The following is a 143,319-nucleotide window of genomic DNA, read 5'->3' as shown; positions in this document are numbered from 1 at the left end:
GGTAGTGCTTGTTCCCAGTCACCTTCTCACCCTGGTGCTCACTCAGTAACCAGACATTCTCGGTGATCCCAAAAGTGGGAGAGAGAACACCCTGCTGTGGATGAGGTGAGGGTTTGGAAGAGGGAGCCTGAGCCATAGGAATGGAGCTGGACCCGCCACCCTTACAAGACACCAACCAGCATACATCCCAGGGTCAGCCCCGGGCCATGAGGCCTCTGCCCAGGTCAGACCAGGAGATTTAAGAAGCCCCCACAACCCCTCCCCTGCACATACACTCTACACTTTCAAGAGCTGTTGAGGTGAGGTGGACTCAACAAATCTGACCACTTTACCCATCGAATGTTGATAGCTTTTTAAAATATATCGTTTTACTTATTGATTGATGACAGATGGGCTTCAATATAGAAATTTTTGTCTGCCTGGTGATATGAGGATAAAGAAGGTCTGGTCAGAAATTAAAAAGATATAGATGCTACATTTTCTTACATATATGAATGAACTAGTATTAGTGTAAATAGATTTGTGACTCTAACATTGTTTTAGAACAGGAGCCAGAGCGATAGTACAGGGGTTGATGTGCTTGCTTGGCACCTGACCAATGCTGGTTCAATCCCCAGCACGTCCTGGAGGGCCCCTAAGCACCAGAAACAAACCCTGAGGATAAAGCCAAGAATACCTCTTGGGTAGCCCCAAATTCCTAAACAATAAAAGTCTTAGATTTTTGTTGTTGTTGTTGTTGTTGTTTCTGTTTTCCATGCTGGGGATTAAACCCAGGCTCTCATACATGAAAGGCTGCCATTGAACTACATCTCCCAGCTCAGAAAGATGTCAGAGGAATTGGGGTGTTTAAAATGCCTGACAAAGGGCCAGAGAGATAGTACAGTGGTTAGTGCATGCTTATCTTGCACATGGTCAACCTGGGTTCAATCCTTGCCATCCCACATGGCCCCCTCCCGAGCACCACCAGGAGTAATTCCTGAATGCAGAGCTAGGAGTAACCCCTGAGCATCGCCAGGTGTGGCCCCAAAACAAAACAAAACAAACCTGACACTAAGTATTCAATCATAATAATATTACTCATACTGGGGCTAAGTTTCACCATTCTCACTCTTACCACGATAACCCACTTAACCCAGAGCAGTTCTCCTCTTGAACATATAGAAAGGCACCTTCCAGCATGGTTTCTGAGAGTTCATTAGGCTCCTTCTCACAGAGCAATTAATAACAGTTGTACTCATCCTCAATCTCCCCCTTGTACCCAGTTCTCCCATCACCCCTCATCCTCTGCCTTTCTTCACTCCCAATTCCTCAGCCCAAAGCATCTTGGCTAATCTCTTCTGAAAAGTTGGTAGACAACAATAAGTCACTTTCCTCAGTTAATAAAGAAAGAGTCCAGGTACATGTGGGGAAGTTTCCTGTCTTGTGAGCCTGAGGCAGTGAATGCAGTCCCTGGGGTCACCCCATGGGCTATCTTACAGGTTCTGCTGTTTCGGATCCCCTCTTGCACACTAGAGTGACATCTCAGTACAATGCAACCATGCACGTACAAGCTCCCATCCTCACAAAACGAAAGAGGAGAGAAATACATTTTAAGAGTGAAAAAACATTTTTTTTTTAAGGAAGAAAGCTGAGGGCCTCCAGGTTCTTTTCAAAAGTGTGTTTGAATGGGCACTGGTGGAGGGATGGGTAAGCGATCACTGTATGAGTGAAATGCAAACACAAAAGCTCATAAATTTGTAACTGTACATCACAAGTGATTCTCTAATAAAAAATTTTTTTAAAGTGTGTGTGTGTGTGTGTATGTGTGTGTGTACCAAAGCTTCCAAAAGATCTAAAAGTGAAGAAAAATATGATGGCTAAATTCCTTTTTGAGCATGGATGAAAGCCAAACCCAGAGCACTTTTTATCATCCACAGCTAAATGGAACTTAATGTTCAGATTTGCTTAAACAAACCATTGTATATACAACCTTCAGCACTGAGCATTCTAATCAGATTCCTTCTCTTTTGCCTGAATATCTAGGTCACCAAATTCCTATCCCCCATCTGACCACACCACAATCTGGAATCTAATACTAATCATATCAGTAAATCCAAATCCTAATTTATAGTTTCTCCCCCAAAGAAAAAATACTTATCCTTCCTCTGCCTGGGGGTACCATATGCTCAGGATTTTCTATACTGCCTCAATTTTAAATGCCTCTCTCATCATCCCTGTAAAATGACTCAATTTTTCACACTCTGATGCCCCATTTTAGGTTCTTAAAACATGGTTTGAAAATCCACTTTGGGAACCCAAGAGGTCAGAAATTCAAACCAGGAAGGCTTGATTTGGCAACTGTCGCACAGAGGGGAGCCAGTTCCTGGGCCCGAGAGGAGCCAGACTCTGTGGTGGTGAGGCAGGGCCCCCAGGGCCCCTTTGTGGGCAATGGAATCTCGCCCTACCCCACTTTCCCCCTCCACCCAGTGGGGCTCCCGAGAGTGTCCCGGGACATAATTGCTGTTTATAGAGCACCTCAGCATCTTAGATGAAAGGTGCCAGAGCTGGGGAAAGCTTGTCCAAGGCTAGTTAAAGCTTTGATGAGGGGAGTGCAAAGGGGCGGGGGTGTGCCTCAACCCCCACCCCTCCACCCTGCACCCCTTGTCAACTGAGAATCATCCTACCTACTGGGAGAAGCAAGGTTTCACTTACAGAAGACTTTGATTATTTTTATATTTTTGAAATTTTTTAATTGTATATGTCAGTTCACAATATTTGATTACATTTAATATCCAAACACAAATCCCACCACCATTACACCTTTCCACCACCAAATTCGGGATGTTTCCATCCCAAACCCCAATCCCTGTCCCAAAACACAACCAAAAGAATATATTTTGTATTGTCTGTTATGAAGAACTACTGAACATGCTTACAGCATTTACAAAAAAGTGTTCATATGGGAAACAGTGTGAAGACTATTCTATTTGGCAGGCGCCATTAAGACATTCTATAGGATATCACTAACATGTTACTAAAGTTCGGGTGATGTGAGCTTTGGTATATATATCTGAAAATATGTATATATGCACATATATATATATATTTCCCTCTATGATTTGTTGCCTACTATCTGAATCCCATCAAATATGGTGTGGTAATTATGGAGAATGGGTAGGGAGTGTCTTATGATGTGTCTAGGAATATGTTCACTCATACTTGAGGCTCGGCCCGAGCGCGTGAGGAACGTCCTGGAGCATGGCGGCAGTTGGGTTAAGGAGGTCGACTGCCAGGGCTGGGTCCCTTGGGGCGGGGAAGGCTCTTACCCGCCTCCCTCTGGGGCACTCCAAGTGAAAACAGCCTGGTGCAGAGTCCAGTGGCATGGCTATGGGGGCCTCATTTTATGCCGTATTTATTTTTAAGGGGTTTTTGTTCTCATTGTTGTTGTCATCTGAATCATATTTACAATCCTCAAATTTAGTCCAGATCTGGGGTTGGAGGAAGTTCTCACAGCAATAATTCGACTCTTGGAATCACGGGGTGTTCAAACAGTTCCTTCCACAGAGACCACAGTAAATAATGCAGGCCTAGGCCTAAGCACAGCAGGGGAGATAGCAGGGAGGGCAGTTGCCTCGCACAAGGCCCACCCGGGGTCAAACCTGGTACCCCATATGGTTCTCAGAGCACTGCCAGAGGTAATTTCTGAGCTTGAAGCCAGGAGTAACCCCTGAGTACCACCAGGTGTGATCCAAAACACACAAAAAAATAAATATATAAATAACACAATCCAATACGTGGGCCAATAAATTGCTTTATTTGCTTGATTTGTCCTGATGTCCATGACACAGGATGTAGAAATTATGCTGGCATGATAATTTCAAATCACAAAAAGATGAGGAATCCCATGAAAATATAGGACTTGGTCTCTGTTAGATTCAGAAAGTGTTCATACTCCTTAAGGACAATTTGGCATCAGCAAATGATGAATAATACTATTATTTATTTAATTCATATGTAGCACTGTAGCACTGTCATCCTATTATTCATCAATTTTGCTTGAGAGGGCACCAGTAATGTCTCCATTGTGAGACTTGTTACTGTTTTTGGCATGTCGAATACATCACAGGAAGCTTGCCAGGCTCTGCTGTGTGGGTGGGATACTCTCAGGAGCTTGCCAGGCTCTCAGAGAGGGATGGACGAATTGAACCCGGGTCGGCTGCGTGCAAGGCAAACACCCACCCACTGTGCTATTGCTCCAGTACTTTAATTTATATATCTTTAATTTATATACTTGGGGGGGGGGCTGGAGCTATAGTACAGTGGGTAGGGCATTTGCCTTGCACACGGCCGACCTGGGTTAGATTCCCAGCATCCCATATGGTCCCTTGAGCACCGCCAGGGGTAATTCCTGAGTGCAGAGCCAGGAGTGACCCCTGTGAATCTCCGGGTGTGACCCAAAAAAGAAAAAAAAAGTTTTTAATTAATTTAATTAATTAAAAATACCTTTAATTTATATACCTGTAAAAAATACTTTTTTTTAAAAAAGCATTTAGATCATTTTGTCAGTGATTTACAATTTTGTGGAATTTCAGGAGTTTGGTTTTATTCATTCTGTATGTAGGTGCAACTACCTAAATAATCAAAATAGATCTCTCTCGTGTGTGGGGTATACAGAAACATGGTGAGGGAACAATAAACAGTCAGAGGGATCAGCACTGGAGATTTTGTTGACAAAATTGAGCTCACCTGTTTGGCTTCTTGTTTTTTCTCTTTTTTTCTCTTTTTTTTTCTTTCTTTCTTCTTTTTTTTTTTTTTTTTTTGAGAATGGGAGGGCTTCTTGAAACACTGGTCCAGGGAAGCAGACTCTGGTAGTGGGTGTGGGGTTGGAACAATGTATGCATGAAAAAGTATGAGTAACAGTATTGTCAGTCATAGAATCTTAGTAAAAATTGTAAAGGGAAAAAAACAATTCTGAAACACATATTCCGTCAGGCTGAAGACAGTCAACAAATAACTACTAACATGGCTCAAATCTTTGTTTTCCTGGAGTCTAGAAAGAAACTCTAAAGTAATGTGATATACTTTTACATATCACCGTATCACTGTCATCCCTTTGTTCGTCAATTTACTTGAGCAGGCACCAGTAACGTCTCTATTCCTCCCAGTCCTGAGATTTCAGCACCCTTCCCTTACTCATCTTTCCCAACAATTGGAGGCTCTTTTACGGTCAGGGGAATGAGACCTACCTCATTACTGTTTTTGGCCTATATCGAATACTCCACGGGTAGCTTGCCAGGCTCTGCCCCTGCAGGCGGGATATTCTCAGTAGCTTGTTGGGCTCTCCACGAGGTAATGCATATATATCCATATATATATATATTTACATATTACTCTCTATGATTTGTTGCCTACTGTCTGAACTCCATCAAATATGGTGTGGTCACTGTCACTGTCACTATCATCCGTTGCTCATCGATTTGTTTGAGCGGGCACCAGTAATGTCTCTCATTGAGAGACTTATTGTTACTGTTTTTGGCATATCCAATACGCACAGGTAGCTTGCCAGGCTCTGCTGTGCGGGCTCCATACTCTCGGTAGATGGCCGGGCTCTCCGAGAGGGGCAGAGGAATTGAACACAGGTCGGCCTTGTGAAAGGCAAATGCCCAACCGCTGTGTGTGGTAAATATGGAAAATGAGTAGGAAGTGTCTTGTAATATGTTGCGCGGAGCATGGTGGCAGTCAGCTGCCAGGGCTGGGTCCCTTGGGGCAAGGAAGGTTCTCATCCGCCCCCCTCTGGGGCACCCCGAGTGAAAACAGCCTGGCGCGGAGTCCCATATATATATGTCCTATATGTCTGAGACTCCGAGCCAGACTTTTACATATATTACATTTTAATTTATAATCACAGTTTAAAAGCTTCCAGGTCCTTACGCACACAAGGCTGAGGAGACGATCCTCTTCTCAGTGGTCAAAGCACTTACAGTTCCCCCTTAAGAACGTGCTAGAGCATCCAAGGCCCTTCTTTGTCATAGCTGTTCTGTGGCAAATCTTCCTACTTAGAGGACAAATTTTATTCTTTTCTACGTCTAGGAGGCCCCAGATGAGACAGTGAGTATTGTAGGTAATAGGTGTGAAAGGCAATGCCACTGTGAAGTGATGAGGATTCACTGACTTCTGTGACCAAAAGCCTAGGCCCCCAAAATGCAAATCCTAAAAAGCAGTTCCAGAAGCTGTTGAGGGTTGAATGGGCAACTTTGTACCCTCCACAGAGGGACAGAGCAACACAAAAGCATACCACCACGTGCTCTCAGTGGCTGTTGGGGGAAGAAGATTCTGTCCACACAACAACCTTCAGCACAGACCTTTTCTTGCCCTTTGCACTTGCCCCTTCTATGGTCACAGATGCACGATGTGTATAAGTAGCCTCAAAATGTGTCTAAAAGATTTAGGATCAGAAATATAGAAGAGGAGTGAATGTGCTGGCCTTATGTGTGGCCATGCCAGGTCCAATCCCCAGCATCACTTTCCTGGGCACCACCAGGAGTGAACCTTGGGCATAGAGCCAGGAGTAACAAAGGCTGAGCCCCCTCCAGCCCCCTACCAAAAAAAATTTTGAGATCATTTTTAAATTGATATGGTATATATTTTTCAAAAGCTGAATCATTTTTAGAGGTATATAAATTTAAAAATTATTATTATGGATAATTCTGTGCAAATACATTTTAAATTTTTTTATTTATTTTATTTTCATTTTAAATTTTAAAATTTAAAATTTAATTTATTTTATTTTTATGCTCAAGGCCCCTCTCCATATGTTCGGATGAGCCTCATGCATGAAGAAACCGGCAGAGGAACCCACGTCTGTGGGACCTGGGACTGAGAACTCCAAGCCTGCTCGGATTGGGACTGGGCCTCTTCTGCCCAGATTACCCATTTTCCAGTAGCTAGGCGGTCACACCCAGGGACTGACCCCAGCGCCCTGTAATCCCACCAACGGCCAACATCCAGAGACTATAAAACCAAGCTCCTGGAAGACATCTTATAGCCTAGTTCTCCCTCTTGGAGAACCTGGAAAGCTACCCAGAGTTTCCTTGCCACATGGGAGACCCTCGCAAACTCCCCATGGTGTATTTATATGCCAAAAACAGTAACAATGATGGGTCTCATTCCCCTGACCCTGAAAGAGCCTCCAATGTGGTACCATTGGAAAGGACAAATAAAGAGAGGCTTCTAAAATCTCAGGGCTAGGACGAATGGAGACGTTACTGAGACCACTCAAGAAATTCAATGATCAACAGGATGATGATGATGATGATGATGATGATGATGATGATGATGATGATAAATTCATTCACAATCATTGATTGAATTCGATAGTCCAACACCAATCCCTCCACCATTACACCTTCCCACCACCATATTTTGAATTTATTCCACCCCGATCCCCAAAGCAGAACATAATAATTTACTTTGTATTGCTCATTATGAATAATCCGCTAAAGATGATCCAGGAAAGTTTCCTTAAAGGAAAGTGTGTGAAGATTGTTTTATCACCCTGGAGTCATTAAGCCCTTGTATAATGTCTGAGATGTCATTCCAGGAATTCTAAGATTTTAAATAGAGTGATACATGGGGCTGGAGCGATAGCACAGCGGGTAGGGCATTTGCCTTGCACACGGCCGACCCAGGTTCGAATCCCAGCATCCCATATGGTCCCCTGAGCACCGCCAGGAGCAATTCCTGAGTGCAGAGCCAGGAATAACCCCTGTGCATCACCAGGTGTGACCCAAAAAGCAAAAAATAATAATAATAAAATAAATAGGGTGATACAGCAAAAATTAAATTTTGACTTGATGGTGAATTTGGGGTTCCTTGGCATCTCTGTGGCATGTTGCTCTCTTCCTTTTCTAAGGTTTATTTGTGAGTCTCTGGATCATGGCCATTAATGAGCTTAAGTGGCACCAGAGGCAGTTCATGGGCCTGACTGCCAGTTTACTGGAAATGCAGAGATATATAGGGAGATCACCCAATCCCAACTACGGGCAAGTCTGGAGATTTCAATCACAAGTCCCGCATAACTGCATTTTTGAATAGATTCATGATATACATGTTTATATAAGTTTACATGATATAGGGTCATTCTGAATAAAATATGCAGAACACTAGATGAAGGAAACAACCATGTGAGCAAGCCGAGTTCCAAAAAGGATTCAGCACAATTGACTATATCCACACAGTGACCAAACTCATTGAAATTTCGCAAGAGTTCAAGATGCCATTCTGTCTAATGTTCATCAATTTAAAGAAGGCCTTCGATTCTGTTGAGACTGAAGTGGTCATCGAAGCCCTAGCCAAACATGGCATTCAAACTCATCAGGATCTTTCTCAAGCTGTATTACGGGTTCACCACCAGGATCTCACCATTCTATAGAAAGTGATCATTGACATAAAGAGATGGGTTCGGCAGGGTGATACCATTTCACCGAAACTCTTCAGTGCCACTCTTGAGAACATCATGCAACGACTGGAATGGGAAGGAATGGGAGAGAAGATAGACGGTCAGCAACTATACCACCTCCACTTTGCTGATGACATCGTTCTCATAACGCCAAACATTAGCCAAGCAGCACAAATGCTGGCCGACTTCCACCGCGAGTGTGGAAAGGTTGGACTGCAGCTGAATCTCAACAAAACCATGTTTATGAAAAAACAAACTAGTCCCTGACGTTCCATTTGCTCTCAATGGAACGAACATCTCCGAATATAGCAGTTATGTGTACCTGGGTCAAGAACTCAACATGAGGAACGACTTGGCATCAGAACTGCGCAGGAGGAAAAGAGCAGTGTGGAACACCTTCAAGAGCGTCAAAGAAATGGTTAAGAAGACGAAGAACCTCCGGCTCTGGGCACATCTTTTCGACTACACCGTTCTTCCTGCACTAACATACACCTCAGAGACCTGGGCCCTATGCAAACAGGATGAGAACATTATTTGGGTATCCCAAAGAGAAATCAAAAGAGCCATGCTTGGAGTATCACATTTCACTCAAGTGAGAGAAGAAATCCGGAGTTCCAACCTCCATCGACGATCAAGAATCAGGGACACTGTCTCGTTTGCCAAGGTGCCGAAAATCAGATGGGCCGGACACGTAATGAGATTCAGAGATGACCATTGGACTAGAGCTGTTACCAACTGGATTCCAGGGGACGTCAAAAGACCACGTGGCCGCCCACCAATGAGATGGTCAGACTTCTTCGTCAAAACCCTGAATGAACGATTTGAGGCTCTTCCTGTTCCTGGAGCAGCAGATTTCATTGGGCTACACTTGCATGTGACAGGGACAAATGGAGATGTTACTGGCACCCACTCGAGCAAATTGAAGATCAACAGAATAACAAGTGATGATGCAAGTGAAGTGATTTAAAAGTAAATTTTTGTAAGAGCAAAGAGAATCAAGAAAATTTAAAGGGGAACATATGAAATGCCTATAAAAGCAGAAAGTGTGTTTTATCCTAAGAAAGGAAATAATTGACTTTATATTAGAAAATGTTATATTATAGCTACATTTAAGTAATCACTTATTTATTTACAATAAGTAAAAATTATAATAAAAAACTCTATAGTAATTTAAAAAAACTCATCAGACATAGAACATTCTGTATAAATGAGATGTTAATTCATTATTGAAAATTTATAAAATGGCTTAGCAAGCTAGGAGTAAACAAACGTACCTTTCTTAATCTAGTAGAGGACAACCATAAGCTCCATGAGTGAGAGAGTGCCATACTCAGTGCCATGTGCTGGGAAATTTGTCCTGTTCTTGAAAAGAATACTTAATGCTTAATACTTCTTGCAAAACTGGTTTCAAGGCTATGAATTCCCTAAACTGATGCCTATGTTGGAAGTTCTGTATAATCCCCTTCAAATATAAATGATAATCTAGCTGAATAGAGAGTAATTTTGGTGAGATGTTCAGTTCATTGAGTCTTTCTACTCTGCCTCTTCATTCTCTCTGGCTCCTAGAGTCTCACTTGATAGAGATGCGGTAAATCTTATGAGCTTTCCTTACTGCTGCTTTTGATACTCTTTTATCTATGTTTTTTGATTTTGTCAATCTGAGCACAGTGTCTTGGAGTTTTCCTAGCAGAGTCTATTTTCACTGGGAGGCTTTGGTCCTCTTGGATTTGGTTGCCTGTATTCCTTAAGTCTGGGAAATTCTTAACAATTGATTCATCATCAACATTACCTTCCTGGTCCTCAGGAACTCTGGTGATTCTTACATTGTTCCTCTTGAGCTCATCCCATAGTTCTCTGCCATGCTGTTCATTTCTTTTAGACTTCCTCCCCTCGCCCCCATTTTCTATTGTTTTCTAGAGGTTTGCCTCCACCTCAATCTCTTGAATAGGACCTTCTGGATCTTTTCCTCAGCTCCTGTTATTCTGTTGCTTAGAGGTTTAATGAGTTTTTATATCACCTACTATATTCTTCATTTACTACCAGTTCTGCTTGTAGTTTTCTCTCATATTTTGGCTCTCACATTTCCTTGCATTTAGCTGACTACCTTTGCCATCATTTCTTTGAGCTCATTAAACATTCTCACCATGGTGTCACGAAAGTCATTCTGAGTATGAAAGCAGCTGGCTGGGTGGTGTTGGTTAAGCCTTCCATGTTATTGTTTGCATTCATTGACCTTAATGAGCTTCTACAAGTCTTCGCCATTAGCTTTCCAATGTTTCTGCTGTGCTGAGTGTGAGTCTCTAGTTACATCCCCTGGAGACTCTAATTAGGCAGGGAGTTACTCTTTTCCTTCCCCGCAGGTTTTCACCCAGGGACAGGAGGTATAACCTAGAGCAGTGTAAAATTTGCTGAGTAGATCTGTCCAGGGGCTGCATACGAAGACACGAGCTTCAGGAGATGTGGCATATTCCTGATAATATGGCAAAGGTCAGGTGTGGAGGCTGCTGGGATCTGCCTTCTGTTTGAGTAGAACGGATGATGTCAGAGAGGGATTAATCTCACCTGGAAGGGTGGAGCAGCAAGCCAAGGTTCCACTGAGACCATTTTAACAAACAACATTTTATAATTAAGATAATACTTTCTAAATACTCAATGATATATCAGTAGTCCTCAAAATTGGCAGGTCTCTCTAGCAGTTAAACAAATCTTCCAAGTCTACTTGGACCTCAAGAGAAAGTATGATTTCAAGATAAAGGCACTAAGTCAGTATCCAGAGCAGGAAAGTATTATTTCAATAAGGTGCTTCTGGCCTGGGTAGAAATCTCCTCATCCTTTACAATGGCTAAACCAAGATAACAACGGGGGAAAACAGAAATTAAAGGGCATAAATAATGCAAAATCCATATCCCAAATTATCACTGTTATTACTCTCAGATGCATCACTTTTTAGCATTTCTTTTTGTTTGTTTTGTTTTGTTTTGTTTTTGGACAACACCTGGTGGTACTCAAGAGCTATTCCCAGCTCACGGCTTAGGGGTCACTTCCGGTGGTGCTCAGGGGACCATATTTTTGCAGGAGCAAACCTGGACCTCCCACAGGCAAAGCACGCACTCAGCTTTTAGAGCTCTCTCCCCGACTTTTAAATCTTTCTTGCCTTTAATCCTTTTGCTCAGACATACTTGTTGCAATCAGATAGTAGCCACCTTCCTGCAAAGATAATAGTAACCAATCAGAAAATTTTCTTTTTTTTAATTTTATTTTATTTTATTAGTGAATCACTGTGAGACAAAGTTACAGACTTACAGGTTTTCATGCTTAAGTTTCAGTCATACAATGATCGAGTGCCCATCCCTCCACCAGTGCCCATTTCCCACCACCAATGGTCCCAGCATCCCTCCCACCACCCCCACCCTGTCCCCTTCACCCCACCCTGCCTCTGTGGCAGGGCATTCCCATTTGCTTGCTCGCTCTTTTTGGGTGTTGTGGTTTGCTACAGAGGTATTAAGTAGGCTTCTTGTTCGGTCTACAGTCTATTTTCAGCCTGTATCTCCCATCCCTAGTGGGCCCGCCTAGCACCCTTTGGTTGGTGATCCCTTCTCTATCAGAGCTGCTTCTTCACCTAGCGTGTGAGGTCAGCTTCCAAGCTGTGGAGTACTCCTCTTAATACTTATCTCTACTACTCTTGAGTGTTAGTCTCCCATTCTGTTACTTTATATTCCAAATATGAGTGCAATCTTTCTATGTTTGTCCCTCTCTTTCTGACTCATTTCACTTAACATGATACTTTCCATGTTGATCCACCTATATGCAAATTTCATGACTTCATATTTTCTAACAGCTGACCAATCAGAAAAATTTCGAGGTCACCAAACACCCCCCCACACACACCACCACCACCATCAATTTTATAAAATATTCCCAGTGAGAATTTAAGGAGTGTCCTTTGGAAGATGGCAGCGCAGTGGTGCCTCTGGGCTCTCTCTGTGCCTATAGCTATTTGCACAGATAGGGTGTAAATACAACGTCTCCTAGAGTTCAGTGGAAAGTGTCCTGGTTTTAGCGGTGAAAAAATTCCACATCCAAGATACACAGCACATACAGACAAACTAGGATGAATGATCAACTACATGAAGGAAAAGGTCCCCCCATTAAGACCATAAGATGCATTTTCATTCCCCTGGACATGAAATGTCCTGATGCCTGATGGTATTCAACCAACCATTATTGTCCTTCAGACCTGGCCAGAGCTACCTCTAAGAACTGCACCTGCCCCTCCCCCCACACACACACATACACACTTGCAATTTGGCAGGATAAGAGAAGCAGGAGAATAACTTCTAGGCCTCCTCCTCAGCATCACCCCGCTCATGCCACACTAGCACCCTGGACCCCGGGTTCAACTGTTGTCACTGCAGGGATGGATCACTACTGTGTCCTCAAACTCAGATAACAAACAATATGAGTTTTCCTGCCCATGAAATCAATGCAGTTGTTTATAAGCAGCAATTGTAATTGTAGTCAAAGAGAACACAAAAAACTAATCGAGGATATTTCTTATGAGACACGTTCACAAATACTGGGACTCAGGGTAGAACGTATTGCTTGGTGAGGTTGCACTCAATAGTTAAAGCCTACAAATGAGCTCATCTCTAAATCTCTTCCAGCTGTAGAGTTTGACCATCCTCCAGCGTCATCTCCCCAGTTTCTTTCCTGCTCTGTGTTAGGACATGGCTTCCTGTGGCGGTCCACTGGGCCATAGCGCTTCTTCCATCTTGTGTGCTAGTTATTTATAGGAACTATTTCCCCCTTTTATTATTGTGGGGGATTCTATGGTAAATATTATTCTTACTCAATTTACAGAACCCAGCACAGAGTCTAACAGTTCATTTACCCTCAACCAATGCTTCTTATATACGCACTCAGCCACAAAAATCTACTCCAAAATGATCTGCTGTACTGACTCTCAGGCCAACAGAAGCAGGAGTCCCAAAGCTGTGTATTGTAGCTCCAGGAGCTGGGAGCGGATAGTGCTCCCTTTCAGCTGCAGGGAGCTCAGAGGGGCCAGCAAATACTATCTCCAGGGGGGGCAGTATTGCCTCTGCAAATGAATTGAACTTTAACATTCCAGGGAAAGACTGTTTCAAGAATATTTGATTCAATTGCTGAAAAGATGGTCTCTATCATGAGGTAAAAGCAAGAGAGAGAAAAAGGAAATCAGGACGCAAACAAGGACATAATTCAGGGGTAGAAGGCATATGTAGGGGTCCATGCTGACTGCAACTTATGAATGTCTTCCAGGAGCCTGAAATATGACTTCTTACCTGCATGTTGCTAAGGAAAAAAGAAGCAGTAACATTCTGCTGATTGTCACTTTACAATAGCAGGATAAAGAGACCATGAAGGTTAGCAATTTTTCACATGACAAATCACAATCAGGGAACTTTTTGTTTCCTACCCCTCCACCCACCAAAAAAGTATGTGTAGGAATTTCTCTATTATTAGGCTTTCAAGTGAACATTTCAGCACCCTGAAAGGGGAAAAAAAAGTCATTTCCTTTAAATCAAAGTTTTTAATGAGGGGATTTTAATATTAGTTAAAAACATGAGAAAATAAAAAGGGTCTAGTCTTTAATTTTTTTTTCTTTTTGCCTTTTGGGTCACACCCAGCTATGCTCAGGGGTTACTCCTAGCTTTGTACTCAGGAATTACTCCTGGCGGTGCTTAGGGAACCATATGGGATGCCAGGGATCGAACTTGGGTCGGCCGAGTGCAAGGCAAACGCCCTACCCGCTGTGCTATTGTTCTGGCCCCAGAAAGGGTCTAGTCTTTAAAAAAAAAAAAATTGAAAGTGGCATTTCTTTTCAAAAATATTCAAGATCAAAATAAAAATGAGCGGGGCTGGAGCGATAGCACATCGGGTAGGGCATTTGCCTTGCATGCTGCCGACTCAGGTTCGATTCCCAGCATCTCACATTGTCCCCCGAGCACCGCCAGGAGTCATTTTTGAGTGCAGAACCAGGAGTTAACCCCCGTGCATCGCCAGGTGTGACTTAAAAAAAAAAAAAGAGCATTTTCAGGGCCAGGGAGAGAATTCCAAGGGTGTTGCACCTTGGCCAATATGCGCAGGACCCCAGTTCAGTCCCTGACACAGCATGGCCCCAACTCAGTGCCGCCAGGCGTTGCCCTAGTGGCCCCACTTTGGGAACATCTTTGGGTCCAACCACTGAGCTACTGGGCTCACACCCTAATATTGCTGAAGAGTGCTCCCTCAAAAAACCTGCTACCCGCCCTCCGCCGACATGTAACCCTGGCGGCCTCACATGTGACGCTTCTCTGCTGCTGCACGACCATGGCCCTGGAGGCCAGCTAAACTACTTTGGGCACCAGCAGCTTCTTGCAGAAATGTCTCTCCACTGGGAACTGAGCCACAGCCGCCATCTTATGACGACCACAAAAGGGAGATACAAGCTTGCAGCAATGCAATTTCTGGCAGAAATTTCCCTGGACTTAGTTACTAAAATACGGAAATCCAAAACCTCATATCTTTTCATTGTCAGCAATGGAAAACAAATTATCAAATGCTTCCTTTTCAACGGGTCTGACTTTGGGGGGGAAACTCCAAACAATAATAGTGAGTTTTTTGTTGAAATATTGGATGTAATCAAAGTAAAGAGAAAAGTAAAGTGAAATTTATCAGCTACACAAGTGGGGGGTGGAGGGCGGCGGGTGTGGGGGGAGGCATACTGGGGTTCCTGGTGGTGGAATATGTGCACTGCTGAAGGGATGGGGGTTTGAGCATTGTATAACTGAGACAAGCCCGAAAGCTTTGTAACTTTCCACATGGTGATTCAATTAAAAAAAAAAAACCTGCTATCCTAAAGCCTAACCATAGCCGGTGGTGGTGGGTTAGACCCCTGAGCACCCAGCCCACCCAGCATGGGGCAAAGAAGCCCATGGGGAAACCCAAGGATGCCCGATCTATCAGGCGGCTTTGAAGGACATGGACTGGACACCGGGTGGAGGCACACGAGTTGAGGAGGCAGCTACCTGCCTGTCTAGTTAGGACTCATTCTGACAAAACCAGGTTCCCCTAAAGGATGCACAGCCTGATCTCGGGGAGGCGGAAGCCACAGCTGAACCTTGGTGTTCTCTTCTCTGTCATCTGTACTTTTCTCTCACATTCTTAAAACTAGACATAAGGTAAACCATTCCAACAATCAGCCCAGGGGGTTGGGATATAGTATAGGGCTAAGGTGCTTGCAATGCTTGCAACTGACGCAGCTTCCAAGCCCCAACACCACAAATGGTCCCCTAGCACTGACACGGCTCATTGGAGGGGCCCTCAAACCTAAACCAACAACAACCACCAAAAGCTCTGTGTAGGGAAATTGCTCCTAGAGCTGCGCTCTGATTTTGCATGCTGGAGGCCAGAGTTCCATCCTAGACACCTCATGGTCTCCCGAGCACTACTGGGAGTGACTCTCAATCACTGGGTGAGGAGCACCATTGAGTGTGAGCCCAGAATGAAAACAAAATGAATCTGAAATCAGTCCTCCAAATCTACAAAGGTAACCCCTGAGTTCCCTGTCTTTCAGCCACTCCTGCACAGACTCCACAGCCCTACACTGGGAGTGCAGCCCCGGCTGATTGGATAAGTGACCAACGTGGTTATTGTTCTGATTAGACCACCACCATGATTGGTCCGAGTCAGGAAAGTTCCCCCAACCCAAGTGACCCAGCAGCTTCAGGATGTCCCGGCCCCATTCTAGAGGAGCAACGAGACCCACACCAGCACCCATTCTGACCCAGAAACAAGAGTAGCACCCAGGGAGAAAAAACTGGGACACAGAGAGAGGTTTAATTACAGGAGAAAGCAAGCAGTCACCAACTGTGGGGTCACACAGAAGGGAGATGCCGTGAACCACTGCATCTCTTGCTCAGCCCCAGAGTCCCGCAGGTGCTGGGAAATAAGAGAGAATGCCCTCCTTGTTTGACTCATTGACTGGGCAGTGTGTCCTGCTACTCTATCAGCTGTACCTTCAAGGAGAACACGGATTTGCCTGTTAGTCAACCTGCAGCCCTCCCTTTGCAGAATCACTGAGCAGCAGGGGGCCTTGTCTAAAATGCAGATACGAGGTCCAGAGCCCTCAAGAGCCATAAGGAATCCTAAGCCCTCGGGGTGGCGGGAATCTGGATGACACTGGGCTCTGCAGACTTGGACGACCTTCTACATAGGAACCTGTTGCATAGTGCATTGTCTGCCCTGAACTTCCGGCTTAGGTGGTTATTTCTGCAGTTGCGCCATCACTGACATAGTCACAGAGCTGTGTCTGCTGTGATGTGCCCTGCTGCCTGGCAGTGCTCACTCCCTGCGTGGAGGGGAGCTGCACCTGCCTACATTCTGGACTGGTTTTCCCAGACTGGGATCCACCCGCCCAGCTGGCCTCCAGCTGAGCCCCACCCTCCACCCACTCGTGGCTGAGAATCAGGTCGTGGCCTCCAGAAAGGCCATCGGGGCCCACTCACCCACCTTCTGGTCATTCTCTGAGGATGCTTGTGCTGGAGGCTCAGAAATCCACAACCCCCCTGACCCAGCAGCTGCCCTGCCCTTTCCTTGCCCACGGAGAGGGCAGAAATGGTTGCTGCACTCCTTCCCATATTCAGTCACACACAAGAAAAATTGCTTTTAGGGTTTTTGTTATACTTTAGGTAACGGGGTTACAACAGTATTCACGTTTCTGGTATTGATGTACAAAGTTACTGTGCAACCCACCAAAAGGACCAGGACATTACCCCCATCCCTGTCTCCTTCCCTCCCACCCATGTCCCCTTCTTTGTTGATTGACAGTTATGGTTTTGGTGTATACAGTTATCTCCCTCACCACCATCCATGTGCTCTGGACCCTCCAACTATGTCCCTGTGTTTCTTCTAGTCGGTCTGTTCCTTCCCCTTTCTTTCCATAACCTGCCACTCTCAGTTCTATATTCTACTTTTTTTTTTTTTTGCTTTTTGGGTCACACCCAGCGATGCTCAGGGGTTACTCCTGGTTTTGCACTCAGGAATTACTCCTGGCAGTGCTTGGGGGACCATATGGGATGCCGGGGATCGAACCCAGGTCGGCCGCGTGCAAGGCAAACGCCCTACCCGCTGTGCTATCGCTCCGGCCCCTCAGTTCTATATTCTAGTAGCCAAGGCTTATTACCAATTAGTAATTGATATTAGCCTTGACTTATTTCTCTGTATGCCACAATTAAGTGATATCACCTGCATTTGTCTTTCTTCTCTGGCTTATTTCACTCAGCCTGATAATCCTCCGATTCCATCCAAATTACTGCACACTGCATGACTTGATTATTTTCCATATGACAGTGTATATAGACCACTGTTTTACCAATTCGTCTGCTGTTGGACATTTGGGTTGTATCCATACCCTGGCTATTATATCAATAGCTGCAATGAATATAGGCGTGCCTAGTTCTTTTTGAATGAATGTTTTTGTGTTTGCAGTTATCCCACCTAGATGTGGGGTAGCTGGGTCAAATGGGAGCTCCATTCTAACTCTTCTGAGAATCTCCATATTGTTTCCATAGAGACTAGACCAGATAACGTTCCCAGCCATAGCAAAGATGAAGTTTCCTTTTTCGTCACAATCCACCAACACTTGTTCATCACAGTTATCGAGCACCCTGAGTACCAAAATGAGTCTTTGCATTCCTGGGGGTCTTAGGTTCATTGAAGGAGTTCCTTTTTTTTGTTGAATTTTCTGTTTTCATTTTTATGATCTACTTTTTTCAGAGTTAGTATTCTGCCATGTATCCTAGAATACATTCTTTCCAAGTAAAGCTTAATGGATAGTCTGTTTTGATGAACCAGGAAGTTTGCCAAAGATTTTAAATAGGGGCTGGAGCAATAGTACAATGGGTAGGATTCTTGCCTTGTGGGGCCAACCTAGCTTCAATCCCTGGCACCCATATAATCTGCTTACCACTACCAGAATGATCCTTCTGTATGAGCCAGGAATATACCCTGAGCACCAAAACAAACAAACAAAATAAGAACTTAAATAGAACAGGTCAGAGAGCTAGTTTGACAGGCTGGCGCGTAGGCTTTGCATGTGGGAGGCCCAGGTTTAATTCTGGCACTTTATGGTCCCCTAAGTACCAGCAAGCAGGAGTAACCAGGAAGAGGACTTGAGCATCACGAGGTGTGGTCTCAAAACAACAATATACAAAGTAATTTGGATAGCTCTCCATAGTAGAATACTAAGTGTTCGGGAATCCAAACCCAAAAGAACCTTACAGGAATCAGAACCACATTCTTATTTCATCCATAGATTCTATCTTGTGGCCACCAGCTGGTGAAAAGTTCACGTATGGTGAATGTAGCACTAAATGGACAATAAAGAGCTTTCTTGGGGTTCTTGTTCAGCAATACTGTCATCAGATGCTCCCTCTATGTAGATTTCCTGGGTGCAGCCATGCTAGCCTTCCTTTTGAATGAACAAAACAGATTCCTGAGGTGTCAAGTATCAGTTAATTTAAATAGACATTTCATAAGTGAGAGGGAGGACAAATTACTGGATGATCTCATTCATCTGTGGTACAAAGAGACAAAACAAGAGAATAGAGTGAATCAAATGATGGCAAGCCCAAAACTCAGATTACCAAACAGTTGGGAATGTGGCTGAGGAAGAAAGGGGGAATTAGAAGCACAAGGACAATGGTGGACGGTCTTGGGAACCTTAGTGGTGAAGGTTTAGTGACTTGTACATCAAAATTATAAACGTTAACACTCTTGTAACCATGTTACCTGGACAACAATAAAAAATAAAGTTGGATGGGGCTGGAGTGATAGCACAGCGGGTAGGGCGTTTGCCTTGCACGCGGCCGACCCGGGTTCGATTCCCAGCATCCCATATGGTCCCCTGAGCACCGCCAGGGGTAATTCCTGAGTGCAGAGCCAGGAGTGACCCTTGTGCATCACCAGGTGTGACCCAAAAAGAAAAAAAAAAAAAAAAAAGTTGGAAAGAATATAAGCACTTCAGGAATGGTCAAAAGCAGAGTTTCCATTCACTGTGAGGTCTGACTAATCTATACGATCAAACAAGGCCAGGCTAATCGGCCTCTCCTGCATTCACCTGAGCTCCAAGGCCAAAGACAGTAACACAAAGAATGGGACCCAAATCCACATCCTCCTACCGAGAAACACAGCGGGATTTGATTCATTTCAGGACACAACATCTCTGCCATGTCTAACTTGCATTGCTAACTTCAGCAATATTGATCTGCAAATATAAGTGTGCTTTTTGCATCAAATAGCTTTGTTTTTATGGCAAAACAACAGCCAGTCCTGACTGAGAGCTTACTATATGCCAGGCTTTATACTAAGTACCAGATGTGCTTGGCTCACTTTGTTCTCACAACAATCTGAACTAGATACTACTGTCTGCATTTTACTGGTAAGTAAACTGAGGCACTGAGACAATAATTAAGGCTACACACAGTTATGCTGAGGATCTAACCCCAAGCAGATTCAGCTCCAGAACCTGAGTTCTTACTGCAACATTGTACTGCTGTATAATTATACGTGAGTGTAATTAAGTAAATACTGTGCGCAAACATTTATGTAGCTTTGTTATTACAATAAAAACCTTTGAATTTGGACTGGAAAGCTAGTTCAACAGGCTGGAGCACATGCTTAGCCTGCAGGAGACCCAGGTTCAATCCCTAATATTGCATGGTCCTCTCCCGAACACCACCGCCCTAAAACAAAACACACACTCATATACACACACACACACACACACACACACTCACACACACACACACACACACACACACACACACACACCTTCTACTCCAATGTTTAGCTTATGAGGATTTCTTTTCTGATTTTTTTTTAAAAAAATGTCTGGAATATAGACAAGTGGAAGAAAAACTGGCATCATAGTTTCTACTCAGATCCATGGTACCCAAGTGAAACTCCAGTAGTTACTTGCCCAAGGGGGAGGCTATAGGACCTGGCTGAGCTCCAAGAGTCCTCCTGTTCCTAATGTCTCCTCTCTTCACATGCCAGAACCCCCTCTTTCTTTTCTCACTTTTACTGTATTCAAACACCATTATTTTATTTATTTTATTTTAATTTTTTTAAATTTTATTGAATCACCATGAGATAGTTACAAGCTTTCATGTTTGGGTTACAATCTCACAATGATAAAACACCCATCCCTCCACCAGTGCACATTCCCCACCACCAGTATCCCGGGTATACCCCCCCTTCCCACCCTCCCTCTGCCCAGTCCGCTCATGAAGCAGTCTTCCAGCTATGGGGCAATCTCCCTCGCCCTTGTATCTACCGTCCTTGGGTGTCAGCCTCATGTGATGCTACCTTACACTCCACAAATGAGTGCAGTCCCTCTATGTCTGTCCTTCTCTTTCTGACTCATTTCACTTAGCATGACACTCTCCATGTTTATCCATTTATAAGCAAATTTCATGACTTCATCTCTCTTAACAGCTGCATAGTGTTCCATTGTGTAGATGTACCAAAGTTTCTTTAACCAGCCATCTGTTTTAGGGCATTCAGGTTGTTTCCAGATTTTGGCTATTGTGAACTGGGCTGCAATATATAGGTACAGATGTCATTTCTACTGTGCTCTTTTGCATCCTCGGGATATATTCCCAGAAGTGGTATTGCGGGGTCATATGGAAGCTCAATTTCTAGTTTTTGAAGGACTGTCCATATTGTTTCCCAGAAAGGCTGAACCAGTCAGCATTCCCACCAACAGTGAAGAAGCATCCCTTTTTCCACACATCCACGCCAGCACTGGTTGCTTTTGTTCTTTTGAATGTGTGCCAGTCTCTATGGTATGAGATGATATCTCATTGTTGTTTTGATTTGCATCTCCCTGATGACTAGAGATGTGGAGCATTTTTTCATGTGCTTTTGGTCATTTGTATTTCTTTTATTAGAAAACTTCTGTTCATCTCTTCTCCCCATTTTTTGATGGGGTTGGAGGGTTTTTTTCTTATACAATTCTACAAGTATCTTGTATATCTTGGATATTAATCCCTTATCAGATGGGTATTGGGTAAATATTCTTTCCCATTCTGTGGGCTCTTTCCATATTTTGATCACTGTTTCTTTTGAAGTGCAGAAGCTTCTTAGTTTAATGTAGTCCCATTTGTTTATGCTTGCTTCCACTTGCATGGTCAGTGCTGTTTCATCCTTAAAGATGATTTTAGCTTCAATGTCATGGAGAGTTCTGCCTACATTTTCTTCTATGAACCTTATAGATTCATGTCTGATATTGAGGTCTTTAATCCACTTTGATCTGACTTTTGTGCCTGACATTAGACAGAGGTCAAAGTTCATTTTTTTGTGGGTAGCTATCCAGTTTTCCCAGCACTACTTGTTGAAGAGGATTTCCTTGTTCCGCTTTGCATTTCTTGCTCCTTTGTCAAAGATTAAGTGGCCATATATTTGGGGGTCTGTGATAGGATATTCAACTCTGTTCCACTGGTTTGCAGGTCTGTTTTTATCCCAATACTATGCTGTTAAACACTATTATTAACAAAGGTATTTATAATACAGTTGTTGCAGGCATTCAATGTTCCAACAACAATCCTACCCTCAGACTGACCTTTTCTCCATCATCATCCCCATTTTCCCAACCACTTCCCAAGCCTACCCCCTTAGCAGGCACAAAACAATTTATTTTATATTGCTTGTACAACTATGGCTGATGAAATTATCAAAAATACTTCCGTAAAATTGGGAGAGACCGGCAAACTCTCCGCGGTGTATTCATATGCAAAAACCAGTAACAACAATGGGTCTCATTCCCCCGGCCCCTAAAGAGTCTCCAGTGTGGCACCATTGGGAAGGACGAGTAAAGAGAAGTGGCTAAAATCTCAGGGCTAGGACAAATGGAGACATTACTGAGAAAATCGATGATCAACAGGATGATGATGATGATGATGATGATGATGATGATGATGATGATGATGGCTTCCATAGAAGAAAATTTGTAAAAATTGTTATAGCTCACTCCCAGAACAGAAAAACATTCTTTCAAAAGAAGAAGGAGGAGGAGAAGGAGGAGGAGGAGGAGGAGGAGGAGGAGGAGGAGGAGGAGGAGGAGGAGGAGGAGGTGGTGGTGGTTTAGGGAGAGGGCCATCACTTGTTTGGGAAGACAAACCCTTGCAGCCACCACTTCAAATGCACTTGTGGAAACTCAGGCCTGTGGAAGCTCAGGGTTTTATTCCTGGCTGGAGACACTGACACTACCAACCTAGCTTGAGCTGCTTGAGCAATGAAAAGTGTCAAAGTAGCCCTTGAATGACTTCCCAGGTCAGAGCCCAGCGCAGCACACATGTAGAAGTGCCCCCAGAAGCTGCAGGTGTTAAGCGAGGCCTCACTGAATGTATATGTTCCTTCTCTGACCTGATGGTTCACCACTAGATTTAAATTTCCGGGGTGCAGACTGGCTTAGGACTCAGGCCTTGGCCCTAGCTTTTCACCCTCCCAGCCCTGCCCACTCCATGACCAACAATTCCATCAAACCCCTTTGTCCTGGGGGAGGAGTACCCCCAAAATTCTAGCTGCTATTTCCCCCACCCAGGGCACGGAAATCAGTGCTGGACCAACTGGAACGACTAGCTACAGTGGCTAGTCGTTGTTTCCCAGCATCGGGGCAAAACGCACATGAGCATAGTGTCCAGACTTCTGAGTTGAAACCTGCCCTTTGTGCTTTGTTCAGTCAATAACAGTCCTGATGGACTTGCATCAAACATCACAGACTTTGCCTCCAAACTGTATCTTAGGAATGGAAGATGAACACGAGAGACACCAACCTGTTGCATCCCCATCTGCCTCAAGAAACACGGAAGGAACAATGACCCCCCACCCCCAAACTGGGCAGATGGTTCACAGGGCTGAGCACCAGTTCTGCAAAGGAGCGATGACCATTCCAGCATCAGCTCCACCTGCTACACCTCCAGTACTGCCGGGTCTGGCGCCCGAATCCAATAAATCCATAAGTAACTACATCAAAAACACTTGTCGAAGGGCTGGGGGGAAGCTTCTGCAAAATTGAGAACGTGACTGTCGGGGAGAAAATGTCAGAGGACTTAGAAAAGAGGAATAGGCTAGGGACTGGAACGATAGCACAGTGGGTAGGGTGTTTGCCTAGCATGCAGACACCCCTGCCCTCCGCCGCCAGGTTTGATTCCTTGCATCCCATATGGTCCCCCAAGCACTGCTAGGAATAGTTTCTGAGTGCAGAGCCAGGAATAACCCCTGTACATTGCCAAGTGTGACCCAAAAAGAAAAAAAAAAAAAAGAGGTAAAGGCTAGACGTGCCCTACAGCCTGCAAAGCCCAGCCGGATGCCCAAGTCAGAATGACCCTCTAGAGGACAGACAGTTCATTTTCTGGCTGTCTGTAACCTGATTTCAGGGATAAGTTTCAAGGTGCACTTGAATTGTTTCTACGGCCCCCGTTTAATATTTCTTTTTTTTTTCTTTTTGGGTCACACCTGGCGATGCACAGTCACTACTGGCTCTGCACTCAGGAATTACCCCTGGCGGTGCTCAGGGAACCATATGGGATGCTGGGAATTGAACCCGGGTTGGCTGCGTGCAAGGCAAACGCCCCACCCGCTGTGCTATTGCTCCAGCCCTCCCCCCGTTTAATATTTCTGATTTTTTATTTAAAGAATTTTTCCCAAAAAAAATCTTTAAAATTTTCAAAAATAAAATCCTCTCTTCTCCACATCCCTCTTTCATTTATCATCATTGCCTGCATGTCTCTAAGTGACTCTCTACTTTCTCCCATGTGTGTCTGTCTGTGTGTGTGTGTGTGTGTGTAGGGAGAGAAGAAACTTGGACTTTTAAAATCAGAGGGGCGATTGTTGCCCCACGGTATCTCCAAACTCTACAATTCTGACATCCCAGTAGGAGAACACCAAATGGGATGGGAATGTGAACTAACAAAAACATTAACACAGAAGCCTTAACTTGCAACAACAGCTTAGTAAACCCTCAGCCAAGAACTGAAAGTCCCCATGGTGAGATGCAACAATTTTCACAAATTTTCTTCTACTGAAATATTTTTTACCATTCCATTAGCCATTTAGTTGCAACAAGTAATATAAAATAAATTACTGTGGGCCTACTACTGGAAAAGGCTTGATGGATGATTGGGAAAACGAAGACAGTGGTGGAAGGAAAATGACAGTGGTGGTGGGATTGGTGTTGGAATATGAATGCCTGTAATAAATTATCATGAAGGACTTTGTAAATCATGGGGTTTAAATAAAGTGGGAAGGAAAAAATCAGAGGGGCAAGAAAGATAGTACAGTGGTTAAGTCTGGGTCAACCTGGGTAAGATCCCTGGTCCCACATATGGTACCCCCAACTTTGCCAGGAGTCATTCATAAAAGCAGAACCAAGAGTAAGCCCAGAGCATTGCCAGGTGTGGCCCCAAATTAAAATAAATAAATAAATAAATAAAATAATTAAATTAAATCCCAGATAGGAGCTCTATTTACTAGTATTTTTCTTAGTAAGAACTTCTTAACTGCCCACTATTCCCTGGTATTTCTCCAGGGATTCTTTTCCATTGTTATTTCTCTGCTTTCTGCCCCAAGTGACTAAGAGTTTCACTATAAGTAATCTCCCAGCTGCAAATTCATAAAACCTCAGTGATAGAAATTTCTTCTCCATTCCTTTCAGAACTGGTTAAGTAGAAATGTCTAAAGTATCAGACTATGAAGTCAACCTCTCAATGATCCTTTCAAAGGACAGAGTAGAAAAAAAGAAAGGCATTTATTCTATGGAGGCCACCTTCCCACAGCAGTAACCAAAGCAGCAAAGTAATTTCCCCTTCACCAAAAGGAGACTGATCTGCTGAAACGATAGTAGAGTGGGTAGGGGTTTTGCCTTGCACACTGACAACCCGAGTTCGATTCCCAGCATCCCATATGGGCCCCCAGCACCACCAGGAATAATTGCTGATGTAGAGCCAGGAGTGACCCCTGAGCATTGCTGGGTGTATCCCCCCCAAAAAAACAAACAAAAACAAAAAGAGATTAGTGTGTTACCCACCTGTAGAGATAAATTTGTCCCCAGAAAAGAGGCATATCAATACTAAGTATTCTTTCCCTTTTTTAGGAACCTAAAAAAGAACTTGTGGAAGGCTGAGTTTGATCTGATCTGCCTGATAATTAATAAGCAAAGCTGTTAACCATCATAGCAGGAGAGAAAGTGTGGTGGGGAATTAGAGAACGCAAATATTGTTTCTAACATGGTGACCAACCAGACTTTCAAGAGTTAAAGCATTCTAGACATTCAGGGAGCATTTTCTGAAGCTTTCTCTAAGTTGCTAGACAACCATCTTTCTGCAATAAATTATTCGTATCAGCCAAGAAAAGAGTTGGGCCTGACATTAAGACATGGCGAGAGAGATCACTTGCAAATGATTAATGAGCAGCAGAGCCTGTCACACTGGTGGGAGCTGTGACTGAGAAGGCAGTCATTCACTCAGGAAGCACTAAAGTCAATGCCCCCTTAATGGGATTTCATACTTGGAGTTGTGCCCAATCTTGAAGAAGCTCGACAAGTTTGCTTAGAAATGCCAGTAAGGAGACTTACCTGTGTTGGTTTTGGGTTTTTTGTCCCCTCCCCATTCTTTTTTTTTGTTTTTTAAGATACCATACCACACCTGGCTGTACAGAAGCTGGAGGGCTACTCCTGGTTCAGCTAATTGCTCGGGGGTTACTTCTGGCAGAACTCAGAGCTACTGTAGAGGCTTATGAAAAAATCCAAAATTGGAGGGCCAGAGTGACAGTACAGTGGGTAGGGCTGATTTTTGCTCAAATAGACAGAAGACCTTTGTTCAGTAAGGAAAAACCTACTCATCTCTATGCAAGGAAGAGGGAGCAAAACAACATCTTGGTGTTTTAGTGTTTCTGTTGCCATTTCTAGGTAGTGCTTGTGTTTCAGTCTTGATAGCCTTGAGAGGGTATCACTGTGTCTCTGGTTTACAAGCCCAGTGCCCAGGAACCAATTCAGATAATAAACATGGTAAAGTCCACCAGCAACTTACCCAGGACGAGGCCAGCTTTCCTGGTCACCAGGGATCCATTCAAAAGGAATTATGTTGCTCCAAAGAGTTGAGCTCAGATGAAGCCCAAAGAGGGAGGGAAAGAACTTCATCTGTTTGCTCTAGCTGGTTCTTTTGTTAAGAGTGTAACCAAATAATTAGAGCTTCTTACAAATTTGCCCCTTTTCTTTATGCTCTTAGATAATTTAGAGGAATTCCCACGACCATAAAGATCACTCAAAGGGTTAGCATCTGTGCCTTGCATGCAGGATCCCTGGATTTAATCCTAGTCCCCAACGACTGCTAAGAATAAGCACCAGAGTAACTTATTCTTAGTAGTAGAGTAGCAGGAAGAAGGATGGAAGGAACGATAACAGCAACTATTTTCAATTATGTGTGATTCTACTTTGTTCCTCCATCACTATGTATATCCTCCTCCTTCTCAAGTTCACTCCTAAAATAGGGAGGCATTCTTGAGGAATTCTAGTGGGCAGAAGGGGCAAAGAAAGACATATGATGTGCACTAGGAGCATTCTGTATTTAGGGCCTAGAGTGAAAGTACAGCAGGTAGGGCACTTGTCTTACATGCAGCTGAACTGGACCTGAGCCCCAGAACCACACATGGCCCCCAGGCCCCACCAGTGATCCTTGGACCACTCATATGGTCCCCTAAGCACGACCAGGAGTGATCCCTGAGCACAGAGCCAGTAGCAAGACCTAAGCACAGTTGGATGTGGCCCCCAAACATAAACAAGGAACATTTTATATTTAATGTTAATAACACTTTACCTTGAAATGAAACTATTGATTAGCTCCAAACTCTAGCCCACTAAGAGGGTGGAACAGTTATGCCTGAATCTCCAAGGCCTAAATGGAAGATTTGCCAGCCGTGATTCTTTTCCCCAGGGTCTGGGTAAGACCTAGGAATCTAGCTGTTGTTGTTGTTGCTGTTGTTATTTGTTTGGTTTGGGGTCATACCTAGTTGTGCTAGGGTTTACTCTTACCTCTGTGCTCAGGGATCACTCCTGGCTGGCCTAGGAGACCATATGAGGTGCCAGGGTTCCAAACCCACATGGCCATGTGCAAGGCATGCATCTTAACCCCTACACTCTCTCTTCAACTCCAGAATCTGTATTTTGGGGGGTCATACTCTGTGGTTCTCAAAAGCTACCCTAGCTCTGTGTTGGGAATGAACATAGGCAGGACTCATGGACCAAGTGATGCCAGGGATTAAACCAAAGGCCATATGCACTAGCCCATTGAGCTATTTCTCTGACCCTGGAATCCATATTTTTATTTATTTGTTTTTGTTTAGGGGCCACACCTGGCATTGCTCAGGACTTACTCCTAGTTCTGCACTCCGGGTCACATCCAGCAGACTCAGGGGACCACATGGAGTACCAGGGATCAAGCCCAGGTCAGCTGCATGCAAGACAAATGCCCTATCTTCTGTACTATCACTCTGGCCCCAGAATCCATATTTTAAGGCACTCCCCAGGTATTTAATGGACAGCCCTGCTTGGCAAACAGGCATAAATTATTAAGTTACAGCCAAATCATTGTGAACCATATAACAGGCTAATAAATTCAAACATGACCCTTTGGGGGGAAAAGTCCCAAGAAAAATTGCTATCATAAAAGAATTAAATTAAAACTCAAGAGTGAATAAATTAATCCCAGTAAACACATTATAGTCACTGCATTAAGTAAAAATTTTGTCTGCCTAATCAATAATGAAATAAGCAGATGGAGGACATTTAAAATCTTAAAGAGATATTATAATTCAAACACCAGCCTAGATCTGATAAATATTTCATAGGCTATCAATTTTACTTCATTCGACTTGAGAAATGAGTAAGGGCCCTTGTTCTTATTTGGCAATGTCAGATTTTTATTTTTTCAATTGAATTGCAAACATACAGGACTTACTTAAAATGAAGGGCAATTCTCCCTGAAGCTGAAGACAACTAGCAAGCTTCAAATAGGACATCCCCGGCTGTTTTCTCTCCTTGGTGCTGGCTGTTTCCTGTCCCTTGTCTCGGAAGTTCTGGCTCTGCAGTATATCTCTGTGAGCCATCTTTAGCAGAAATGCCCCAGTGACAAGTTCCCCGGAAAAGGCCAAGGCAATAGATCTCTGGTACAGAGATCTGCTCTTCCTTAATTTTCCCCTGCTAAGAACATTGCAATACCACATGTCCTTTCATCTATCAACTTCCTGGACCAAAGAACTACCTGCTGGAAGAATTTGCAGATGAACCACTGCCTAGATGTAAATATTCATGAAAACACTGTGCGGAAAACCATCCCTCTCAGGGTTGACCCCTTGGAGGCAGTCTAAATGTAAATGCTGAGATCCATGATCAAGAATGAATTTCTCATCTGCTGCTGATCAACCAGGATCCGGAGGCCAGCTAGACTACTTTTGGTCCCAGCAACTGCTTGCAGCCATGTCTCTAGACTGTGAACTAAGCCATAGCCCCACGCCAGCCGAGGAGGGGAAAGATCCTTCTTTCTCGTTTTTTTTCCCTTTTCTGGGAAAAGCGGTGTGGTGTCCACCATATTATGAAGACTATTAAGCAGGTACGAACTTGGTGGCACGGGAAGGAGAAAAAAAAAAAGAGTTATGAACTTGAAATAGCGGGACGCATGGGCAGTCTCAGGCCGGAGGCGATACCAGCGTGCGCTCCATTGAGATTCGACCCAGGTGGCCACGTGTTTGTGCGGCCGCTCTGTTGCTGATCAACCATGATCTGGAGGCCAGCTAGACTACTTTTGGTCCCAGCAACTGCTTGCAGCCATGTCTCTAGACTGTGAACTAAGCCATTGCCCCATGCTGCCCCAGGAAGGGAAATGATGCAATTTATAACATAAATCTCCCTGGGCTTAATTACTAATACACTAAAATACAGAAATCCTAAATGGTAGCAGCCACGCGACTTCATATCTCTTCATTCTCAGTAATGAAAAACTAATCATCAAATGCTTCCTTGTCAGTAAGGCTGTTTTTTGGGGAGGAAACTCCAACAACAATAGTGAGTTTTGTGTTGAAATATGGAATGTAATCAAGGTAAAGAGAAAATGAAGTGAAATTTATCAGCTACGCAGGTGCGGGTGAGGGGGTGGGGGATGGGAGGTACACTGGAGTTTTTGGTGGTGGAATATGGGCACTGGTGAAGGGATGGGTGTTTGAGCATTGTATAACTGAGACATAAGCCTGATAACTTTATAACTTTCCACATGGTGATTCAATAAAATAAATAAATTTTTAAAAGAATGAATTTCTCTTGGGGCTGGAGCAATAGCACAGCGGATAGGGTCTTTGCCTTGCACGCGGTCAACCGGGTTCAATTCCCAGCATCCCATATGGTCCCCTGAGCACCGCCAGGGGTAATTCCTGAGTGCAGAGCCAGGAGTAACCCCTGTGCATTGCTAGGTGTGATCCAAAAAGAAAAAAAAATGAATTTCTCCTGAGCAGCAAAGATTGATCTTTAAAGGCAAGCAACTGGCAGATGGGGGTACTTTGTCTGACTACAACATTCAAAAGGAGTGCATGCTCCATCGTGCCTTAAATTTAGTGTGTTTCTGAGAACAGAGAACATTATCTTATTCTACTCCCAAGAAAAATAAGTAGAAAAGAAAAAACAATTTTACAGGCAATTCAGAAAGACAGAGATAGTCAAGAATGGCAGAAGAGGGCCTGTGAGACAGAAAAGCATGTCTGGGGCCTTTTTCCACCCCTGGCATCACATGCCCCCCTTTTCAGCACTGCTGGGTGTGACCTCTGGGGCTGTTGGGCACCAGGTGGTCAACAAATTCCCTTCTGGGGACACATTCCATGGTGTCTGCAAGTTTAAAATGAAGTTTGCAGAGAAGGTTACCATTCTACTTGTCATTTTAAGGACAAGATAAGGGAAACCAAGAACTGGAGAGATAGGTCAACAGTCTAGTACACAATTTGCATGCAGGCACCCTGGGTTCAATTCCCAGCACTGCTTGGTCGGTCCTCTGAGCACCAACAGGGAGTGACCCCTGAGTTTCAAGACATGAGTAGCCCTTGAGTACCATTAGATGTGTCACCTCACACACACACACACACACACACACACACACACACACACGCAAAAGGAGTATTCTAAGAGACCTTTTCCTTTAACACTATTTTTTTTCCTTGGAGAGTTGCATTCTCTTATTTTATGGCATATTCTCTGTCTTGGAGATTTTCCCACATTTCAACCTGAAATGTGTATATTCTCAGTTTTTTCCTATCTGGAGAAGTCTGTCTTCTCCCTCCCTCCCTTCTTCTCTTCCTCCTAAACCCCCCCCCATATACCTCTAAATAAATTTTTCCAAGTAAAGCTATTTCACACGCAAAGAAAAGGGAAGCATTCTAAACATTTTCAACTGCTTTTACACTGAAGTTTCTTGGTTTATACCTGGAATTCAGCAGTTAATTTCCTTGGGGCCTATTTCAACCTGATGACATTTCAGTGTTATAGTCTGTTCTGAAACTGGGCATAACCACTTTTTCTTCCTTATAACTATGCATGATTTTTGCTGAAAATATTCCTAAATACGTCTAGACTGTTACATCACTCTAGCATAAAACCAGACACCAATTCCTCCTCTTTTGTTTTTTATTTTTTTGGACAACACCCAGCAGAACTCAAGGGCTACTCCCAGCTCTGTGCTCTGTGTCCCAGAGTTGCTCTGAGATCATACAGTCCTGGCAATCACCTGGAACTTGAGCATGGCATGTGCTCAGCCCATTAGACTCTCTCTCTCTCTTTCTGTTTCTCCCCCCATTTCCTCTTTCTTTGAAACATTCTTCTGCTAGTTAGACACGTTTTCCTGCAAACAAAATCCTTCCCTTTTTTTCAGTTGTGTGCACTTTTGACAACATGGTAAAGATTATCTGACCTATTTATTTCAACAAAAAATAAATAATTAATTGGGAGGTTAATAAAAGACAATCAACAATAACAAAACAGCTCTTGATAGCCAATGAGTTGATAAGTACACATCAATGAAGGTGAAAGTCAGTTATGGGTTCCCACCCCACTCAGTCCTAAATGAGTAAAATGCTTCATAATGAATAAAACCAAGTCAGTCTCAAAAGCCTGCAGAGTCTGGCACATTGAGGGGCAATTCTCTCAGTACAAACTTTATGTTACTCCTAGCCCACCTCTCCACTCTCCCATTCCCCACCCTGCTTGGTCATCTCCGTTTTATAATACAAGGCTAAGGGTTTGTCATCATTTGATGTTGTCTATCCCCCTGTTTTGTGACTCTATGTGCCACAGATGAGTGACAGCATCTGTCATTTTCCTTTGGGCCTTTGGATTGTTTCCATAACCTGGCGATTGCCTAAGTACTGCGATGAGCAAAAGTGTGCCTATATCTTTTCAAATTAATATTTTTGTGTTTTGGAGTAGATGCCAAAGAAGGGCATGCCCAGACCATAAGGGAAGCTCTATTATGACTATTCTGAGAAGTCTCCATACTGTTTTCCATAATAGATGACCAACAGGGAAGGAGGGTTCCTCTCTCATCACATCCCCACCAACACTGGTTATTGCAGTCTTTTTGTGCCATGGTATGAGATGATATCTCATGGAAACAGTCACTTTCAGAGAGATGTTTCCCCCATTTTCTTCCCTGGCCCATTTCCTTGCAGGTTGGTTTCAATGGACGTTTCACTTGGTGTCCGGGGGCTGTGATACCACTGTGTGTCTCTAGAGGCAGCATCGCATGAAAGGCCCTGCATCCCAGAAGAGGTGGGGAGGAGGGTGGAGGATACAGGATCAAGGCCCCAAGGCCCCAAGATAAAAGCCAGAAGACCTCGGCCTCAGAAAGTGTCCCAGAAATGTGAGCACTTGAGTACAGGAAATCTGAAAGTTGTGTGCTTTATTTCAAGATGAAAGAAGACAGTAAAGATATGTCCCGCCATGCCTTTTGGTAGCCAGAGGCTCTGAGGCTTGAAGACGGTGTCCTTCCACTTTGGGGCAGGAAGAGAAGGTTCTGTAAGAAAAATGTTTAAGAACAGGCATAAGGGCTGAAGAGACAGCACAGTACGTAGGGCACTTACTTCACCCAGAGCGTACCTGGGTTCAATCCCCGGCACCATATATGGGCCCTCAAGCCCAGGAATGACCCCTGAGCACAGAATCGAAGTAATCTTTGAACACTGCCAGTTGCGACCCCAAAACAAAAACAAGATTTTGAGCTGGAGCAATGGGTAGGCACTTGCCTTTCATGAGGCCAACCTGGATTCAATGAGTACTGCCTGGAAGAATCCCTGAGCACAGAGCCAGGACTAAGCTCTGAGGACTCTTATGTGTAGCCCTAAAAGAGAAACAAAACAAACTAAGAAAAAAAACAAAACCATGAATGAAGAATCTGTCTCAAAGCCACTGGTGTGGGTGAGTACAGCTGCCCTATCAATCAGCAACTGGGGGGAGGGGCTGGCACTGAGGGATGCCACCCCCATTAGCACAGAAGAGGAGAAGAAATCATCTATGCATGGAGACAGCTGAAAGCAGGAACCAAAAGGTTGATGATGGTCCTCAACAAGTGTGTGTGCGTGTGTGTGTGTGTGTGTGTGTGTGTGTCTAAGATAAAGGGGAAAATAAGGTATCTAGTTAATTTTTAAACACACAGAAATATATAGTTAATAAACTGGATACAAAGAGCACACGATTATTTGAGAATTACATGAGCCCTTCTGTATGAGAATAATTGGAAAACTCCAAATTTTGGCTCCTAATTAAGCAAGAAAAATGATCTCAAGATGAGGAAGGAAGCTCCCACAGCTCTTTTTCATGGATACAGCATTTTCCAGCAGTTACTGGAAGCAAAAGATTTGCCCTCCCCAGAGTTTGCTGGTAGATGGACTAACAGAACACACCCATGTGATCATTTAATATCCGTATCAGGTAGTGTGTTGGCCAGACAGAGGTGGTGCAGCCATGGACAGCCACCACCACGGCAACCTGGAGAGAAAACATCTATGGGAGCTGAAGGGACAGCTCCAGTGAAAGGCTTTGTAGAAAAAGTGGAACTTGAGTTGAGCAAAGAAGATAATGTAGTTAGTGTCTGTAGAAGAGGGGAGGACGGGCGTGTCCTGGGGAGCAGACACTGGCTGGAAGGAGGGGCTGGTGCAGGATGAGACTCGCTACCTTGCCCTCTCGCAGACTGTGCCTACCCAGGTACCCCCATATTACCTGCTCTTGCACATTTCGTCACATCTCCATCCCCCGTGTGCCAGCTCCGGGATGTGATACTAGAGTATTTGTTTCTGTTACTTCCTCACAGTAGCCCGAGGAACCTAGCCCAGGGTTTTGTGGGTTTTGTTTGATTTGGGTGTTGTTTTTTTTTTAATTTCTAACCATCTATTTTTTATTGTTGTTTGCATTTATTTCCAATTCAGTAATTAGTCAGTTTTGCATATTAAAAGCTTCAGAAATCAATCACTACATCATCTAAGCAAACAAAACACTAAACTAACATAGAAATCAACTCTTCTTGGACCTATAAGAGACAAAGAAGGACAGAATTACTGCTTCCAAAACTAGACAGCTGATATAACACTAGATAACTATAGCAGAGACTCAAAGGTAGAATCCATTATAGACACTACAAGCAAGAAATCCTGAAGCATACTAGATAAATTTCTGGAAACTTAGTATGAGCAGTGCTAAGAATTAAAAGTCATAGGTGCCCAAATAGGTACCACCCTAGGCTGTTTTCACTAGGGGTGCCCCAGAGGGGGCGGGTGGGACCCCTCCCTGCCCCAAGGGACCCAAGCCTTGGCAATCGACCTCCACTGCCCAAACCACCGCCACACTTCAGGCCACATTTTGGATGCTCCAGCCGAGCCTCACGCATTAATGAAGTCTCATGGAACCCAGATAAGGTGGAACTTTGTGACCTTGGACTTTGGACTCAATGGGACCCAGAAAAGAGATCCTCTGCCTGCTCTCCCCCAATCTCAGGTGACCCACGGATCAGGGTTTGGTTTTTTGACCACACCTGGCAGTGCTCAGGGCATCCTCTTGGCTCTGAGCTCGGGAATCATCCCTAGAGAGGTTCAGGGGCATCGTAGGGGGTTCCAGAATCAAACCTGGGTCAGCAGTCTAAAAGGCTAGCGCCTTACCTGCCAGATTCTCTCTCAAGGTCCCCGAGTTCAATTTTACACGTGAGAAGTGATCAAAAGGGGTTTTCCTGCCTGCCTGGGGTTACGTGCTATAAACGGCAGAATCAGAGCTCCAACAGAAGGCAGCTGAGCACGGGGCCAGCGCGCTCGCTACTACACTAGTGTGAAAATATGGCCAGCAGGCAGTGCTGAGCTGCGTAGAGTGCTCAGGAAGTCGCCGGGCTTAACAGAGCAGACAGATGAGACAGCTAGCCTGGCTCCCTGCACCTTCAGCCTAACTCCTCTTCTACTGCCCTTCTTGCCACCCTCAGCGTTGGGGCTGGGCTAACACAGAGACCTGGGAAGAGGGAAGGGAGAAGGTAACCTATACTGAGAAGCTTCTGAAAGGAGAATTTTCAAGTAAATACAAAATAAAATACTGAATATGGAAAATCTACAAGGTTTGTTTTGGGGGGTGTGGATGAGAGAGTCTGGACTATGCCCAGCAAAATTTAGGGGCTACTCCTGGCTATGTGCTGAGCGTTGCTCCTGGTGGTACACGGGGGACTACGGGATGCTCAGAGGATCATGCGGTGCTTGGGTGACTGAATTGGGCTCAGCACATGCACACAGGCCTCACCTCCTGTATTATCTCTCTGACATCCAGGAGCCTAAATTTTTAATAGACTTCTAGGGCATTATGATAAGTACTACCATTTGAAATTGAAATTTGAATTGCATTTATTCCAGAAACCCCTCTCAGAATAATCTACTACCCTGCTTCTCCCCCACCCCGCCCAAACTTCTTGCAAATATCTCTTTGACATTTCTACTCTAAAGAGAAAAGAGTGCTCACCATCTGCTTGTGGAAATACCTCACACCCATCTTGGTAAAACCTTTATTCACAGAACTTCCCTTTCCCTAAGCACCTCTTTTCAACCATGGAACTTTAAAGTGTTAAGCTGAAGTCAGTCCTAAATCATGTTTTTACCAACATTAACAGCAAAAGGACTTCACTGATGTCAGTGGTCTCGACCAGGTCACGGTCCACTCCCAGAGGCAGCTCTGTGACATTGAGAAAAAACTTTCTCCCTGAGCAAAGGCTGAGGTTCCATTGAGTCACACACGTTTGGGGTCACCCACAAGCCTCAGCCCCCTCTTCTGTGAAAGGTGGGCAAGGGAAATCCCTGAAGAGCCTCAAGGCGGTAAGAGGTGCCTGGCCCTTGCCCCTCACCTTGGGGACAAGGTCCACATCTTCTCACCTTTCCCTGCCCAATTTATGACACCAGCCATCCCCAAATTCCTGTTTTCCCTGAACTGCAAGTCCCAGTTGAGAAGCAGCGATAATAACAAAACAGTCATCGTAGATCACTTAATCCATCCTAGCTTGCTTTCACTTCCACTTATAAGACTTCTTTGGTAAAGATCAATTTGCTCATGATTTTTGCTTGTTTGTTATTTGGGCCATACCCAGAAGTGCTCAAGAGACCATATTGGATGCCAGGTCAGCTGCACACAAGGCTAGTGCCCTACCCACTGTATTGTCTGTCTGGACTCTATTTGTGTCAAGATTTTATGAGATTTATGGGGCTGGAGCGATAGTACAACTGGTCGGCCTTGCATGTGGCCGACCAGGTTCAATTCCCAGCATCCCATATGGTCCCCGAGCACTGCCAGCAATAACTCCTGAATACAAAGCCAGCAGTAATCCCTGTGCATTGCTGGGTGTGATACAAAAAGCAAAAACAAAAACAAAAAAATAAAAACAACAAAAAAGATTTTATGAAATTCTGACCCCCCACTCATCAAAAGTGACATGAGGGCAGAGACCATTTGCTTTACTCATGCTCATTTTTAATTATCTTTTTCCATGTCTGGAAGACGGTAATTATTTAAGAATATGACTGAATGAATGACTAGATTTACATTTATTAAGTACTTCCAGGAGCAGAGGAGATACTCTAAGGGTTATCTCCTACCCTGAACCACGCTGGGGCAGCTCTTGAGCATCGCTTGGTGTGGCTCTGAAACAATTACAACCACAACAAAATACAGTTATTGACTACTTTCAACATGTCAGGCACTGGGCTAAGTATTCCAACACATGATCTGTTTTATTCTTCCCATAAGTCTTCTAACAATTTTGATTTTGTTTGTTTGTTTGTTTTGCCTGGGACTACGTCAAATGGTGCATAGAAGCTACTCCCAGCTCTGTGCTCAAGACTTACTCCTGGTGGTGCTCAGGGAACCATGTGGTGCCAGGAACTAAATCTGGGCCTCTTGCATGCAAAGTCCATGCTCCAGCCAGCCCACCCAGCTCTCTCTTTGACCCACCTAACATGGTTATTATTATTATTTCTGCAAATGCATCAAAAAATAGAGCTCAGTGAAGTCTCAAGAAATTTTCAGGGGTTAAAGAAATAGTATAGTGGGCAGGGAGTTTACCCGTCTGTGTCCCAAGCTGTTAATTAAGGGCACTGGGATTTGAACATGAGCTTGCCTACCTAGAGAACTAAGTGCCTGTATGAAGCGTGCACTGTCCCTCCTGCTGCCTCATACCTAGATTCCTTGTCTCCTTTATAGTCTTTTCTCATAGTGTTTCATCTGTTCCTCTATTACCACACTTCTCACATTACACCATCAGATTTGAAATATCTGACTGTAGATGGTGGAGCCCTACTTTCTTCAACCAACAGTTGAATTCTACCAGTCCTCAGCCAGGTGCAATAACAACTGGACAATGAATGCCCAGTTCCACCCGCATCAGTCCCTCTCAATACATCATTGTCACCTTTTGGTAAAGAAAACAACACACCATGAATGTAGGTGGACTAATTAACCAAGTGGGCAAGTCCAAAGCACAAAAGCAAGCCAGCCGACTGTGGAAGCTTGCAGCTAGCATATTAGTTATTCAGTTAAAGAAGATGAAACTGGGGCTGGAAAGATAGTTGGTAAGGCCCTTGATTTATGTGGATCTGACCTGCATTCAATCCCCAACACTACATGTGGTCCCCTGAGCACCACCAGGAGTGATCCTTGAGAACAGAGCCAGGATCAAGTCCTGAACATAGCTGAGGGTGGCCCAATTCTTACCACCCACAGAGGATGAAATTAAACCCATTCTCCTAGATCAGACACCAAAAAATTCATGCCTGATGGATTAAAGACTTACATATGAAAAACTCTGAAACATATGAGTCACTGCAGTGGTTATCTGGAACAGAAAAAAATCAAGACTATAATAAAAATCATTTTAAAGCCAAGGTGACAAAAGTTGAAAAACCTGATACTATCCAGAGTTGGGTAAGATGTGAGTCACTAGGAACTCTTACTGCACTACTGGTAGATCTGTATGTCAACACACCGTTTTGGATTAAAAAAGGTTGTCAGTATATAGTAAATAACATTATAGTTATACTATGGAATAACTACCATATATGTTAGAATAGTATATGCAAGAAAACTAAACAAGAACAGAAGAACAGGTAGAGCTATAGGGAAAAACAATATAATGATTCCCCGAGACAGAATTACCTTATGAGCAATTACTTCCACTCAATTCTGCATCTATGCCCCAAAGAACTGAAAACAGAGGTTGTAGAACCACATTTGTTGGCACACTATTCACAAGAGACAGACTTGGAAGTCATCCAAGCATCCCCCAATGGATGAATAAATGACCAAAAAATGTGGTATAAATAAATAAATAAATATATACATGTGTGTGCAATGAAATTGTATTCAGCTTAAAAATAAATTCTGACAAATTTGGAAGAAATTATGATCAGTAAAATAAGTCAGTCAGAAAAGGATAAATATTGTCTGGCTCCTGTAATATGAAGTACCCAGGAATTATTGCATGCATAGAAGATGAGTGAAGGCTATCTGGGCTGAGAGAGGAGGGTTTAACGTGTCAGTATTTAACAGATCAGAGTGTCAGTGGGAGAAGAGGAAAATGTTCTGATGAGGTATAGATCATGGTGAAGGTTTCACAACAACAGTGTGATGTATGTTTAATGCTGTAAATGAATACACTTAAAAATGGTTAAAATGTGGGCCACCTGCATCTGTCAATCTCTTGTCTGAGCAGAAATGAAACTAGTGAACATTGTAGATAGCCACAGCTAAGATTTGTTAGCAGCAATCATAAAACCAAAACTCCACTGATATGCCTTAAAAACCTATATTTGGGAGATCAAAGAGATGGAACAGGTGTCAGGTGTTGGCTTGCAAGTAACCAACACCAATTTTGAATCCCTGGCACTGCATATGGTCCTCTGAGCCCTGACTTCAGGGGTGACTCCTGAGCACAGAGCCAGGAATAGCTCATGAGCACTGCCATATGTGATCTAGTCACTACCACTACTGAAAAAAATAAAATAAAAACCATAACTGGGCCTGGAAAGATGGCTCAAAGAGGAGCTTTGCATGCGAAACCATTCCCAGCATGGTAAAATACCCTGAGCACTACCAGAAGAGATTCCTATCCAGGATTAGCCCCTGAGCATGACCAGGTACAGCCCCAAAACAAGCAAATCAAAAACTCTATAATTCGTAGAATCATCCATGTCAGGTCAAAGCAAGGGTATTTTTTGTTTGTTTGTGTTTGGTTTGGTTTTGGGGCCACACACACCTGGCTGTGCTCAGGACTTACTCTTGGCTCTATACTTAGGAGTCACTCCTGGCAGTGCTCAAGGGACCATACAGGATGCCGGGGATTGAACTTGGGTCGACCGCATGAAAGGCAAGCTCCTTACCCACTGTACTATGGCTCTGGCCCCCAAGCAAAGGTATTTTTCAAGTCGCTCCAGGAAGTCAGAGCATTCTCCACCAGAGGGGCCTTTAGAGTTTTCCCAGCTGGTGCCCTGGGCTCTCTGGCACTTCCCTGGCACCACTTGGGTGGTGTCCTTGTGAAAGACTCAGCTGCTGCCAACCTTCTCATCCCGCCAGCCCTGGAGGGTATGCTGAGTCAGAACCACCTGGGCCTATATTTGCTTATTTTAGCTCATGAGGCCCAACCTTTTTTCCTCCTTTCATCTGCCCGGGGCCCACTGGCTACCTGGCATGACCTGAACGGGTCATTTCATGACTGTCATTTGATGCATGACTGACAGCACGTTTGAAACGATCCTTTTATTCTATGAGGCAACTTCTTTCTGTTGTGGAATCCTTGCTCCCCTTAGAACAGAAACTTTGGCCTGGTACTTGGACTTGGCCCCGAGCCAGTCACAAAGCGCATAAGCCTGGGTTTGGCGTCGCTTCCCCATCTTTTACCTGACCCAGATGAGTGCAGAGAAGCAACCTATGGGCCCCACAGGTGAGGGGAATAATTAAGAAGCTCGGCTGGAGCGATAGTACAGCTGGTAAGGCACTTGCCTTGCACATGGCTGACCCAGGTTTGATCCCTGCATTGCACATGTTTCCCCAAGCACTGCCAGGAGTGATCCCTGGATGCAGAGGTAGGAGTAAGCCCTGAACCAGGTGTGGCCTGAGAAAGGAAAAAGAAGCTATCAGAGTTCAGGCTCATGAAGAACTGATCTGACACTTGCTAAATGGGTGGCACCAAGGAAATACATGACTTTCCAAAGTCAACAGTAACTTCGGTGGGGGGTGGTCCCTGGGAATGTGCCAGTGGCGAAGTGCCTGCTTTGCACCCGTGAAGCAGTGAGCTACAGCCTGTTCCACGTGCACTGAGGCCACAATTCCAGTGTTTCTGGGCTTTGACAATTCCCACATCACCACTGGGTACAATTCCACTGCACCATGACCCAGTGTGTGGGGGGTGGTGAGTGGGGTGGGGGCGAGCCCTGCCACCAAAATGTGTGAGCACTGTAACTAAAGTGGGTGGGCCCCAGTCACTATAGCAGCAACAACCATGAGGGAAGGGAGTGAAAAGCCCTCTCCCTCCTCAGTCCTGCATTGTCATTCCTTTTCTGTGTGGGGCCCACACCTGAGGTGCTCCACACACTTTGTGCTCAGGAGTGACCCCTGACAATGCTCAGAGAACCATTTGCAGAGCAGGGTATCTAACTGGGGTCAGCCGCATGCAAGGCCAGCACCTGAATCCCTGCATTGTCAGTCTTAATCATAATTTTTAAGCAAAAGCCAGAAGTCTATATCTGAAGCTTAAAGTGGAAAGACTAGATTCTTCCAAGACAAAAATGGGAGAGGGCAGAGCAAGGAGTCGAAAGGGTTGTTAAGGCAGCAGCTTGAGCTGCAGCTGGAACAGGATGCAGAGTCCCAAAGCACGAGGTAGAAGTAGTGGACTAGAGGTTGTGAGGGGCTGACTCCAAGGGACCATTTCCTCCCACAGACAGTAGAACTGGGTGATGTGGACCCTGATGTGAACAGGTCGCTGGCGACAGGGAGAGAAGGCCAGGCACTGGGACCAGTAGCTCCTGGCACCCCAGGTGTGGGCCCCACACACAAAAGGAATGACAAGGCAGGTTCCCCATGTCAGGTGGTCCAGGGTACCCCCACCACCACATTTTCCCAGCTGATTTCGAGAAAGAAAAGAAGTGTTTGATGATGTGAGCATCCCCCTTTCTCTAAAATGAACCCAACCTTCTCTCAGGAGAGAAAAATGGAAAAGCAGCTGAGTCCTCAGGTAAACAGAATGAGAATCAGCCAGAGGGAGGCTCCGTGGAGCGCAGGCTTTGAACAGGGGAGCCCCAGACTCATCCCCACCAGCACCGCATGGTTTCTCAGCCACCGCCAGGTATACGGTCACCTCACCCTCTACACACACACACACGCACACACACACGTACATGCACACATACACACACGCATATGCATGCACACATATGCACGCATGTGCGCACACACACATGCACATATGCACGCATGTGCGCACACACATGCACATATGCACGCATACTCACATACATGTGCACACACATGAACGCACACACATGTGCACACACGCGCACACACGCACATACACACACATGCACACACACACACATACACGCACACACACATATACGTGCACGTGCTCCAGAACTTTCATGACAAGTTTAAAGAGGCAGGATGAGCCACTTTGGAATGATGGCTCCAAAAGCAAAGTTCCTGCCCCTCCAAAAGCTGAAGCCAAACCCCAGACTTGGAAGGCCAGCTGGAAGCACAAGCACAAAGACAAAATGAAGGAAAGAAAAGGCAAGGAGGTAGGGGAGGGGAGAGGAGAGGGAAGGGGGGGAGAGGGGAGAAGATAAAAATAGAGGAGAGCTGCCATCAAGATATGATCCCGGGGGCCGCACATGTGTGCGGCCTCTCCGCAGCTGCACGAGCGTGAATCCAGACCCAGCTAAATTTTTCGGCATGGGCAGCTCCTCACAGAATGTCTCCAGACTGAGAACCAAGCCGTGACCCCATGCCCGCCCAGGAGGGGAAAGGTATTTCTCTCTCTCGCCTCTTCCTTGCCAGAGGTGAAGGGCGTGGTGACCGCCATATTATGACGACCACAGATGGGGTTTACAAGTTTGCAATGATCCAATATCTGGAAGAAATCTCCCTGGACTTAGTTGCTAAAGCACAGAAATCCAAAACCGTGCGGCCTAGTGGCCACGCGACCTCATATCTCTTCACAACAGGTCTGACTCTAGTGGGGTGCTCCTAACAATAATAGTGAGATTTGTGCTGAAATATTGAATGTAACCAAAGTAAATAGAAAGTAAAGTGAAATTTATCAGTTACAAGGCCGGGGGGCGGTGCAGAGGGGTGGGATGGGAGGTGTACTGTGTTTTTTGTTTTGTTTTGTTTTGTTTTTTTGGTGGTGGGATATGGGCACTGATGAAGGGATGGTTGTTTCAGCATTGTATAACTGAGACTTAAGCCTGAAAGCATTGTAATTTTCCACATGGTGATTCAATAAAATAAAATTATTTAAAAAAAAAAAATAGAGGGGAGAGCCGAGGAGAAAGAAGACCCACGCCTAGCCCACCTTCCCAGACTGAGAAGGCAACTCCCCTATACATGGGGCAGATGCCAACAAGATAAGTGAATGAGCCCTAACATCAAAAAAAAAGAGGAATTTTTAGGTATGTGCTCCCCTAAAACAGATATTCAAATAAAGGTAAATAATAACCCAAATGCACATCAAATAATGAATAGATAATGAATTATGGTATACCCATACGATGAATATTACTTTTCAGTCACAAAAAAAATAAAATAAAATACCAATATATGTTAGGGTATGTAAGAGCCAGGTAAAGGAAGCCAGGCACAAAATACAACATACCATACTACACTGATTGCATGAAATGTCTAAAATAGAAAAAATCCATAGAGACAAAAGGCAGAGTGGGAATGCTGGGAGCTCAGGAGAGAGAGAGCGAGATGGAGAGTTTAAGGGGTACAGGGTATCTTTGAGAAGTGATGAAATAATTCTGGTGGAGGTGGTAGCACAATATTAACACACTGATGCCAGCTCGTATCACTGGTGGCTCACACTTGGATGTGGCTTGATACACATAAACTGCAGTGCTGGAGCCAATAGGTTAATGCACAAAATGCTAATGAATTGTACACTCTCCTATGGCTTGCATGGTTAGTGTGATGGTATATGTATTTTATCACAGTGGGAGATAGAGAAAGACGCAACAGAAATGTTTACGGGACCTCCTATGAAGTAGTTGGGCCAAAAAAAATTTTTTTTAAATTCATGCCACTAAGAATAAGTACCAGTTTCTAGGGGGAAAAAAAAACAAGAGGAAAGAGTTAGTCAATGTCTCTTCAGTGATACAGTCATTGAAATGCAGACTGAGTGTAAGGAGCAAATGGCCATGTCTCATCAACACATAAATGAGAAGATAAATGAAGACAGAGGTGGACAGTCTGACTTTAAAAGATCTACTCACATTACTTCAAGAAATGAAAGAGGAAACAAGAAAACAAATACAATCCCTGCTCATGGATTGGGAGGATTAACATCACTAAAATGGCAATACTCCCCAAAGCACTATACAGATTCAATGAGGTCTCTATAAGGATACCCATGACATTTTTTTCAAAAAAAATAGATCAAACACTCCTGAAATTCATATGGAATAATAACCCCCCACAAAGAGCTAAAGCAATCCTTAGGGGGAAAAAAGAAGATGGGAGGCATCACCTTCCCCAACTTCAAATTGTACTACAAAGCGGTAGTAATTAAAACAGCTTGGTACTGGAACAAAGACAGACTCTCAGACCAATGGAATAGAGTTGAATATCCTGACACAGATCTCAATCATGTGTTATTTAATCTTTGATAAAGGAACAAGAAATATGAAGTGGAGAAAAAATGTCTCTTCAACAAGTGGTGATGGAAAAACTGGGCAGCTACATGCAAAAAAAGAAAATGAACTCAGACCTCTTTCTAATGAATGCATAAAAGTCAGATCAAAATGGATTTAATACCTCAGTATCAGACCTGAATCCATAAAGTACATAGGGGAAAATGTAGGTAGAACCCTCCATGACATGGAAGCTAAAATCACCTTCAAAGATGAAACACCACTGACCAAACAAGTGAAAGCAAAGATAAACAAATGGGCCTATGTTAAACTAAGGAGATTCTGTACCTCAAAGGAAATAGTGACCAGGATACAAAGACAGTCCAGTATAGGGAAAATTTTTACCCAACACCCATCGAAAAGGAATTAATATGAAGGAAATAAAGGCACTAGTAGAAGCTTCACAATATCCCATTAATCACTGATTTCTTGGGCGGGCTCAGTAACATCTCATTTCGTCCTTTCCCTGAGATCTTAGAAGTCTATCTTGACTCAGCCCTCCTAACGATGTTGCACTGGGGGCTCTTCAGGGTCAGGGGAATGAGATCCAGCTTGTTACTGGATTTTGCATATGAATACACCATGGGAAGCTTGCAAGGCTGTCCCATGTGGGCAGGAAACTCTTAGAAGATTGCCAGTTTCTCCCAGAGGGAGAATTAGGCTAAAGATATCGCTCAGCCGCTTTACACTTCTGAGAGCTTGCTTTTAAGTCTCTCTGGATGTTGGCCGTTGATGGGATTACACACACCTGGGTTCCTCTGCCCGTACCTTCATGCATGAGGCCTGTCCGAACGTGTGGAGAGGGGCCTCTAGCATGGCTGCAGCTAGGTTCCGGTGGTCTTCAGCTGCCGGGAGCTCTGTTCGGGGTGGGGAGGGAAGCTGGAGCCCATCCCCTTTGAGGGGCCCCGAGGAAGATAGCCAGGCATGCGGGCAAGAGACTCTCTTGTAGAAGCTTACAAGAAATTAAAAAAAAAAAATCCAACACCATCAAAAACTGGGGAGGAGAAATGAACAGAAACTTCCTCATAAAAAAAATACAAATGGCCAAAAGGCATATGAAAAAAAATGTTCTACATCACTAATCATCAGGGAGCTGCAAATCAAAACAACAGTGAGATATCCTCTCACACCACAGAGACTGGCACACATCAAAAAGAACAACCAGTGCTAGCTCAGATACAGAGAGAAAGGGACTTTCATTCATTGCTGGTGGGAATGCTGACAGGTCCAATCTTTTTTGGAAAACAATATGGGCATTCCTCAAAAACCTAGAAATTGAGCTTCCATACAACCTAGTAATTATGCTGCTGGGAATATACCCCAAGGGCCCAAAAACACAATGTAGGAAAGCCATCTGCACTCCTATGTTCACTGCAGCACTAGTCACAACAGCCAGAATCTGGAAACAACCCTGGTGCTCAAGAAGACATGACTGGATAAAGAAAACTATGGTACATACATCTACATCATGGAATACTACGCAGCCACCTGGAAGAATGAAGTTAGAAAATTTGCTTATACATGATGGATGTGGAGAGTATAATATGGAGTGAAATGAGTCAGAGGGAGAGGGACATAGAATGATTGCATTCATTTGCAATTATATATATATATATATATATATATATAAACATAGTATAAGACTAATACCCAAAGACAGCAGAAACGAGGGCCACGATTACTGGTTCAGTTGGAAGCTTGTAATAAGTGGACCCAGTTAGGACAAAGAATGGACCACTATGACAATGATAGTTGGAAATGATCACCCTGGACAAGAACTGAGTGCTGGAAGGAGGTGAAGTGATGTACATGATACTGGAAAGTTACCTTTCAGTACCTGTACTATGAACAATAATGCTTAAAAGGAAAACGAGAGAGAGAGAGAGAGAGAGAGAGAGAGAGGGAAAGTATCTACCATTGAGGCAGGCTGGGGGAGGGCAGGGCATTGTCTGAGGGAAACTGGGGATATTGATGGTGGGAAATGTACACTGGCAAAGGGACAGATTTAAAACATTGCATGGCTGAAACCCAATCATGAACAACTTTATAACTGTGTATCTCACAGAAATTCAACTAAAAATTTAATAAAGGAAAAATGATCTACTAACCAAACACAATGTAGGAATCCTGTTTGGATCCTGATTTAAATAAACCAACTATTCTTAAAAAGCATTCATGAGACAACAAGGAAACTTACTTTTTGACAATATCTTAAAAATCTGTGTAGGGAAGGAGTGATAATACAGCAGGTAGGGGACTTGCCTCGCATGTACCTGATTCTGGTTCAATCCTGGCATTTCTGATTGTCTTCCAAAACCTTCAGGGATAATCCCTGAGCACTGCTGGGTATGGCCAAAAAAAAAAAAAAAAAAAGCAAACACAAAAGAAAGTATTGTTATTTGTTTAGGTGTGATAGTGGTGTAGCAATGCAAAAATAAAAGAGGTTCTATTTTTTCCATTGTCACTGTCACTGTCATCCCATTGCTCGTCGATTTACTGGAGCAGACACCAGTAACATCTCTATTCCTCCCAGCTCTGAATTTTAGCAGCCTGTCCTTTCTGGTCTTTCCCAATGATTGGAGGCTCTTTCAGGGTCAGGAAAATGAGACCTATTATTACTGTTTTTACCATATAGAATATGTCACGGGTAGCTTGCCAGGCTCTGCCTGTGCAGGCAGGATACTCTTGGTAGCTTGAGTCCAGAGTCCAAGGTCACAAAGTTCCGCATTATTTGGGTTCCAGGGGACTTCATTCATGTGTGAGGCTCGGCCGGAGTGTCTGGAGAGCGGCCTGGAGTGTGGCAGAGGTTGGGTAATGGAGGTCAGCTGCCAGGGCTGTGTCCCTTGGGGCAGGGAGGGTTCCCACTCACCCCACTCTGGGGCACCCTGAGTGAAAACAGCCTGGCGTGAGTATTTTTTTTAATTTTTTTATTTTATAAGTTAGTTCACAATATTTTATTACATTTAATATTCAAACACCAATACCACCACCACTACACCTTCCCACCACCAAATTTGGGATGTTTCCATCCCAAGCCTCAATCCCAGTCCCAAAACACAACCAAAAGAATATATTTTGTATTGTCTGTTATGAAGAACTGCTGAAAATGCTTACAAAAAAGTGTTCATATAGAAAACAGTGTGAAGATTGTTCTATTTTGGCAGGAGCCATTGAAACATTCTATAGTATATCACTTGTGATAGCACAGCAGTTGGGCGTTCGCCTTTCACGCGGCTGACCCGGGTTTGATTCCTCCGCCCCCCTCGGAGAGCCCAGCAAGCTACTGAGAGTATCGAGCCCGTGTGGCAGAGCCTGGCAAGCTACTTGTGCGTATTGGATATACCAAAAACAGTAACAATAAGTCTCTCAATGAGAGATGTTACTGGTGCCCGCTTGAACAAATCTATGAGCAATGGGATGACAGTGACAGTGAATAGGATATCACTAACATGTTGTTAAAGTTTGGGTGATGTAAGCTTTGGTATATATGTCTGAAAATATGTATATATGTATATACATATATATACATATATATTTCCCTCTATGATTTGTTGCCTACTCTCTGAACCCCATCAAATATGGTATGGCAATTATGGAGAATAGGTAGGGAGTGTCTTATGATGAGTCCGCGCAGTCAAGGAATATGTCCACTCATATGTGAAGCTCGGCCTGAGGGTGTGAAAAGCGGCCTGAACCATGGTGGCGGTTGGGTTGTGGAGGTCGGCTGCCAGGGCTGGGTCTCTTGGGGTGGAAAGGGCTCTCACCCGCCCCCCTCTGGGGCACCCTGAGTGAAAACAGCCTGGCGCAGAGTCTGGTGGCATGCTTATGGGGGCCACCCATAACCCTTCCCGGAGAAGCAGCCAAAAGAGGTTCTTTTTTAGAGATGCATACTGAAGCACGCACAAAGGACAGATACGGCTGAGTTACTGTAAAGTCACTCGGCATAAGAAAGGAGAAGAAGATAGCGGTATGGAGAAACAAGGCTAGTTGCTTGAAGTTGGCTATTTCAAATCTGTAGAAAATTTGGAAATATCCATAATAGCACTGTAGCACTGTCGTTCATTGTTTATCAATTTGTTCGAGTGGGCACCAGTAATGTCTCCATCATGGGACTTGTTGTTACTGTTTTTGGCAAAGCAAATACGCCATGGGGAGCTTGCCAGGCTCTGCCGTGCGGGTGGGATACTCTCGGTACTTTGCTGGGCCCTCCAAGAGGGACGGAGGAATCAAACCCAGGTCAGTCACGTGCAAGGCAAACGCACTACCCGTTGTGCTATGGCTCCATAGTGAAGTTTAAAAATGCCTTCCTGTAGTTGAGAGGTTAGAGGGAAAGTCCACTTGCAAAGTTCCACATTACTTGGGTTCTGTGGGACTTCACTCATGCGTGAGGCTCTTGCTTTCCATGTGGGCAACCCCAGTCCCATCCCCAGTACCACGCATACTTCCCCAACACTACCAGGGTGTTCCTGAGTACACAGCCCAGAAGTACCATCAGCTGTGGCCCTCCCACACACACTAAATCCAAACAAACAGATGCAACACAGTTGAGGAGCAGGGGAACTAGGTCAAGGGGCTGGAAGACACGATTTGCATGCAGGACCCGGGTCTTAATCTCTTTAATCTCTGGCATCATTTGGTCCTCTGAGTCAGAGAAGCATCCCGCCAAACACTGCCAGGCATATCCCCCACCACCACCACCATACCCCCTGAAACAAAACACAAACATGGCAAAACAGAGTTGAGCATCAGGACAAAAGAGAATGAGCCAGAGAGATAGTTCCAAGGGCAGGAACCCACAGGACCACACAGTCCCCTAGAATCCTGGGATGCACCCCTCTTCATGCCAATTCCCCAGCACTGCTGGGTGTGGCCCCCAAGACAAAACAAATCAAAGAGGGGCTGGAGCAATAGCACAGTGGGTAGGGCGGTTGCCTTGCACACGGCCGACCCGGGTTCGATTTCCAGCATCCCATATATGGTCCCCTGAGCACCGCCAGTGGTAATTCCTGAGTGCAGAGCCAGGAGTGACCCCTGTGTGTCTCCAGGTGTGACCCAAAAAGCAAAAAAAAAAAAAAAAAACCACCAAATCCAAGAGTGCCCCATTATTGCCAGGCATGGGGCAATTTGCCAACGGAACCTCATACAGATGCCAGATACTATAACTGGACCTTCAGACCTAAGATCAGAAATTTTATATTTGCTTGCCATCCTTTCTGCCATATTATAGAAAATACAGTTTCTATAAAGCCGAAGGCATCTCCCAAAGGCTCAAGAGAAGTTAAACTAAAAGCCTGTGTGGCGCTGCTCCTGCTCCCTGTGTGCAGTTTCCAGGGCACCGTGTCCCCAGCCCCCTAAGAGTAAAACACAGATTCTCATGGCAGACTGTGACACTGGCGTGACCCGGCCCGTGGCCGCTCTCCGCTCCCACCGCGCTCGCCTGCCAGAGCCCCGGATTGGCTGTGCAGGCACCTCCTTTCTCACTCAAGACAGGGATGGGTACCCTGCCAACACACATTCTCTCACTCTGCCCCTCTTGCGCTGCCCTCTCTATCCCCACCCCCCACCCCTGCCTTATTAATTTTTTTCTTTTGGTTTTTTAGGTCACACCTAGCGATGCTCAGGGGTTAGTCCTGGCTCAGCACTCAGGAATCACTCCTGGCAGTACTCAGGAGATCATATGGGATGCCAGGAATCAAACCCGGGTTGACTGTGCAAAGCAAACACCCTACCCTATCAGCTGTGCTATTGCGCCAGCCCCGGATTGATTCTTTAAGCCTTATCACCTCCTGGCACCCCACTTCCTCATTTGTCTCCCCCAAATGGATTAGGCTTTGTTGGTTTTCAGGCCACACCCAGTGTAGGGCTAGAGACAGTCCTGCCCACAAGGTGCCCTTGAACAGCAGCCCCAAGTCTGTTTGTGGGGGAAGGGAGGGGAGACAATGCTTGACAGCTAGTAGGTGCTCATTGTATATTTGCCTAACAAGTGAATGAATTTAGCCCAAACTAACAAAGACCATTTAGGTACATTGTGCTCCTGTATCCTGTATCTTTGGGACCTGAAATTCATTTTCCCCAGGAACCCAAACCCTCTGAATTAATGGAACTAGGTAGGTATCCCAGGCCAGGATGTCTGCAGAGCTGCAGAATGCAACATTGCAGTCAGAGATCTGCATCCCAGCAGGAGGAAGAGCTTGGAGAGAGAGCTTGGAGAGGAGGTGGGACTGATGTCTGGTTGGGGGACAAGGGTTTGCTCTTCCTAGGGAAAGGAGAGTCGGTCCTGACCCTTACCCAGGCTTCTCAAGTCCCTCAACTATGCTTGCAGAAAGGACTTTAAGGAGACTAAGAGTGAACTAAAATCCTTTAGGAAAGTAAAACTTATTTAGGAAAAAATGAGAGGAAAAGAAGGATCACCCCGGGAGCTGGAGGAGTAGTAGAGTGGGTAGGGCATCTCCTTTGCTCGTGGTAGATCAGGTTCAATCCCTAGCATCCCATAGGATCCCCCAAGCACTGCCAGGAGTAATTCCTAAGTGCAGACTTTGGAGTAGCCCCTGAGCATCGTCGAGTGTGACCCCAAGAGCCAAAAACAGTAAAAGAATGACACATTCCAGACTGGAACGCATGTAATTCCAAAATGGAGTTCAAGACTCTTGCTTTTGCAAAGTTGGTTTTATGGGTTTTTTCCCCAAAAAAACTACCAAGCTGTAGGCCTTGTGTATAGATAAGAGTTGCCAGGGTGTTACCAAGCAGGAAGGAGTGTGAACTCTGGTGATCTTCTGTCTGATTCTTAGTGTAGCCTTCAGTTCCTGTGGCTGTTTCTTCCACCTGAGAGCTCCAGCCTTGTGGGCTGCTGCCGTTTAGAGTGTGAGCAGGCCGAACCCTGCATCCCCAAGGGGGTCCTGCCTCCCTGCTTCTGGGCTAACGCCCGAGAACCTCTTTTCTGTAGATCTGTTGATTTTTTTTTTTCTGTTGATTTTATTCCATCCCAGAAACTTGAGTGAATGGGAGTTGCTCTCTACCTGCCTCAGGCTGAAGGTTCTGTTGCCAAGAAGTTCCAGGCTGGATCACAGTGCGGCTGAAAGGTACCCGTGTTCCCTGGAAACGGCCTTGGAAGAAATGACATAGCAGAATGGAGAGTTTCAGGGTCACTGGAATAGTTTGGGAACAGGCTCCAGATGGCCTCAAGTTCCCAAATGAATGTTATCAGGGAGAGCTGGGCAACACACAGATGGTTAGGGATCTGAGTGGCCGACGTCCCACCCAGCAGGATTCTGGAACAGAACTAGGCCCTGAAATTCTCATGGGCACCCTGGAGAATTTCACTTTTACCTAGAATGACCTCTCGCATTACACTTAAGGTTGCTTCTAGTCCAAGGAATCTGGGGTTTCTCCAGAGAAATTAGACCCTCCTTTGGAACTCAGATTAAGCAACTAAGCCTATTTCAGAAGTGTGCTGCGGCATAACATCTCATATGATTATGTCACTGATATACCAAGACTAGCACAACACATTTGATGGGGTGTAACGTAGAAGACAACAAATCTTGATAATACATATGTGTGTGTCTGTGTGTGTATTTATATATATATATATGTGTGTGTGTGTATATGTATATAAACACACAAGACTCAAACTCTAACAACATGTTAATGATTTTTTGGATCATTTTTAGTTAATTATTCATGACAAGCAATACAAAATAAATTATTTAGCATCTGCCTTTGGGGCAGGCTTGGGTGGTGGTGGGAAAAGTCAAAGTAATGGTGGTGGGATTGGTCTTGAAATATTAAATGCAATCAATTACTGTGAACAGCTCTTTGAAAATAAAATTTTTAAAAATGAATCAGAAAAAAAAAGTGTACTGGGTATGTTTGCTCTAAAAAAGGCAGGCTACTGTTGTGGTTGCTGTTGCTGCTAAAGTAGCAGGCGGGCTTTCTGTGTTAGCCCTGAACACTTGCGAGCTTCCATTGCGCATGGCAGACAGCAGAGCCATGGGCTGTCTGCTTAAGGCTGCGACATGGTTCAAAGAGTGCAACCAGACAGGGGAACAGTGCCTTGCCTTAACAGTGGTTGCCCTTCCTAAAAAGCTGGACAAAATAACATTAATGACATCAGGCTCGAGTCAACTAGGTGTTCCTGCTGATTCAACGATTCCTGTGGGGAAAACCTTGCTTATCATTTTAAGCACAAAGGCTGGACCGGCTGGACCGATAGTACAGTGGTGGGGTGGGGGTCGGGGGGACAGGGAGAGGGATGCTTGCCTTGCATGCAGCAGACCTAGTTCTGATCCCAGCACTCCTTATGGTCCCCTAAGTCCTGCCAGATGTGATCCCTGAACTCAGAATCAGCAGTAAGCCCTGCTGGTCCGCCTTCCACACCCCCCAATTTTTTTTAAATGAAAGACATTACTGGCCTTCCAAATTTCACGTAACAAAGGAGCAAGTTTCTGATATGCAAACCACCTCCTTAAATTTCTGTGCTAAATCACTGACTCTGAGCTGTGAAAAGACTTTCTGCAGGCTCTCAAAGACAGGACAGATGGCATTCCACCGGGGGTCCTCCAGCTCTTTGTTTGAGCAAATATTGGCACTTTGGTAAGAAACAGATCCAGAGCCTGTTCCTTCCGAACTCATCTTGGCAATCCTGACCTGTTGGGAGATAGATTTCAATAGAATTAAGAAAAATGCCTGTGTCACAAAATTTAAAAAGACATACACTAGGGAGAGTAATGCTCATGGCTAATTGATCCTTAGAAAAGCAACAAAGTGGCACACAATGCACTTTCAAACAGCAACTAGACCTTCGAGAAAAGGAGGAAGGAAAAACTCCCCGCCCCACACCAGCTATTGCACAAAGCTTTTAGTTTTCAAAGCCCATCTCTAATCTAGATGTCAGTAACAACACAATTACATTAGTTCCACTCAGGAAAACAGAGAATGTTTACTAAGATTCTAAATTAGGATATACTAAAGAAAACCTCTGGGGGCCGGGAGGCTGCTCGGCCTGTGAGTCCTGAGTTCCATCCCCAGCACCACGTGGTTCCCGAGCACTGCCAGGGGTGGCCCCTGAGCACCACCACATGTGGCCCTCATTCCACAAAAGTAGATATATATGTGTTATATATATAATATACCTCCGCACCAGGGGTGCCCCAGAGGGGGACAGGTGAGAGTCCTCCCCAACCCAAGGGGCCCAGCCCCCGCAGTCAACCTCCACTACCCAACCGCCAACATGCTCCAGGCCACTTTCCACATGTTTGGGCCGAGCCTTACGCATGAGTGAAGTACCACAGAACCCAGGTAACGCAGAACTTTGTGACCTAGACTCTGGGCTCAGCGGGACACGGGAGCAGAGATCCTCTGCCTACTTCCCCCAATCTCCAGCGACCCAGGAGTCAGGCCTATAAACCACCCCCTGCTGGGGCCAGATAATCTCATCATCAGCCACCCTCCTGAACTCACGGCTGCTTCTCCCAGAAGGGAGCATAAAATGAGGCCCCTATAACCATGCCTCTAGACTCCACACCAGGCTGTTTTCACTCATGGCGCCCCAGAGGGGGGTGGGTGAGAGCCCTCCCCGCCCCAAAGGATCCAGCCCCGGCAACCGACCTCCACTACCCCACCATCGCCACACTCCAGGCCACTTTCTACACACTCAGGTTGAGCCTCACTCATGAGTGAACATATTCCTTCACACATCATCATAAAGGGAACTATATATATATGACTCTCGGAGAGCTACCGAGAGTATCCCACCCGCACAGAAGAGCCTGGTAAGCTCCCCGGGGTGTATTCGATATGCCAAATACAGTAGAGGTCTCATTCCCCTGACCCTGAAAAGAGCCTCCAATCATTGGGAAAAACGAGTAAGGAGAGGCTGCTTAAATCTCAGGGCTGGGACAAATGGAGACATTACTGTGCCTGCTCGAGTAAATCGATGAACAATGGGATGACAGTGACTGTGATACAGTGATATATGTATATATATATATATATATATATATATATATACATATATATACATATATATATGGGCCAGAGTGAGAGTACAGCAGACAGGGTATTTGCCTTCTATACGACCTACCTGGGTTCAATCTCCAGCATCCTATATGGTCCCCCAAGCACCGCCAGGAGTAATTCCTGAGTGCACAACCAGGAGCAACCCCTAAGATCACCGAGTGTGACCCCCAAACAAAACAACAACAACAACAAAAAAGCCACATGAAGGCCAAATTTATAAACAAAGAATATTTATTCTAATTATTTTATCAAAATTATATATATATATGTGCACCTATTGCTTTTCTTACTGAGGGAGGGCACATCTGGCAGTGCTCAGGGCTCACTCGGGCTCTGGGGCCATATGGAGTGCCGGGGATTGAACCAGGTCTGCCACATGCAAGGCAAGTGCCCTACCACCTTGGCCTCATACTGCATTTATTTTTATAGTGGCCACACCTGGCGGTGCTCTGAGGACCATGGTGCCAGGGAAGGACCTCAGGGCCGTGCATATATGCTAAGCCTGGACTCTACCACTCGAGCCCTCTCGCCAGACCCATAGGTTGCATTTTCAAAATTAATCATCTTTGGGAAGTAGAATTCTTAGTGACTCTTTCCTTTCTGAATTTGCCTTGGATGCTGTTTCATATTGCTAATTCCATCATCAGCAAGAAAACTAAAAGTGATTTCTCTTTAGCAAAAAGGACAAGAGAACTTTAGTTCAACTTCCCTTACAGAAGTCTGGCCCCCATTTGGGCGCCCTGAGAGACAGGAGCTCAGAAGGGCCTAGATGCCCAGGAAACCCTCTCAGTCCTCTTTCGCTTGGCCATGGGTGAGCTGCTACTGACTGATGAGCAGAGAGAGATTGTGAACTGGAAAAGGAGGCAGTCAGGCAGGTCGTGGTTAATGATGTGCGTTAGTGAAGAAACCATTATAGCTGGAGTAAAAATAAAATGCAAGTGTGCTGAGGGAGATGTCAGAGCAGAGAGAAAATCCAGGAGCTAAACTCACAGTTCAGATAATAAAAACCAGCAACTGGATTAAATTATGATCGGGGGTCATTGACCTCAAAACGAGGTTTTCTTTCTTTTTTTGGTTTCTGGCTCACAGCTGGAGGTGCTGGGGGCTACTACCCTATTCAGTGTTTGGGCGCCACTTCTGGTGACGCTTGGGAGACCATGTGGTACAAGGATCAAACCTGGGCTTTACAGCATACACTCAGCCTTTTGAGCTTGATGTTCTCCCTCCTTCCCTCCTTCCCTCCTTCCCTCCTTCCCTCCCTTCCTTCATCCCTTCCTCCCTCCCTCCCTTCCTTTCCTTTCTCTACCTTCTTTCCTTTCTTCCTTCCCTCCCAGGGATCAAACTCACAGCCTCACACATTTGAGGCAAAGCCTCTACCACAGAGCCATATGCATGGTCCCAGAACTAGGCTCTTACAACAAAAAAGTAATAACTCTGCAAACTCTATCTGGATTAACTCTGCTTGGGTTTTCTGCACTGGGGATAAACATGACTTGGCTTACACCCAATCTATGTGCCGCCTAATAGTGTGAAGTTAGAGCATGAATATCAGTGTGGGTGTGAAATAGTAAAAATATCATCAGGTAGGCATCTAGAAGAAACAGGGATCACAAAGACACAAATTGGGGTCCAGGAGATGGTGAAAGGACTAGACCGCATGCTGGCATGTGTCTTCCATGACCAGCTTCCATGACCAGCTGGACCCCTGGCATCACAGGGTCCCTGAGTAGAACCTGGAGGGGATCCCCCTCCCCCGCAAGCACCACTCTGGGGGTAGTTCCTAAACACCAGCAGGTATGGCCCTAAAAACAAGAATAAAGCAGTAAATAATGAAAGAAAATAGACCCTTTGCAGATTTTTCGAGTTGGAGACTTCATCAAAGCTAGAATGCAGAGGGTCGGAGAGCTCCCAGCTTGAGCACGTGCATTGCATGCAAGGAAACCAGGTTCCCCCGTGGGTAGACAATCTTCAGTTTCTTTTCGATCTGTGGCAATGTCAGGATGAAATGGGGTTGGCCACATACAAGGCAAATGCCTCACCCACTGTATTATTTCAGTGCCCACCTCCAGCCCTAGCAATATACCTGGAAGCCACACCTAGCAATATACCTGGAAGCCACACCTAGCAATATACCTGGAAGCTGCTCCTAGCTGAGCTCAGGAGCATGTCTGGGTTGGTTTTTTTGTTTGTTTGTTTTGTTTTTCAGTTTTTGGTTTTTGGGTCACACCAGGTGATGCACAAGAGTTACTCCTGGCTCATGCATTCAGGAGTTACTTCTGGCAGTGCTTGGGGGGATCATATGGGATGCCGGGAATTGAACCTGGGTTGACTGCGTGCGAGGCAAATACCCTACCCACTGTGCTATCTATCGCTCCAGCCCCATGTCTGAGCATTTTTAGAGATATCAAGACCTCACAGTGCTGGACTGGAGCCCTGGGCATGCACTGCCTCCCTATGAGCCATTTCCGGGATCCAACTGCAAGTTCTTGCCCTGAATATCTTGGCATCTCAATAACAATCACCCAGTGGGAGCTTAATCAATTTTGTTGCTGGCAAAGAAGGCTGGTATGAATCAAGAGGAATCAGAATTGGACAAGAATCACCTAAAATCCAGACAGAATTGGACACTCAACACACAGGGTTGATGCTGCTTGTGTACAAGATGAAGAAAGAGTGTGAGATCTGGCACAGCAGCTAGGGCACCTGCCTCACAAGCATTGGGAGGTGAATTCCACCACCCAGTACTGCCATGAGCACCAGCAACATGGTTGGGGTGGGGGGGAGCTGCTGTTTGTGCTCCCTGGCAGTGCAAGCAACTTCCTACCATGTGATAGTCAGTGTATGCAAGCACAGCAAACCCAGTGAGGTGCATATGCCGCAGCAAGGCATGTCACCTCTGCAAAGAAGGTGTGTGAACATCACGACTAATGTACGCACCTCCCAGCAAGCACTGGCAAGTGTGCAAGAACCTCAGGCTGCTGTGTGATCCCTGAGAGCAACGCAGCTGAGAGCAGGTAAACACCAGAGTCTGGGAATCCTGGTCACAAGAGCGGCAGAGGGAAGAGAAGGTGAGAAGGGGGCTGGGGGCGGGGGGAGGTAAAAAAAAAAACACTAAGAAAGAGAAGCATCATAAGGAGGGATAAAACCAGTACCTTGTTGGGGCTGGAGCAATAGCATAGCGGGTAGGGCATTTGCCTTGCACGCTCCCGACCTGGGTTCGATTCCCAGCATCCCATATGGTCCCCTGAGCACCGCCAGGGGTGATTCCTGAGTGCAGAGCCAGGAGTAACCCCTGTGCATCGCCAGGTGAGACCCAAAAAGAAAAAAAAAACAGTACCTTGTGTCCCCTGAAACTTGGCAGAAAAGGGAAGGTTTGGGCAGATTCTATATTCTCAAAGGCTCATTGACGGCAGCCTGCTGAGGGAGGGGGAGAGCTAATCCCAGAGGTGATGGATGAACAAACCCAACCCCACAGCGGGTGTGGGGGGGTGAATGTCAGAGAAAGGGGAGGAATCAGGGTACTGCAGCATGTCTGAGTGCAGACAGCATGTCCTGGAGCTTCAGTGTCCTCATGGGGACAAGACCAAAGGTACCCTTCTCAGAGTGGCTCTGTGGGGGAGAGATGGTGCGTGACTGGGATACAAGAGAGCAGGGCACCATTCCTTACCACACCTCAGGTGACAGAGACTGGCCATCACTGTCAGACCAACACCGCACAACCCAACACTGAGAGCACTGAGGCAGGGGAGCAAAGGGAAAAGTGTCCTCCTCAAGGAGAAGCAGTGCATTCACCATGCCCAGGCTCGTACCCGAGAGCAAATGAGACCACTCAGAAGCCTATTTTATTTTTGTTTTTATTTTATTGGGAGGGGGTGTCACTTCTGGCAGCATACTAAAAAACCATGTGATGTTAGTGACTCCTACAAGGAAGACATGTGATCTAGCCCTTTACACTATCTTCCAAACTCACAATCCTATTTTGCAGAAGTCTCTGGATGAAATGTCTCAACAATTGCACTCATTTAAATTCTAGTGACAAGTGCTGGAGTGATAGTACAGAGAGTAGGGTGCTGATCTTGCACGTAGCCAACCCAGATTTGATCCCCAGCACCCCATATGATCCTCTTAGCCCTGCCAGGAGTGATCATTGTGTGAAGAGCCAGGAGTATAACTCTGAGCATCACTGGGATTTACACAAAATTCTAGTGACTATGACTGTTTTTGTTTGTTTTACCTTTTAGGGTCACATCTGGCAATGCTCAGGGCTTACTTCTGGGTCTGCTCTCAGGAATCACTCCTGGCAGTGCTCAGGGGACGATATGAGATGCCAGGGTTCAAACCTGGATCAGCCACATGCAAAGCAAATGCCCTACCTATTATCACTCCAGCCCCCTTAGGACTGTTTTGAAGAAACTTATGTTGGTCCAAGGATGTGTCTCAGTGGAAAAGCACCTGTTTTGCATTCAACTGCTCTGGGTTCAATCCCTGGCACTGTAAGAAAAAAGCAAAATAGAGTAAAACAGATGAAGGCCAAAGAGATAGTATAATGAGGAAGGTACTTGCCTTGCACATGGTAGGGTTCAATCCCTGGTACCACATATGGTGCCCAGTCAGTGTCAAGAGTGATCCCTAAACACTTAATTCTTCTTCCTAGACTACATGACTATCATAATTTATGTCTTGGACTTTAAGTTAGATATTTTAATCTCAAAAATTCAATCACAAATTAAAATTTTCTGTTGCTAATATTATCAGACTGGAGCAATAGCATAGCAGGTAGGGCATTTGCCTTGCACGCGGCTGACCCAGGTTCGATTCCTCCGTCCCTCTCGGAGAGCCCAGCAAGCTACCGAGAGTATCCCACCCTTGCCAGAGCCTGGCAAGCTACGCATGGCATATTCGATATGCCAAAAACAGTAACAAGTCTCACAATGGAGATGTTACTGGTGCCCGCTCAAGCAAATCGATGAACAACAGGGCTACAGTACTACAGTGCTACAATATTATCAGAAACTTTCCTTTTGGGGACGGGGGCGGAAGTGGGGTGATCTGGGCCATACCCAGCAGTGTCAGGGCCTAGTTTTGGCTCTGTGCTCAGGAATGACCCCTGTTGGTACTCATGGGACTATACAAAGTGCTGGGGGATCATTCTGGGATTAACCACATAGAAGGCAAGCATTTGTATTACAATAATCTCCTGTATAATCTTTCCAGCCGAGCACAAGCTCTACAGGAAGGATTCCAAGGTCCTGAACTATTCTCTGCCCTGCTGATGTTGGATACCTAAAGGAAATCTCCATGGGAGCCAGGAATGTGACTCGGTACTGAAGCATGTGCCCTGCACATAGGAAGCCATGAGTTCTGATCCCTACAACTATGCAACATCATTGAGTGTAATCCCAGCTCCACAACCGGGAACACAAATGCAAGAACTATAAAGATGATTTTTTTAAATTAATTTTTTTTGTTTTGTTTTGAGGGACACGCCCGGTTGCGCTCAGGATTACTCCTGGCTCTGAGTTCAGAGGTCACGCCTGGAGGGGTTTGGGGGACCATATGGAATGCAGGGGATTGAACCCAGGTCAGCCAGGTGCAAGGCAACCCAACCCAGTGTACTGTGTCTCCAGCCACTACAGACTTTTTTTTTTTTTTTGCTTTTTTGGGTCACACCCGGCAATGCACAGGGGTTACTCCTGGCTCTGCACTCAGGAATTACTCCTGGCGGTGCTCAGGGGATCATAGGGATGCTGGGAATCAAACCCGGGTCGGCCACATGCAAGGCAAACGCCCTACCTGCTGTGCTATCAATCCAGCCCGTACAGACTCTTTTTTGAAAAAAGGAAAGAAATTACTTTGGAGGAACTGCACTGGTGCTAATCTCATATTACAACTCTTTTTCACACCAAGTTACCCAGAAAAGCACCTTTGCTTCATTATTTGCCTTCTACAGAAATTCTTTCCTGCGAGGGTAATGAACCCAGGAAGCCTGGATGGAGCTTAAGTCCGACTTCCGTTACAATCTTACATTTGAGTAGGTAAACCAGAACATATGCAATTTGGCTGCTACACTGAGATGTCATTGCTTCACAATGAATACATTCATTGACTGTATCACAAACCTTAGAGCACAACGACAGTTGCATTTTTAGTTTTTCCTCTTCAATTGCCAAGTTGACACTGGGTAGATTAGCTATCTGGGTTGTGGAGCAAATTTCCCCAAACTTAGTAGCTTGAAACATTTACCTTCAAATCATTTGGGGGTTGGATCCACATGAAGCCTGGATGTAGCCTCTGTTTGGGGGCATGAGGAGAAGCTTTCACATGCTGTGACTAAGAATTTGGCCAGGGCTATAATCATACCAGACCTCGGCCCCAGGAGAATCTATTTCTCTGCCTACTCCTAGGCCTGCTACTAGCTGTTGGTGTTTTGCCTGGAGCCCTCTGCCTGGACCTTCTCCTCAGGGCTGCACACAGCTCCTCAATGCTCTGCAAGAGCTGAAGAGAGAGGCAGAGGGGGAAGGCGAGGGTGTGTGCTGAGGTGGAAGGGCAATCAAGGCAATGAGCAATCAAAGCTCTTGGCAATGAGCTTCAGGAAGTAATAAAACTAAGCACCTTCAAAAAAGACAGTTGCTCTGTCACCAGCCCAAACGTCCGTCCGAAGGCTGGGCTTGGAAAGAATCAGAAAGAAGACCATTAAAAGTTCAAAGGCCAAACGGACCAGTATGACAACAGTAGTTGGAAATGATCACGCAGAATAAGAACAAAGTGTTGAAAGTAGGTAAAGGGATATATATATGATAACCTTTCAGTATCTGTATTGCAAACCACAATGTCCAAAAGGAGAGAGAGAGAGAGAGAGAGAGAGAGAGAGAGAGAGAGAGAGAGAGAGGGAGAGAGGGAGAGAGGGAGAGAGAGAGAGAAGAAAAGTGTCTACTGTAGAAGCAGGCTGAAGGGGGGAGAGGAGTTGGGGATGGTGGAAGGGAAACTGGGGACATTGAGGGGACATTGGTGCCGGGAAATTATACTGGTGAAAGGATGGGTGTTAGAACACTGTATGACTGAAACCCATTATGAACAGCTTTGTAATGGGCTATCTCTTGATGATTCAATAAAAAAATTTTTTTTCAAATGTTCAAAGTCCTCTTCCCTTGAGGCAGCCCTACCAGGGACTCCTAACTATAAAGAAGAAAATGCCATAAAAACCAACTGTGCCAAAGCAAAAAGTGCAGGTTCGACGTTCATCAATTTGCTTGAGTGGGCACCAGTAACATCTCCATTGAGAAACTTGTTACTGGTTTTGGCATATCGAATATGCCACGGGTAGCTTGCCAGGCTCTGCCGTGTGGGCGGGATACTCTCGATAGCTTGCCAGGCTCTCCGAGAGGGAAGGAGGAATCAAACCCGGGTTGGCCATGTGCAAGGCAAACACCCTACCCGCTGTACTAGAGATATGAATAGTCTGTATAGTCTCTCTAAACCAAAGTGCTCTGTGGGACTGGGAAGAGAGCTCAAAGGGCTGGAGCCTTGCACGTGGGATCCCCAGGCTCATCCCCTGACTGGTCACTGAGCGCTGTTGGGTGAGCCCCGGAACACTGCACCAGGAGTGGCTTCCAGCACTGTCAGATATGGGTGCCCCAGAAAAGTACTCTTGCTTCACTGCTTGCCTTCTGCAAGAATTTTTTCCTGTGAGAGCAATGAACCCAGGAAACCTGGATAGGGTTAAGGCAGACTTCCCTTTTCCTGCCAAGAGACACTCTCACTCCTGCCAAAGAACCAATGATCCCAGACTCAGGTGTTAGGACGAGTCCGCACGGTCAGGAAGCCTGATGATTCCTCTCTCTGATCTGAATGAAGAGCGGGCTGCTTCCTGCCCTGCTCATTACCCCTCTCAGGAGGCGCCCGACTGTGGTCCTGCCTTTCCATATCTGTGTACTAAAGCACCTGACGTGTCTGTAAACGACATTACCATGTCGTGTGGAACTCTGCTGGCCCCCTCCCCAGCCACAAGTGTGGTGCATTCCCTGGCCCAGGGCTGAGCCCTCTATAGAGATGAATCTGCTGACGTCTCTGGATGTTAAATAAACTCATTTTTGTTGTTGTTGTTGTTTTTTCTTACTCCTCTGAGTGCATGTCTTTGTAGCATTCCTTGCCAGAAATTCCACGGTACCATGGCAAGTAGATCAAGTGGGTCTCAGATGGGACTTGACAGCATGGTAGGACCCTGTAGTGTTCACACAGTGCACAACCTGAAGCACACTAGCAGCCCTAACCCTGCCCTGTCCCACCCACCACGGCCCAGCACTTCCAAGGAGGCTGAGGGGGACAAGCTGGGGGTCAAAACACTCTATTGTGGCTTAAATAGCCGTGGGCACAGTGCTGTGGGCAGTGAGTGTTGCAAGGGACACGCGGAACTCACAGATGAAGGGAGGCGGTCACAAGAGAGTGTAAGCCACTCCCCGCCACCAGGTCCCCCAAGACCTTGCTGGTGAGGCAGCAGAGACCAGGGCCGTAAAAGCCCGGGCGAGCTCCCACGGGGCACGGACATCAAAGTCCTACCCTCCACCAGATTCCCTTAGGCTCACAGTCTCTTCCTCAAAGGGAAGAACACCAGAGAGACAGGACAGGTGTTGAAGTGCTTGCCTTGCATAATGCCACTGATCCTTAGCTGTGCTTCATCCGTCCGCTGAGCACTGCTGGGAACAACCCCCTGCCCCCAGCCCAGAGCTGGAAGTAGCTCCCAGCCCTAGTGGATATGGCCCAAATCCCTTGCTTCACCCTCCCAAAAAAATTTCTGGAGCAGACAGTGAAGTGAAAGAGTTTTATGTAGGGAATAGGAGAAACACATTACAGAGAGCGTGTGGGCTTCTCCAGAGAGGAGAAAGCCACATAAGGTCAAGGGATTATGCATCCCTAGCTGGGATAGGATCACCCTCCCCCCAATGCAGTGTTTTATCCCATAAAGTAAAGGGGAGAAGGTGCACACCCAGAGTAGCAGGTGTGCCAAGACAAGATGGAGGGGGCCCCACCTGCTTTTGCTAAGCTGCCTTCACAGGCTTTTTGCCAAGTTGCCCCTTGCTTAGAGCAATCAGAGCAGAAAAGAGCCGTTGCTAGGATGTTGCTAGGGCGTTGTTAAGGAAGGACGGCTGAATTGTCCCCTGATGGGCCCTTGCCTTAGCTTTTGATTTGGCAAGCTCAGTCTGGAGTGGCTTGGGGAGGGAAGCTATCAGCAGGAGCTTCTCTTCAGATCACATTTCAGTGTCGACTTCCTGAAATTCACTTGCAATTCTTTGCCGGACCCACTTCCCCCACTCCTTATTACCTGTCTGCTTTATTTATATCCACTCAAAAGCGGTATGTTGGGGATGGAGAGATGGCTCAAAGGGGCTAGAGTACATTCTTTGCAAGTAGGAGGCCAGGGTTCCACCCCTGGCACTGCACGGACTCCCAAATATTGTTCCCCAGCACCACAGGGTGTGGCTCAAAAATGAAAATCAAAACAAAACAGATCAATATGCTGAAACCTAAGCCTTACAGGGTCAATAGCAAGAAAGAGGATCCTCGGTGACTAGATCACAAGGGTGGCCCCTCATGGATGGGACTAGTGGCCTGAGCAAATTCCCTGAGTTACACCCTTGCCCTCTCACTCACGAGCAGTGAGAGGCCAGCCAACTCTGAAGAGAGCTTGCACCAGGGTAAGCTCCTGGCCTCCAGAACTGTGAGCAAGAGAGCAAGATGTTTCTGCTGTTTTGGAGACAGTCACGCAGTCCCACAGAGCTTTGTGATGATCTAAGACACTAAGCAAGAGATCGGCAGATTCAGAGGCTTCCAATTCTTTTGTTGAAGTCTTTTTGTTAGAAGTGAGTCACTGTGTTTGGGCCACACATGGGAAGGAAAACTCTGGAAATCACCTTCAAATGCAGTTACTCCTAGGGAATACAACTTAAGGCAAACTAATCCTGGCGAGGGACCAGCGTTCTTTTTTCTATTATGTCAGTACTTTTGTATAATAATAATAATAATAATAATAATAATAATAATAATAATAAAGTAAGAGGGAAATTGCCTGCCATAGAGGGAGACAGAGGGTTGGGACAGGGTGGGGGGGATACTAGGGTCATTAGTAGAGGAAAATGTACACTGGTGGGTGTCTGATCACTGTATGACTGAAACTCAAACATGAAAACTTTGTAAGTGTAGTTCACGGTGATTCAATAATAATAATAATAATAACAATAAATCCACAAAAATAAAACAATAGAAATAAGAAAGCAAATTCAGGTGGATGTGGCTGAAGTGGCAAGCACATACCTTGAATGCAAAGACCTGGCACCACATGCAAAACTAAGACAGGAGTCAAGGGGTTGTAGAGCATGTAGGAAGCTTGACCCGGGTTCAATCCCCAGCACCACATCTGGTGTTCCAACCCCCACCAGGAGTGGTACTTGAGCAGAGTCACAATAAGCCCAGACAGAATGAGCATGGCTGGGTGTGGCCCCCCACAAATATAAGCAACATTAACAACAACAAAAGCAAGCTTACTGATATGGTTGGGTATTGTAACAATATCTTTCCAGTCCTGTAACAATTTTTTTAAATGTAGGAGTACTGCTATATATTCAGTCATTGATTAAGCTGATTGAATTGGGCATGAACTCCACATTGCTTTTTTAAAAAAAAAATTAAGTTGAATATCGGTGAGATAGACCATTATACAGCTGTTCATAACTGGGTTTCAGTCACACAATGATCCAGCACCCATCCCTCCACTACCCTCCACCAGTGTACATTTCCCACCACCAATGTCCCCTGTTTCCCTACCACCATCCCCCAACACCCCACCCCCACCCCAGCCTTCCTTGATGCGAGGCACTTTCCTTCTTTCTCTCTCTCTCTTCTTTTCCTTTTGTGTTCCGATTTGCAATACAGGTGTCACGAGGTTTGGAACAGTAAGACTGGAGTAGCTTTTCAATAGGGTGGCCGCTTTGGTATGTGGATGTGACTGCTGCCGAGGCTTCTGAAGTATAGTGGGTTGGGGGGAGGTAGCCCACCCCGATCCTGAGAAAGCCTGATTTCAGTCACAAAACCCACAGACCTGAGTTTTCAGCAGATTATGTCTGGGTGAGATCTGTCCTGAGATGGTGGAGTCAGGCCAGGGTCATGACATAAAATATTCTCAATTCTATCACTCACCTCATCTGGACAAAGCAAATTGTGGGCAAACTGGCACCAAGCTTTCCGCCTCTTCCCTTTGTTGGCGTTGCGATAATGAAGCAACACTTGGTTGCATAGTGCTAGAAATCACAGTCTGTGGTGCGGGATCACAAGCGGCAGTGCCAAGGGCATCAAACCTGTGACCTTCTGCCACTGAGTAGGCATCAATTTTGGACGATTTTTTGAGTGCCTTCCATCTAGGGATGTCAACAAATGCAAGTGCTGTTCAAGGCTTTTACAAGACAATGGTTTTGCTGCAGATGGGGAGCCACAGATGGGGTCGGGAGCAGCCAGGGTGTGTCAACACCCTTCCCTCTGACCCCCCATGAAATGCCTGGAGGTGCCTGGCAGGTCAGAGTGCAAGAAAACCGGCACCTGGGTCACTCAATGGGTGTGACCATTGAAAAGATAATTTTCTGAGAAGATACAGAGTGTAGTGAAAAGTTTGACTTAGGTATTGGGAGGGAGGAGAAAGAAGAGGGAAAGCATTCCAGAAAGAAAGCAGGAGAGAGAGGAGAATGTTGCAAAGTGTAAGTAAAGGGTTTGTATACCCCAAGATGGGAGGCAAGTGCCCCCAGGAGGGGAGTGAAAGGAACAGGGGGGTATGCTCATAGTAGTGGGCTGTGGCCTCTTCACAGCAGGTCTTACTGGGTCTTTCAGGTCGCCTGGCCTGGGGCCCATTGCCAGGGCATTGTCATTCAGCCATTGCTGAATGGCCCCTCGATTGGTCTTTGATGGACTCCAGCTGGCTCTGCTTGATACACTTGGTGCCCAGCGGGTCACCTTCCTGCCTGCCTACTTAAGTTTGCACTTGACTATCCTTTTTTGGACTGTTTGGGTCCTAGCCAAAGGTGCTCAGGGGCTTTTCCTGATGCAATGCTGGGGGTCACTCCCAGTAGTGCTTAGGAGCCAACCCGTACCCCAACTCAGAGCTTCCCAGGAGCATATGCACAATTAATCCTTTCAATCCCCACTGCCCTGCTCTGTTTTTACAACTAAAGAAGTCAGGCTGGAGTGACAAGAGAAGGGGTAAGGTACTTACTTTGCTCATGACCGCGCCAGCTTCAATCCCTGGCACAATATATTGTTCCCCCCATACCTGCCAGAGTGAGCCCTGAGAGCACAGCCAGGATGAAACCCAGAGTCAGGAGGAAGTCTTGGGCACCACTGAGTGTGGTTCAAAAATGAAACAAAAATGAAACAAAACAAAACAAAAAAAAGCATTACCAAGTCTTTCCGCCTAATTTCATTCTACTCTCTCTGCATTTCTATCAACTAGACTTTCAGTTGTGAGGTCGTGATTAAGGCCAAGATTGTGTGGGGTTAATTATGACTCTTCTGTTTAATATTTTACTGCCAGGTCATAAATGTGACCAGGTGACCTGCTCTTCACCAGTCTGCAAGGGAGAACCAACGTTGAGACACACTTTCTTTGTTTTGTTTCAGAATCAAATGTGGTGGTGCTTGGGGGCTACTCCCACCCTGGTGCTGCTTGGGAGGTGTTCCGGGTGAACCCTGAGGTGAGCAAGGGGCGAAACATGTGCTTCAGCCCTGTGAGCCATATCCACACTTGCTTTGTTTTTAGCATCACCACTGGCGGTACTTAGGGGCTTCTTCTAGCTCTGTGCTTCAGAGATCACTCCCTGCAGTGCTCAGGAGACCACATATGTCGCTGGGAATTGAACCCAGCTCATCCACATGCAAGCACCTTAACCCTGTTCTGGTGAAAGAAGAACCCTTGTCAGCTGCTATGAGCAGTCTTGTTTGTTTTGTTTTGTTTTGTTTTTTGGCTGGTTCATCCTACAATTTTGACTTCCTGCAAATTCCTGAGCTTTTTCTGATAAACAATTGTCCATCATAAAATTCTGCCCCAGAGTTTAGACTCACAGGGAGGCTAACATAATGGGAAACACCAAAGGCAAAGGGTCAGACAAGGATCCGTTAGACCTTTGCATCCTCTAGCCAAGAATCCAACTTTCATTTAAAAGGCTCTACAGGAAAACCCTTATCTTTAACTTCCCTGCATTCTCTGTAACACAAAGACCCAGTTTTCCTATAAAACCCCCTCACTAAAAGAGCCATCATTACGATGTTCCTCCCTTCCTCCCTACGTGGGGAGTTCCTTTTCCTTTCTCTCCTACTTCTCTCTTTCTCTCTCTCTCTCTCTCTTTCTCTTTTGGCTTTTTTGGGTCACACCCGGTGATGCACAGGGGTTACTCCTGGCTCATGCACTCAGGAATTACTCCTGGCGATGCTCAAGGGACCATATGGGATGCGAGGACTCAAACCCGGGACCGCCTCGTGCAAGGCAAATGCCCTACCTGCTGTGCTATTGCTCCAGTCCCGCTCTCCTACTTTTCAATAAATTTTTCTACTTTCTTACTCTGAGTCTGAGCATCTTTATTACTCAGTATTTTCATTCTTGAGACTGGAGCGATAGCACAGTGTGTAGGATGTTTGCCTTACAGGGCATTTGCCTTGCTACGATTCCCAGCATCCCATTTGGTCCCCCGAGTACTGCCAGAAGTAACTCCTGAATGCATGAGTCAGGGGTAACCCCTGTGCATCACCGGGTGTGACCCAAAAAGCAAAAAAAAAAATTATTATTGAAAATATTGAAGAACCTGGAAATAGCGAATGAACAGAGACTGGCCACCACTCCAGCAGAGCGGCCTTTGCAAAATTGTTCAAGATTGGGTTTCAGTCTTACAGAGTTTCAACACCCATTCCTTCATCATTGTACATTTCCCTCCACCAATGTCCCCAGTTTCCCTCCTGCCACCTACCTGCTAGCCTATCTCTAAGACAAACACTTTTCCTCTCTCTCTCTCTCTCTCTCTCTCTCTCTCTCTCTCTCTCTCTCTCTCTCTCTCTCTCTCTCTCTCTCTTCTCTCTCTCTCTCTCTCTCTCTCTCTCTTTCTCTCTCTCTCTGGTTTGCAATTACAGGTACTGAAAGGTTATCATGTATATCATTTTATAGGATTTAGTCTATGCTGATCTCTAAAAGTCTCACAGAATCACCTAAAAAAAATAAAATCAGGGTGGGGGCAGCCTCTAGAAGATTCTAGAAGATTCTTATTTTGTTTTGTTTTTGGACCATACTCAGTGGTGCTCAGGGATCAGTCCTGGCAGGCTCAGGGGACCATATGGGGTGACTGGGGTTGAATCCAGGTCAGGCAAGTGCCCTGCCCTATACTGTCTAGCCCAAAGGCCCTAGACGATTCTGCCTTAAAGAAGGCACCATTTCTGTTCTTACCTGTTGGTATAGAGTAATATTTTTACAATCACTCATATCTACATATTCTTTTGGCATTGGGGTATATTTTCACTTCTCTAATGAGAACAGAAACTCAGAGTTCTTCATGCTCCTTCACTGGGAAGGGCCACTGCACTGTCAGACTGGGTAGAAGGTCCTCTGTGTTCCAAGTCCAGCCCCAAAAGGGCTGCTGTGAGAGGTTGTGTGACCAGTGTCTGTCTTCCAGCCCCTTCCTCACTTCTGACCCCGCCTCCACGGCTGAAAGCAGAAACCACTTAAGAAAAACCGCTTCTGTGCCCCTTGCCTCACTGGGCAAACTGAAATCCCGTGTGCAGTTCTCATCACAGAGGTAGAGAGAAAACCAGGGTGGAGGAAGGGGCCTTGACAAACAGGTCCTGCTCAACTTCTTACCCAACTACAGTTGGAGATTCCCGTTCCCCCGCCCCCCCCCCCCATTCCAAAGAAGGGAATGAGTAAAACCCAGCGCTGGGGATTGTGTGGGCACAAAGGTAAGTTAAACAGGTTTTTTGCCCTCAAGAACATACAATGGGCAAACCCCACACCAATCCCCAATGCAAAGCAGGCCTTGCCAAATGTTGCAACGCTGACATACGGGATATATGCAAAGGGAGAGCAGATGGGGACAGAATTCATTCTGAATAGCGAGAATGGAGCAGCGGTATGTGAAGGTTAACCCCTGGAGGCGGAGTAATACAAATAATGGGTAACAGAACATTCCTCGCTCTGTGTGGTGGTTTACAGGCATCTGCTCCGAGGCGCATGGCAGGTATGTGGAGGAGGGATTGTGATTAGTCCCATTTCGCAGCAAAAAAAACTAAGGCACAGAGAGCACACCTGTGTCCAGGCTAGAAAATGGTAAGGGTGGAGGGTGGAATGGAAACTTGACGGCCTATGGATAACTAGACCTTCTTAGCCTTCACTTAAAAAGGAAAGGTGACCTTGAGGAAACAATGAGGGGTCGGTGGCCCTGCCGCTCAGGAGGGACGCCTGCTGGAAGTACTGATTCCAATGGCAGCTACAAATACTCTATGTTCAGCTCTACAGACATGCATCTAGCCTCACTACAATCATGGGACAGGACTATTACTATTATAATTACTATTATTTTGGCTTTGGGGCTACACTCGGCAGTGCTCGGGGGAACCATATGCGCTGACTGGTCATGCTCAGGGCAAGCACAGTGGTCCCCGTCTAGTTTATCAATAAGAGCTTAAGCAGGGATAAGTAACTTATTCAAGATCTTAGGACTGTCAGAGAGAGGGACTGAGAACCGACGCCCGAGCAAAGATTCCACTGCTCCCCTTTGCAAGGCGCCCAGGCTTTCCCCGCAGTCTACACAGTCTGTCCCTTCCCACCCAACTCCGCTGACTTCCCGTGGGAGGTTATTGACATCTCTAGTGCCCCAACTCACACAGAAGTCGCGGGCCACTCGGAACCCAGAACAACTCCCACTAAGCCTTGCGTGCCACCCGCACCGCCCCCAGGGAAGAGCCTTTTGAGCAGGGGCTACCCGCGCGGCCTCCCACGCGCGCAGAGGCCGGGGGTCTAGGGCGGGACCTGGCGGGGGCGGGGCCTGGCTGAGGGGCGTGACCGGAATGGAGAGGGCCCTCGGGGGCGTGGCTTTTGTGGGGCGTGGTCTATCGGGGGCGGGGCCTGGCGGGAGCCGTGCCTGATGGAGCGGGCCTGCAAGAGGGGCGTGGCCTTGGGAGGGGCGGAGTCTGAGGGAGCGGGGCCTGGCGGAGGGCGTGGTCTCGAAGAGGCGTGGTCTCGAGGAGGGGCGGGCCTGGCGGACGGCGCGCAGGTGGCTCCTCCTCCACTGCTGCCGAGTCCCAGGCACCGTGCCCGCCGCGCTGGGTGCGCCTTTGTGCCCGGCTCTGGGAGCCCGCGACGGCCGCCGCGCGCCCCGCTCCATTGTTTCGCTTCTCCGTGTCTTCCGGGCAGGTGGCGGCGGCGGCGGCGCGCGGGGTCCGCACGTGCCGCTGCGGCGGCAGGAACGCGGGGAGCCGCGGGCGCCGGGAGATGAAGTACCTGAAGCCATGGTGGTCGGACGGCGGCGGTCTCCTGCACCTCACCATCCTGCTGAGCCTGGCGGGGCTCCGCGTGGACCTGGATCTCTACCTGCTGCTGCCGCCGCCGCCCCTGCCCGGCGATGAGCTTCTGCTGCGAGGTGGCCCTGAGAGCCCCGCCTACGCGCTCAGCCCCTTTCCCGCCTGGGGAGGCTGGGGGCGCGCTGACCAGCTGCACCCGAAGGGCTGGGAGCCCGACCCCGCGGCGCCGTCCGAGGGACGGCTGCTCCGGGAGGTGCGCACGCTGGGCGTCCCCTTCATCCCGCGCACCCGCGTGGATGCGTGGCTGGTGCACAGCGTGGCGGCGGGGGACCCCGACGGCACCCATGGGCTCCTCGGTGCCGCTGCTGCCGCCTCGTCGGCCGGAGGAGTGGGCGCTGGCGTGGACGGCGGCAGCCAGGCTGCGCCGGGCGGTGGCGGCGACCCCCGAGCGGCTCAGAACAGTCCCTTGGCCGCTGGAGAGGAGGAAACGGCGCCGGCGGAACCGACGGCTCAAGTTCGGGACGCTGCAGCAAGCGCCAATGAGGTAACCAGAGTACTGCGGGGCTTGCTGGCGCGGAGCGCGGGGGCGGCGGGGGTGGGGGCTAGAGGGTGGAGGGGACCCCCGAAGGGAACACCCTGCCCTCTGCTCCCACAAGCGGCCCCTGGGCAAATGTGCGTTCTCGGGCGCGCCGAGCGCAGTGCGTGGCACCGTGGCTTTGGGGGTCTTCGAGAGCTAAAGGGTGCACGCGTTCACCTGCTTGCAGAGACTCTCGGTCCAGTGTTGAGGGCATTCAGGAGTAACCTGGATCATAGGAAGGAAAGGGGCCGGCGCTCGCCGCGCCTGGGACGTGTGTTTTTTTGCTCGGGCAACTAAGACCACGGGGGAGGACGCTCCTGTCTCGTGAGAACCACTCTCGCGCCCCTGGCCCCGATTTGATTTGAACCCGGTTGCGGTTGCATGTTGCTGCTGCCTTGGGCTCAGGAGCAGTGACCCGTGCCCAATCGGAGAATACCCAGCAGCCGGTGTACTCAGCAGTGTTGCTCATGCCCAGCAACCCCGCGCCCCCCAAGTTGAGCATCCCCTTCACCTCCACGTTAAAATCAAGAAGATGGGAACCCTTAACTTCCCGTGGGAGCAGAGTTCACTGGGATCTGTTGCTGCCAGTAAGCCAGGCGCCCCGGGGCACGCCAAGCCTTGGGACCCTTCAACACCAATTTCCACAAACCCACCTCTCCTTTCTTGAGCCAGCTTCCGTTCGCTGCTGGCCCGCACCCGAGTGTGAACAATCGGTATCGATCAACAAGTGTTCCTCGGTGGTGGTTTTGCGAGCATGATCTTACGCAAAGTGCAAATCGGGGCTCGACTGGTTTGTTTGCTGCGCTGAGAATTGCCGTTTGTGTAGGCAGTTGCCAGACGAGCTTCCCCACCCTCTCCTGGAGAGGGTCATTGTGCCGAAGTGCAGGTGATTCACAGTTCGGGCCCACGGGATCCGTTCCTGGGCCCTCACTGAAAGGGGCGGGAGTTAGTGCCCACTCGTGGGCAGCCTGGATTGTGCGGGGCTGTTTTGCCCCAGCCTTCCCCGTGGGTGGGTGTTGTCACCGACGGGGCGGGGTGGGGGGGCGAGGAAAGCCAATGCTGGATACCCAACCTGAGGTCGTGCAGCCCCTCCCATCCCAGCTGACCGTCAGCTACCTGCAAAATGGGGGAGGGGGGAGCTGCAGGGCCTGCAGGGAGGTGTGGCTGGTCCTGGGCCAGGTGGATAACCTATTTAGACAGATCTGCCTTGGAGGAAGCTCCTGAGCTCTGCCCCCTCGGGAGCTCCACCAGAGGCCCAGCCCAGGTTTCCTGGTGAAGAAAATAAAGTTCAGTTGGGGCCATTCTCCAGGCGTTGCCCTCCCTAGCTGACGTGTGTGGACCTGTGGGACAGCAGGGGCTGCAGAGATGCCTGATTGTGTTCTTTCTGGCAGTAATGAGCTTCAGAATGTCCACCGCCAGCAGACTTCTATTGGTAATGTCTTGGACCTCAGCCTGTGAAGAACATATAGGCTAGGCATTATGCACTTTGTACTGTTAAGAACTAAAATTTAGGTCCAGAGACAGTACAGGGGCACAGGGGTTAAGGCCTTTGCCATGCATGCAGTTGGCTCCTTTTGATCCTGGCCCCACACATGGTCCCCGAGCACCACCAGGCTTCTCTCCTGAGCACTGAGCCAGAAATAGCCCCTGAGCAGCAGCACTGAGTGTGGCCCAACCCCCCAGCGCCACCCCCCACCCAAACTAAAAACCTTTATGTAGATGTACGTAGTGATCAAGGTAGTCTGTTTCATTTTTGTCTTTTTCTTTCTCTTTTTTGTGGGGCCACATCCTGGTCCCTGTGTAAAGTCGTAGCGAGTTTCAAGGCAGGTGGCACTCTGTTAGGGGAGCCCTAGGGAGTGGGGTAAATCATGCTGTTCATCTGGTACTGCTGACCCACACTGGTCAGGATTAAAGTTCCTGGAGAACTGGACACTGCAGTGAGGTTATCTATCAAAGCAAATCTTGGCTTTGAAGACAAGGATTTAACAGGAGTGGATCTGTTCTGACTCACTGCTTTGGTAGTTTTTTTTTTTTTTTTTGGCTTTTGGGGTCACATCCACAGTGCTCAGGGCTTGCTCCTGGCTCTGCATACAGCGAGCACTCCTGGTGTGGATTGGGGATCATACGGGATGCTGGGTATCGAACCTGGGTAGGTCACATACAAGGCAAGTGCCCTACCCACTGTACTATTGCTCCAGCACCTGGTGTTTTATGTTTTCAACAGAACGTATGGAAATTCAAGGCCTGTGAGGTTAGAGAACTTGGCTAATGTCACACAGTTCAGTTAGTGGAGAAGTAAGACTAGAACTGCTGACCCCAGACTGATACATTCTTTAAGCACCTTCGCTGTGCTTAGTTGTCCTGGCCAGCATTCTAGCAAAGTGCTAGCCATTTCCTTGACCCAGGTCCTCCCTATGGGGGAGTTTGGGCCAGAGTTGGCATTGCTCAGGGCCTACTCCCTGCTCATGCCGGGGAGGGTGCGGGTCACATATGCCATGCCAGGGATAGAACCTGGGCTCTCAGCATACAAAACATCTGCACCTACCCATTCACCATCTCCTCAGACTCGATCGACTTTGAAAAGCACTTGGTACTACCCATAATGCCACACTGACCATTTGGAACCATGAGTTCAGAAGAAAATGGGCTTTTATTTTTTCCTTTTTGGGTCATACCTGGTGATGTACAGGGGTTACTCCTGGCTCATACACTCAGGAATTACTCCTGCCGATGCTCAGGGGACCATGTGGGATGCTGGGAATTGAACCCGGGTCGGCCACGTGCAAGGCAAACGCCCTACCCGCTGTGCTATTGCTCCAGCCCTGGGCTGGGGACATCTTAAGAGTTCTTTGCAGTCAGCCCATCTGGGGGCATCATGGAGCTGCCCTGGGGCAAGTTAGACATGTACTATCTTCTCTGTCTGGTGGGACTCTCTTGCTTCCTTCTGGGACACTGTGTCTACCACCCCGGAGAATGGTGTATGAGGTGCCAGCTCAGTGCCAGCAGTGTAGATCCACCTTCCCACTTCCTTCCACACTGCTTGTCCCCATGCTGCAGGCAGCCCCTTGGGCTTGTTTGTGTAGAAGCCCCGGGGCTGCCTGGCTCTGCCCAGTCTATTGCAGCTGCTGTGACCTTGGACGAGGTTCTTCCTTTTCCTGCTTCATCCTTCCCACCTGCACAGAGGGAATAATCCAGGTGCCTGCTGCTGTTTTGATGCTACAATGAAACAATTCATGGCAGGAAAGGAGTTTACTGAAGTGTTTAATAAATGTAATACCAGGAGTGACTTGTCCCAAAGGAACAGGATGGGGGGGGGTTGTCCTTCTTTGCTACTGGCTGTTCTGGGGCCTACTCCTGGCTTGTTTGGAAGAGTGAGGGGTGCAGAAAGTCACTTCCAGTGGTGCTCCAGGGACCTGCAGTGCCAGGGGCCGGGGTGGGGGTGGGGGCACCGGATTAAGCTCTGGGCTTTGGCACCTACAGCTTGGTCCTTGTTTGTTTGTTTTTAATTTTACTTTATTTTTTGGTTCTTGGGCCACACTCCACAAGAGTCAAGGCTTACTCCTGGCTCTATGCTCAGGTATCACTCCTGTCAGTGCTCAGGGGACCCATATGGGAAGCCGTTTGCAAGTCAAGCTCCTTATCCACTGTACTACCTCTCCAGCCCCTTTTGTTTTTTGTTTCTTTGTTTTTGCTTGTTTTTTTTTGGGGGGGGCACACCTACACTTAGGAATCATTCCTGGTGACCAGGCGCTGGGGGACTATACGGTATGCTGGATATCAGACCTCAGTCTGCCACTTGCAAGGCAAACACCCTACCCGTTGTACTGTCTTGTACTATCGCCCTGGTCCCTGTTTGGTTTGGGGTTTTTTTTGGTTTTTTGTTTTTTGTTTGTTTTTGCTTTTGGGGTCACACCTGGCAATGTTCAGGGGTTACTCCTGGCTCTGCACTCAGGAATTACTCCTGGCGGTGCTCAGGGGACAATACAGAATGCTAGGAATCGAACCTGGGTTGGCCATGTGCAAGGCAAACGCCCTACACACTGTGCTATTGCTCCAGTCCCCTGTTTGTTTTTAAATAGAGAATTCTAGTGGCTTCCATTTCTGATTCTGATTTCAAGGGCTGGAACGGTAGTCCAACCGAGAGGGATTTGCCGTACCAGTGCCCAACCTGGATTCAGTCTCCGGCATCCCATATGGTCCCCTGAGCACTGCCAAGGAGTAACCCCTGAGCACTGCCGGGTTTGGCCCCCAAAGCAAACAAAAAAAGAGATTCTGATTTCAGAGCATAGTTTTTCATTAACTTTTGTTCTGAAAGAAGATATTTTAGGAGTTGGATATTTTTCCAACTATCAAAAAGAAGCACGGCTTCAGTTTCACTTCTGAGTGGGACTCATCATTCTCTGAAAACAAAACCTGGAATTCCCCGGGCCAGACATGCTTCCCTTCAGACCCATGATGGGTCACAGTCAAAATATGGCAAGGGCTAAACAAGCAGAAAGCTCAGGTTGGGATGTGTGTACACATCTGAAGGTGTGGTGGCTGCTGACAGCCGTCTCAGGGAGCTGTTGCCACTTTGAAATTGAGAGGACCTGGTTCGGGGAGGTGGCCCAGGTTTGAGCCCTGGCACCTTATGGTCCCCCGGCACTGCTGGGAATAACCCCTGAGCACTAAGCTGGGGGTAACCCCTGAACACTACTTGGTGTGATTCAAAACCAAAAATACTATTTTACAGAACTTACAGTCATATATTCTTACAGTCATTTTGAAGTTGCAACCCTAGAATGGGGACCTGTAGCTGGATGAAATGTCTAGCAGGACTGCTGGCCTTTTGTTTAGGGGCCACACTTCAGGAGCTACTCTCTGCTCTGTGCTCAGAGTCACTCTTTACAGTGCTCAGGGGACTAGGGAGTGTTGAAAGTGCCCTGGACCTCCTGCAGGCAAAGCACATGCTTGGCCCTTTGAACTGTCTCTCTGGCCTCCCCCAGCTGAACATGCTGACCGGGTTTCTTCAGGTTGCAAGGAAGCATCCGGTCCAAGCTATAGGTGACTTTGAGAATAAAGGGAAGTCAGCAGGTCCTTGATCAGTAAAAACTGCGTTTTGTTTTGGTACCAGAGTGATAGTACTGTGGGAAGGGGGCTTGCCCTGCAGGCGGAAGACCCAGGTTTAATCCCTGGGACCCCATATGGTCCCCTGAGCCCCTCTAGGAGTAAGCCCTGAGCATTGCCGGGTGTGGCTCAAAAACAAAAGCAAAACATTGGATTTTATTTTAAAATTAAAGGAAGTCCTGATACCTAGGCAGTTGGAGAGAGATGACATCTCAGACCTCGCCTATTTTAAACTCACAATTATGGTACAGCAATAGTCTCTTGCTGTTTGTATTTTGGGGCCACATCTGGGGGTACTCAGGGCTTTTTGCTGGGGGTAGGACTAGAGATCTCTCTTCAGGACACTTCTGGCAGTGTCCAGGATCGGGGGTCGGATGTTCAATGCACTACAGTGCAACTAAGCCTCACATTCACTTTGCATTTCCCTGATGAAAGATATTACCATGGTCTTTGCCCAGACACGGATGATGCATGTTACCATCCCAGTGTCTGTAGGACTACCAGAGCAGGGGGCCACAAATGCCTGGCATGCATCGTGTCTGTTCTGGAGGCAAAGCGGTGGAGAGCCCTGGTGTGGACAGCGCTGTGAGTGAGAATCTGGTCCAAGCCTGGAGCACCTGGTCATCACTGACAGACAATTCTTGGTTGAGTCCCACTCCATCCCCTCCCCTGTGCTCTGCGTGTGTCACTCACATGTCCACATCCAGATCCCCCTCTTTAGAGGAGCACCAGCCATTGCCCCCCGGCTCCAGTGTAATCACACCTGACTGATTATACTTGTGAGAGCGGATCTCCGAATAAGGCTGGAGGGGCCCAGGTTAGAACTTCAACACATGAAGTGGGCAGGGACGTAAGTCAGCCCCCTTCACATCCTCCTCCTCTACCTTCTGGCAACTCTTGGCATGTCCGACTTGCTTAGCAAGCAGGCCTAGCCCTTGAAATCTAAGTTGGTGTTTCTGGCAGGATCGGATGTGCTCCTAGCAGGGTCCGTGGCTGCAGGATTAGCATGCAGGGCTCATGAGACCAGGGAAGTGGCCGAGGGCAGTGGGAGACGGGCTTTGCTGCCGATGTGATGGGCACCTCTGTTGGAGCCTTTCCCCATCTGCTGGCAGGATGCAGGATGGGAGCAGGCTCGCCTTTCGCTGCCTGAGTGCGGACCCAGCCCTGCCCCCTCCACCTGTGCAGCTCAGCAGGAGTCAGGCTGTGGCCTGTGTGTGCAGGCAGGGAGTTTGCTGGATGGAGCGTACATAGGGCACGTGTGATCTGGGTCTGGTTCTCTTCTCTGTGAAATGGGGTGGGGGGTGTCTGAGAGAGGTGTTGAGAATGAAAGGGGATTATGCAAGTTCAGCAGCGCCAGTGCCTGGGACCTCAGCAGTGTGAGCTGCTGCGGTTCATTCAACTGGGGCTTTGTAACACCCACACACACCACCGCCCCCCCCCACACACACACACTCACACACTCACACTTTGTGCTGGTGCAGATTTCCACATTATGCCCCAGTTTGGGTTGCCCTCACTTGGAGATACTCTGCTAAACTCTTCTTTACCTACCAATTTGATTTTTTTTTGGGGGGGGTCATGAGGGGCCACACTTCGTGGTGCTCAGGGTCTCCTCAGGCTCTGTGCCCAGGGGTAACTCCTGGTGATGTTTGGGGAACCATATGCCTGGGTTGTACACGGTGCCAGGGAATAACAGGGAACATCAAGACCATTGGCTTAACCCAGGTACCGGTTCTCCGGTTCCTCCAGTTTGATAATTGATTTCTGTAAGCCCCCCTGAGACCAGTGTGACACGGCTGCCTTAACTGACTGCTTGCTGATCCTCTAGCTAGGTAGCTCTTCTGATTTGTTTTGGTTTGGTTTTTGTTCCGTACCCGGAAGTTGTTCAGGGGACCATGTGGGACAGGGACCAAATCTGAGCTGTGTGGGGATGATCCCGTGCTTTCTCCCCAGTGCTTCCATGTCTCTCTGTTCCCTTTTTTTCTTTTTCTTTCTGGGTTACACCCAGCAATGCTCAGGGGTTACTGGGGTTGCTCCTGGCTCTGCACTCAGGAATTACTCCTGGCGGTGCTTGGGGGATCATATGGGATGCTGGGGATTGAACCAGGGTCTGCCACGTGCAAGGCAAACGCCCTACCCGCTGTGCTATCGCTCCAGCCCCACCTCTCTGTTCCCTTTGCACAGAGCGACTCTTTCTTCCTTTCATGTCTCCTGACATTAATTTCTCGGACTCATCTCAGCCACGCACGTTTCCTGTTCTTTCTCCCGAGCCCCCTGCCCCCTGCCCCTTCTCTGGCAGAGGCAGACGCAGCGTGCAGATCCCGGCTGCGGCAGCCTCTCGGTTCAGCCACGAACGCCTCTTCGCTCTCCCCGCTGACAGCCCTCGGGAGCCAGGCACGGGAGGAGGCCGAGTTGAAGAGCCCAGTCCCCCAGGCCAGGCCTCCTCGTGTCCTTTCCATGGCAGCCTGTGTGGTGACCCGGGTGCTGGGCTGGCTCTGGCTCCTGCAGGACCAAGGTTCCAGCTGGAAAGTAGGTCAGATGGGAATGCCAGTGGGCCACTCTTAATGCCAGCGTGAGTGGCTGGGGGCTGCAGAAGGCAGACTCTCGGGTTGGCATTGCAGTTAGGTGGGCAGCGGAGGGTAGAGAATCGCCTCGAGTTATAGAGCCAGGGAGTGACCTGCCCAGGGGAGGGCCTGCTCCTCTCCTGATGAGTGATTCAGGATCATGAAGAAAAAGAGACCTGATTTGCCATAAGCAAATCATGTGCTCCAACCCTGTGCGCCTTCTCTGTGGCCCCTGAGAGATTCATTTCTAGGAATTGCCTGAAGTGATTATGGGCAGAAAAGCAGCTGCTAGAGGCAGTATGCCTCTTCCTCAGGAAAACTGCCCTTTCATTTGTAAAGCCCTTCAGCTGATTGGACCAGGCCCACCCGGATTATGGGAGAGAATCTCTCTCCGTGGTCTGGTTGATGGTAGCTGCAGACCACATCTGCAAAAATACTTTCATAGCAGCCCCTGAGTCCGTGTTTAGTTGGGTAACGGCTGAAGCCCCTTGGAGCTGAGGAAGCTTCCCATCACTCCACCTCCATCTCTTCCTGGGCAGGTCTGTGAATCTTGGACTCCATATCAGAACTGGAGAACTTTCTCCTCTTTCCTGGGAGAGCCTCTGAGCATGTCATGAAGCTGAATGTTAAAGCGTCAGTACTTCAGGGCCGGAGAGATGGCTTCATGGGCTGAGTGTGGGCTTGGTCCCCCTCTCCCCCGCCCAACTATTGCTGGGAGCAGCCTCAAGCATCACTAGGTGTGGTCACTTCCCCTCCACGCCCCCTAACATGTTGGTACTTCTCATACTTTGCATACAGGAAGGAGCCCAGGTGTATGCAAAGCTCGTCCCAGGTAATGTTTAGGAATGGCACCTCCCACCCCCTGAGCTCCTGGGCATGGTCTGAAGACAAATAAGAAAATGCAGAGGGCCTTAGTGCAGCTCCTGGCCTGGCCCGCGTGTCCCCCAGGGGCCTTGCTCCTGCTCCCCCGCCCTGAGCTGGCTCACTCCCCAGCAGCCTGTGTTCTGCCTGTGCTTCTCAACCTTTTCCAACCGTTCCTAAAGTAGCTTCCCACTGGTGGCTCTCCCCTTCACACTGTTTCCACTTCTGGCCCCCGTGGACCACCCGGGGGGCCGTGGGGAGCAGAGAAATGCAGGTGTAGAGGGCGTCCCCGAGGATGGGGATTTACACCATCGAGGGCTGGGCCTGGCTTTGGTGCAGCAGGAAGGGATGTTCTCTCCCCGGTGTGGGAGGCCGGGCGGGCGCCTGGACAATGTACTGCAGGTGGTTGAACAGACAGGGAGAGGGCGGTGCGGGTTTCTGCTTTAGATGATCAGGAAGCCTTAGGAGGACTGTGGCTGGGGTCCTGCGCGCCACTCTGAAGAGTGGTTTGGGGAAGGAGGCAGACCCTGAAGACCCATTTGAGGGAAGAAACCTTACCCCGTCGACTTGAACCCAGCGCAGGCACCAGTCACGGGGGTTATTGGTCAATTCATTGTGTGGTGCCAGCCTGGATTTGGTTGAATCCCAGCCTGCGCCGTGAGGCTCAGGGTTCTTGACCTGTGGACAGTCTTGTTCTGTCCCAGCAGGAGCTGAGCCCCAGGACCCTCTCCCCGCCGATGCTTGGCCGCAAGGCCTCCTCTCTGTGCTTGGAAGGCCCAGAATAAGAGAAGGACTGAGCAGCGTCAGGGCGATTGCTCAGGCTTGGGCTCTAGCAGTGCTGGGAAGTTGGAAACACATCTCCGGCTCCTGGCTGGGAGAAGAGAACTAGCTCGTGAAAACACGAATCATGAACACAGAACCAGCTTGCAGATAAATACAACTGAAATGTGTGCCTGGGCGGGGCTGGAGCAATAGCACAGTGGGTAGAGCGTTTGCCTTGCATGTGGCTAACCCAGGTTTGAATCCCAGCATCCCATATGGTCCCCTGAGCACCGCCAGGGGTAATTTCCGAGTGCAGAGCCAGTAGTAACCAGGTGTGACAAAAAAAAAAAAAAAAAAAAATGTGTGCCTAGGGGCTGGAGTGATAGAACAGCAGGTCAGAGACCACGGGGTTTGATCCCTGGCACTTCATTTGGTCCCCTGAGCACATCCAGGAGTGATTCCTGAGCACTGATGGGTGTGCCCCCCAAGCCTCCCTAAAAGGGGCAGTGCTGGAGCGTGGGTTGTGCATGCAACCCCATCTTGTGCCCGACCACAGCACAGTATCCCTGGAAGGGGCTCAGGGAACTGCTGAGAAACAGTTTACCACAACCGTAAAACTTGTGCATAAGTCCCAAGCAGAGCTAAGGTAAAAATAGTAGGAGAGAATTTAGCTGATGTGGTAGAAATGTTCTGTGATGGTGATTTGTCAAATAGCACCTCCATTTGTCACAATCCTACAACTAAGGCTTATGTGTCTCTACATGTAAAAATCTCCCTTAATCACCCTCCAGCTTAATTGGCTGGAGGTATCCGTGATAGAAAAGTGATAGGACTGGAGTGATAGTACAGTGGGCAGGGCGCTTGCTTTGCATGCTACCCATGAGGGTTCGATCCCCATTACCACATAGGGTCCCCTGAACACCGCCAGGAGTGATCTCAGAACACAGAGCCAGGAGTAAACCTGAGCATTGTTGGGTGTGGTCCAATGTGTTCCCCCCACCCCAACCACCAAAAATAACATATATTTACATATATACATATATATATATATATAAATTTCTTGCTAGAGAGACTGTACAGGCATTAAGGAACCTGTCGTGCATGTAGCTAACCCTAGTTTTGTCCCTGGCACTCTTGATACCTCTGGGTATGCTCCACCCCTTGTTCCCATGCTCGAAAGTCAGGAGGTGACTCAGGGCTGGGCACAGGCTTGGCCTGCCAGAGACCCTGCATCCACCCCAGCACATCCCCAGCACAGTTGGTCCCCCCCAAACCCTGAGCTAGAAGTAGGTGTAGCTCCCAAACACAACACAACACAGAACGGTGGCATTGTTGAAACAGGTGACAGGTCCACGGAGAGTTTACCATATTCTCTTTCCTGTTTATATTTGAAATTCCCCATCATAACGAAAATATAAAAGGGAACCGTATGTTTTGAGAACCGTTGAGACTATTTGCCTGCGGGGTGACCTCCCACCCAACAGGTGAAGAGTGAGCATCTCTAGGGCACCCCCAGCCCGCGGTCCTGCGGAAGCAGAAAGCACCTTTGAAGGTGGTCTAGGGGCCAGAGAGATAGTACAGCGGGGAGGGCACTTGCCTTGCACACGACTGACCCGTGTTCAATCCCCGGCATCCCATATTGTCCCCTAAGCCCACCAGGAATAATTCCTGAGTACCTGTGCCATATTCAATATGCCAAAAACAGTAACAAGTCTCACAATGGAGACGTTACTGGTGCCCGCTCGAGCAAATGGATGAACAATGGGGACCACAGTGCTACAGTGCTGAGTGCAGAGCCAGGAGTTTGCTCTGAGCCCTGCTGGGTTTAGCCCCCAAATGAAAACAAAAAACAAACAGATTGGAGGGTTCTTCTCTTGTGTCTGAGGCAAGGGCGCTCCTGTCCCTGACCTCGTGGTGGGTGCCAGGCCAGGTGCCCGCCTCTCAGGCTCTGCTCCTACCTTAGGGATGACTTGGCAGCGTCTTCGGCCGGTCCCGTGGGGCGTGCAGAAATGAGTGTAGCCTAGAGTATAGCTGCTTAAGTCTAGAAAGTGAATGTGGGTGTCCCGAAAAATCTTCTAAAATTGTTTTACGGGGCTGGAGAGATGCTGGAAGGATCCTTAGCACCACGTACAAGCATGATTCCAAGCGCAGAAATGGAGAGGAGGTAACAGAAGCCCCGCCCCGTCTTCAGCTTCTTTTGTCTGCTCGTTTGAAGGCCGTACCTTGCAGTGCTCGGCGTCACTCCTGCCAGTGCTCATAGGAGCCTAAGTGGTGCCGGGGATTGAACCCGAGTGGGGCTCCAGCGAGCCAAGTAAGCCCCTCCCCCACCGTCCTCGCGCCCGCCCCGCCGTCTCCAGTCCCCGGCTCCTGGCTGTGGGTCTGTGTGTCGCTCCCTGTCCACTCCCCTGGGTACTGGGCAACACATCCCAGGCATCTTTTCTTCTGACTTTGGTCGCTCTTGGCATGGGACTTACAGAGGAGAAAAGCCCAGGCTGGCTACACTCTTGCTCTCGCCCTCACAGTCCCCCGGCACCAGCTTGCAGGTGAGCCCCGAGAGAGAAGAACTCCCCCGTTTAAGTCAAAGTCAGCATGGTTCTCTTCCTGTCTGGGCCACACCCCGTGGTGTTTGGGGACCTCCCGGGCAGTACCCAGCAGGCTGGGTGCATGCAGTGCCCGGGAGCCAACCCTGCCCACCCCCCGCCCCCCTCCCCCGTTCTACTGCGCAAGACCCTCCCTCACCCTGGGCGTGGCCAGCAGCTGGGCTGAGAAAGTGTTGTTTTGTCCCTGCAGTTACCACCCTCCCCCATCCTGCTTACCCCTGTGCTCGGAGAGAGTCGAGAGAGTCGGGGTGAGAGTCGGGGTGAAGCGAGGGACCCCCCTGCATCCCCCGAGCAGAATCCCCCTGCGCAGCGGCTGGGGTGGAGAGATTGGGCTGACGGTGCCAGCGCCCCGCTCCCGGGAACTCTGCCCTCCTCGGTCACAGGCACCCGTGCCGTGCCCTGGCGTCCCTTCTGCCCCCCACTGCTGAACCCGTGTGGAACCAGCCAGCAGAGCAGCGCCTGGGGTGCGCACTTGTGTCTGGAGAGACCCACCGTGACCGGGTCTGTGCCGACAAGTCTTCTGAAGTGGACATGCCTGCAGGCATTTCCTGGTCTGTCTCTTCCTGGCGGTGTGACCGAAGGCAAGTTGCTTAACCTCTCTGTGCCTCTTCTATAAAAGTAGATAATAGCACTGCCTACCTTTATAGGGAGGCCGTGCAGCCTTGGTGAGATCATTTAAGTGGCACCTGGCCCACGGCAAGTGCTCAATAAATGGGAGCTATAATTACCTTGAGCTGCTATTAAAATCCTCCCGGGCCAAACCAGACATAGTCTCTCTTTATCTGCCTCCTGCCTCTGGCCAAGAGCCGGGCCCCCAGAATTCTTGGGCCTTTCCCCCGGCTGCCTCTGATGTCACCCTCCTGGTCGGCACCCCACTGTTCTTTGTCTTTGAAGGTCTGTCGGAACCTGAAGGTCAGAGCCTGGCCCAGCTCTTCCTCCCGCCCAGGAGTGAGTGAAAGGCCCCGTGCGAGGCGGGCAGTTCCCAGGCCCATCCCACGGCCCCAGACGGTGTGAGAAGCAGGCACCAGTTTCCTGAGCTCTGCTCTCTCTGCGCCTCCCCTCCCCCCTGTGTCTGAGCAGATCCCAGCTGGGGAAGGAGGAGGAGGCCGTGAGCCTTGTGCTGGAGTAGGACGCGTGACCCAGAAAAGGTCTACAAGGCTGCAGGGCTCAGAGATAGATGCCAGTGGGCGAGAAGAGACCCCCCCCCGCCCCGCCCCCCAAGTAGGTGCTGGGTCTGTGTGGAGGATGGAGGTGCCCAGGAGGGGGCTGTGGTGGCCAGGGTCTTTCTAGCAGATGTCAGTTCTGTCGCCAGGATTTTCGTTGTGATTAAGTGCTTCGGCTCACAAGTTTATAGCAGTTTCTTTTTTTTTTTGCTTTTTTTTGGGTCACATCCGGCGATGTACAGGGGTTACTCCTGGCTCTGCACTCAGGAATTACTCCTGGCGGTGCTCAGGGGACCATATGGGATGCTGGGAATCGAACCCGGGTCGGCCATGTGCAAGGCAAATGCCCTACCCGCTGTGCTATCGCTCCAGCCCCTATAGCAGCTTCTTAAGACAAAATGAGCCTGCCTCCCTCCCTTCCTTCCTTCCTTCCTTCCTTCCTTCCTTCCTTCCTTCCTTCCTTCCTTCCTTCCTTCCTTCCTTCCTTCCTTCCTTCTTTGCTTCTTTCCTTCCTCCCTCCGTCCCTCAGTCCCTCCATCCCTCCATCCTTCCCTCCCTCCCTTCCTTCCTTCTTTTCTTCCTCCCTTCCCCTTTCCCCCCTTCCTCCCTCCCTCTCTCCTTCCCTCCTTTTTTCCTTCCTTTCTTCCTCACTCCCATCCTCCCTCCCTCCCTCCCTCCCTTCCTTTCTCCCTCCCTCCTTCCTTACTTCCACCTGCCTACAAGACAACCCACAAGCAAATAAAAAGTAACGTAACGATGGGTTCAACTTACCCATTCTTTAAGAACATGGTCCTCAGGCCAGACAGATAGCACAGGGGTTAAGGCACTTTGCTTGCTCACAGCAGGCCTAGGTTCAATTCCCAGCATCATGTCTGGTTCCCTGAGTACCATCCGGAGGGATCCCTGAGCACAGAGCCAGGAGTGAGCCCTGAGCACAGAGCCAGGAGTAATCCCTGAGCACCTGGAGCATGACCCCTCCAAACAAAACAAAGACCACGGACGACGGTCTGTGACTCTCTGCTCTGTACAGTCGTGCTTGTAAAATCCATCCTGTCTCCATGTGGCATTGTGGAGAACAGGAAGAGCATGAAGAGATGGTAATTACGGCTTACCATGCTGGTATGGCTCTTCCTGGACATTCTGATCAGGCTGTCAGCGGTTAGTCATTAATTACAACTCCTCAGACCCCGAGAGCAGTAGAAAAAGTAGTAATTAATAGCTCCGTAGCATTTTAATATGTATGAGGTGCTTTTTTTTTCCACAACAAAATTCCTTAAAAATGTGAGTTAGAAAATAGCATCCTCATTTCCCCGTCTGGGAGACTGAGGGTCACGGTCACACAGCTGGGAGAAATGGGATTTTCATTCAGCCAGTTTGGGACCTGAGCTGTCCAGGTCGGGACTGCTGTAGCCCCTTGCCATGCAGGTGACATTTCCAGTGCTATAGGCCCTTGCCGCTTTCTAAAGAGACTGTGGGGCCAGAGTCATAGCCCAGCCTGCCTCCCTCCCTCCCTCCCTCCCTGCCACCCTTCCTCACTCCCTCTGCTCCATCGCCAGCACTGCCAGGAGTGACTCATGTCATAATGCTGATTTCCCACAAGACTTCCCAACAAGCAACCGACCGGAGTGGTAGTACAGCAGATAAGGCACCCGTGCCTGGGTTTGGTCCCTTGGCATCCCGTATGGTCCCTGAGGATTGCCAGGAGTAACCCCTGAGCATTGTCAGGTATGGCCCAAACCAAAAAACAGAAATATTCCTCTAGCAGACAAAATCAAACCCAGGCCTCCCTCATGCAAAGCCTACCCCCAGCCCAGGGGAGCCATCTGCTCAACCCCATCAAGATCCGGGTTTTTATTTTTAAAGGAACCTCAGGAATCATGTATATTGCTGCAAAATGCTGGAGAGATGATACAATAAAGAGATGAAAAAAAAGAGAAGCTCCTTTCAAATGTGTGTGTTTATTATCCAGTGGGCATAACAAAATGTCCTGAAATTTAATATAAACTTTACACAATTTATAAGCTTAATATTCTGTAGCATCCATGGGCCAGAAATCCTGAAGTGTTTTTTGTTTTGATTTGTTTTGGGGGGAGGGGGCCACACATGGCGATGCTCAGGGATTACTCTTTTTTTTGGGGGGGGGGGTCACACCCGGCGATGCGCAGGGGTTACTCCTGGCTCTTCACTCAGGAATTACCCCTGGCGGTGCTCAGGGGACCATATGGGATGCTGGGATTAGAACCCAGGTCGGCCGCATGCAAGGCAAACGCCCTACCCGCTGTGCTATCGCTCCAGCTCCTCAGGGGTTACTCTTGACTCTTCATGTAGGATCACTCCTGCTGGTGTTCAGGGGACCATGTAGGGTGCCGGGGATCGAACCCAAGTCAAATGCATTCAAGGCAAGTGCGTTATCCACTGTACTATCTTTCTAGCCCCGATCCTGAAGTATCTTCTCTAGATTGTTCTATTTCTAGTTTGGAATTTCAGAGGTACAAGCTCAGAGGCTGGTTGAGTTGCTGTCATCTGACAGTGTCACCATGGCCGGCCCCCTTCCAAGAGTTCCCGCCACAGAAGCCCCTGCCTTCCACGGGACCTTCTTTCTGTGAGCCACAGTTTTTTGTTTTTTTTTCCTTTTCTGGTTGTGGGATCACACCTGTCAGTGTTCAGGTGTTATCCTGGCTCTGCACTCAGGAATTACTCCTGGCAGTGCTCGGGGAACCATACAGGATGCTGGGGATGGAACTGTGCAAGGCAAGTGCCATACCTGCTGAACTATTGTGTTGGGGCACACCTCACAGCGTTCAAGTACTGCCCCTGCCTCTCTGCTCAGGGGACCGTATGGGGTGCCCAGAATCTGACTGAGATCAGCTGCATGCACACCTGAGCCTGTGTCCGGTCTGGTTGATTTATTCTTATTATAAATAAATAAATAAATAAATAAATAAATAAATAAATAAATGCCCATCAAAAATGGAACTGCAGGGCCCAGAGGGGTGTAGTGTCTGCCAGGTGGGCTCAGGGCTCTGGGTTGGATCCTACGCACCACTGGGCAGCCTGCTGGCCACCAGCCCTATGAGGACCCTAGACCCCTGTCAGTAAGACAGCATCACTCTTTCAGCTGTCAGAGTCCTCGGACTTACTCTTGCAAACACCTTGTCTTGAAATAAGTTATTTTATTCTTTCAAAAAGTCAGTCTCGGGGCTGGAGTGACAGCACAGCGGGTAGGGTGTTTGCCTTGCATGTGGCCAACTTGGGTTCGATTCCCAGCATCCCATATTGTCCCCAGCACCGCCAGGAGTAATTGGGTCACACCCAGCGATGCACAGGGATTATTCCTGGCTCTGCACTCAGGAATTACTCCTGCAGAGCCAGGAATTACCCCTGTGCATCGCTGGGTGTGACCCAAAAAGAAAAAAAAAAAAAAAGAACAGTCTCAGGGCTGGGGAGATAGCCCAGTGGTGCTGATCTTGCCTGAGTCTGACCTGGGTCCTTGGCATCCGAGTCTCACCAGGAGTGAGCACTGCCAGGAGCAAGCCCTGAGCAAAGCCAGGTGTGGCTCAGAAACTAAAACAGTCAAGTCCTGCCGCTTGTAATCTGGAATCCATCCCCTCTTACCTTCTTTATTTTTTTCTTTTTTGGTTACACCCAGTGATTCTCAGGGTTTACTCCTGGCTCTGCACTTAGTAATATTCCTGGCGGTGTTCGAGGACCATATGGGTTGCCAGGGATTGGGATGCCGGGGATCAAACCCGGTTCGGCCTCATGCAAGGCAAACGCCCTCCCCTCTGTTCTATCGCTTCCCCTCCCCTTCCCTCCCCCCTTTGCAGCTGTCCTCTCCTTAACAGGGTCAAGAGCTGGAGCCATAGTATTGTGGATAGGGCATTTGCCTTGCACGCTGCCAGTCCACGTTCAATCCCCGTCATCCCATATAGTCCCCCCAAGCCCAGAAGTAAACCCTGAGCACTGCCCGGTGTGACTGCAGAACAAAACAAATTTTTTAAAAAGTGCTCTGGGGCTAAAGAGTAAGTACAGCCAGTAGAGTGCTTGCCCTGCATGTGGCTGCTCTGGGTTTGCTCCCCTGAGTCACATATGGTCCCCCAAGTGCCAGCAGGAGGGACCCCTGAGGACAAAGCTGGGAGTAAACCCTGAGCACAACTGGATGTGGCTCCCAAACAAACAAAAAATGACTTGCTCTGAAATGTTTGTTCTGTTCCTTTTTTGTTCCAGGGCCCCTCGGAGCCGCAATTCTTTAGTTTAGCCCCATTCCCAGGGCAGGGGCATCAGATCCCCGCCTCAAAGCCTAGAATGCCAAATAACTCGCGGACATATTTTACAGCCACTTTAATGTTCAGTATTTGTTTGTTCAGAGGGAAGGAGTGGGGGCACACCTCACAGAGCTCAGGAGCTGTGCACTTTGTGGAGTTTGTGTGTACCAAGAATTAGACACCTCTGTGCCGTCTCCCTAGCCCAGACAGCCTCTAAAACCTCTTCGGCAGCAAGGCTCCAGCCCCTCCTTTCTTGGTGTGATTTTGTCATTGTACCATGCCATTAGTTCACTTCTCAGCCGCCTTTACAGCAGTGACAGCTACACAGGCAGCCAGTGCACAAGGCTTGTTTGGCGAATCTTCATCCTCACGACGTTTTTCTGGACAAACCCAAGAGGAGCTGGTGAGGGTGGATTCTTCCTCCTGGGGTACAGACAGTTTGGTGGGGCCTGGTGCCTGTGTGTGCCCAGGGCCTGGTGCCTCAGGGCAAGTCCCCAAGGGCATGATTGAAGCCCACTCAACATAGGGATGTGCTTGCGGATTTGCCGTCTCTTACTTTTTTGCGGGTGTGGAAGTGGGGTTGGGTCAGACCCTGCAGTGCTCAGGGGTCACTTCTGGTTGTGCTCGGGGGACCATATGATTGAAATGCTGGGAATTGAACCCAGGTCAGCCATGTACATGGCAAATGCGCTACCCGCTGTACCATCACTCCAGCCCCAGGGAATTTGCCATCTCTCACCAACTTTCTTAGCAGGATGCAGATGAGGAAAGAGCCAGGCCCAACGGATGCATCCTCAGCTGTTCTCCTTGTGTCTTCTCCTGCTAGAATACTATTGTTTGCCTTCTACCGGAATTGCTTTCAAAGGCCCCTAACAGCTCACTCTTCCCTCCCTTCCTCCTTCCCGCTTGCCTCCCTCCCTTCCTCCTTATATCCTTCCTTCCCTCCTTCCCTTCCTTTCTCCCTCCCTCCCTCCTTCTCTCCTTCCTCCCTTCTTTCCTCCTTCCTTCCCCCCTCCTTCCTTCCTCCCACCTTTCCTCCCTTCTTCCTTCCATTTTTCATTCTACCCACTATTACCATATATATATTTTATATATCAATTTAATTGCAGTAATGCGGGGGCAGGGGGCAGTGTTACCACCCCATGCCACAGCCAACGCACCCATCACTGTGCCGATGTCTCAGCCCCACACACCATGGTCCACCTCTACCCTTGTCAGTCACTTCCCCTGTCCCGTTTGATAATCTCAGTTATACAGTCAGAGTCTCAGGGCGGTTTTCCTTTGATTCTGTCTGCCTGCGGCTTTCTGGTTGCCAAATCCTGTGGGTGCTTTGCTGCCCGTATCTTGTGTAACTTGTAAGTGCTCAGCACAACCAACCGTTCCTCCATACTTCTGGAATCTGAGCCATTGCAGGCCCTGACTTCCTGCTGTGCCTCACTTCTGCCCTCCTTAGTTCTGGCTGCCTTTGCTCTCCTCCACGTTCTCAGCTCACCAGTGTAGTGAGTATTTCTACTTGACTCTGCTTGTTGCAAATGCGTTGCGTTTTTATTTTGTTTTTGTGCCATGCTCAGGGGCTACTCATGCAAGGTTCACTGCGCAAGGGTTGCACCCAGCAGTGCTCAGGAAATTATTAACAATGCCAAGGACTGAACCCAGACCCCCCAGCTTACAAAGCAGATCCACTAGCCCTTAGAATGATCTCGCTGACCCCCCTCAATTTTTTACAACAGTCCTGATCGGGTGAGTCACTGGCAAATGGTTAAATCCCAACAGAAGTCCATGTGACAGATGACACATATCCCCACTAGGGTGGGGGATGGGGTACTCAGAGGGGTTAGGGCGCTTTGTAATCCGGCGTCACGGTTCAGTCTCAGCACCACATGGTTCCACAGCACTGTTTCCTTCCTCTCCCACCCTCCACCATGTGTTCCCAGGAAACTCAAGAGCAAAAGAAGCCTGTGGGGAGCACTGTGATCTTGCTCTTCATTAAGCCTTCACCCCCTTTTCCTAAAGACTTGGGTATTTCCTCCCAGCAGGAGCCATGGGAACGTGTGTGATACTACTCTGTCTTTTTCCTGGTTATTCAAATAGTTACTCAAATAGTTCCTCAAATAGTTCCAGAACCATGAAACAAAGGTGGTTTCCTTTTATTGGGGGGAGGGGAGCACTCCCAGCCGGGCATGGGGCATGATGTGGTGCTGTGTATAGAGCCTGGGGAGGGCCCACTTGTAAAACGTGTGCTGCATAGAGCCTGAGCCTGAGCCCATGGTACAGCCAGGAGAGCGTCTGCTTTGCACATGGAAGGATGGAAGGATGAGCTGAGTCTGATTTTCAAGTATCCTTATAATCACCAGAGCATCACCAGGTCAGTGGGTGAGTCCTAAAAACAAAGACAAAGAAACAAAAAAAACCCAAGTGCTTCAGCCCTCTGAGGCTGCTCCCAGTCCCACATGTCTTGTTATTTTATTATTTTTTTTTAAAGGAAAGAATGAAAGAATGCAAGGCTGGAGAGAGAGTACAGCGGGCAGGGCGCTTACCTTGCACTTGGCCAACCGGGGTTCAATCTCTGTCCCCTGTATCATCCCCTAAGCCCTCCTGGACTGATTGCTGTGTGCAGAACAAGGAGTAAGCCCTTAGTACTACAGGGTGTGGCCCCAAAACCAAAAACCTTGCAACCACACCTGGTTTGTGTTAAGGAGGTGACTTGGAAAGCCCCAAAGAATGAGGACAGGGGAAGCGAGCAAGGGAGGTTTCAACCCCACCACCAACCCCAGTGGGGCGGTGAGAGAATGAATGTGGCTTTTGAAGCACCAGCCATGCCTTTTATGGGAACTTCCATAAAAACCCTGGAAGTCCTGTTGGGTCTGCCTCCCCAGAACTGAAAAGGATGGGGTTGGGAGCACTGACAGTGTGGGGGTTGAGAGCTGAGAGCCTGCCTTGCATGGATGGGGAGCTCCCACCTTCCCAAAGCGGGCTGGTCCTTTGCTGCAGCCTTTTAAAGTGAACTGGCAGGAGGCTGGAGAGATAGCACAGTGGGTCGGGTGCTGACGGGTGGGGACCAGACCCAGGTTCTATCCCTGGCACCTCATGTGGTCCCAGAACACTTCCAGGCATGCTCCCTGAGTAGAGCCAGGAGTAAGCCCTGAGCACTGCATCATGTGATACCCCCACCACACACACACACACACACACACACACACACACACACACACACACACACACACACACACACACACACACACACACACACATAAGGGCTGTGGGGGAGAGCTCAGTGAATGAGGCTGGCTTTTTGCATGCTGGAGGCTCAGGTTCGACTGCTGTCTTCTGGGCACAACACCCAGTCAAGAACCAGGAACACGAGCCTCCGCATACCACTGGCTGCGTACGGCCCCAAACGGCCCCCAGAAGTTAAAATAAGTCAGTAATCCTGTATTCGCCCCCCCGAAACTCTAGCAGATGCTCGAGTGAGTTACTGAACTGTCTGGAGGAGGTTGGGAACCTCTGGTCGACAGCCCATTGGTCAGTACACAGGACACAGCTGCTGTTGTGTCTGAGGTGGAGGGCAGAGGCAAGGAGCCCTTGGTAGCTGTGCCCTGCGCTGGCTCCAGGAGGGAAGGTCGGAGTGGGAGTCAGGCCCCGAGGCTGCTGTTAGAGTGGAGGGATGATGGAGCATAAGGGTTTCAACATCAGGCATCGCCACTACCACTGCACACTGTTCCGCTGGTGTGATGAAAGGAGTACGACGAGACGGGGAAGTGAGGCAGAAGGAAGGGCTGGCAGGCCTTGCCCATGCTTTGCCTGGGTTTGACCCCCAGCATCACATGGTCCCCTGGGCTCCACCGGGAGTGACCTCCAGAAACTGAGCCAGGAGTAGCTCCCAAGCACAAGTCACTGTAGCCCCCCAAACCATTTTTTAAAAAATGGGCAGGGGGAGAAATATAAATGTTGAGAAAGAAGAGGTAAAAAAATCTTTAAAAATAAATTTATGGGCTGGAGTGATAGTACAGCGGGTAGGGCGTTTGCTTTGCATGTGGCCAACCTCGGTTGGATCCCTGGCATCCCATATGTGCATGTGGCTTGAGGCAGTCCCTCAAGCACTGCCGGGAGTGATCCCTGAGTATAGAGCGGGAGTAACCCCAAGCATTGCTGGATGTGACCCAAAAAGCAAAAAAATAAATAAAATAAATAAAAACTATACACTTTAGGGGAAATCTGTGTTGAAAGAAAATCCAGTGAAAAACTAGTTCTGGGGTAATCCTCTGCTGTTATGTTGGCCAAAGTTAATTAATTTTAAGGTAACTTTTTAGTTAGATGTAGTTTAGTTAGAAGAATAGGATGGACCTGAGTACAGCAGGTACGATGTTTATCTTGCATGCAGCTCACCTGGTTCTTTCCCAATATCCCATATGGCCCCTGAGCCTTCCCAGGAGTTATCCCTGAGTGCAGAGCCAGGATTAAGCTTTGAGCACTGCAAGGTGTGGCTCCCCGAGCACCCTTCCCCCCAAAAAATGCAAGAATAGTAATCTTTACTCAGACTTATATATTGTAAACATTTCACCCCATTTAACTGATTCTGGTTTGGGGGTCACACCCGAAGATCTCAGGGCTTATCCTGCCTCCGCTCAAGGGTCAGTCACTCTGGGCGGTGCTGGGGATGGGAGCAGGGCTAGCCACGTGTCAGGCAGGCACCTTCACCCTTGCCTTTGGCTGGGGCTCCCCACTTAGGATTTTCACTGTGGCCCCTGGGGTGAGCTGTTTGAGAAACACAGATCTGATCTGTCCGTGTTGAGATTGAATCTGTGGCCCTCGAGATGCAACTATTCCCACCACAGCCCACTCGGCTCAGACTCTGACCTGCTGACCCGGGTATCCTACACGCAGTGGGCAGATCTCTTCAGCCGTCTTGAATCTGGAAGTGTCCTCCAGGCTTGGTATTTTGTGACCTTTATGTTTCAGAAGTGTATTGGTTATTTTATAAAACAGTGGCCAGTTTATTTTTTTGTGTCCTTTTGTGTGGATGCAGTTCCCAGGCAGTGCCCGGAGGGGTCTGCGGCCACCCCGGCTGGGCGGTGGATTCACTGGTCAGCACCAGCACTGGGCTCGGGCTTGGCAGTGCCAGAGGCAGCCAGTATTCTGGGGGCCTTGCGGTGCCAATGTTTGAACTGGAGTCCCAACAGAGATAGAGCAAGCGGTCCTGACCACTGTTCTGTCTCCTGCGTCTTCCATGTCCCTACATGACAGCAACATTGTAACTTGGGAATAGGAATCCCACAGGAGAGGTGTGCTTTATACTCATGCCCTCCATGGCTGATGAATCTCCAGACTGTGATGGTAGATTTCAACCCCTGGTCTCTTGTTTTACAAGGTTCTTGTTATAAGTAACAAGTCATCCAGCAGGTGATACTTTGAGGCTAGTTGTTTAGTTTGCAGTGCTGGAATCAACATAGAGCCATATCTACAGTGGTTGAAACTATTTCAGTGTCTTGATAAGCATCGAAATTCCCCCCTCCTCTCTCTCTGCCCCCCCTTAGGCTAAGTGTGAGATTAAGATTAGTGTTTGGGTTAGGGTCACAGTTAGATGTCATGGTTTGACAGCTAGGAGGCATGCTCTTCATGCCAAAGACTTGGAGTTCGTCCCCAGCACCATATGTCCTCCCGAGCACTGAGCCAGGAACAGCCACTGAGCACCCTGGGTGTGGCCCCCAAAGAAAAGCAAAGTTACATTTAAGTTTTGGATTAGCATTGTTGTTAGGAATAGCATCAGAATTGGGATCCAGTGATTGTTAGTTCATTGTTAGGGAGAGGGTCGGGGTTCAGCAGTGAAATTGTGTTTGTTAGGTTCAGAATGCCTTGATTTGACTAAGTTAGGGATAGGGTTAGGATTAGGGCTCTAAATATCACATGTTCACTCTCCTTAGTTTGCACTTCGTGAATGATTTTCTAATTTCATCATTCTGTTTCTGTAATAAACTTCCCCGTGTTATGGTGAAATTTTTTCCCTCCTTTAATAGTTTATATATTTAACAGACTTTTTTTTATATAATGATAGGATCCGTTATTATAGAATTTTTAGTCTTAGGTTTCTGCTGCCCACCTCCTGTCTTTACTTTTTGTTTTGGGGCCACAGACAGAGCCACAGGGCCATGGGGCTTCAGTGCTCATCCTGGCTCAGTGCTTGGGGGTTGTTACTGTTGCTACTCCTAAGAGATCATGAATCCAGGGGCAGGAGCGACAGTCCAGCAGGTAGGGCACTTGCCTTGCACAAAGCCAACCTGGGTTTGATCTCCAGCATCCCATACGGTTCCTTGAGCATCGCCAGGAGTAATTTCTGAATCTAGGCCCCGAGTATTGCCAGGTGTGGCCCCAAAACCAGAGGAATAAAAAATATAAAAGAGAGGTCATGAATCCATCCAGAATTTGGATTTAACAGGCTTTTGTTTGTTCATGGCTTTTTTGGTCACACCTGGGGTGATACTCAGAGGTTACTCGTGGCTCTGCACTCAGAAATCACTCGTGTCGGTGATCAGGGAATTATATTGAATAGTGGGGATGGAACCCATGCAAGACAAATGCCCTACCTGCTGTACTATTGCTCCGGTCCCAGCTTTAACAGGTTTAACAGATGAAACTGCGCTGTGACCAGTCACCTCTCCCCTGGCTTCCCCACCTTCAGTCAGGCATCCCTGTGTGCGTGTGCAGGAGCGAGGCCATCTAACCCACGGGAGGTTGTATCTCTCCCATCTCAGGCCGTCATGTTCAGGAGTTTACGGCACCTGTCCCTGGTGCCAGGCTCTGGGGGCGGCAGCAGAAGATAGCGCAGGAACTCACATGCTGGTCCATCAGCGGGTGCTCAGTGCTACGGTGGGAATCAGCCAGTGAGCTGAGAGAGACCCAAGGGGCCCTGGGGCTGCCGCCTGGGGCCCTGCTATGTGTAGAAGCGAGAAAACAGTCGCTTTTACAGGACTGTAGAAAACGGGGAAGGAAAGGGGGAAGTGGGAGAACAGGGAGAACCGGACGGCTGCCGAAGACCCCAGCCAGGGGAAATGCCGACTGCAAAGCACTCACTTGGGAAACCCTGCCGAGCCCGGTCATTGGTTGGTAGGATGGCCCAGAGGACTCTGGGGACTGTGTTTGGGGAGAGGGACAAGTTTTGGACTGCACCAAGCACTGATGGGGGAGAGCGTACTCCCAGCCCTGCTCAGGGGACCTGGTAGTGTTGGGAATCACATCAGCTTGCAAAGCAACTGCCCCAACTCTGGATTCTTCCTCCAGCCCTTTCTGCAGGGGGTTGCACCAAAGGGTAGCAGGAAAATGGGCTGAAAGCTAAAGAGTGATGTGGGACCAAGCGACAGGGCTTTTTTTTTTTTTTTTTAGATTTTATTGCGACAGGGCTTTTGAGATGGGAGGTGTCAGTGTCATAGTGCACAGATGAAAATGACCCAGTTGGAGAAGGAGCTTGCCTTGCACATGCCTGTCGGGGTTCAGTCCCAGGTACCATATGGTTCCCCAAGCTCACTAGGAGAAACCTGGAATGCAGAACCAGCCTCTGAGCACTGCCAGGTGTGGCCCAAACTGCCTGTGGCCCCCTCCCCCATTTTTAAAAAAATTTATTCTTTTATTGAATCACCATGTGGAAAGTTACAAAGCTTTCAGGTTTAAGTCTCAGTTATACAATGCTCGAACACCCATCCCTTCACCAGTGCACATATTCCACCACCAAGAACCCCAGTATACCTCTCCCCCACCGCCCCCACCTCCCCAGCCCCCACCCCGCCTGTGTAACTGATAAATTTCACTTTACTTTCACTTTACTTTGATTACATTCAATATTTAAACAAAAAACTCACTATTATTGTTTGGAGTTTCTCCCCCCTAAAATCGGACCTGCTGAAAAGGAAGCATTTGATAATTTGTTTTCCATTGCTGCGAATGAAGAGATATGAGGTCGAGCAGCCACACTAGCGGCCGCATGGTTTTGGATTTCTGTTTGTTTTTTTTTTTTTTTTTTTGCTTTTTGGGTCACACCCGGCGATGCACAGGGGTTGCTCCTGGCTCTTCACTCAGGAATTACCCCTGGCGGTGCTCAGGGGACCATATGGGATGCTGGGAATCGAACTCGGGTTGGCCGCGTGCAAGGCAACCGCCCTACCTGCTGTGCTATTGCTCCAGCCCCTGTATTTTTTTAAATTTATTTATTTTTAATTAGTGAACCACCGTGAGGGTACAGTTACAGATTTATACACTTTTGTGCTTATGCTTCCCTCATACAAAGTTCGGGAACCCATCCCTTCACCAGTGCCCATTCTCCACCACCAGTAAACCCAGCATCCCTCCCACCCTCCCCAATCCCATCTCCCCCCACCCCACCCTGCCACTGTGGCAGGGCATTCCCTTCTGTTCTCTCTCTCTAATTAGCTGTTGAGGTTTGCAATAAAGGTGTTGAGTGGCCACTGTGCTCAGTCTCTAGCCCTCATTCAGCCCACAACTCCCTTCCCCCACATGGCCTTCGACTACATTATAGTTGGTGATCCCTTCTCTGAGTTGCCCCTTCCTCAGAATGTGAGGTCAGCCTCCAAGCCATGGAGTCAACCTCCTGGTACTTATTTCTACAATTCTTGAGTGTTAGTCTCCCACTCTGTTATTCTATATGCCATAGATGAGTGCAATCTTTCTATGTCTGTCTCTCTCTTTCTGACTCATTTCACTTAGCATGAAACTTTTCATGCCGATCCACTTAAGTACAAAATTCATGACCTCCTTTTTTCTAACAGCTGCCTAGTATTCCATTGTATAGATGTACCAAAGTTTCCTCAACCACTCATCCGTTCTAGGGCATTCGGGTTTTTTCCAGATTCTGGCTATTGTAAACAGTGCTGCGATGAACATACATGTGCAGATGTCATTTCGATTATACTTTTTTTCCTCTCTGGGATATATTCCCAGCAGTGGTATTGCTGGGTCACCATTTTTTTTTTTTTTAATGAAAGCAAATGTCTTAGTAGATAGCAGAGATGAGAGGGTGGGCAAGTAGGAGTCGGATTGTTGGGGTGAAGTGCACAGATGGAGAGACTGAGGCAGGGGGCAAGAGCAATGTGCAGGTCTCCAAGGCTGAGTTCCAGTACAGTGGACAGAGGCAAGTAGGCCATGCCAGCCGATCACCAGTCCTTTCTCTGCTCTTGCAGCTTCTCTCCTTTCAGTGGAATCTGTGGGTTTTCATTTTCTTAAGCACAGCTTATTTTGTGTGTCTTTCCCCTCCCCCCCTTGGGGGCCACACCTGGCAGTTCTTGGGCTGACACCTGGCTCTGTGCTCAGGGATCACTCCTGGCAGCTAACAGGTGTGTGGCACTGGGGATCAAACCCAGCTCTCCGCTGTACTATTGCTCCAGCCCATGTGTCTCTGCAACTGTCAGTGTCAGTGATGGTGGATGGGAAGGCAGTGGTAGCACTGTCCTTGAGTTTTAGTCCATTGTGCTATATTGCTGGAAAAGAAAAATTAAAGACCAATTCTTTGTGGGCTGGAGAGAGAATGCAACGGGCTGAGCATATACTTTGTGTGCAGGCACCCCAAATTTGGTTCCTGGAACTGCATGGTTCCCCAGCCCACAAGCACAGGGCAGCGAGTAGCCCTTGTGCACTGCTGGGCTTTGCCCCAGAATTAAAGAAAGTAAAAATAAAAAATAGGGCTAATGGCACAGCAGGTAAGGCACTTGCCTCGGAGGTAGCTGACCTAGATTCAATACACTGGCACCCCATATGATCCCCCAGGCCTTCCAGGAGTGATTCCTGAGCACAGAGCCAGGAGCACTGCTGGACGGTGCCCCAAACCAAAACAACAAAAAGGGATTATTTGAAAGAGTGTGAGAATGCCTGGTGTTTAAAGGACAGGGGAAGTTACACAGGGAGCTTTTACTAGCACAGTTGGAATATCACTGTCTATCATATACAGTAATGGTAATGAATTCAGTGTTCAGAAAACTTCTAGACATTTCGGTGTGTTAGTCCACTCAGTTAACAGTAAATTAAATGGTAGAAAAACATCTGGGTAAATAAGCAAGTTGAAAATGGAGAATATAATGATGAGAGTAACATTAATTTTTTCAGAATACATTTACACATTTATTTATGCTGAAGATGTAGCTCACAGCATTTGCCTTGCATGTGAGAACCTAGGTTCAATTCCTAGCACCTCAGAGAATAATTGTTGTAAAATAGACAAAAGAGAAAGTCTTTAAAGTGAGACCATCTCTTTATACCTATCTCGTCCCTATCACTCCTTTCAAGAAGAACCAATAATACCATGTAGTACTACTTTCCAGATTTCTGTGTCTTGGGGGACAGAGAAGAGGTGGGGACCACACCCAGCTGTGTTCTACATCTACCCATCCCCCAGAGTGGTGCTTGGGGAAGTTACCCATGGTGATGCTACTCGGAGGCTCAGGCAGTGATGGGGATCAGCCCCAGGCTTCTTGCTTTCCGTGTGCTCCAGCCTCATGCCTGTGGAATCAGTGTTTTCTTCCAACTTAGGTACTTGATCAGTTTTCAACAGAAAAGTAAATTGAAACTGCCTGCTGGTAACATTGATTTCTAAACAGAATCAATTTTGCAGCTCAGAGGCTTTCTACATGCACATTATTTAAATCATGCACATCAAACAGCCTGAAAATGAGTTAAGAAAAATGGGACAGAAAACTCACCCTTATTCCATAATTCTTTTTTCTTTTTGGAGGGGCCGGGGGGCATACCTGGCAGTGCTCAGGGAAATCGTATGGTGGTGCTAGCGACTGAGCCATGTGCAAGATGGTGACCCCCCTGTAGTGTCGCTCTAGCCCTCATAATTGCTTGATACTGGAAACAAGTGCAGCCTTAGAGACTGAAGTGTAGCCACAAAACAAATATAAAATTGAGCGCATCCCTTTCCTTTCCTCTCTTTCTCTTTCCTTTCTTTTCCTTTTTCTTCCTCCTTTCTTCCCACCCTCTATGTGCTGGGGATTGAACTTAGGGTCTCATGTGTGCGAAAAAGCTAAAAGGATTATTGGGGCCAGAGAGATTATACAGCGGGTAAGAGGCTTTCCTTCCACGCACAGACCTGGGTTTGGTCCAAGGCACCACATATGGTCCCCTGAGCCCCTCTAGGAGTGATCCCTGAGCAGCCAGGAGTAAGCCCTGAACACTAGTGAGTGTGGCGTAAAATCCAAAAGAATGAATTTGTGAGGGTCTGAGAGACAGCTCACATGCTGAGGGCATGTGTTGCTTGCAGGATGCCAGAGTTTGAGCCTAGGTCTGATTCCCAGCACTATCTGATTCCTTGAACACTTGTCAGGTGTGGGTAAAAAAAAAAAAAAAAAAAAAAAGCCAACCAAAAACAAATTATAAGAGGTTTGAGTTACTTGGTCAAATATGGACTTCTGTTGAACACCCATTTATTTGCTTTCTTTCCTAGAATGGGGTGCTAAGAGAGAGGCATGAAACAGCAGGTCACAATTCCCGGCAGGAGGAAAATGAGCAGAGCATCTTAGCCCAGAAGGAGAAATCGCTATTGCAAAAGAATGAAGATGAAAATAAAATAACAGACAAACCTGACCGGGACACAGAAAAACCCACTGAGTCTCGAAATGAGGTAAGCAGGTCAGCATATCAGCCGTACCAGTTTGACTTTACTGCAGATTTCATGGTTTTGACAATAAATTTTGCATGTGTGTGCTCTGCAGTAAGCAGGTATCACCTATGAAAATGTTTTTTTTTTTTTAATTGTGGGACTGGGGGCTGGAGCGGGGAGGGAGTTTGCCTTGCCCGTGGCCAACTCGCGTTCGATTCCCAGCATCTTATATGGCCCCCTGAGCACCGTCAGAGGTAATTCCTGAGTGCAGAGCCAGGAATGACCCCTGTGCATCACCAGGTGTGACTCAAAAAAAGAAAAAAAAATTAAATTGTGGGGCTGTTTAATAAAGGAAGTCCACAGAATGATCTCCTGAATGTGTATCTATTACACACTAGGGCCCGAGTGATAGTACAGCGGGTAGGTGTGTGCCTTGCATGTAGCTCATCTGCATCTGATCCTCAGCATCCCATATGGCCCCCTCAGCCTGCTAGGACTAAGTGTGAGTACTGCCAGGTGTGGCCCCAAAACTCGGTTTTATGAGTTGCATTTGCCATGGTGGCAGAGGAAAACGAGACACCCAGCCCGGGACTCTTCACAGCTACCTGCAGAGGCGAGCCAGGTGGCCAGGTCGGAGGGAGCCAGAGCAGCCTGCAGGCAGGTTGCCCTCCTCCCCTCCCTTATGGGATGGACTCCAGGAGCCCTAGACGGAGGCCGCCCCAGGGTGCCTCCTTGGCTCCTTGGTGTCTGACCACATCTCTTTGGTGATTAGGAGAGATGCAGGAAATGAAGCCCAGGAGCCAAGCTGTGGGGGTGGGAATCTTCCTGCAGCCTACGCTCTCCCTCCCCGCCTCACTGGGCCATAGTAGTCACTTGCCAGTTTATGGGCACCGCACCCCAAGGGATGGGGACGGATGGGGGGGGGCATAGGGGGGAGCTGGCAGAGGTGCTTTGGCCCAGCAGTGTTTGGGTGCTGGTGCTGAGTAGCTATGTGGAGAATGGGGCTGGACCCTGGGGCTTCTACATATGTGTCAGGCCTGTGCTTAGCCACTTGGGCTAGGGTCTCACCACCCCCATACCTCAGTTTCTGCTCAGTCTTGTTGCGACCCTTGCTGACAAGCTGGCACACAGGCACTCATGGTAGGCCTGGAGATTCCACAAAACTAACCGTTTGGCACGAGTCTCCAGAAGGTGTCTGCTCCTGCAGGTGCTGTCCGGGTTGTGAGCCTTGCTGCTTCAGCCTGGAGCGTTTGGGAGATCCTTGAGTGTCCTCGGACGAGGGAGAGCACCGTCTGGGCCACCGAGACTGACAGGCGAACCAGAGCACCACTTTGTTCTCTGTGCCCACCCCCTCCCCCCCTCCAGCCTGTTCTGACCTGTTCTGGGCAAACGAGTTTCTCCCTGCACCTCAGGTGAAATCTCAGGTGACGCAGGAGCCACGGCTTCTATATAGTAAGGATCTAAGCTCACTGCAGCAGCTGCTAATCTGGTGTGGTTCTCTGATCCCCAAGTCCCAACTTCTCCCTTTCTCCCGCCCTCTGCTGCCACTCCTAAGCCTGCTGGAAGCAGAAGAGCGTGTCTGACTTCGCCACTCTCCCTGTGCACGAGGTGTCTCCGCGGGGCATCCTGGGGAGGCTCTCGGAAGGCAAAGAGCTACAGGCTGCTTCCCATCTGACACTGGTTTCCCATAAACTGGAAACTGCTTCTTTGGAGACGGAGACAAGCACTTCCGTCTCCGCTTCTTTGGGGCTTCTCCGTGTGCAGGTGCCGGCTGTCCCCAGGCGCCCATCATTTCCTTTCCCCGGCCTCTCCGGCCAGTGTGCGGGCGAGTAGTGCCCACTGCAGGGCTTCACTTGAGCTCCTCGGCATTCTCCCCAGAGACAAGCTCCTCGAAACTCAGGCAGTTATACAAAGAGCCTTTGTTTGGGGAGGGGGACAGAAGGGGTTCTTGGGTGTTCTGTTGGGGGCTTATTCCTGTTAAGTCTCGGGGATTCATATGGGATGCTAGGGATCGAAACAGGGTTGGCGTGTGCAAATGCCTTATCCATCGTATTCTCTCCAGCACCTTGAAAGAAACCTTTTGAATGCAGTGCTGGGAACTGACCACCATCCCTCTTACCCAGCCAAGCCCTGTATTTATTTTGAAGAAAACATTCTAACTGAGCGGAGTACCCGAGCCTACCACTTTATTGTATAAAAACGTATGCTATTAGTTCACTTTTCTTTTGGGTTTGTCTTTGGCCTTCCTCATTAGGCTTCTCAGTGAAACTGCACCACTGCTGGGAATGAACCCTAGAGCTTCACACATGCGATACAAGCCTCTACCACTGAGTTTCCTTTCCTAGCTGGAACTGTTTTCACTTAAGTTGGACTCACCTTTAGTAACCTACTGCTGCAACAGGCACTCATTTAATAGTAATGAAACATTAGATCAAACATTAGTTTAGACAAAACATCCCCGATACACAAAAATCACAGCCAGTTCAGCTCTGACACATCTGTGACTTGCAAACTACTCACTTCATATCATCTTCTGACAAGATACCCTTTTACTGATTTCTGGGATTTTACTTTCTTTTACCATTTGTGCTGAAATAAAACTAAAGTGATATGTCTATGATTATAAATTGCTGGTGTTTATTTGCGCTTTTATATTCTTTCACTGACAAACATGCAAGGATACCTAAGACAGGTGATGTAGTTTGCTAGTAACTGTCACTTCTTTATAATCTTACTGCAGGCCTAGATGATTTAATAATAAATATATAATGTATGTAGAATAGCTGATCAGAAGATACTTCCTCACTGTGGACAAGCTTATATTACTGTTTTATCTTTTAAAAAAGTGTGTCTCGGGGAGCTATGTGTCTAATCCGTAAAAACCACAAAGAAGTCTTGGCTGAAAAAGGATCGACTATGATTATTATTACTGCTTTTTGGATTGAACCCAGGTAGGCCGCATGCAAGGCAAACACTCTATCTATCCCCTGTACTATCGCTCCAGCCCCAAGTATGACTATTTTTGTTTTGGGGTCATAACCAGCAATATTCGGGGCTCTGTGCTCAGGGATCACTCTTGGTGGGGCTCAGGGGTTCTGGCTATTGAAGCCGGGTCAGCCCCATGTAAAGCAAGCACCCTACCCACTGTACATTTCTCCAGCCTCAAGTATGATCATCTTTTATGTGAAAATCTAGGAAGAAATATTTAAGTCAGACTTGAAGAAAAAAAGAAAATGGATATAATTTTCCGGCCAGGAAGATAGCCCAAAGTGTTACTTTGGGGTAACACCACTGCCCCATGTCCAAGCACCACCAGGAGCAACCTCCATGCACAGAACCAAGAGTAACCCCCCAAAAAGTGGCCCCCCAGGAGAGAGAAGACAGAGGGGTTGGGGGGGGGAGAGAGAAGAGAGGGAGAGAAACAGGAGGAGGGAAGGAGAGACTGAGATACCACTTCCTGGCAAATTTAGTTGAACTTGATTTTTATATGGAATGTTTTAAATTATTTTTTGGCCACGCCTAGTGATGCACAGGGGTCACTCAGGAATTACTCCTGGCGGTGCTCAGGGGACCATATGGGATGCTGGGAATCAAACCTGGATCGGCCAAGTGCAAGGCAAATGCCCTACTCACTGTGCTTTTGCTCCAGCCTCTATATAGAATGTTTTAGCTCAATGTTCGTGGTGGGAACTCCCATGTTGTAGAGCCAGGAATTTCACCTGGGGCTCCCACCTACAAAGCTCTGGAAAATGCCTTAAGGACTGGCTTTTTATGTGCAAGATCTGTGTACCCAAGCTGAAAAAAAATTACCTTAGAAATGGCTTAGTCAAGGTGTAGGAAATCAAGTATAAAATTGTTCTCATTTTTAGTAGAAGCCACACCCTGGAGAAAAATGGAGCTAAGTGAAATCTAGAATTGATGTGACCACCTATCTCTTTTATCTCGTGTACCCCGCTGTGTCCAGGGGTACTGAAGAAAGGAAAACAGGCAAAAATCAATGGAATGAAATACATCTTTGATTAGCAACATAACATGTTGAAATCTCTTTAAAAATCAGAAATCATTCTGCGGACAGTGGTAGTACAGCAAGTACGGCACTTGCCCTGCACACAGCTGACCCAGGTTTGATCCCGGTCATCCCATAGGGTGCCCCAAGCACCACCAGGAGTAACCCCTGAGCATTGCTGGGTGTGCCACCCCCAAATTATAAATCATGTATTTGGTTTGGGCTCTATACGGTGCCTCGGATCAAAACAAATGCCGTGCCAGCCCTATTTTAAATAGCAGTCCAATTGGTAAAAATATCCACCATTAAACAACAAAAAACATTGTCAGTTTAAGTGAAAGGAATCTTACCCAATTTAATAGCCCTGCTGAAATAGACACAGAAAGCCCTTACATAGCATGATCCTGGAAGCATGCAAAAAGGAAACCAAGTTACTTCCATACACACAAATACAAATACAGTCCAACTGGTGTGAGGCTTCAAAACAATACCAGGGACCTGAGAGTGTAACAGGCTTCACATGTTTGAGACCCTGATGTTGATACCTGACACCATGTTCAACACCTAGGAAGCCCTGAAGTAGAAAGAAGAGGTGGGAGTGATGCTGGCAGTCATGTACAACCCCCATAATACACCGAAACCAGAAATCCAGGTAGCATATAAGGGGTACATTTCAGCACATGGTGGAACTCAAAAGAAAGGGAACTCAATTAATAGAAAACTCAAATGAGAACTTGGAGCACTCTGAAGAGGTACCAGATTCTGATACTATGAAAGAAACCAGAGGCAAAAGAGATGGCTCAAAGTGGATGGGGCACACACTGATGTGGTGCTGGGGTTAAAAGACAAAAAGAGAAATGGGTTGAATAGATGAGAAATAAGGTCTTAAGCCCATGCTAAAAATGCTCACTGCTCTTCTGTTCAGGTAAGGGAGGCTAAGATAATTCCACCCCCCCCCTTTAAAAACCACAATCTTAACTGGGGAATTTTTACTATTACGGATGGAGCCAAAAAGTTGTAAAATGCATGCTTTGTGGATGAATACAAAATCTCTGCATCACAGTTCACCGATACATACATATACACACCCTACACAGAAAACCACACTGTGCTACATGTATGCACTGGGGGAATAAAAATATCAGTTATGTAACCGAGCAAACATGTCAACACATCAAGACAATCTACCCAGAGGAACATTAAAAATGATATACTTACCTAGGAATCACTTATGCAAGGAGGCAAAACTAAGAGCTAGTAGAGCCTCTGTAAAAAGAATTGTCAAAGGAGTTATTTCAACAAAAAAACTAAACCCAGAAGGCAGGAAGTAATGAGTTAAGAAATTGGTAATTAAATGCATATTGAGCCAGGGTGTGGCTCACCAGTAAAGCAGATTCCTTGCATGCATGAGATCTAGGTTTGATCTCCAGCAAAGCAAAACATTAACTTAAAAAAAAAAAGTCACATAATTAAACATAAATTTGGGGTGTCAGGATAAGGTACTAACCAAGTACCAGCCATATTATATGGAAGACGGCTGGGGCAGAAACGGGGAGGAGCTTGGGGTAGCAGTTTCTTGTTTAAGGAAGGATATAGAAACACTGTAAATAAAACATGAAATTTCAAAGTGGGGATAAAACTTGAACATGGAGATCAGAGCCGGCTGGTTATCCTATCATGATTAAGCTTAAAGCCTTACATAACCACTAATTTAAGTGAATGCCACCTTTGATTTTTCCACAGAGATATCCAAATGGAACAGAAACCCCTCTCTCTCTGGAAGACTTTTTCCAGTTGTTTCCATCACAGTCTGAAAATTCACTGGAGGTAACTGGGGGCCTCTACTCTTATTCTTGTAGGAAAAAGGACTCCCTTGACATCTTTCTGAATATGAAACCCTTTTACTTGGGCATAGTTTTTTTCCTATTAGTATTTGTGTCTTAATAGATGTGTTGTTATAAATAAGTTCATCACTGTATCAGTCATCCCATTGCTTGTCGATTTGCTCGAGCGAGCACCAGTAATGTCTGTTATGAGACTTGTTAGTTTTTGGCATATCAGATATGCCATGGGGAGCTTGCCAGGCTCTGCCATGAAGGTGGGATACTCTTGGTAGCTTGTGGGGCTCTCCAGGAGGACAATTCATAACCAACAATATATTCTTCAGTATTTGGGGAAAGACTAAGCATTGCATAAGTACTGTAATTTCTGCTCAAGTCAGGGTGTGTATCTCAAGTGCTTTCCCCCCCTTCCCTTTTCAGGGCATCTCACCAGGAGATATTCCTCCTCTTGGAAGTATGAATGATGGCATGAATTTTTCAGCACATAATATCAATTTTAGCCAAGCTATAAGTCAAGATGTGAGTCTCCATGAAGCCATGCTGCGCTGTCCAACAGATAGTACATTTAGAAGAGACGCAGCAGCAAGAACTTCACAGCCGCAGGAACCATTTCTACAGTTAAATTCTCAAACTACCAATCCTGAACAGGCTTTTTCTGCAACTAACTGGACAGGGCTCTTTCCCTACGATGAAAATCAAATGAGGAACCTACCAAGTCAAGATCTTCATTGTGACCTGGATATAAACATATTTGATGAGATCAACTTAATGTCCTTGGCTACAGAAGAAGGGTTTGATCTAATGGAAGCTTCTACGCTTTTTGAAGAACCAGATTCTGATTCTGGACTTTCCTTAAATTCAAGTCACAACAGCACCTCTGCCATCAAATCTAATTCATCACACTCTTCCTATGAAGGAGCTAGAGGCTATGGCAGTGACTATGAGTCTGTTTATCATGACGACTTAGAAGCAGAAGGGGCTGTAGGAGGGAAGGTCAGGAGTAACTCTTGTCTTCATGGGGACCTTGCATTTCAACATGTATTTCACAACCACACTTATCACTTAGAGTCAAATGCACTAGAATCCACTTCGGAATCCTTCTCATGGCCTGGCAAGTCACAGAAAATGAGTAAATACCTCAATGACACAGACAGAAACTTAAGCCGTGACGAACGGCGTGCTAAAGCTCTGCACATCCCCTTCTCTGTGGAGGAGATTGTCCGTATGCCTGTGGATTCCTTCAATAGCATGCTGAGCAGGTACTATCTGACAGACTTACAGGTGTCACTCATCCGTGACATAAGGAGGAGGGGGAAAAACAAAGTTGCAGCTCAGAACTGTCGTAAGCGCAAACTGGACATAATTTTGAATCTAGAAGATGATGTATGTAGCTTAGAAGCAAAGAAGGAAACCCTTAAGAGAGAGCGAGCCCAGTACAACAAAGCTATTAACATAATGAAACAGAAACTGCATGACCTTTATCACGATGTTTTTAGTAGGCTAAGAGATGAAGAAGGCCGGCCAGTCAATCCAAACCAGTATGCTCTTCAGTGTAGCCATGATGGAAGTGTTTTGATTGTACCCAAGGAACTGATGACCTCAGGCCACAAAAAGGAGAACCAAAAGGGAAAGAGAAAAAAATGACAAGAAATTTAAAGTTGGATCCCACTAAAATACATAATATTGTGACTTTCAGAAACTGATGAGTTTGATTAGAAACCACTGGGTTTCAAAAGTTAACTCAAAGTGTTACATAGTTAAGGACTAGTACTTGAATTGCTCCATAAGGCTCATTTTGAAACTTATCTGGACATGTTTTGGAGTTGAATACCAGAGGTGAAATTTGATAGAAGCTACCTTTCATGAAGCCCTAATGCTTTAGTCAAGTTTCAAAAATCATGTACTCCCTTTTGGTAGCCAGTTTTTAAGAACCTTACTTCAAAAGCAAATACTGTCTTTTGAAATGTTTGACTTGAAATGCAAAGTAGCCTTTTAAAGGTTGATTAACTTCTAAGCACTTAAATCTTAGCTTTTCGAAAGTGGAAATTTTCATGTTTTTAACATAGCCTTCCAGTTTTTATCTAGAACTTATGACACATGACTCTTGTTCCCTCATTTTTTAAGCAAAGTCACCTTGGATTTTCCCCCCTAAATGCCATTTTCCAAATTCAATATTCCAAATTCGCAGCAAACATGAAGCCAGTAACCGCTTAACTGATAAGGAGTTATGTACTACATGAAATATGAAGCGGCCAATTCCTAAAGCAGTGTGCCAAAAGTTCCTTGGTGCTTGTGACTGAACTTGGAGCTTCCTACGTGTTAGGCAAGTGAATGCTGTGCTGCAGTACTACCTAGCAAAAGCTGAGCTTTAAAATATTTAGGTGCATTTAACTACAAACAGGACAGCCTGTGGACAAGGTAAAACACTGACCTGTTACTGAAAATATTTAACCTCACAAGCAAACAGATCCATATAATAGCAAAACTACAACCAAGGTAACTGGGACTACTAGTGATTTTTTGAGGTATGGACTCCAGAAATAACAGAACTACTATATTGTTTAGAAATGTGGTTTTGTTTTTTTAACCTTGTTGGCCTATTTTCCCGAAATTTTACCAAAAAAATAAATGCTCATACTTTGCAGGTATTTAAGGATCACAACCATGGGTCCTGCCTCCCAAAGATCTGTTCAGCTTTATGGGCCACACCTAGCTGTTTGAATTCTACTCCTGAACTCAGATCACGCCTGGCAGGCTTGGGGAACCATTTGGGGTGCTAAGGACTGACCCTGGGTTAGCTGCACACAAGCCAAGTTGCCCCCTACCCACTGGAATATTGTTCCAGCTCAATTTTTGCTTTTTTTGGGGGGAAACATCTGACACTCAGGGGAACTTCCTCCTGACAGTGCTTGGAGGACCATGTGTAAACAAGCCCGGGTCAGCTTCCTGCCAAGATACCCTACCCCTCGGTATTATCATGCTGTCTCTGTTCACCTGCTTTAAAACTGCACCAACAGTTTGTATTTATCATTTGTAAGTCCAGAAGAACAATGGCGTGAGTACATATAAGAGGCTGAGAATTCCAACAGTGCTAGGAATGATCCTTAAGGACTGCTGGGCATGCCCCAGAAAGGCAGGGAGGAACCCATCTACAATGTTAACCTACTGCGGTAGCAGGAATGGGCAACTGGAGAGGGTTATGGGAGTGGAGATGGGGCTGAGAATCCCTTTTGAAGTTTCAGGGTTCCTCCCCTGACAACACTAAGTTTTAACGGGCTTATTGGTATCATGATAATAAAACACCACCACTCTGGTTTACAAATTGACCAGTTTTGTTGCTTTCATAATACAAGCCAATCCCTTAGGCAATTCTGCTCAGGCAGAGCATGAGTTTGTTGAGTTGCGGTGGAGGATTGGTCTGTCTCTAAACGTATTCCCAGATATTTGGTATGTGACTTGACAATCGCAAAACCTCAGGACAGTTAGCATCCATGAAATTCCCTCTCACATTACTCTTTGAATTTTCTTGCCCCTTGAATTTTTACATGGCTGTGTAAAATACATCAAGTATTTTGAACGTCCAGAAATAGTTTCCCTGTACTTTGTTCTGCAATACCACCTCCAGTGTTTAAAAAGCTCGGTAAATTTAAATGCAATCTGATCAAACTAGGTTGTAGTTATCAAGTCACATTTTCTATTGGTAGCCATCTACATCAGCCCTGAAAACCCTCTTGTAAGTCACCTCAGTGTAGCATACAGCTGACAGACAACATACGAGTTTTCAGAACTGGTGTACATGGTTACCAACAAAGTCACTGAGGTTTCACCTCCTCTAGTTCAGCACTAAGCCACATTAGTTCCATGTAGAGAAAAATCAGCAATGTTTGTTTTACAAGACAGGGTACCATAAGCAAAAGGCACATATACCCATAATCTTTACCAAAATGTCAGAATAACCTTACCAACTAGATAACCTCCCATCCTTTTAGAATCAACCAACCCACCTTATACTTTATGAAGCTAATAGAATGCTAAACACTAGTCACCTTATAACAGAGAATTCTGAATTCCACCTTTATGTCTTTTTTCAAGATTCCTCCCTTAAGCAGCCAGTAATACTTACCTTGTTCCTGAGTCCGTTTTATTTTGGCCTGTTCTCAATTTATCCCCAATTGTGCATGTTAAACGTGCATTTTAGAAACTTGTGCTGTTGCAACTGTAGTTACCTTTTTCAAAGCCCTAATTCCTTGCAGCTAGTAATTTTAATCCTTCAAGTTCATCTTATCCAGTAATTTAAAAACCAAGTATTAACCCTACAAGTTAACAGATGCAGCTAAACCAAAGTTAATCTTTTCATTAGCTTGACTTACCTGTGGGAATCTAAGTCAACCTCATCATTAATTGTATAGAAATGTCAAATAACAGCAACCTCTAACACTGTGACGTAATGGAGCTCAACTGGCATTAAAAAAGTATTGACAGATTTTCCTCACTGCTTTGCAGCTGAATCAATCTGGACCAACTGCAGCTGGTAAAATCCCATGATCTTAAAACACCAATACCCCTATTAACCATCAGGAAAAGCCAGAAATTATAGTAGTATTCAAACGCTGAATATACAATGTATAAAGAATGGCATTTTATTAGGGACAGCCAATAACGTCCACAATGCTTTTTACTCATTTGTCTATCAATACCAAATAAAAATGGCAATATGCATAGTTCTGTTGAACTGCTTTCAAAATCTAGGGGATTGCAATCCTTCAGACAACTGTTTATAGAACAAGATTCACATTTTATGTGTAAACATTACACAAGTATTTGGATACAACATCATTTATTTTATAAACTTTGTATTTAAAATAGAATTGTATCTATCTACTCACAAACCTAAAGACATGACATATATTGAGCTTCTAGCTGATCTGATGTTACTCTTACACTTAATTTGTAATTGTTTTATATTAAGAACCTGTACTAGATGTTTTTTTTTAAATCAGAAACATTTCCCTTTAATCTTAAAAGTGCTTTTAAAAAATGAAGGCACCAACAAGAACTACTTTCAGATGGTACAGAATTTCTTATTTCTTGAAGATTCTGTGGATGACAACTTCTTCATTAGTTACCTGCAGCAAGACACCTTCCTGCCAAAGGAAAAAAAAAGTATCTGAAGAAGTTTATCACGTTTGTCTGAAGAACTTAAATAAACTTCAGTTGTAGTCTTAGGATTAAAGACTTATTGGTGCATACACAGTAGAATATGCACTATCACATTCACAAAAAGGCAATAAAGCCAGGAAACCAAATTGATGACATTTAAGAAACAAAATTCAGGAGCCAAGCTACCTCTCCTACTGAGTAGGAGTCTGGGAGTCACATTTAAACCCAAATATTTAGTGCTGACTTGTCAGAAAACAAGGTTCTACCATTTTGTCCTATCTTCTCCTTAGCCTGATCAACCATTACCAAAAGAACGGAATGTATTTTTAATAAAATACCTATTTTTGTTCAAAATGTCTGATCCAAGAAAAGTGAATACAACAGGGGTGTAATGATGGGAAATTTCATGATTTATTGAATCACAGCCTAACTTTTACCTACCATTTTGCTACCAACACCACTGAAGGAACCAAGAAAAGCTTTATTAATGATCACTTGGCTTGCCTCAGCTGTTGAAATGAAGCACTTGTTACAGTCTTTGTGGCAGCAGAATATACTTGTCCATGGTTCATAGCAATGCTAAATTCCAGCAGGGAAAAAAATGATATGTTAAGCACCTAAATCTTCACAGAGGGGAAGGGGAAATGGGAAAGAAGGAAAAAAGGGAAAAACCAAAATAATTTAAATGACAGATTGGAAAACAGGGTTTATGAAATTATTCACTTGAGTTTATAAATTGTTAAACTCAATTTATAGCTATGTTAAACTACTAAGAACCACTAAACTGGAAGACCATGGAGAGTATTAGTTCATCTTTTGGGGAGGAAAATTAAGAAAGGAAAAGTAAATGAGATCTTACCTAAAGAAGTTTAACTGAAGCTTAGAACTATTTTGCTCTACACCCTCAGCTTTCGTTGGCATCCTTATAAACTACTGTAGTTAAAGTTTTGTAGAAACAGCTCAGTTTCTTAAGACTGGCTGTACTTAGTAGCCGTCAAGAGTTCTCTTGTACTAGACCTGTATCCCTGAAGAGTACCTCGCTGGGGTTATTTCCTTTCCTTGCATTGAAGAAGCAGCATCTAAAAGATCTAAAAAGGTGTTTCTCCTTGCAGAGATATCCCTTTAGTTATCTAGATAATTTAATCCTGATGAATCGCAGGCAACACACTTATATCTGACCAGCATTTATCTTACACAAATATCAACAACAACTTCGCAATGGACCTTAATTATACTACCCACTCCTTAACTTATTTAAAATAAAAAGTCTATAATTACACAATTTCCTTTAGAATTATTTTATTAAATCATAAATGTACAACAGCTTCTTAACTCTACACACGCACTTAAATTTTTTAAAGGAAAAAACGTTATGTCTTATTACACCATGATCCTGGCTAATAGCTTTTCAAAACTTTGAGAAAAATCTTAAAAAAGGTTTCACATGTCACCTGAAACTTACAAATTTAACATTATCAAAGAAGGAATGCTTCTACACTCTTACAAAGACCACTAGAAAGAAACAACAATTAAAAAGCTAAGAAACTGTCTCAAAGGCATTTTTTTTACAATCCTTCCTCCACCGTAAGGTAATGTTATTAAATAATCCAATCCATTCACAAAATGGCTCTCTGCATCTGCTCTGGTGTCTTCTGCCATATCACTGCATATTTATGCATGACTGAGATAAGAGTTTCCTTAACATTGTTATTTCGATAACCTGAAGCTGTTCTGTTACCTCTGGGCTCTCATCCTCTCCTATTTATACAGTGAAGCCTGTTTCAACAGAAGTAAAGAGTAAAAAAAAAATAGGTTATGATATTATCCATCTATCCAGATTTTAAGGAAAGATAACATGATCCTAAAAAGCTTTTACTCCTGGCAGCTAGGTCTCCCCAAGACAATATAAATAATCATGAAACTCAAAAGCTACTTACCCATGGCAATGGGAAGAAGCTCAATATCTGCTTCTCCCTCCATAACCCCCACTTCCTCCACTGCCTCCTGGACCATAGTTTCCTGGAATGACAGAGTGACAACATCAACAGATCTCATATGATTAGCTTGGTACTTTAGTTTTCTATAGCCATCATTAGGTAAGACAAACAGACTCATAGACAAGATGCCTTAGCCTTAAAAATTTCTTTTTACCAATGCCCTTTTAAAGGATGCTAATTTCAATTCAAACACTTTTTAAAGATGCCTTGTCCTTCTGAAGTAACTTTAATCTATGGTTTGAGTGTAAGTTTGGAATTATTTGACTAACTCAACTTTCATTATACCCATTCAACATCCTCAGTGATCTTCCTCTTACATCTATTAAGGTGTGTGTGTGGGGGGGGGGGGGGAAATCACTCTACAACTTAAAAAAAATACTTAATTTCAAAATATTTTACTTTTAACAGAACCCCCGCCATTCCATTTCCTCAATTTAACTTTTAAGTATTTTCCCTGAATTTTTACTTCACTGCATAATCAAAGTGCTATTCAAACAAACCATTAGCACATCATGTTCAAGCCTTAACACTTATCTTACCTCCACCATATGGTCCCCCCATATTCCTGCTACCACCAAAGTTTCCACTCTTCATTGGACCATAGTTAGAAGGTTGCTGGTTATAATTCCCAAAATCATTATAATTTCCACTTCCATAATTTCCTATAAAAATATTGGAATACTATTTTTGTATAATGAACCTCTGAGTGACACAAACAAAACATGAATACAGGCTATATATTTAGGACAAAGCACCCATAAAAACAAATATTCAAAATAAACGCAAACACCTATCTACAGTGCTGTAATTTTTATACGCAACTGACAACATTGCAACGAAAAATTCCATGTTAAAAGTCATTCCAAATTCCCATATAAAGGTTGCAGGTGAATTTATTACCTCCTCCATAGTTGTCATAACCACCTCCGTAGCCCCCACCCTGGTTGCCATATCCAGGTCCTCCACCACCATATCCTCCTCTTCCTCCTCCATAACCAGGGCTACCTCCAAAATTGCCACCTATTATAAAATAAGCCTTTAAGTAATTACTTAATATTTTCATTTCCATTTGATTTCTTATCACACCCATTTCCAGCTTTCCAAACATTTTTCAATTGAGTACTGTCCCTTGAAATCTCTTCTATAATAGCCTCAAGGGCAGAGCAGCATAGTCTTGGCTAGGACATACCCACCCGACCTGCACAGAGCCAAATACCTGGTTAAGTTACAGCTCTCATCACTAAAAAGATTTCTATAGTAAGGTCGCTTATGTAATTACCTTGCAATGCAATTTTTGTCCTAGGGTTGTGGGGGCAAGAGGTAGGCTAGTGGGAAAATGTAGAGGAGCCACATAGTCCTACTGGTCCAGAAAATTAAGTTTCTCAAGTCATGCTCCCTATGAATTACTATCTCTTAAAAATGCCCAGCACCCTCCTCCTGAGTAGAAATGGGGGGGAGGACCAGAAATTAGCAAACTTCCATGTAACTTAAAAGCATTTAAATAGATTTCTTTTATAAGCTATACACTAGCAATCTGAGCACAAGTCATCTTTCTCTAAAACCTAGTGCTTGAATTTCAATGACAGTGACATACACCTTACTCAAGTATACTAGTAAATACAGAAACTGAGTCTATTACTATCTCAGCTTTAAATCTCTTCCCCCTCCTTTGCAATGGGCAGGGACTGAATCCACAGACTCACAGATGCAAGTTGGTCTTTAGTGCCTTATTGCTGAGCTATATCCCAGCCGAAATGCACAACTCCTCTAATATCCACTGCCCTTAAAGGTTATCAATTTCATTTATTTTTCAGAAACAATCATCTGTCCTACTTGTTTGCTTGGAAAATATCATAATGTACCTTTAAATTCTCATTTGAAATTTATCACACAACTTTGCGAACTATTATCACTTCTATTAAGGTCATGGTAAGTTTTCCATAACAACGAAGACAATAAAGGGGGGTGGGGGAAACCAAACAAGTGAACCACTTTCACCTAAGTCCTTCAAAAAAAGGATGAAAAGCACAGAAAAAGTTCAAATATATTCAGCTCTTCAACATAGTAAGTAGCATCTTAACAAGTCTTAGAAATCCCAACTGTTTGAAGAAACTGACCTCCGGGTCCTCCTCCGTACCCATTATAGCCATCCCCAAATCCACGACCACTTCCATATCCATCTGTTAAAGAGCAAAAAAAAAATAAATAAATAAAAATTATTGTAACCTATTCGCCCCATTCTACTTTGGGGTTTGGTGGGGAGTCCTTCCCAAATTGTGCTCAGGGATCTCCAGGGCTGGACCAGGTGATGTCGGCCATATGTGAGGCTTGCACCTTAACCTCTAACCTATCTTTCTGGACCCCATTAATTTTTTTATTCGTTTCTACTCTCCACTAGAACTCCTAACATACATTAGTATCTGCGTGAGAATACTTGAACTACCGGTTTTAGAAGACCAGTCACTAAATTCTTCCTAAAAGCAGGTAGCACAAAGACAACAGGGTTGTTCTGCACACAGATGGCCCAGTTTGATTCCCCAGACATAATGATCCTTGTGCAGAGCCAGGAGTAAGCCCTGAGCACGCTGGACTTACTCTTGGATCAATAAGAGTAATACTGGATGGAATCAATAGTAGGTATACATGCTAAGTCTCGGTTGTATTTTAATTATTATGGTAGTTTTGTGTGCAGGGTTAAAATTAATATTTGCTAGGTAAACCGCTCAAAATCCCAATCATCTGAAAACCCCTGCCCCCATCCACCATAATACATGGTCTTTCAGCTTGGAATTATTTCCTCCCTCAAATAAAACATCAGAAAAAAATCCCTGCAAATATAGTTACATTGACCTTTTTTTCTGGTTAAGTCAGATTTCCACCATGATACAACCTAAGTCTTAATTTGAAACAGATAACCCAAACTTACCAGATCCTCCTCTGAAATTACTTCCAGGTCCTGGTCCAAAATTTCCTCCACCACCACGAGAATCCCCAAAGCCAAAGTTGCCTGCAATAATTGCTATAGTTTGTAATACGCACTTACACCAGTACTCAATATAAATAAAAAATGGGGCTGGGGGAGACACAGACACATGAAAAAATATTACCTCCTCTCCCACTTCTAGAACTTTGGACTTCCTGCATTTCTTGTCTAGACAAAGCCTTTCGTACTTCTGCATTATGACCATTAATGGTATGGTATTTCTGTACTGAAATGGAAAGTTCGAACTATTACACAAGCATTCAATACTACGTTCAAATCTACTCTAAAAATTTACCTTTCAATATAAAAGTTGTGCTTAATATATTAAAGCAATACAACTTGTATCTAGACACTTACATACAATCTTATCCACAGGATCATGGTCATCAAAAGTAACAAATCCAAAGCCTCTTTTCTTTCCAGACTGCCTATCCGTAATTATTTCAATAGTATCGATTTTCCCATATTCCTCAAAGTAATCTCTAAGATGATGTTCCTCAGTATCTTCTTTAATCCCACCAACGAACAGCTTCTTCACAGTTACATGAGCTCCTGGTTTTCCAGATTCCTACATTAAGCATTAGGAAATTAGAAAAAAAAAATCAAAGATGCTTCAGAGCACATCTAGGTACCACCACAGCCTTCTATATTAATAAAGCATTGGGCAGAGCCAAGGTTATCACTAACAGACTAACCTTTTTGATGTTAGACTTTACTTGAGGGAAGGGGCTTTGGGGCTGAGTCAGGTCACACTGCTCAGTACACAGGGCTCAGGGGACCATGTGTGCCACAGGGGACCAAACCTGAGTTGGCTGCGTGCAAGGGAAGCACCCTACCAGCTGTACTCTCTCCAGCCCCTGAAGTTACACTTCTTACCTCTCTTGCAACAGCACGTTTTGGCTCAACCACTCTTCCATCAATTGAATGAGGTCTTGCAGCCATGGCAGCATCAACCTCAGCCATGGATGAAAAAGTTACAAAACCAAATCCTCTTGATCTTTTGCTTGCTGGATCTCTCATAACCTTTAAAACCAAGGAATAAATCTTAAGCTTATTTGATCGTATGTGTTATGGACTACTAACATGGAAAAATAGACATGGACTGAATTATTTTCTCCATGTTTTCACCAACATTTTAAATACAAAAGGCCAATAGTTGAGGATCTCAAGTGCCTTTTTCATACAACGTACCACACAATCTGTAAGTTTGCCCCATTGCTCGTAGTAATTCCTCAAACTTTCTTCTGTTGTTTCAAAGCTCAAGCCACCAATAAAGAGTTTACGAAACTGTTCCTTTTCTCTCTGCAAAGGAAAACACCATTTCAATTTTTATTTATGTTTCCTCTTCATATGCAGGAAATTAAATTCTTAAATATGAGGTGACCTGCTGGCAGAGTACCTTTTTCCTCTCCAAAGGAACAGTTTCTAAAGTTTTCTGGGGGGGAAAAAAAAAACTTACATCAAATTTAAACCATATGTTAAACTGCATATTGCGTTACACCAAAAAATTGTCTCAGCTGAACTACAAAGTCATTAATACCTGATCTATATTTACTTCACATTAAACACACACAATCAATGAAATACTGATAAAGGAACACATTTCAGTTTCTGAAGGATTAAAAATTACCACCAAATTTGCATTTAATCCCATACCCTAAAAACACAAAACCTAGACACATTTTTTAAAGCACAAAATGCTGATTCCTTACTTAAAACCCATAGTTTGTCACTTATTTAACAGGACAATTTCTGAATTGGTTTTCCCCTTACTGCACCCTCTAGTGGTGATTCTACCGTATCCGAATTTTTTAAAAACTGTTAAAACATTTTCATTTGCAATGTATGTACAAAAACCTGACCAAGACCTTTGACTTTTCTACTGTTTTAAAAAATTAAAAAGCTTTTTTTGGTGGGCATGCCAATTATTTGGTATTCAGACAGCAATACAGAAGCAATCTGATTACTGGGCTACCAAACTCAATAGTCATAGTAATCATCTCACCTTCTGAAAGCATAAAAATGTTTAAATGACCACTGAGAATACCCAGCAATTAAATATAGTACAATTATTCACTGATAGTCTGAAAGCTGAAATGTACTCAACTGAAAAGGCCTTCTGGTAAATTATAGTGTCCTTTATTTTACAAGTCAAAAAGGGGGGTGAAAATCACCCCTGGGCTTAGACCTTTTAATGTCTATAAAAACAGACAAGTGAAACGTAGCATCACCAAAAAGCCCTTTATTTGGGGCGTCGGTTACAGAGATCATTTGGCTTTTCAGTTAAAAGTTTCAGCAAAACATTAAATCACATGTGCAGGACTAAGTCCATTAACACAAAGTAAAATGTCAACTGTAAATTTCCATACAACAGGAAAATAGTTTGTCCCAGAAAACTGAATTACAGTTCAACCCACAGCTCCATGGAAATTTTCCCTGCATGCATGTTCTCCCATCAAACCATGGTATAAAAGCAATTCAGATCCCCTCCCCACAGTAAAATGCATTAAATCAAGACTCTGGAAATTTCAAGATTAACAAATCACAAAACTTCCTAATATTTAAGTGCCAATCCGTTCAAAATACTAATTCAGCATACTGATAACTTCAATTTTAAAGTGTTGCAAACTCAAATTACACGATTAAAAAAAAAAAAAACTACAACAGCTTTACAAAATCACTACCAAAAGGCAAAAACTCATTACTTACCTCGATTTTTCCGAACTTACCCGATGTCCACTATCGATTACAAACAAAGTTATTTTATAAGAGAGCTTAGGGCCAAAGAAAACACCCAGGGAGACCCCCCTCCCCTGGACACCTAATGTTTATCGATGTAAATGATCAACCATGATCACAAACATAAAATGAGAAAAGTGACAAAGTTCAAAAAGACACAGCGGCCTAGCATGAAACGGTTTGGTATTTAGCAATACAGGCAGAAGGACTAAGGCGGGTTTCAATCGTAGTTTACAGAGCAATTAAGGCTCGAGCCATTTTCAGTCCACGGTTCCTCGTCATTGCTAGCTTATCTCCAGTTAAGGACCTGGGGGTGGAGTGGAGGGGGGTTGACCCGGCAATGAGCAGATTTCCCAGCCCGGTGAGCTTAACACGCACCCTACCACCCCCGCCCTGCCCGCCGCGTCCCACGGATTAAAAAAAAAAAAAATCCTTTACAAAGTAAACAAGAACTCTGAACTGCTAACCCCCCCCTCGCCCCGGGCCCGCCCACCCGTCCACAGCCCTCCTCCCGCCCGCCTCCCCCCGGGACTCAGGGTAAAATTCCCCGCGACAGGACAAGTATCTGGGGACGCGCAGACCCGCGGGGAACCGTTACTCCCAGCAGCAAGGGCCGGGACCAGACAATGCCTCGTCCCCCCGGGGCTCGCTGCACCCGCTCCCGCGCCCCCGCCCCGCGCGCCGGCCGGCCCGCCCCCCGGGAGCCCGCCCGCCCGCCCGCGCGCCTTCGGAACGCAATGGCGCCATTTCAGCGCGGGCCAGGGAGGGCGCCGCCGCGGCGGGCGCGCAGGGCCCTCGGAGGGCCCGCGCCGGGGCCCGGCTGCCCCCCGACCCCCGGGCACCCGCCGCCGAGCTGCGGGAGAGGGGCCCGGGGAGGTGGGCGCGCCCGGGGAGCCCCGCGGGCGCCGGCCGGGGCGGCTGCGCGGCGAGGCAGGAGCGAGGTGAAAATGGCGGCCGCCAGCTCCGGCGCCCCGGGGGGAGGGGGGAGGGGAGCGCCGCAGCCGGGCGCCCGGGGCCGCAGCCGCCCCCCCACACTCACACGCGCACTCCCACACTCACACTCGCGCGCGCGCCCGCCAAGGGCACGGCGGGGCCCGCACCGCGCCCAGGCGGCGGCCGCCATGTGCGGGCGCCCCCTCCCCCCACCCCGGCCCGGGGAAATGGCGCCGGCAGGCTGCGGGTGGAGAAGGTGGCGCACCAGCCGGGCCTGCGCCGACGACCGGCGCCCGCGGCCGGGCGCTCCGGGGCCGGCCCCGCTGCAGCGCCGCGCTCGCCGGGCCGAGGGCCGGCCGACGTCCACCGAGGCGGCGCCAACGGCCGCGCCATGCCCTGTGCCAAGAACTCATTGATTTCGGACCCGTTACCTCCATCGCGGACTCAGTCGCTTCAGCCCGATTTCCCGCAGCCGAGCGAGATGAGAGAGATCTCCGCGGACGGACACGAACCGGACTCGTCCTGGCGCTGGGGTGAGAACTGCCGCTGCTCGAGAAAGAACCGCCGCGAGGAGCACCTTCCACCCGGGACCCGGCGCAGCTGCTACTGCCGCTAGAGCCGCTGCCGCCGCTTTTCTAGAACCTTCCCCCCGACTAACGCGTCTTCCCCTACGTCAGGCCGTTGCGTAAACGCCCTAACCGCCGCCAATGGCGGGAACGCGCTACGCCCCTCCTTACGCCAAGGGCGTACTCCTCCACTCCGGGGCGGCCAGGGAAGGGCCCTGACGTCACCTGCGTAAAGCGGGATGGTGAATTGCGGAAGGCGCGAGACTCGCGTAGCGTTCTCTGCGAATTGGGGCCAGCCCCCGCCTTAGTGTCGGGCAGGTGAGAAACGGTCGCGCAGTTTGAAATTAACACTGCAGGAGGAGCTTGGTCCCCAGCCTGGAGGACCGGCCCCCGCTGCCAGGGAGGTGGGCCCTGCAGCCCGCCCTCGGTCAGCCCCTCAACACACCTGCTTCCTTCGCCTGAAAACCCTTTGTGGCCTCCTCCTCCCCCAACCCTGCTTGCGTGCACGGGCTGGACTCGGCCCCTTCCGGAAACACCCGAAGCTACTTGGAGTCAACAAATGGCACTTGGCGCTCCAGCAACCGAAGACCGACCCACATCTTTGGGGGCGGGGGTCCCCCCAGGGATTCCCAGAGGGCTTTGAGGACGTTATCCGAAATGGGCGCACGTAGTTCCCTCCCCCCATTTCCCCAGCCAGTTTTCCTTCCTGTCCCTAAGAGGGCTCCCCCCCGCCCCCCCCCCCCCGCACCAAAACCCCGCCCGGCGTTTGGAGGCACCCACCCCACCCCGCAGCGAGGAAGTGGGCGGAGCCCAGTTTTGGCGCCAGTCGCCGCGGCCGCAGAGCCGAAAAAACCAGCGCCGGTCCCCTAGCCTCCACCCCGCCACCCCTTCGGCGGACCCCACCCCCACCCCGCGGCGCTCGGCGGCGCACGCGGCGCTCGGCGGCGCACCCGCCGCGGCCCGGGGCTGCGGGCTCCTAGCTGCGGGCGCCGCGCGCGGCCCCGGGGCCCCGCCGCGCGCGCGCCCGCCCGCCCCGCCCCTCGCGGCCGCCCGGCGTGGGCGGCGCCTCCTCCCCCACCTCCGGCGGCGGCCCCGGCGCGCGCGGCGCCCCCATCCCCCACCCCCTCGGCTGTGGCTGGAGCGGGAGGCGCGCAGGGCCAGAGACGCCGCGGACGCGGGACCCGGAGCAGCTCGCAGGCGGTGAAGTCGGTGTCTTGGCTCGCGCGCGCTACCCGGGCGGCGGTGCTCGGGCTCGCCCCGGCGCCGCGGCGCCCCCGCTTCCCCGCTTGCCCACCCCCGGCGGCTTTCCCGCCGACCCCTGAGGCGCGCGCGGCCGGGCGGGCGGGCCGGAGCGTGGAGGGGAGCGGGGCGACCCCCGGGCGGGCCGGGCGGCCGCGCGTCGGTAGTTGGAGCCGGGCGCGTTGTCGAACGCGGAGCGGCGCGGGCTCGACAGCTGCATTTCCCCCACCCCTTTTGGTTTTCCAGACAAAGCGCGTTTGGGTCTCCCCTCCCCCATCCCGGAGGGCGCGGAGGGCCGCCGCTCCTCCCGCGCCGCGCGACCCCTCGGGCTCCCCGGGAGGGCGCCGCGTTCTCCCGCCGTGGCGCGGCCCGGCGCTGCGGCGGGCGCCCCGTTACGTGGCGGCCGCGGGCAGGGGCGCGCGGGCCCCGTGGCGCAGTGCCCTTGAGCCCCCGCGGCCTTTGTTTCTCCCGGCGGACGCGCTGACCACGCGGCCCGCGCTCCCGGGGGGCGGGCGGGCGGGGGGCGGCCTCGTAGGCCGCGGGCGGGACCCGGGGCGCCCGCCATCCGCGGCGCGGCCCCGCGGGCTTCCTTTTCCTGCGCGTTGGATGTTGTGGTTGTTTTTGGGTTCCCCCCCCTGAGCTGCGTGCTGGGGGCGGGTGTCCGGGAGCAGCAAGCCGCGGGACTGTTAGGAAGCGGTCTGCAAGGGGAAAGCAGCGGTAGCTCAGCGTTCTCGCCGTTGGCGCGTTGCGTCTGGTTCTCTGGACCAAGATACTGGCCATCTCGTAAAGATGCTTATGTAATAAGGCGTGCGTGAGGTTCGGGCCGGGGGGCGTTTGGGGCCCATTTCTCGCCCAGTAAGGCTGCCTTTGGTACTAGGGATCCCCAGCAGGGTTTGTGCACACTCGGTTGGAGCACCGTACGACGCTCACGTGTGTCGCTAATTGACGCTGAGCTCAGAAATGGCTTGTCAATGGATTTTGAGTCCCGAGTTTGATAAATACTGTTGCAAATGTGGGGGTTAGAGTCCAGATTAAGTTCAGTGTTTTAGCTGTCTTTGGGGGTCATGCAAACTTGCTTTTAATTGTAACTGTCATGCGTTTTTCTAGTAATAGCTCTTCAAGTCTGCAATAAAAAATGGCCTCCAATAAAACTACGTTGGTAAGTTAATGAAAATAAGCTTTTTAAAGCTTTTACTTAAATTTTCCCCCACAAACGATAATTTTGCATCTGTGTAGTTGAGAAGCCTACGTACATGTTTCTCAGTCCTTTTACCCAGGTGTTATTAGTAAGGAGGGATTAGAGGCAAAAGCCAACATCACAGCACGGTGTGAATTTTGCTGAATGTTTTTATCGTGAAATAAAATTACACTAATGTAAATACTGTAAACATGGACAAATACAGAAATAAAGCCCTGCTTGGGCATAATAGTCACTAGATCTCCATCACTGAATCCTGGAGAAATCTAGTATTTTAAGTTTTGCCCAGCTTACAGAACAGGTGCTCTGTACTTAGACTGAAGCAAAAATCCTTGACGTTTTTTAATTACTGTGGTTGCTTTGTCCTATATCAGAATTTTTCTAAAGTGTCAAAGGACCTTTAGATTATTGGTGTGTGAATTCTTGATTTTGCTTTATGGTGCCAGGGATCAGCCGAGGGCCTCACATGCAAGGCAAGTGCTCTGCCACTGAGCTCCATCCTCTACGCAACAGTATTTGGCATTTTTAATATACCAGACTATGTATGTGTCCTGGAAGTAGAGAACACAAGATAATCTGGACCTTTTGAGCAGTTAAATTTTCCCTCTTTTGTAGTTTCTGAGCCCAAAGTTACTGTTTCAGGTTGTATTAGGAAATCCACAAATGTGTAAACACGTGTATTTAACCATGCCAAGTTACAAGTCTTTTTTATTTCAACACAAGCACATTCACATAAAGCAAGAAATTCTAAGATATGGTTCCCTTAACGCATTGCATTAATATTCATAAGCTTATAAAAATATTAACATCAGTAAAGCAAAACTTTAGTGTTTGGTCTTTACATTTTCTACCACTTCACACTTAACATGTGCTACTAATTTTTAATTGGTGCTATCATTAGCATATATACTTAGATCACATTTCCTAGGCTACACTGAAATATAAAGTCTGCTGAATCTTTGTGTCATGAATGATTGCCACCAGTGACTTCCATCTAAGCCATCTGTGGAAGAAGCACAAAACTGCTCTTGCCCACTGAACCATCAGCCTAGAAATTGCATAATTTACGAATAAAAATGTTAATAATTTATCTGACTTTATTGTCACCTGTATTCAAGGATGGGAAAGAAATGAGGCTTTTAAGAATGAAAATAGATCCAGAAAACCATAGGTCCTTCTATTAAAATTAAATTGTTTTCATACACAGTGTGATAGTTTCTGTATTTTGTATTCGAGGTCTTCCTTTTTTAAGTCATCACAAATTCACATTTTAAAATCTATTTTCAATTGTAGTAGAAACTGGAGGGTTCCTTTAAGTAATAGGAAATGTGTTTTGACACAAACTCCCACTCATGATGAGTTGTGGGGAGGCAAGGAGTCTACAGGTTTAAGCCAAATAATTTTGAAAGGAATAAACACAGAACTTATCAGTCATAGTAAACAGGGCATGTTGCTGTATTTTTTCATCTTAGTATTTGTCCTTTTCTCTTTCTGTGTTTCCTTTTTGTGACTATAGTAGCCCTCTTGTTCTTAAGAACTGTATCATAAGTTTTTGCTTAAATTTTTCTTGCTCCTCCCACTGCCATTCTCATCTTGGACAGAAGCAAGAAACTATTTAAGCTTTTATACCCATTGACTGTTAAGCCTTGGACATGGTTGCTGCATTTTTTTTTTTTTTTTTTGCTTTTTGGGTCACACCTGGTGATGCACAGGGGTTACTCCTGGCTTTGCACTCAGGAATTACCCCTGGCCGTGCTCAGGGGACCATATGGGATGCTGGGATTTGAACCCGGGTCGGCCGCGTGCAAGGCAAACGCCCTACCCGCTGTGCTATCTCTCCAGCCCCAAGCTGCATTTTTTTTTTTAATCCCAAAGGATTTTCATGCCTTATTTAATGTACACTTCTAAATATTCTTAGCAGTCTTGAAGCATTGGTATTTTTTTCTGCTTGCGTGTTACATTGAGGGATGGCTTTAGTGAATGAGCAATTAAAATAACTGGTGGCATGGTTTAAGATGAAATGGGGAGTGGGGGGGGGACCAGCAGTGTTTGAGCCACCACCCATTAGTGGTGCTTGGGGACCACTCAGGATTCCAGTAGTGATCAGGAGCCGGTGTTGTACCCAGAATCAACCCAGGTGTCATGCATGCAGAGCATGTATTTCAGCCTTTTTGACCACGCTCCAGCCCCAAGTGGAATGATTTTAAAATGAACTCTAACATTTGACATTTTCTCTTAACAACTATTTTTGGGGTCACACCTGCCAATGCTTAAGGTTTATTCCTGGCTTTGCACTCAGGAATTATTCCTGGCAGTGTTTGGGGTATCATACGGGGTGCCAGGGATCAATTTCTGGGTCTGCCGTATGCAAGGCAAATGCTCCACCCACTGGATTATCACTCTGGCCCCTAAACAACCCATTTTTAATCCTTGTCACAGTTTAGGTTTGTTCACAATGGTGAATTAAGTTTGGCTTCATTTCTCTCAAACCTCCCCCCCTTTTTTTTTTAACTTAAGACTTGGCTTAAAGTGAATTTGTTAACAAAAAAGGTAGTATTAAAGGCCCTTTGCCTTCTGTATGACAGACCCATGTTTGTTCCCTGATGCCACCTGTAGTCCTGTGAACACAACAAGGAGTCCTGAGTACTACCACCACGGATGGCCTAAAACTGGGAGGGGAGGGGGGAGAGAAAGAAAGACCTTGGGGCCTGGGTACCAAGCCAACAGTAAGCCCTTGAGCACCTACTGGGTGTGGCTCAAAAACCCTAAACTTGCATAATTTGAGTATTATTAGCTAACATTTGAGAAACCAAGGAAGAGAGGTGAACAGTGTCTTGACCTGAAGACATTAACAGTATTTTAGGTTTGTTCCAAGTAGTTAGTAAATCTAAAGACTATAGAAGACTATCTTGTATTTTGATGGGCACGTGGGAAGCACATAGAAACCCAGAGGTGCCCAGGTGCTTATGAGCTATTCCTGGCTCAGCACTTGGGGGACCTGGTGTGCCAGGGACTAAATCTGGCCTCCCGTATGCAAAGCAGGTGCTCAGTCAAGCTATCTCCAACCCTGATCTTGCAGGGTTTTGTTTTGTTTTTTCTTCCAACCTACTCATGGTCTCCATGGTTGACCCTAAAATTGATTTTACAATTCTGAACCATATTTTTCTTCTGCAGTTACCTCTTATTTTGGGTCACACTCAGCAGTGCTTGGGGCTTACTCCTGACTGCACTCAGGGATCACTTGAACTTTTAGGGTACTGGGAATTGAACTCAGTTCAGCATGTGCCCTACCCACTGTACTCTGTCTCCAGCCTCATCAGTTACCTTTTTTCTGTTACAGCTTTTAACATGGAAGGGGGCTAGCGAGTTTCTAGTAGTTTGTAGTTAAAATTAATGGGATATTTTTGTCTTGGTCTTGTAGAGCACCACTTCTCAACAGGGCCTTTTGGACCCCTAGGGTATTTCAGGGATAGCACAGATGGAAAACAGGGGTGATGGCATAGGGGAAGGGTGGTAGACCTAGGAGACCACACGAAAGAAAGGTCAGAAAAGGATCAGGGCTGGAAAAAGGTTGTTGTAGATAGTATTTTTCAGATAGTGATTTTAATTGTATTTCAGTTAAGGGTACTGGACAGTGGGTTTAAGTTAAATCAACAGAATTAAGTATGCAGTTTTTATCTGTTGACTTTTATCTTTTCAGAAATGTTTGTCCTTGGAATATAGAAGTTAAAATTCAGATGTTGAATGACACAAGTAATGCAGTAATGATACTAGTAACCTAGCCTTTAAAATGTACTCAGAATCAACAAATGTTTCCTAAGTCTCTCTCTTGTTTTGTTTTAGCAAAAAATGGGAAAGAAACAGAATGGAAAGAGTAAAAAAATTGAAGAGGCAGAGCCTGAAGAATTTGTGGTGGAAAAAGTACTGGACCGACGTGTAGTAAATGGGAAGGTGGAATATTTCCTGAAGTGGAAAGGATTTACAGAGTAAGAAACCTCAGTGCTTAAGTGATGAATAAAATTTGTTTATAGATTGAGACCTTTTGTCAGTTCCTCATAGGTCTCTTTAAATTCAAAGACACCTTTCTCAGGGTATCTTGTGAGGTTTGTCATTAAAGAGTCAAGTCTTCCGGACAATGTAGTTGTGACCCAAAGATTTGAGACTAGTTGGTTTTACTGTGGAGAGTTAAATTTTTAAAAATGGAAAGTGCAGTTTACTATTGAATGCAGATGATGTACTAATTAGAATTCTTGCTCTATATTGTTTCCCTACTTAATAGAGGATTGCTACAAGTAAAGTGAGTTTTAAGAGTGTACATCATCAGGTCCTATGTTCCGTTTCCTATGAGTTGAGGCTGGGTGTTTTAATTTTGGTTTGGTTTTGGGACCGCACTTGGTGATATGCAGGGGACTGTGTGCCAGAGTCAGTTGCATGGAAGTCAAGTGCCCTAACCCTTTTTTTGGGGGGGGGGGGGTCACACCTGGCGATGCACAGGGGTTACTCCTGGCTTTGCACTCAGGAATACTCCTGGCGGTGCTCAGGGGACCATATGGGATGCTGGGAATCGAACCCGGGTCGGCCGCGTGCAAGGCAAACGCCCTACCCGCTGTGCTATCACTCCAGCCCCAAGTGCCCTAACCCTTAATACTCGTTTCCTGACTCCTAGTACTCCTTTCTCTCATGATCACTCTTTTAGTCTTGTAAATAACTCATGTGCAGAAATGAGAGCCTGTATGATCTATTTTAATTCTGCTTTAACACCAAAACCCAGCAGATGTATTTTGACAGCGACTATTAAAAATGGATAGGTAGGGACTGGAGAAATGGTGCAAAGGGTAGGACATTTGCCTTGCATGCAGCTGACCTGGGATTGATCTCTGGTACCATGTATGGTTCCTGAATCACACTGCCAGGTGTGAGTCCTGAGCACAGAGCTAGGAATAAGCCCCAAACTCCGCTGATTGTGGCCCCAAAACCAAAGGGGAGGGGGGCTGGGTGGGTAGGAGTATAATGCACAGTCATTACTTTTTCCACGGTCATTCACATTTAAACGGTCTCTGTGGCAGAATTCTAAGTTGAATTGAGAATTTGTGTCCCTATTTTATGATTCTAGGACCTGTAGTTGAGCTTAGTTATTAATAAGTTGTGTAGAGCACTTGCCTTGCATGCAACCAACCCTGGTTCAATGCCCTGCGTCTTACAGGGTCCCCCCAAGCCCCGCAAGGAGTGATTCCTGAGTACAGAGCCAGGAGTAACTCATGAGCCACTGTTCGGTGTGGCAAAAAAAGTCTGGATGAGAGAATGTTGTTCTTTCTAACCATTCTATAAAACACAAGGAAATAGTCACTGTATCCTTATATCAAGAATTTGAAAATGGGGCCAGAGTAATAATACAGTGGGGGTAGGGCCTTGCCTTCCACATGGCCAACCCAGGTTTAATCACCAACACCACAAAGAAGTCCCCCAAGACCCATTAGGAATGGGCCTGAAGCATGGAGCTGACGAACACCTAAACCTGCGCACTGCCAGGTGTGACCCTGCCACCTCCTTCCCAGGCCCTTCACCACCCCATCCTTACCCCCATGGCCAGAAAAGAGAATTGGAAACTTGAACTAAAGAGAAGACTTTTTTCCCTGAAGATAACCTACCCTGATTACTCCAGAGTTTGTGGGCCAGGGAATCACGCAGGCGCTCAATTCTGAATGTAGTATAGAAGCAGCAATAGATAATGTTAAACTAGCCTGTATTCTCATGTAGCATTTTGTGTATAGGGATGTAATTCAGAATTGTAAATTTACAAATTCACTGAAATTTTCAAATTTCCCTCAACTAAAGTAGTAAAGATTTAGATTTCCACCCAAATAAAAGTCTGTGTTTGATTTTTATGTTAGTGGACCCTGCATCCCACTTTGAGCACTCAGAAGAACTTGAAAATATACTCTTGAATTTGAGAAGCCACTTCAGAATTGTATTTTAAAAACCATATGAAATGCCCCAGCCATGGGCATGGTGCAGTTTGGAGTGGGAAATTGTATCTCCCCGCCCCCCACCCCCAAGAAAATCTAAAGTGGGTTTGTTGGGTTTTTTTTTTTGTTGTTTGTGTGTGTGTGGTTTTGCTTTTGTTTTGATGGTTTTTGTTTGTTTAATAACACCTCTTTCCTGTTAGAACTCAGCTCAGTTCAATTTGAAGATAATATGGCAGGTTGTGTACTTCTTGTAGGGACAGTGAAAGCAGACAGAAGGAAATAATAAGGTTCAAAAAAGTGAGGAAATATTAGCTGCAGTATGGAAGGCTTGCCTTTCCCTCCTTCCCCTCCCCATACCCTTCATATACATATTAAAATGGATTTGGATGACAGTGATTAACCATGTTTAACTGAATAAACTTTTTTTTAACTGAACACAGTGCTGACAATACTTGGGAACCTGAAGAAAATTTAGATTGTCCAGAGTTGATTGAAGCATTTCTTAATTCTCAAAAAGCTGGTAAAGAAAAAGATGGTACAAAAAGAAAATCTTTATCTGACAGTGAATCTGATGATAGCAAATCAAAGAAGAAAAGAGATGCTGTAAGTATAAAATAATTGCCCACCAGACTGGCTTTTTGTAAAAGGTTGATGGCTCAATTTTTTTTTTTTTATCCTGCTCTAGATAAACTTCCACCCCCCACCCCCTAGTTTAATAGCACAAGAAGGTTAGGCTTTGCCTATCCTGCATTTTATAAATGTAGTTATCATTTGTATTTCTGGGCTAGTGTTCTTTGGACAGATTTAGGATTTTATCCCTCTTCACATAATTTCCTAGTTTTCAAGACTAGTTTTACATACAAACATAATTTAGGTATTTGTTACTGGGTGGTGGAGGGGGTTCGAGGCAAGGCCACAACTGGTGATTTGTCGACAGAGGTTGTATGATTGGGGAGGGGGGTGCAAATCAGGATCATGTGTCCTTGGCCCTAAGTTTGATCCAGTCTTTGCTTCACTGATGTTTCTATAGGTTTCTATCCTCAACTGAAAGACAAATTATAGTAGCCTTGCCTATTGGCCTAGCATGCCATTTGGGAACTAAGCATAAAATATGATTTGTTGATTTGAAATTTGAACTGATATCAAGCACTTTGCCAATAGCCAGCTAAGTCTTCGTGGCATTAATACTGGAAGTATTACCTCTAGTTTTGCAGATGAGAATAGATTGACTACAAATTTGACTTGGTTACTTTAACAGATAAAACAAATGGTAACGTTGTTAATCAATATTTGAAAGTGAGCATACTTAACTGAAGCACTTAATAATAACAGTAGTTAACTTGATGGACTCTTCACAGTATGCCAGTGGTCTAAACTTGGATTTTTGTGGATTACAAAATACCCAAAATACCTAGGAGACAGATGGTATAATTATTCCTAAATGAACTACTTCACAGAGAGAATGACCCAGCCCAAAGCCACATCGATAATTAAGTAGGAAAATCTGGTAGGGATTCACTGACCTCAGCACAAGCTTCTTTGGTCTCAAAACCTCTTTTCACTCGAAGAAATTATTTTCAGCAGCCCAAAGAACTTAATGTTTATATGAATGGACTACCACACTTAGCCTTATTAGAAAGAAAAATGGAAATGTCAAAACTAATGTATTCGGATAAGGGCTGGAGTCCCACTTGTATGTGGGACCCTTGGGTATGGCCCAAAAGTCAAAGAAGATTTTTGAAGAACAGTTGAGCTGCAGAGATAGCTCAAAGGGCTGTGAGCGCATGCTTTGCATTTAGAGGTTCGGTCCCTGGCACCACAAGGTCCCCTGAGCACTGCTGGGTATGACCCAAAGACAAAAAACTAACATACAAATTTTCATGAAAATCAAGAGAGAATAGTGGCGTTTTGCATTTTTTTTTCAGTGTCCAGTTTCACATGTAACAGTTACATTACTGCATTTCATTTGCTGTGTTATGTTGGTAGTTATATGTAGGATGATCCAAAAATCACAGATAACCAAGGACGGGGGCACTGAAAGGTCTAGGGTGGGCGCCCAGGGTGACCGTGGAGGGGACAGTTTGTTTGCTTCACAATAGATTTTGAGATTGAGAGGGCACTGAAATTTTTCTTTCTGAGAAGTGGGCAGTGACCTGAATAAGTTTAGAAATAATTGGTTAGAGGGTTTAGGGGCCCTTCACTGTTCCCTTGGCTTATAATTCAGGTTGATTATAATGCCAACTATTCTTGTTTAAAGATTATGATTCTGGATTTCGTTTTATTTTTTTCTGTACACCTTTAAGTTTGACTTGTCACTGTCAACCCATTGCTCATCGATTTGCTTGAGCGGGCACCAGTAACGTCTCCATCGTGAGACTTGTTACTGTTTTTGGTGTATCAATTATGCCACAGGTAGCTTGCCGGGCTCTCCGAGAGGAGCGGGGGAATCAAACCCAGTCAGCCGTGTGCAAGGCGAACACCCTACCCACTGCGCTATCACTCCAGCCCAAGTTTGACCGTATTGAAGTTATTTTAACTATTTTTTTTTCTTTTTTGGGGTCACAGGGGGCTACTCCTGACTCATGCACTCAGGAATTACTCCTGGTGTGCCCAGGGGACCATATGGGATGCTGGGAATCGAACCAGGGTTGGCCTTATGCAAGGTAAACACCCTACCTGCTGTGCTGTGCTATCGCTCCAGCCCCTAAATGGTTTCTTTTTAATTAGGCAATAGAGCAATCAAAAATAAAAGTATTGTTTTGTGCTCCACACAGTTCTTATTTTTTGTTTAGTTTGCCTTCCAAGCAGTGCTCAGGAGGCCCAGGGATGCCAGAGCCTGACGATGTGACACTGCTGAGGCCATGTGGTGTCATGCCCAGGCCACTGTGGTTGTACCCTGCAGTGCCAGGAATCAGTCCCTAACCACTGGACTGTCTCCCAGCCCTACTGCCCTTGATTTTGAATTGAAAATGTGCCTTTTTGTCACAAGATCCAGAATATTTATTATTTTATATCTGTGTCACATATCAGATCTTTTTTTTGTTTTCTGCTCATCAAATTAATGAAAACACAGTCCAGTTTTTCTCTTGTTCTGGTAGGCTGATAGGCTACACCTGGCAGGGTTTGGGGCCTGCTCCATTCCCATGCTCAGGAAAGCATGGTGTGCTCTGGGGGTCGGGCTCAGGTTGGCATGGAAGGCCAGGGCCTTAACCACTGCACCATCTCCACCTTGTAGCAGGTTTTAGTACTGAAGACTCTTGGCTTCAGTTAGATGTTTCCTTACTGCCAAGTCTTACGAGGTATATATCATGGGGACTGGAATGATAGTACAGCAGGCAGGACACCTGCCTTGTGTGTGGCTAGCTTGGGTTTTGATCCCTAGCACCACATAAGGTCCCGTGAGCCCTGAGCATTGCCAGGTCTGTCCTCCAAACCAGAAAAATGCTGGTGAGATTGCTCAGTGGTCTTGAGTGCATACTTTGCATCCATGGGACCTGGATTCAGTGCTCAGTACCACATGTCGCACACACACACACCCTGGCACCACCATGAGTGTCCTGAAAGACCCAAAGAAGGTATATGTCATGAAACAAATGAGAAGTGACTCTTACCTAATATTTTCTCCCATATTCCCTGGGGAAGATATGGAAGTGTCTAAGTAAACATTGAACCTTTTCTAAACAGGCTGACAAACCAAGAGGTTTTGCCAGGGGTCTGGATCCTGAACGAATAATTGGTGCCACAGACAGCAGTGGAGAATTGATGTTCCTCATGAAGTGGTAAGTGTGCAAGGGATCATACTCTCTTTGTTTAATTTATGGGGCCATACCTGGCATGTTTGAGGGCTACCCATGGGTCTCTGCTCAGGGAGTACTACACGGCTGGGAGAGTTCGGGGTGCCGTGCTGCTCCAGGCTTGAGCCGTGGCCTCCCTCGTGCCTATGTTTGAAAGAATAGGTAAGGCTGAATTTTAATTTCTGAAGGCTTGCCTAAGATTTTCTAAATAGATTATTTCATTTGGGGGTTAGAGAGGGAGTGTGGTTTTGCAGAATTAGATAAGGACAAAATTATGAAGTGTTTGACTATATTTTGGGATGAGGGGGTCATACCCAGAGATGCTCAGGGGGTTGCTCCTGGCTCTGCACTCAAGAATTAACTCCTGGTGGTGCTTGGGGAACCATATGGGATCGAACCGGCTCTGCTCTGTGCAAGGCAGGCACCCTGTCCTTTGTATTATCTTTCCATCCCCCCTAATTACGATTTCTTTGATTTCTTTGTTGGTTTTAGAAGCACACCCAGCAGTGGTGGGGGTTGGGAAGGGAGCTGGGCATTGAACCTGAGCCACCATAATGCAAAGCATGTACCCAGCCTGATAAGCCGTCTCAGTCCTGAACCAGGATTCTTTTTTGGCTTTATTGATTCTTTTTATTTTGGTGGCCACATGTAGTGGTGCTCAGGGTTTACCTCTGGCTCTACTCGGAAATTATTCCTGGCCATGCTCAGGGGACCTTATGGGAGGGATGCTTGGGATCGAATGCAGGTCAGCTGTGTGCAAGGTAAACACCCTGCCCGTTATACTATCACACTGTCCCTCTTTTTAGAATTTTTTAAATGAATGTTTAGCAAGGAATAAGATCATATGAAAGACCTTTTTTATTTTTAACTGAAATAAATACTTTTCCCCTCACAACAGGAAAGATTCAGATGAGGCTGACTTGGTGCTGGCAAAAGAGGCAAATATGAAGTGTCCTCAAATTGTAATTGCTTTTTATGAAGAGAGACTAACTTGGCATTCTTGTCCAGAAGATGAAGCTCAATAATTGTACGCATTGCTTTTTATATATATTTATATATATATATATAAAATCTGGGTTTTGGTTTTGATTTACTTGTGTGAAGAAATAACTACGTTCTAATGAAAATCAAGTTTGATATGTTCATTTCAAGTAGTATGGGGGCTGGGGGAGGGTTGTGTGTGTTGGGGGGGTTAGTGGGGTTGGTTTTTGAGGGTTTTTTGCATCTAATAGCACTGGTTACTTCGAACAAATAAAGCTTTCTATAGTTGCTTTTTTTTATCAGAGAAGAACATTGATGCCATGGTACATTCGCATTAGAGAACAGCTTTACTAATTATTGGAAGGAAATTAACATAATCATTCATTCTGAATTTATGTTTAATTCTCATGCCTATGGGCCATTCTGGATATTTTGTTCATTTTGTTTTTTATTTTGTGTGTGTATATGTGTGTATATATATATATGCGTAAAATACATACGTAAATGGTTTTCGTTCTTTTATAAACATTCACCAAATGTTACAACCTTTTAAAACCATGAATAAACCCTGTTTCTAGGTTGCCATTTTTGGAAATGCCTAACTTTTCCCTGACGCTTTAACCTTCCAAATAGCTTGATTTGTGATTGGATAATATAAAAGCAGCTGCATCTAAAATTGATCATCTTGTTCTGCAGTCATATAAATCTGAGTTTATTTGAAAATTCTTGAAAAGGAAAATTGCATCTCTACCCAGACAAGCAAATTAAATCCCTGTTGTTTTAATTAACCAAGCAAGACTTGGTAGTCACTTAATATTTTCTTTTATGGACCATTCCTTTACAAGAAGTTGAAATCTTGGAACTTCTGAAGCTCTATTCTTGGAAACCTACCAGTTTTGATACTGGCAATATAGGGCTTTCTGTAAGAAATGGGTGAAAAGACTTGTCATCTAAAGTCTTACCTGTCGTCGTTCTTTGCCCTGACTCGTTCCTTACATGTAGGCTTGATCTTTTCAGTATTTGGTTCAGCAGAAACCAGGAAAAAAGATAACTTGATAGTAATCAGAATGTTAACCAACTGTATATTGTTTACTTTATTGTAAATACTGGTGAACAGTGGTCAATAAATAGTTTTATATTCCTTTATGTGATTAGACTTTTCTTTCTTTAATTACCTATGTAGTTGGAGTCAACACCCACACATGCTTATAAAACATACTACTAAATTAAATCTTTTGAGCTTGAGTTTCAAACTTAACTAGACTACATATTTCCTCAGAAATGTTTACTAGTGGAATTCATGCCCAGTTCAATCAGCTTAGTCAATGCCTGCACTAATAGCAGTAATCCTACATTATTTTTTTAAAAAAAATGTTTACTTACAGGGAAACAAAAATTAGTGTCATGTGATGTCAGTGAGGAATTTGCTTCAAAAAGGTGGAATTGGGGGACTGGAGCAATAGTACAGTGGATAGGGTGTTTGCCTTGCACCACCTGAGTGCAGAGCCAGGAGTGAGCCCTTAATATTGCCAGTTGTGACCAAAAATTCCCCCCCCCCCGACTCCCCCTCCCAAAATGAAATTTTAATATAGGTTTTTTCCTGGTAACCAAAATACAAAAGCAGTTACCACTTGTTCATGTGGAACATGTTTTGAATGTTCCTAAATCCCAAAAATAATGACCAGGTTGTGGCAAATACCACATAAAACCCAAAGTAAGACCTGCAGAGTAAAAACAAGGTAAAAATACCATGGGAATACAAAGTAGGAATTTATACTTAACAAAATGCAATCAGGATGACAACACATTGGAAGGGTGACTGGTGGTGTTACTGTGTTATGCCAGGTGTTTGGAATGGTTTGGAGATTGAGGTGTGAGAAAAAAGGGATCATCTATATTTTTGGAGAGATGCCACACCTGGAAATGCTGAGGAGCTACTCAGCTCAGTATCCGTGGCTCACATTGGTGTAAAGAGCAGGGAGGCCACTAACCTCACCTATGTCTCTCATGTCAAAGGTCAAGATACATTGGTTTATGTGGAGGATTGATACAATTGACTTCTTGGGTTGGTTGGTTTGGGGCTAGGGGTCACTCTAGGGGATACTGAGAAAACCATGTGGTGCTAGAAATTGAATCAAGGGCTTCTGCGTACAAAGCAACACTAGAACCCAGAGTCATCTCTGGCTCCCGAGTATGCTTGACTTGCCCTCCCATTTTTCTGCCACAGGAATCTGTAGATATTCAGAACATTGAACAAACCTGATGTAGGCTGCACTCTAAATGGTAACAGATCTCAGCCAGTCACATTAAATTGATCAAAATATTTACATCTAGTTTTATGCTACACATAACTTTTCTGGCACCTTAGAATTCATCTTATTAACAGATACACAAATCTAAATGAGACATTGATGTTCACAGAACTTAAATTTTTGGTGCTAGAGATAGCTCAGAGTTGAATTCAAGCTTTGCGTGCAGAAGGCCTGGTTCAATTCCAGACTCGAGCATCACCAGGTGTGTCCCAAAGACCAAAGAAAAGAAACTTTGCTGACTTGGTAAGTGTGTTCCCAGGGATGCCTCACTTACGACATTGAACACTTTTTCTCTTGCCTTTTGAGAGAGTGAAGGTGTTTGAAAAGCATAATATAGAAAGAGGCAGAAGATAACATATAGATATTGGTATGGATGAATTTGCGGGTTTCTTGATACATACAAAAATTATATTTATTCTGTAGTTTCTTTTTCAGGGGGCTGGGAGATGGGCCACATCCAGTAGTACTCAGGGCTTATTCCTGGTTCTGTGCTTCTAATAATATACAGTGCTAGAGATCAGACCAGGGTTGGCTGCGTACAGGCAAGCGCTTCAACCGCTGTAATTTCTCTCTGGTCCCTATACTCTTTATTTGGGCAACACACCCCACACTGTTCTGGAGCAACTCCTGTTATTTCACTTGTGGGGGGAACCAGTATGTCACTTCTGTCTGTACTCAGGTAGCTGTGGCACTGGGTATTAAACCCAGGCTTAACAGTATGCACACTTGGGGTCCAGGTGATAGTACAGCAGGTAGGGCATTTGCCATGGCCAACCTGGGTTTGATCCCCGGAACCCCAGGTTCTATCCCCAGCACCCCCATATGGTCTGAGACAGTCAGGAGTGATCCCTGAGCACAGAGCCAGTAATAAGCTCTGAGTAGTGCAGGCTGTGGCCCCAAAACAACAACCAACAAAAGTATGCACTCAAGCTCTGAGTTTTTCTCCAACCCAGTATAGTTTATTAAGTGAGAATAGCGTGTCTTAAGTACATTTGGGGAAGGATGATTTGGTTATTCCCAGCTCAGTGCTCTGGGGAACATGCAATGCCAGGGACTGAACCCAAGTCTTGTGCAACACAAAGCATGCATTCCTGTCCTTTGTGTTATCTCCCTAGTCCCAACACAAGTATTTTAAGAGGCTTAATCCTGTTGATAAACACATTCCTACTGATTTCAAAAATCCATATAGAGAATATACATACATACATTATACAATTAATATTGGTTATACCTGGCATAACAATGTTTGGGCCAAGGCAAACCCACATATATGCAACAGTGGTCTCCGAATTCTTACTGCTAGTGACAGTTATTGTGAGTTCATGGAATTTTATATTGATAGAAGCCTCTTTTCTCAAACTTAACGTTTTTGTTGGTTCTGCTTGATCTAGTCTTGTGTTTTGTTCATCATGGCGCATACGCATACAAGATCTGTTACTTTCACAATGATTCACAATACAAAATCATATACTGATGGATTTCTCAGAGTGTGTATTCTAGTTAGCAGTGCATGACGATAGTTCTTTGTAAGCCAAGTTCTGCTTGCCGTGATTTAGTTCATATCGGAAGTGGATGGCATGGGTCAGAGACATGGCTCAAAGGGGCCAAGGGCGTGTTTTGCAAGCAGGAGGCCTTTGCTCGAGAGTTTGTACCACATGAGCCCCTAAGTACTACTGCAAACAACACCCAAGTACTTAACTGGGAGTAGCCCCTGAGTACTTCCAGATGTCCACTCAAAAAAATAAAACAAGTGGATGGCCTATATTTTAGTTTAGGGCCTGAGAGGTAACTCAAAAGAGCTGAGTACTTGCTTGCTTTGCACGTTGGAGACCCAAGCTCAATACCCAGCACCCACGTGATCCCCCAAGCACCTCTGAGTGGCTCCAAAACAAAAAATAATTAACTCTAGTTTTGAAAGAACATTTCTAAAAATGTGTTGACTGTGTTATATCTTACCATATTATATTCATTTCTCGGTAATGCTATTTAAAACATGACTCAAGTTTGGGGCTGGAGTGATGGCACAGCGGGTTGGGCATTTGCCTTGCAGGCAGCTGACCCGGGGTTTGATTCCCAGCATCCCATATCCCTATGGTCCCCTGAGCACCACCAGGGGTAATTCCTGAGTATAGAGCCAGAAGTGACCCCTGTGCATCACCAGGTGTGACCTAAAAAGCAAAAAAATAAATTAATTTAAAAAAAAAAAAACTAAAAATGACACAAGTTTAATGTCTTGAATCTTTTAGCAGCTCTAGGAGTCAGAAGCTTGAAATCAGTCTCCCTTGGCCACAGTCAAAGTACAGCAGGAATGGTTCTTTCTGAAAACTGATGGCAGAATCCATTTCCTTCATTTTATTTTTAATTTTGGAGGCAATCTACTTTCCTTGACTCCTAGCCCCTCACATCTAGTATCTCAATAATTTACTTGCCCCTCTCCCTGGCCTCAGTTTTTTCATTTATTAGAGATAAGTCATGGGTTTCTGTAAAAATAAAACAAACACCTATAAGAAACTCAGAACAATACTACATATTTATTTATTTATTTATTTATTGCTTTTTGGGTCACACCCAGCAACACGGGTTATTCCTGGCTCTGCACTCAGGAATTACCCCTGGCGGTGCTCAGGAGACCATATGGGATTCTGGGAATCGAACCCGGGTTGGCCACATGCAAGGCAAACGCCCTACCCGCTGTGCTATTGCTCCAGCCCCAATACTACATATTTAATAGTCGACTTTGCTATATATTAGCTTATTCTTTAAAAATATTAAAATTTTAAATAGCGTATTAGCCTTATATTTAGTAGTTGGACTTGTTACATTCGTTTAATTCAAATAGCGACATAATAAGCTGTTGCATGGAAATTCCCAAATTAACCAATTCCAGGCCATGGGGTATGAATACTTGGGTTGGTTGGAATTTTTGGTTATTAGATTAACATAGACAATCTTATATAACTGTATGGTGGAAAATATGGATGGGTTCCAGAAACTAGTGAGATCAGGCTTACATTGATTTACTCTTCCATCTTAGCCACCTGTTACCCCATATCCTCACCTGTACTGTAAATTAACAGTGCTTGGAAACTGAAGAGATTGATAAGAGGTAAGGTGTTGGTCTTGCATGTGACCAACTCTAGTTCAATCCCCAGAAATGCATATGGTCCCTCCACCCTTTAGCCCCAAACTAATAATAATAAATTTATTTTTAATCATTCCAGTGGCAGCTTGTTTTAATTTACATGGCTCATATTTTCATCAGTATTAATTTTATACTAAATATCATTTGCATTCCTCTATAAATTGCCAATTTTACAAAATTTTTTAATTGATAGACTTCCTTTTATAGTGATACTATTAATATTCTGAGGGTTTTTTTTTGCAGATATTTCTCCATGTTTGTATTTTGACATGATTTATGATATCTTTTGTTTCAAATGTTTCATTTTTATGTGGTCAACTTGTTAGTCTTTTGTCTTCTGTATTTCCTGTCTTCTGTATTTCCTGTCTTGTTACAAAAATACACCTTTCATCCTAAAGTTGAACTGATAGGAATAGTCTTAAATAAATTATTGCTCTAATATTCATAGAGTCATTTTTATTGTCAGATCTTCAATGTTAGATTTTATTAGATGTTATGATGGTTTCTTGGTTTGTGTTTGCCACTACAAAGAAAGTGCATAAACAGATAAATCTAAAGTTTTTCTTTTTCAGAAAGGGCCTGGAATCTGTTCAAACACCTGGACAAATTGGTTTGGCAAGATCCCTGAATTTAATACCAGTTAGAAGAGGACACTTTGACCGGGAGTTTATTATCAATAAGCTACTTTTAAAATCTCTGAAATTTCATTAGTGTCATCCTCAATGTGCTCTTCTCTTCCCTGTGCTTTCCTTGTGGTAATTGAAAACAAATTAATACCCCTGTTTAGAAGCCAGACCTCTGGCTCTTAAGAAGTCTGTCAGGAGCTGACACTGCACAGGATGTTTGTGTAGTCAGAACTGTGGACTGGAGTGGGAAAGATTAACAAGAAATCAGTAGACCTTCAAGGTAACCAAGAGCATTTCAAACATTGTTTTCCCAACCTTCTAAGTGTGTGTCTCCCCCAGTCAATGAAGACATCTGTTAGCAAGGAAGGGGGAAATAAATATATCAGAAAGGAAACGATGAGAAAATCCTAAGTTTTACTGTGATTGTTATATCCACTTTCTGTTTCCTTCACCCAAAGAACATCTCAGGTTTGTTTTGCCTCTCTGAAAGGCCCATCGTTCAGACTCTTAGCTGGGCTTTAAGTATTGGTACATTCTCTTAGAAGGCTAGTGAAGACAGTGTTTCATTTTATTTCCAGGTTTCTTTGTGATTTGACAGATAAAGTTGAATGGCTGTCTTAATTTTGATCCTTATAAAATGCATCATCTTTATGTTTTATTAAATCAATACAAAATTGGATAGCAAAGAATAAAAGAAAATTTTAACAAGAAGTGGAATATGAATAGTATGCATAATTGTAATATGGTATATAGACTGTTGTTGAATAAATGATGTTACTCCTTTGAATATTCACTGAAGAGGGGGATCAATTTTAACATCTTCAAGTTCTAGTAGTTGCTTTGATGTAACAGAAGTTCTAGATGCTCATCTCTTTTTGACACCTTTTTTATAGCTTGATTCTTTTCTGAACACAGTATCTGTGAATGTGCTGCACTTTACAGCTACCTGACAATCATCCACATGTCTGCTAACAGAAAACAGTTAAGGAGGGTGGGCCTGGGGTGGTTGGGCTTTTTGGTGGGGGTTTGTCTGTATCTTCAAATATCTATATTATGTTGGAAGATTTCTGCAGGCAATCAGGTCATCTGGAGAAATACAAAAACTTGAAATTGCGTTCACTTGGAGTCTTTATTTTCTCTTACAGACCATCTTTTTGCTATACAAACAAATATAAATATATTTTCATACAAATATATATAAACAAATATATAAAATAAATATATAAAACCTCCATGAGCATACATACAACTTTGTGGTTCCTAAGGGAAGTAATTGAATACTGTGCTAAATTTATACTGTATCTCATGCAGTCCTCAAGATAACCTGCTAGGGTTGATATGATTGACTCCAGATAACCCTGTCTAAAGGTAAGGAAACTAGGGCCCAGCAGTTAAAGGGGGCCGGAGAGATAGTGAAGGGGTTAAGGCCCATGCCTTGCATGCAGCAAGTCCTATCCCTGCCACTCCCCTTGCACCACCAGTAAGCCCAATAGGACAGCGCACATCCTTGGACCCTCGAATTAACTGCCAGCCTGACTCACTGAGGTTGCCAGAAAGGCTGCCTGACTTCCTGAACACGACTTGGGAAACAACCCCTGGGACAAAAGTGAAGTCCGCGCCTGAGAGAGCAGAGGTTGCAGCACTTGCCTTACATGCAGCTTGGCAGAATAATGGCTCAAATCCTGGCACCCCACGTGGTTCCCCAACACTGCCAGGAATAGCTCCTGGGCACCAGAGCCAGGTGTGACCCCTGAGCACTGCTGATACCAGGACTCAAACCAGGCCTCCAGTATGCAGAGTATGTACTTGGCCCATGGAGTTCTCTCTCCGTCCTGAACATAGGGTTTTTGTCCACTGTAACTACCCAGTGTGTATTTGTAGAATAAAGTAGCTTCGGATAACTTAGGTTGGGAACGTGGCTCCATCATGGTTTTGCAGAAGTGAATTCCCGCACAGCTGGTACCCCCAAGTACAGGAGTCACCCCAGAACTAAAATGTAAGAAAAATGATTTGTTTAACTTGGGTTGATTTAAAATAAATGCCATAAGGTGAGAAAAGGAATCTAGGGATAATTAAGTTTTAACTGAAAAATAATTCAGAGGCTTTGGGCATCTTATTGAGATATCCCATTTGTTCCTTTTGTGTTGTTATGCCTAAAATACATGTGGCATAGTGTGGCTGAAAGCAGCAGATACCGAATGCAAACTTGCTCTGAGATGGGAAATTGCTCTTTGATCTAATACCTCACCAACAGCGGCTCAGAGTACTGATTTTGGACTTCAACCCCCTGGGTTTGAAATTCAACTCAGCGATTCTAGTTTCTTAATCTACCTAATTAATTGCATCTTTAGAACTCTGAGGAGAAGAATGCAGATTAGATTCTCCTGTTAAGTGAGAAACATGGACACCTAGAACTAATAGGACCAGATGAACTCTACCAGTCTCCGCAGTCAGTCTCAGAATGATTAACCTGGACAGACGGGTACGAGTCCCAGGCATACTGTTTCTAGGCACTCATCTCTGGAACCAGTGTCTATAGAACACACACACAGGAGCCGGAGTATAGCGGGTAGGGTGTTTGCCTTGCATGCTGCTGACCAATCCCGGCATCTCTATGGCCCTCTGAGCACCGCTAGGAGTGTTCCTTGAGTGCAGAGCCAGGAGTAAACCCTGAGCACTGCCGGGTATGGCCCCCCAAAACAAAGAAAGACGGTGCTGGCAGTTTCCACATCTCTTAAGTCAGCCCCCAGAGTGTTTCCTGGGTCAGGGCTAAGGCTCAAGTGGTAGAGCACAGGGCCAGCCTGTTCATGGCCTTGAGCTGCATCTCCAGCCCCATGGGATCCCTGTCCTCGTCTAGCACCTTCCCCTGTGTCCCTGATGGGCTCTGAGCACCATCTTGCCAGCTCGAATGCTGTCCCACAAGGCACCTCCAACCCCCGCCCCGCAGCACCGCCAGGTATGTTTCCTATTTTCAGAAAAGAAAATCTTACCAAACTTCATACCACTTTTGTTTGTGTGGGGGCCACCCCTGGCAGTGCTCAGGGCTTACCCCTGGCTCTGTGTTCAGGAATCACTCCTAAGTGGTGGTGCCAGGGATCGGAACCTGCAAAATTAGGCAAAGCAAACACCCTACCCGCTGTACTATCTCTCCGTCCCCCGCCCTCACCCCCCCCCCCCCCACCAAACTCTTCTTTTGAGTTTAAGATTGAAATCAGTCCTTTTCCTTACATTGAAGTATTGGAGAGGAAACTGTCTTGGTCTCGAGAACAAGACTGAAATCTATCTGAAAGCTCTATTTTTTTCTCCTGAAATTAATCAAAAGTTCAACTCCACAAACTAGACATTTCTAGTTTAAGTTATATTCATGTTCTAATAGTACATTTGTTTCACACAGAGTCACTGTATCATAGGAAGCTGATTATTTATTGACTCCATCTCAATAATTCATAGACCTTATCCTCTTACACAAGGAAGCCGTTGTTCATTCAGGAAGAGTCACCATAACATAAGACGATGCTCAAAAAGTGAAAAAGTTGGGGCTCGAGAGGTAGTACAGTGGGTAGAGCACTTTTCTTGTCTAGCTGGGTTCAATCTCTGGCATATGGTCACCAGCCCCACCAGGAGCGATCCCTGAATGCAGAGGCAGGAGTAAACGGGGAGCAGTGCTGAGTGTGGCTCAAAAGCAAACAGATCCTGACTACAGGAAGATTTTGGAAGCTAAGGAGCATTACCCAGATGGAGGATGCTATTCTGAGCACTGGGAACCCAGCCAGGTCATGGGTTTCAACCCTTTTAGAGATTCGAGACACACATGATTTAGTGACAGAGCTAAGAA

At 46.4% G+C, this 143,319-nt stretch overlaps 4 protein-coding genes across 9 annotated transcripts; 3 read left to right on the top strand and 1 right to left on the bottom strand.

Moving 5' to 3' along the window:
• Nucleotides 1-69,103: 69,103 nt before the first annotated feature.
• LOC101542564 (NFE2 like bZIP transcription factor 3) lies at nt 69,104-103,348 on the top strand. The gene is made up of 4 exons (XM_055128637.1): nt 69,104-69,124; nt 70,290-71,048; nt 99,846-100,022; nt 101,209-103,348. Exons 1-4 carry the CDS (start codon nt 69,104-69,106, stop codon nt 101,224-101,226), a joined length of 975 nt encoding a protein of 324 aa, XP_054984612.1. The 3' UTR covers nt 101,227-103,348.
• A 617-nt stretch (nt 103,349-103,965) lies between these two features.
• NFE2L3 (NFE2 like bZIP transcription factor 3) lies at nt 103,966-110,892 on the top strand. The gene is made up of 2 exons (XM_055123241.1): nt 103,966-105,834; nt 106,269-110,892. Exons 1-2 carry the CDS (start codon nt 105,727-105,729, stop codon nt 107,490-107,492), a joined length of 1,332 nt encoding a protein of 443 aa, XP_054979216.1. The 5' UTR covers nt 103,966-105,726; the 3' UTR covers nt 107,493-110,892.
• On the bottom strand, nt 110,466-120,437 carry HNRNPA2B1 (heterogeneous nuclear ribonucleoprotein A2/B1). Of its 3 annotated transcripts, XM_055123246.1 has the most exons (14): nt 120,092-120,431; nt 117,388-117,423; nt 117,180-117,290; nt 116,865-117,011; nt 116,346-116,556; nt 116,113-116,214; nt 115,932-116,012; nt 115,123-115,185; nt 113,906-114,025; nt 113,545-113,667; nt 112,946-113,027; nt 111,868-112,784; nt 111,450-111,587; nt 110,466-110,992 (listed from the first exon to the last, which is right to left on the bottom strand). In XM_055123246.1, the coding sequence occupies exons 1-11, from the start codon at nt 120,095-120,097 to the stop codon at nt 112,966-112,968; spliced, it is 1,062 nt and encodes a 353-aa protein (XP_054979221.1). In that variant the 5' UTR covers nt 120,098-120,431; the 3' UTR covers nt 110,466-110,992; nt 111,450-111,587; nt 111,868-112,784; nt 112,946-112,965. The 3 variants fall into 3 exon arrangements, with proteins under 3 accessions (XP_054979221.1, XP_054979232.1, XP_054979243.1); XM_055123257.1 differs by lacking the exon at nt 111,868-112,784 and having other exon boundaries at nt 120,092-120,437; XM_055123268.1 differs by lacking the exon at nt 117,388-117,423 and having other exon boundaries at nt 120,092-120,435.
• Nucleotides 120,438-121,275: 838 nt separating this feature from the next.
• CBX3 (chromobox 3) lies at nt 121,276-140,603 on the top strand. Of its 4 annotated transcripts, none has more exons than XM_055123289.1 (7): nt 121,276-121,431; nt 122,573-122,624; nt 126,507-126,649; nt 129,070-129,232; nt 132,314-132,408; nt 133,322-133,450; nt 139,431-140,603. In XM_055123289.1, exons 2-6 carry the CDS (start codon nt 122,601-122,603, stop codon nt 133,446-133,448), a joined length of 552 nt encoding a protein of 183 aa, XP_054979264.1. In that variant the 5' UTR covers nt 121,276-121,431; nt 122,573-122,600; the 3' UTR covers nt 133,449-133,450; nt 139,431-140,603. The 4 variants fall into 4 exon arrangements, with proteins under 4 accessions (XP_054979264.1, XP_054979270.1, XP_054979258.1 ...); XM_055123295.1 differs by lacking the exon at nt 139,431-140,603 and adding an exon at nt 133,983-134,550; XM_055123283.1 differs by lacking the exon at nt 139,431-140,603 and having other exon boundaries at nt 133,322-134,550.
• The last annotated feature ends 2,716 nt before the right edge of the window (nt 140,604-143,319 follow it).

Source organism: Sorex araneus, chromosome 1 (genome assembly GCF_027595985.1).
Source record: "Sorex araneus isolate mSorAra2 chromosome 1, mSorAra2.pri, whole genome shotgun sequence".
In the NCBI taxonomy this organism is placed as follows: domain Eukaryota; kingdom Metazoa; phylum Chordata; class Mammalia; order Eulipotyphla; family Soricidae; genus Sorex; species Sorex araneus.
Note: the sequence above shows the minus strand (reverse complement) of the source record. Positions and strands in the feature narration are given on the sequence as shown.

Coding starts and splice junctions, on each gene's coding strand:
- NFE2L3 (XM_055123241.1), top strand. CDS start 105,727: ATGCCACCTTTGATTTTTCCACAGAGATATCCAAATGGAACAGAAACC. Junction 105,835..106,268: donor AGTCTGAAAATTCACTGGAG/GTAACTGGGGGC, acceptor TTCCCTTTTCAG/GGCATCTCACCAGGAGATAT.
- CBX3 (XM_055123289.1), top strand. CDS start 122,601: ATGGCCTCCAATAAAACTACGTTG. Junction 122,625..126,506: donor CCTCCAATAAAACTACGTTG/GTAAGTTAATGA, acceptor GTTTTGTTTTAG/CAAAAAATGGGAAAGAAACA. Junction 129,233..132,313: donor CAAAGAAGAAAAGAGATGCT/GTAAGTATAAAA, acceptor TTTTCTAAACAG/GCTGACAAACCAAGAGGTTT.
- HNRNPA2B1 (XM_055123257.1), bottom strand. Junction 117,012..117,179: donor GCAAACTTACAGATTGTGTG/GTACGTTGTATG, acceptor TTGGTTTTAAAG/GTTATGAGAGATCCAGCAAG. Junction 114,026..115,122: donor GTACGGAGGAGGACCCGGAG/GTCAGTTTCTTC, acceptor ATTTTATAATAG/GTGGCAATTTTGGAGGTAGC.
- LOC101542564 (XM_055128637.1), top strand. CDS start 69,104: ATGGAGCAGCGGTATGTGAAG. Junction 69,125..70,289: donor TGGAGCAGCGGTATGTGAAG/GTTAACCCCTGG, acceptor GCCGAGTCCCAG/GCACCGTGCCCGCCGCGCTG. Junction 71,049..99,845: donor CTGCAGCAAGCGCCAATGAG/GTAACCAGAGTA, acceptor TTTCTTTCCTAG/AATGGGGTGCTAAGAGAGAG.